Raw genomic sequence first — 144,179 nt, forward strand, 5'->3', positions numbered from 1 at the left:
TTAGTATGGATCAAGACTAGGATTTGTCACTCCGTATGACGGAGAGGTATCTCGGGGCCCACTCGGTAATACAACATCACACACAAGCCTTGCAAGCAATGTAACTTAGTGTAAGTTGCGGGATCTTGTATTACGGAACGAGTAAAGAGACTTGCCGGTAAACGAGATTGAAATAGGTATGCGGATACTGACGATCGAATCTCGGGCAAGTAACATACCGAAGGACAAAGGGAATGACATACGGGATTATACGAATCCTTGGCACTGAGGTTCAAACGATAAGATCTTCGTAGAATATGTAGGATCCAATATGGGCATCCAGGTCCCGCTATTGGATATTGACCGAGGAGTCTCTCGGGTCATGTCTACATAGTTCTCGAACCCGCAGGGTCTGCACACTTAAGGTTCGACGTTGTTTTATGCGTATTTGAGTTATATGGTTGGTTACCGAATGTTGTTCGGAGTCCCGGATGAGATCACGGACGTCACGAGGGTTTCCGGAATGGTCCGGAAACGAAGATTGATATATAGGATGACCTCATTTGATTACCGGAAGGTTTTCGGAGTTACCGGGAATGTGCCGGGAATGACGAATGGGTTCCGGGAGTTCACCGGAGGGGGGCAACCCACTCCGGGGAAGCCCATAGGTATTTGTGGGGTCACACCAGCCCTTAGTGGGCTGGTGAGACAGCCCACCAAATCCTATGCGCCAAGGAAGAGAAAATATCAAAGGAAAGGAAAAAAAAGGAGAGGTGGGAAAGGGGAAGGACTCCCTCCCACCAAACCAAGTAGGACTCGGTTTGGGGGGGGGAGAGTCCTCCCCCCTGGCTCGGCCGACCCCTTGGGGTTCCCTTGGACCCCAAGGCAAGGTCCCCCTCCCTCCTCCTATATATATGGGGCTTTTAGGGAAGATTTGAGACGACTTTCTCACGGCTGCCCGACCACATACCTCCATAGTTTTTCCTCTAGATCGCGTTTCTGCGGAGCTCGGGCGGAGCCCTGCTGAGACGAGATCATCACCAACCTCCGGAGCGCCGTCAGGCTGCCGGAGAACTCTTCTACCTCTCCGTCTCTCTTGCTGGATCAAGAAGGCCGAGATCATCGTCGAGCTGTACGTGTGCTGAACGCGGAGGTGCCGTCCGTTCGGTACTAGATCGTGGGACTGATCGCGGGATTGTTCGCGGGGCGGATCGAGGGATGTGAGGACGTTCCACTACATCAACCGCGATCTCTAATCGCTTCTGCTGTACGATCTACAAGGGTACGTAGATCACTCATCCCCTCTCGTAGATGGACATCACCATGATAGGTCTTCGTGCGCGTAGGAAAATTTTTGTTTCCCATGCGACGTTCCCCAACAGTGGTATCAGAGCTAGGTTCATGCGTAGATGTCTTCTCGAGTAGAACACAAAAGGTTTTGTGGGCGGTGATGTGCGTTTCGCTGCCCTCCTTAGTCTTTTCTTGATTCCGCGGTATTGTTGGATTGAAGCGGCTTGGACCGACATTACTCGTACGCTTACGAGAGACTGGTTTCATCGTTACGAGTAACCCCCTTTGCTCAAAGATGACTGGCAAGTGACGGTTTCTCCAACTTTAGTTGAATCGGATTTGACCGAGGAGGTCCTTGGATGAGGTTAAATAGCAACTCATATATCTCCGTTGTGGTGTTTGCGTAAGTAAGATGCGATCCTACTAGATACCCTTGGTCACCACGTAAAACATGCAACAACAAAATTAGAGGACGTCTAACTTGTTTTTGCAGGGTATGATTGTGATGTGATATGGCCAAACGATGTGATGTGATATATTGGATGTATGAGATGATCATGTTGTAATAGAAATATCGACTTGCATGTCGATGGTACGACAACCGGCAGGAGCCATAGGGTTGTCTTTATACTAACATATGTGCTTGCAGATGCGTTTACTATTTTGCTAGGATGTAGCTTTAGTAGTGATAGCATAAGTAGCACGACAACCCCGATGGCGACACGTTGATGGAGATCATGATGATGGAGATCATGGTGTGGCGCCGGTGACAAGAAGATCGTGCCGGTGCTTTGGTGATGGAGATCAAGAAGCACGTAATGATGGCCATATCATGTCACTTATGAATTGAATGTGATGTTAATCCTTTTATGCACCTTGTTTTTCTTAGAACGACGGTAGCATTATGAGGTGATCTCTCACTAAAATTTCAAGACGAAATTGTGTTCTCCCCGACTGTGCACCGTTGCTACAGTTCGTCGTGTCGAGACACCACGTGATGATCGGGTGTGATAGACTCAACGTTCACATACAACGGGTGCAAAACAGTTGCGCACGCAGAACACTCGGGTTAAGCTTGACGAGCCTAGCATGTGCAGACATGGCCTCGGAACACATGAGACCGAAAGGTCGATCATGAATCATATAGTTGATATGATTAGCATAGGGATGCTTACCACTGAAACTACTCTCGACTCACGTGATGATCGGACTTGGGATAGTGTAAGTGGATCATGAACCACTCAAATGACTAGAGAGATGTACTTTTTGAGTGGGAGTTTAGCATATAATTTGATTAAGTTGAACTCTAATTATCTTGAACATAGTCTAAGTCCACTTTGTATATATTTGTGTTGTAGATCATGGCTCACGCAAGTGTCATCCTGAATTTTAATACGTTCCTAGAGAAAGCTAAGTTGAAAGATGATGGAAGCAACTTTGTAGACTGGGCTCGTAATCTTAGGCTAATCTTACAAGCTGGAAAGAAGGATTATGTCCTTAATGCTGCGCTAGGAGATGAACCACCCGCTACGGCTGATCAGGATGTTAAGAACGCTTGGCTAGCACGTAAGGAGGACTACTCAATAGTTCAATGTGCAGTCTTGTATGGCTTAGAGCCGGGACTTCAACGTCGCTTTGAGCGTCATGGAGCATTTGAGATGTTCCAGGAGTTGAAGTTTATCTTTCAGAAGAACGCCCGGATCGAGAGGTATGAGACCTCCGATAAATTCTATGCCTGCAAGATGGAGGAAAGCTCGTCTGTCAGTGAACATGTGCTCAAGATGTCTGGGTACTCAAACCGTCTAGCTGAACTAGGGATTGAACTCCCGCAAGAAGCTATCACTGACAGAATCCTCCAATCACTGCCGCCAAGCTATAAAGGCTTTGTGTTGAACTACAACATGCAAGGGATGAACAAGTCTCCCGGCGAGTTGTTTGCGATGCTGAAAGTCGCAGAGTCTGAACTCCGTAAAGAGCATCAAGTGTTGATGGTCAGCAAGACCACTGGTTTCAAGAGAAACGGCAAAGGCAAGAAGGGCAATTCAAAGAAGAGCGGCAAGCCTGTTGCCAATCCGCCGAAGAAACCCAAAGCTGGACCTAAGCCTGAAACAGAGTGCTTCTATTGCAAGGGTATGGGTCACTGGAAGCGCAATTGCCCCAAGTATCTGGCAGATAAGAAGGCGGGCAAAGAAAAATCAGGTATATTTGATATACATGTTATTGATGTGTACTTAACCAGCTCTCGTAGTACTGCCTGGGTATTCGATACCAGTTCTGTTGCTCACATTTGCAACTCGAAGCAGGAACTGCGGAATAGACGAAGGCTGGCGAAAGACGAAGTGACGATGCGCGTAGGAAACGGTTCCAAGGTTGATGCAATCGCCGTCGGCACCGTGTCACTTCAACTACCATCGGGATTAGTGATGAACTTAAATCATTGTTATTTAGTGCCTGCGTTGAGCATGAACATTATATCTGGATCTTGTTTATTGCGAGACGGTTACTCTTTTAAGTCTGAGAATAATGGTTGTTCTATTTCTATGAGTAACATCTTTTATGGTCATGCACCAAATGTGAGAGGATTGTTCATATTGAATCTCGATAGCGATACGCATATACATAACATTGAGACCAAAAGAGTTAGAGTAAACAATGATAGCGCCATATTTTTGTGGCACTGCCGCTTAGGTCATATTGGTGTAAAGCGCATGAAGAAACTTCATGCCGATGGACTTTTGGAGTCACTTGACTTTGATTCACTTGACACGTGCGAACCATGCCTCATGGGCAAGATGACTAAAACTCCGTTCTCCGGAACAATGGAGCGTGCAAGTGACTTGTTGGAAATCATACATACCGATGTGTGTGGTCCAATGAGCGTGGAGGCACGCGGCGGATATCGTTATTTTCTCACCTTCACTGACGATTTGAGTAGATATGGTTATGTCTACTTAATGAAGCACAAGTCTGAAACATTTGAAAAGTTCAAGCAATTTCAGAGTGAAGTAGAAAATCATCGTAACAAGAAGATCAAGTTCCTACGGTCTGATCGTGGGGGTGAATATCTGAGTTTCGAGTTTGGTACTCACTTAAGACAATGTGGAATTGTTTCGCAGTTGACACCGCCTGGAACACCACAGCGTAATGGTGTGTCCGAACGTCGTAATCGTACTTTATTAGAAATGGTGCGATCTATGATGTCTCTTACTGATTTGCCGTTATCGTTTTGGGGTTATGCATTAGAAACAGCTGCATTCACTTTAAATAGGGCACCATCGAAATCCGTTGAGACGACACCATACGAACTGTGGTATGGCAAAAGACCAAAGTTGTCGTTTCTTAAAGTTTGGGGATGTGATGCTTATGTCAAAAAGCTTCAGCCTGAAAAGCTGGAACCCAAAGCGGAAAGATGCATCTTCATAGGTTACCCAAAAGAGACAGTTGGGTACACCTTCTATCTCAAATCCGAAGGCAAAGTGTTTGTTGCTAAGAACGGAACTTTTCTCGAGAAGGAGTTTCTCTCGAGAGAATTGAGTGGGAGGAAGATAGAACTTGACGAGGTTGTTGAACCTCTCATCCCTCTGGATGGTGGCGCAGGGCAAGGGGAAACCCCTGTGATTCCGATGCCGGTTGAGGAGGAAGTTAATGATGATGATCATGAAACTCCAGTTCAAGTTTCTGTTGAACCACGCAGGTCGACGAGATCACGCGCTGCTCCAGAGTGGTACGGTAATCCCGTCTTGACAATCATGTTGTTAGACAACAATGAACCTGCAAGTTATGAAGAAGCAATGGTGGGCCCAGATTCCAACAAATGGCTAGAAGCCATGAAATCCGAGATAGGATCCATGTATGAGAACAAAGTATGGACTTTGGAGATACTACCTGAGGGCCGCAAGGCTATTCAGAACAAATGGATCTTTAAGAAGAAGACGGACGCTGACGGTAATGTGACCGTTTATAAAGCTCGACTTGTGGCAAAGGGTTTTTCACAAGTTCCAGGAATTGACTACGATGAGACTTTCTCTCCCGTAGCGATGCTTAAGTCCGTCAGAATCATGTTAGCAATAGCTGCATTTTTCGATTATGAAATTTGGCAGATGGATGTCAAAACGGCGTTCCTTAACGGTTTCCTTAAGGAAGAGTTGTATATGATGCAGCCCGAAGGTTTTGTCGATCCTAAAAATGCTGACAAGGTGTGCAAGCTCCAGCGATCCATTTATGGACTGGTGCAAGCATCTCGGAGTTGGAACAAACGCTTTGATGAGGTGATCAAAGCATTTGGGTTTATACAAGTGGTTGGAGAATCTTGTATTTACAAGAAAGTGAGTGGGAGCTCTGTGGCGTTTCTAATATTATATGTGGATGACATATTGCTGATTGGAAACAACGTAGAGCTTTTGGAGAGCATAAAAGGTTACTTGAATAAAAGTTTCTCTATGAAGGACCTAGGAGAAGCTGCTTACATTCTAGGCATTAAGATCTATAGGGATAGATCAAAACGCCTGATAGGGCTTTCACAAAGCACATACCTTGATAAAGTTTTGAAAAGGTTCAAAATGGAACAATCCAAGAAAGGGTTCTTGCCAGTGTTACAAGGTACGAGATTGAGTAAGACTCAGTGCCCAGCAACTGATGAAGATAGAGAGCATATGCGCTCCGTCCCCTATGCTTCAGCCATAGGCTCTATCATGTATGCGATGCTGTGCACTAGACCGGATGTTAGCCTGGCCATAAGTATGGCAGGCAGGTTCCAGAGTAATCCAGGAGTGGATCACTGGACGGCGGTCAAGAATATCCTGAAGTACCTGAAAAGGACTAAGGAGATGTTTCTCGTGTATGGAGGTGACGAAGAGCTCGCCGTAAAAGGTTACGTCGATGCAAGCTTTGACACAGATCCGGACGACTCTAAGTCGCAAACCGGATACGTATTTATTCTTAATGGGGGTGCAGTAAGCTGGTGCAGTTCCAAGCAAAGCGTCGTAGCAGATTCTACATGTGAAGCGGAGTACATGGCTGCCTCGGAGGCGGCTAAGGAGGGTGTCTGGATGAAGCAATTCATGACGGATCTTGGAGTGGTGCCAAGTGCACTGGATCCAATAACCTTGTTCTGTGACAACACTGGTGCCATTGCCTTAGCAAAGGAACCAAGGTTTCACAAGAAGACCAGACACATCAAACGACGCTTCAACCTCATCCGCGACTACGTCGAGGAGGAGGACATAAATATATGCAAAGTGCACACGGATCTGAATGTAGCAGACCCGCTGACTAAACCTCTTCCACGGCCAAAACATGATCGACACCAGAACTGTATGGGTGTTAGATTTATTACAATGTAATTCACATGGTGATGTGAGGGCTAGATTATTGACTCTAGTGCAAGTGGGAGACTGTTGGAATTGTGCCCTAGAGGCAATAATAAATGTATAGTTATTATTATAATTCCTGTATCAAGATAATAGTTTATTATCCATGCTATAATTGTATTGAATGAAGACTCAGTTACATGTGTGGATACATAGACAAAACACCATCCCTAGCATGCCTCTAGTTGGCTAGCCAGTTGATCGATGATAGTCAGTGTCTTCTGATTATGAACAAGGTGTTGTTGCTTGATAACTGGATCACGTCATTGGGAGAATCACGTGATGGACTAGACCCAAACTAATAGACGTAGCATGTTGATCGTGTCATTTTGTTGCTACTGTTTTCTGCGTGTCAAGTATTTATTCCTATGACCATGAGATCATATAACTCACTGACACCGGAGGAATGCTTTGTGTGTATCAAACGTCGCAACGTAACTGGGTGACTATAAAGATGCTCTACAGGTATCTCCGAAGGTGTTAGTTGAGTTAGTATGGATCAAGACTGGGATTTGTCACTCCGTATGACGGAGAGGTATCTCGGGGCCCACTCGGTAATACAACATCACACACAAGCCTTGCAAGCAATGTAACTTAGTGTAAGTTGCGGGATCTTGTATTACGGAACGAGTAAAGAGACTTGCCGGTAAACGAGATTGAAATAGGTATGCGGATACTGACAATCGAATCTCGGGCAAGTAACATACCGAAGGACAAAGGGAATGACATACGGGATTATACGAATCCTTGGCACTGAGGTTCAAATGATAAGATCTTCGTAGAATATGTAGGATCCAATATGGGCATCCAGGTCCCGCTATTGGATATTGACCGAGGAGTCTCTCGGGTCATGTCTACATAGTTCTCGAACCCGCAGGGTCTGCACACTTAAGGTTCGACGTTGTTTTATGCGTATTTGAGTTATATGGTTGGTTACCGAATGTTGTTCGGAGTCCCGGATGAGATCACGGACGTCACGAGGGTTTCCGGAATGGTCCGGAAACGAAGATTGATATATAGGATGACCTCATTTGATTACCGGAAGGTTTTCGGAGTTACCGGGAATGTGCCGGGAATGACGAATGGGTTCCGGGAGTTCACCGGAGGGGGGCAACCCACTCCGGGGAAGCCCATAGGTATTTGTGGGGTCACACCAGCCCTTAGTGGGCTGGTGAGACAGCCCACCAAATCCTATGCGCCAAGGAAGAGAAAATATCAAAGGAAAGGAAAAAAAAGGAGAGGTGGGAAAGGGGAAGGACTCCCTCCCACCAAACCAAGTAGGACTCGGTTTGGGGGGGAGAGTCCTCCCCCCTGGCTCGGCCGACCCCTTGGGGTTCCCTTGGACCCCAAGGCAAGGTCCCCCTCCCTCCTCCTATATATATGGGGCTTTTAGGGCAGATTTGAGACGACTTTCTCACGGCTGCCCGACCACATACCTCCATAGTTTTTCCTCTAGATCGCGTTTCTGCGGAGCTCGGGCGGAGCCCTGCTGAGACGAGATCATCACCAACCTCCGGAGCGCCGTCACGCTGCCGGAGAACTCTTCTACCTCTCCGTCTCTCTTGCTGGATCAAGAAGTCCGAGATCATCGTCGAGCTGTAAGTGTGCTGAACGCGGAGGTGCCGTCCGTTCGGTACTAGATCGTGGGACTGATCGCGGGATTGTTTGCGGGGCGGATCGAGGGACGTGAGGACGTTCCACTACATCAACCGCGATCTCTAATCGCTTCTGCTGTACGATCTACAAGGGTACGTAGATCACTCATCCCCTCTCGTAGATGGACATCACCATGATAGGTCTTCGTGCGCGTATTAAAAATTTTGTTTCCCATGCGACGTTCCCCAACAGTAGCCGTATGTTCACAGTCCTGCGTGACTTGTGGAGTATGGTAGTAATGTGAAACGAATTCTAGAGGCCTAGATAAATAATGTATAGGAAGCTTGTAAGCCTCTGATGAGTAGTTCCACCATTTCAGTAGTTTGCTCTTCGAGTAAGTTTGTACTGAACTATGTAAGGGTGTGCATGAACCATGGTGTATATATAGCAGTTGCTTGTTACCATGTTGTTCGGATATTCATTTCCGCATTCCGTGTGTTCAGTACATTCTTAATCCATAGTTAGTATTGATATGATATTGGTCTAAGCTATGAGTTTGTTTGTCAGGATGGTGTTCACCAGGTTGAACCGTGCCCCTGCTCATGAGCAAGGTGAGGGTAGTCAAGCTTCGCAGGAAGACCTGCCTCACCCACCTTCTCTGGTAGAAGTGATGCTTGAGGCAGAAAGAAACAAAAGGGAGACCAACCGACTCCTAGAGCGTATTGAGCAGAATACGGCTCGACAGCCTAGGAATGCTGCAGTATCCCTCAATGACTTTGTTAAGCTGAATCCTCCAAAGTTTCATCATTCCGTCGATCCCCTCGACGCTGATGACTGGCTGTGCAGCATTTCACGCAAGATTCGCTCTGCGAATGTGTCTGAGGCCGACAAGGTGACCTTTGCGGTGTATTTCCTGGAGGGACCCGCCAATCTGTGGTGGGAGAATTTTGAAGCTATGCGTCCCGCTGAACCAGTGGCCACATGGGCAGACTTCAGTGCAGCTTTTCGTCTGCACCATATTCCAGAGGGCCTGATGGATAGAAAGAGAGAGGAGTTATGTGCCTTCACTCAGGGCAAGTTGTCTGTGGATGCCTATAGCCGCGAGTTCGGTAACCTCGCCCGCTATGCAACAGAGGAGGTATCTACTGACGCCAAGAAGCAAGCAAGATTCCGTAAGGGTCTGAGCCCTGAGCTCCGTCGAGATCTGCGCCTCCATGAGTGTGCAAGCTTTCAAGCCCTGGTCAACAAAGCGATCAGTGCGGAGACTGGTCATACTGACTTCGAAGCCACAAGGAAGCACTCCCGTGACTTTGGCTCATCTTCTGGTTCCGCGTTTCAAAAACGCAGGCTGTGGGTTCCAAACAGTTCTCTGCCGCCAAGATACACTCCGAGGCCATCCTACGTGGCGCCTCAGACGAATCAGGCCAACCCTCCATCAAAAGCTTATGGTGGTCCAGCTAGCAATGCTGCACCACGTGCCAACCAGGTGATATGCTACAAGTGTGGAGAACCAGGGCATTATTCCCGTGAGTGTCCTTAGAATGTGGGTGCCAAGCAACCCGGAAAATCCGTCGGGCAGGCCAAGTCGGGTAAAGCGTTTTATGTGAAGCCAACTCCTGCACGTGGCCGTGTGAACTATGTGTCAGCAGAAGAAGCTGCAGAGGATCCCGACGTCATGCTGGGTATGCTTCTTGTTAATCATCACCCAGCGTCCGTTCTCTTTGACACTGGGTCTTCTCATTCCTTCATTTCAGAAAGTTATGCACAGTTGCATAACATGTCATTTTGTGATATGCCAATCCCATTGGTTGTCCAAACCCCTGGTAGTAAATGGAAAACCTCTAGGATAACCTATGACAATGAAGTTCTAGTAGACAGGCTAGTTTTTCTAGCCTCATTGATAGCATTGAAATCTTCGGATATTAATATCATCTTGGGCATGGACTGGATGTCAGCTCACTATGCCAAGATTGATCCTCACTCTAGAAATGTCCAGCTTACCCATCCCTCGGGTGAGATAGTTGAAAAGGACGTGGATGTCGCCTAGAGGGGGGGGGGTGAATAGGCGCTTTAAAATAGTTAAGGTTTAGGCTTGAACAAATGCGGAATAAAACTAATCGTTTAATATGTCAAGCACAAAACCTACAACAACTAGGCTCACCTATGTGCACCAACAACTTATGCTAAGCAAGATAAACAACTAAGTGATAGCAAGATATATTACAATAAAGAATATGTCTATCACAAAGTAAAGTGCATAAGTAAAGGGTTCGGGTAAGAGATAACCGAGGCACGGGGAGACGATGATGTATCCCGAAGTTCACACCCTTGCGGATGCTAATCTCCGTTAGAGCGGTGTGGAGGCACAATGCTCCCCAAGATGCCACTAAGGCCACCGTAATCTCCTCACGCCCTCGCACAATGCAAGATGCCGTGATTCCACTAAGGGACCCTTCAGGGCGGTCACCGAACCCGTACAAATGGCAACCCTTGGGGGCGGTCACCGAACCCGTACACGTGGCAACCCTTGGGGGCGGTCACCGAACCCGTACACGTGGCAACCCTTGGGGGCGGTTACCGGTACCCGTACAAATTGCTCGGGGCAATCTCCACAACCTTATTGGAGACCCCGACGCTTCCCGGAGCTTCACACCACAATGATTGAGCTCCGAGACACCACCAAGCTTCTAGGACGCCAAAGCATCCACGAAGAACAATATCAAGGGTACTAAGTACCGAAGGTAGTAAGCTTCTCAACTTCTCACTTCCACGTATCACCGTGGAGAACTCAAACCGATGCAACTAATGCAATGTCAAGAACACACGAAGTGGTCAAGTCCCTCACACTCAAATCCCTCCACAACAACAAAAGCTATGGAGAAATATGAGAGGAAGAACAAGGAGCTCACAAAGAACTCCAAGATCAAGATCCAAGGGGTTCCCCTCACATAGAGGAGAAAGTGATTGGTGGAGATGTGGATCTAGATCTCCTCTCTCTTTTCCCTCAAGAGCAAGCAAGAATCATTGGAGGGATTGAGAGTAATCAAGCTCTAAGAATGTCAACAATGGAGGTAGAACTAGAGCTCAACAGATGGATTAGGCAAGGGGGAAGAAGACCCCCTTTATATAGTGGGGGGAAGAATCAGACCGTTACCCCCACTTTCTGCCCGAGCTCCAGCGGTACTACCGCTGGCTGCAGCGGTACTACCGCTGGCACTCCAGCGGTACTACCGCCAGCTAGCGGTACTACCGCTAGCTGCAGCGGTACTACCGCTGGCACTCCAGCGGTACTACCGTTGGGCCCCTGGTAGTGCAAAGGCACTACCACCGCCAAGAAAGTCTTCGCAAAAAGGTCCGTCCACGAACAACCGCTAGGCAGGCGGTACTAAGCTCCTGGGGCGGTACTACCGCTGACTAGGGGCGGTACTACCGCGAGCCAGCGGTACTACCGCTAGGGCCAGCGGTACTACCGCCAACTCGAGCGGTACTACCGCTAGGTCGAGCGGTACTACCGCTAGGTCCAGCGGTACTACCGCTCGCCACTGAAACAGCCATAACTTTCGCAAACGAGCTCCGAATCGAGCAAACCCAAGCTTGTTGGATTCAGGACGACAAGGGCTATCCAAATCTTAAGACCATGCGGTTATGAATATGCCAAAGATATAGAGATGTGAGATCTCTATGAATGAAGAACCGGCAAAAACTCCAACATCGAAAACATCATAGTAGATGCATATGGACTCCGTTTTCGATAAACTCGAGCTTGTCATGAAGATGACCATAAGATCTAAAACTCACAAAGAGAAACACCAACTAAGAACCAAGAAGTATGATGCAAGGATGCAAATGGTTTGAGCTCTCAACGAACGATACGATCAAGCTACTCACTTGAGAGCCCCCCTTGATAGAACAACAATCTATCCTAACCAGAAAACCTATCAAGGGCAAACCTATACCTTGCACCTCATCCTCTTGAGCTAGATGATGATGATCTTGGCTTCCTCAAGATGGACCACCTTTCTTGATTGTGTTGGCTTGATGAATACTAGTTGATTGCTCCTCCATACTCACTATGGGTGAGCCACTCTTCAGCATATCTTCACAAGTCCATTGCCACCATAATGGACGGCAAGCTTCAAGCATGCTATCTTCGTGCTGATCCACTTGAACTTGCACGTCGCAATCTTGATGGCGATCACAACTTGACGTCATACTCCATGGGTTGTATGAGATCTTCCCTTTGACGCAAGCTCATGGAAACACACCTAACCCCCACATAGAACTCTCACGAAGACCATGGGTTAGTACACAAACACGTAATGGACAATGCTTACCATACCATGGGATCACTTGATCCCTCTCGGTACATCTTGTACGCTTTGTGTGTTGATCATCTTGGTTTACTCTTTGTCTGAGATCTTGATCAACCATTGATGATGATCACAACTTGACGTCATACTCCATGGGTTGTATGAGATCTTCCTTTTGACGCAAGCCCATGTAAACACACCTAACCCCCACATAGAACTCTCACGAAGATCATGGGTTAGTACACAAACACGTAATGGACAATGCTTACCATACCATGGGATCACTTGATCCCTCTCGGTACATCTTGTACGCTTTGTGTGTTGATCATCTTGATTTACTCTTTGTCTGAGATCTGGATCAACCATGTCTCTCTATGACCATTCTTTGGATAATACCTTGGATACCATCTTGGTCATCATATAAACTCCTTGAACCCAACAGATGGACTTCAAGAAGTGCCTATGGACAAATCCATACCATGGGATCACTTGATCCCTCTCGGTACATCTTGTAAGCTTTGTGTGTTGATCATCTTGATTTACTCTTTGTCTGAGATCTTGATCAACCATGCGTCTCTATGACCATTTTTTGGATAATACCTTGAATACCATCTTGGTCATCATATAAACTCCTTGAACCCAACAGATGGACTTCAAGAAGTGCCTATGGATAAATCCTATAAATGTAACTTAAGGCAACCATTAGTCCATAGGAATTGTCATCAAGTACCAAAACCACATATGGAGATATATGCTCAATATATGCTCCAACAATAGTAAATGTCTCTACTCGAGTTGCCAAATGCCAACTCTATTCCCTAAATGCCAACCCTCTTCCGGAACTTGAAGACATTCCGGTAGTCTGTGACTTCCCGGATGTTTTTCCCGAGGAACTGCCAGGAATTCCACCTGACAGAGATGTAGAGTTTGTGATAGATCTTGTTCCGGGAACTGTCCCAATAGCCAGAAGACCTTATAAGATGGCACCCTTAGAGCTAGCCGAACTTAAGAAGCAATTAGATGAGGCCTTGAACAAGGGTTTCATTCGTCCTAGCTCTTCTCCTTGGGCTTGTCCCGTCCTCTTCGTCAAGAAGAAAGACGGAACGGATCGGATGGTTGTAGATTACCGACCAGTTAACCTGGTCACCATAAAGAACAAGTATCCGCTCCCCAGGATCAACGATCTGTACGATCAGCTCGCTGGATCGTCAGTCTTCTCCAAAATGGATTTGAGGTTGGGATACCATCAAATCAAGATTAAGAACGGGGACATTCCAAAAACGGCCTTTGTTACTCGTTATGGCCAATATGAGTACACCGTTATGTCCTTCGGTTTAACCAATGCCCCAGCCACCTTCTCTCGGCTGATGAATTCAATCTTTATGGAGTATTTGGATAAATTCGTCGTAGTATACCTCGATGATATTCTTATCTACTCCAAGAATGAACAAGAACGTGCCGAGCATCTAAGGCTGGTATTGATGAAACTTCGAGAGCATCGCATTTATGCCAAATTTTCAAAATGTGAATTCTGGTTACCAGAAGTGACCTATCTTGGCCACGTAATCTCTGGTAAGGGTATTGCTGTCAATCCCGAGAGAGTTCAAGCTGTCCTTGATTGGACTCAACCTGAATCGGTTAAGCAAGTTAGGAGTTTTCTTGGTCTAGCGAGCTATTGTCGCCGCTTCGTCGAGAATTTCTCCAAGGTTGCAAAGCCTCTGACTGAACTCCTCAAGAAGGATAAAAAGTTCGAGTGGACACCACAGTGTGAGCATAGTTTTCAGGAACTGAAAAGACGCCTGACTTCCGCACCTGTGTTGCTACCACCAGATTTTTCTAAGGACTTTGTTATCTATTGCGACGCCTCGCGACAAGGATTAGGTTGCATTCTCATGCAAGATCGTCATGTCATCGCATACGCATCTCGACAGTTGCGTCCACATGAGGATAATTATCCCACACATGACCTTGAGCTTGCAGCTGTGGTCCATGCACTAAAAACCTGGCGACATTACCTTCTGGGTAATCGTTGCGAAATATTCACTGATCACCAAAGTCTCAAATATATCTTCACCCAGCCGGATTTGAATCTCAGGCAAAGACGGTGGGTTGAGTTGATCTCGGATTACGACTTAGGGATAACTTACACCCCGGGGAAGGCCAATGTAATGGCCGATGCACTAAGTAGTAAATCTTATTGTAACAATTTGATGCTACAACAAGGTCAACCACTTCTCCATGAGGACTTTCGGAAGTTGAATCTTCATATTGTTCCTCAAGGATTCCTTTCTACCCTGGTGGCGAAGCCTACTCTTAAGGATCAAATTACAGCTGGCCAAAAGCGTGACAAGGGTATATCACGGATCAAGGAGAATATTTTTAGCGGAAACGCTAAAGAATTTTCCATGAATGATCAAGGTGTGGTGTTCTTCCAGAATCGTTTAGTGGTTCCTAAGAACCCACATCTAAGGCAGTTAATCCTTAAGCAGGCTCATGATTCCCCTCTCACCATTCATCCTGGTAGTACTAAGATGTATTAGGACCTACGCCAGAGGTTCTGGTGGACTAGGATGAAGAGAGAAATTGCTGAGTTCGTTGCTAACTGCGATGTTTGTCATCGAGTTAAGGCAGAACATCAAAGGACTGCTGGCACCCTTCAACCTTTAGCTATTCCTGAATGGAAATGGGATAAAGTTAGCATGGATTTCATTACCGGATTTCCCAAGACCAAGAAAGGAAATAATGCTATCTTTGTGGTCATTGACCGTCTTTCCAAAGTGGCTCATTTTCTTCCTGTTCGTGAGAGTATAACAGCTAGCCAGCTAGCAGAGTTATATATCTCTCGAATAGTGTCTCTTCATGGTGTTCCCCTGGAAATTAACTCGGACCATGGAAGTATCTTTACTTCTCGCTTCTGGGAAAGTTTTCAGAATGCCATGGGGACTCACTTATCTTTTAGCACTGCTTTCCATCCTCAATCAAGTGGTCAAGTAGAAAGAGTGAATCAAATCCTAGAAGATATGCTCCGAGCTTGTGTTATTTCGTTCGGTATGAATTGGGAGAAGTGCCTTCCATTCACCGAATTCGCTTATAACAATAGTTATCAATCAAGCTTGGGCAAAGCCCCATTTGAAGTTCTCTATGGACGAAGATGTCGAACACCTCTTAATTGGTCGGAAACCGGAGAGAGGCAACTCTTTGGCCCGGACATGATCCAGGACGCAGAAGAGCAGGTTCGCATTATTCGTGAAAAGTTGAAAACAGCCCAGTCTCGTCAAAAGAGCCAATATGATCGTCATCATAAGGCTGTGACCTTTGAAGTTGACGAGAAGGCTTACCTTCGGGTTACACCTTTGAAGGGTACCCATCGATTCGGTATCAAGGGCAAATTGGCTCCTCGTTACATTGGACCTTTTCGCATTCTTGCCAAACGAGGAGAAGTTGCCTACCAGTTGGAACTTCCTCCGCATCTTTCCAAGGTTCATGATGTTCTCCACGTCTCGCAACTCAGGCGTTGCTTTTCGGATCCTATCCGTGAAGTGGACCACGAAACGCTCGATCTACAAGATAACCTTTCTTATCGAGAATACCCCGTGCGTATTCTTGATCAAGCTGAGCGTACCACTCGACGTCGAAACCTCAAGTTTCTTAAAGTTCAATGGTCAAATCATTCTGAAAAGGAGGCAACTTGGGAAAGAGAGGATCGTCTATGACTCGAATATCCTGCATTATTCCCGACGATTTCTAAATCTCGGGACGAGATTCTTTTGAGTGGGGGTGAGTCGTCACATCCCTAACCCTTAAGCAAGATAGCATTGTGCCCATGTCTTCTTTGCATTTGCATCTAAGAAGTTTCAACAAAAACAACAAAGTGGCAAAGGAAAAAACTCAAAACCCTAGCCACCATTTCAATTAAAGGAAATTTCAACTAGTTCAAAATCGATGAACCCAAAATGGCCTCAAGAAATGTTCAAACTTTCTGATAAATCATGAAAGTAAATGAGCATTGGAGAAAACTATTTCTTGACACTTTAAGCATTTTAAATAATTGCAAAAGCCACTGGTTTCAAATTTAAAAATTTGAAATCAGAAACTATAATTTTCCAAAAATGTTGAAAGTCTCGGAAATGAGTGGGGATATTATAACAAATATTTCAGGAGGTCAAAAATAGTTTTTACTTTTTGTTTTGGAGCTGAAATAATTAGCAAAGCAATAAATAGCAAAACAAAAAAACAAAAAAAAGAGAAAATGGAAAAAGTCTTACCTGTCGCCCAAGCCAGGCCCGGCCCATCTCGCCGCTCGTCCCCTCCCTCGCGCCAGTAGGCAGCAGGAGGTGGCCGCCGCCTCCTCCGGCGCGGCCACGCACCTGCGTGCCTGCCTGGCCGCTGGTTCGCGCTGGCGACGATGGGGATAAGCTCCCCAGAGCTTCCCCTATCCATTCCCCGCCTCGGTACTTCCCCTCCTCCCGGATCTCCTCCTTCTCCCTGCTACCGCCATTAGAGCCGAGCTCGAGCTCGAGCTGGCCGTGCCTCTGGCCATAGGAACCCCTCCCCGAGCACGCCATTAGCTCCGCCTCGTCGCCCTGGTCGTCTCTGCAGAAGCCGAAGCTTCCTCGCGCCCTGCAACGCCCGCAACGCTGTTGTCTTCCACCTCCGGCCGCCGGACCTCTCCCGTCGATTCGTCGCCCCCAGGCCTTCCCCGAGCCGTCTGAGCTCTGCCCTACACTCCCTGTGAGCATGCGGTCGTTTTCCCTAGGTTTTCCCCGCCGATCCCCTCCTCTAGCCCTAGTTTCACGAGAGCCCGACAAGGACCGCCGCTGCCGCTCATCGCCGGTAGCCCTCCGATGTCCAGCTCGTCCTCCCGAGAGCACCAGCAGCTCCAGGACGACGCGTAGATGCCGTAGCAGCTAAGAACTGAGCGTGGATCCCTCTGATTCAAAGCCCCCGACGACACCCGAGCTTCGGCCGCCGCTCCGGCTCGTCGCCGACGCCTCTTCCGGCGACCCTAGCCTCCCCAGATGGTCCTGCCAGATGCTGTAGCTGCAAACCGCGTGCGTTTTGGTGCTGTGCAGCGCCGTCTAGGTCGCCTCCGGCGAGACCTCCGCCGCGGGTCTGGTCGCCGGCGACCACCCTCCGGTGGCCGTCGACGTGGCCGACCATTAGGGCGTAATCGCCCTCCCCTCAGTCGCTGCCAGAGGGCCCCACGCCTGGTCAAACCCCAATTAGGGGCTGGTCAGCGCGGGATTAGTCCCAGAGAGGCTGACCAGTGGGGCCCCCCTGTCAGGTTTGACCTGCACAGGTCGGCTGACCTGCTGACGTCAGCCTGATGCAATAAATGGAATTTCCAGTATAAAAAAAATTCAGGAAATTGCTAAAAATTGCGAAAGTCATAGAAATTAATCTGTAACTCCAATGAAAATAAATTATATATGGAAAAGTATCAGAAAAATTCAAGGATTCTGATTATGCTATTTTCAACTACGTTTGAAAAAGTTACAGGACCCTAATTTGTGAAATAAGGAATAATTCAATTCTTTAATCACTTTATAAATGGAATTTGCAAAAATATCCAAATTTCATTATAAATACAATGATCACACACTGCCCTAGATATAATTCGGTACCATAACATGACATTTCATGCACGTTAACATTAGGTTGATCTGAGCATCAGGTCGAATCAATTGAACCGGTATCCGAGAATACCCGTTTGAATTGCTATTCGAATGTGATTCAAATCAACTCTAAACCTAAAACATCTTGATTATAATAACCTATCACTTGCATTCTCATGCCATGCTCATGCATCATTTTGATTGCATATGTTTGTTATTGAATGTTGCCATTCATTTCGGTAGGCTCCGCACCCCCGGATTCCACCGAATATCCGTCTGACGGATATCGTTCCTCCTCTGAGCAACAAGGCAAGCAACCCTTTTGATCATCCCGATAACACCTATGTTCTTGCTCCTGCACCTATTTATTGCATTAGGATCAAATGCTTCAACTGCTTTTGCCACGATAGTTGGACCCACTTCCTTTGCATGACTTAACCTTGTCACAGTAAATAGCCGAACCTTGCAACCTAGCATACCTGGTAGTTGCTTGAGCTATGATGTGCCTTATCCTGCTATGCATGCTATGCTTAGAGTTGTGTATGGTCTGTCATCTGGGAGATGAAAAGAAATGTGGAATGTGTTCGGTGAGCAAGGGTCGTGTGTTGAACTTGATTTGGTAAAGGTACCGGTGAAAGGCTGTGTAGGAGTACATGGCGGGTTGTTTCATTGGCACCGTCCTTAGGAACTGAGTTCCGTGTATGTAATCCAAGACTAGATACTACCACATGCTGGGCCCTGAAATATGACCCCGCTCGGCCTATTAATCCCGTAGTACTCGGTCCAGGAGTTGCAAGTAGTTTCTGGTGTTTATAGTAATGCTGGAGGCCGTGCATGGTGCTGACCTGAGAGGTGGACCGTGATGCGGTAGGCAGTGGCACGGTGTACCAAGTGGCACCCGGATGGTGGGCTTGGGAACCCTGCGCACATCGTTTGAGGCCGTGGCGGAAACCTCGGCCGGACTTCCGTACGGGTTACTCTCAGATAGGCGATAAACCTGGACTAGGTACTAGTGTGGTTAACGGTCGTGGCCGACTCCCTCGCTGGGCTTCCGCTTGAAGGTTGCCGAGGTGCATGACGTGCACATGGCGATAAGTGGCGGGAGCGTGTGTGACGAAGTACACCCCTGCAGGGTTATGATCTATTCGAATAGCCGCGTCCGCGGATATGGACTACTTGGAGACATATGTTGTTCATAGATAACTTCAATGGCTACTCATAAAATTGTCAAGATAAGCGTGAGTGTCGTGGACGGCATTTCCGTATGGAGACGGAATGATTCCACGATAGTGTATTGTTGTGGTGTTAGTGGACTCGTGTGCGAGAAATCAAGTTGTCAAAACTAATTTCAAAAAAACAAGTTGTCTAGCCACGAGTCAAATGCTGGCTTCCCGCATGAAACCCCACAATACCTTTTGATACCTTGCATGAGTAGTTAGTTCTCCTAAAGTCTTTCTAAGTACCTTCGTACTCATGTTTGTTTAATAAATGTTGCAGAGGTTGCTAATGACCCTAATGGAGGGTTCTTCGTAGACATCGACGACGACGAGTAGCTGGTGTCCCAGCTACGATCTGGCCCTACGTCGGCTCTGTAGTATAGTCAGGCCATGTGCCTTCTAGTTGCTCTGTCTGTACCCAGACAGTTTATAACTCTTCCGTTGGCTTGTAATTGTATGACTGCTTTTATGGGTCGAGAGACCCTTAATGTGTAATATTATGTGTGTGGCTCTTCCGAGCCTCTTAAATAAAGCTTGTATGATTATGGTTATGTTGTGATGCCATCGATGTATCTATACATATCGGTATGCCATGCGTACGTGTGTATTACTTGATATGTATGGGGTTCGAATACCTAGTCGTGAACTTTAGTAGCACTCCTTACAAGGAAATGCCCCTTTGTGATCCAACGAACCTTGGTAGTTCGCTACTGCTCCGGACACATTGGTTGACCGGCATGTGTCCTTCTTAGCTGCTGTGTCTGTACCCTTTGGGGAAATGTCACGCGACGTAATGGAGTCCTTGTAGCTTGCTACGACTCGTCTACGTTCGTTGGTGACCGACACCTGCTTTGTTGGGTCATGTATGCCTGTCCTTGTGCGGAACTGCCACTTTGGTTTATGACTAGACATGTCGATCCGGGTTCTTTGACATTGGATTGCTAGCGACACTATCGCATACGTGAGTCAAAAGACGCAAACGGTCCCGGCTAAGGTAAGGCTGCAGCCGTGGAGTTAACCGTGCGTGAGACCACAAAGGGATGCGTTGTGTTACAGGCTGGATTCCTATGGCTTAGGATCGGGGTCCCGACAAATACCATCACATCTTAGGTGGGTTTTCACTTCGTCATAATTCTGTGTTGCTTTATTTGCACAGTTTACACATGGACAAAGGATTTTATCACCGACTGGAACATCACGAAAGGCAAAAGATAGAAATTTCTCAACGCCGTCTTTATATGCTGTAGTCGATCTTGGTTTACTCATCCAACCTCGATCCATCCTTTTCCAGCTGTAGTAATAAAAGCAAAATAGATCAGTTTATATTTTCCCATGTTCTTATACATTAAGCACAGGTTTACATGAATATTTTTCAACTATGCACTCGATACTTAGGTTCAAATTGTATAATACATATGGTTTACCACAATCATTCACCTTACATTACAAAAATAATAATTATTAAACAATATATGCATATTTAGACATTTTTAAACAATAATTACTCTTAGTTTTTATCAATGGGGTGCAAAACAAAAATGTCGACCTAGTTCCATGATATAATCGTACATGATTATATTAAGTATATCTTGCTTTTCTTAAGATTTTGACTAGGAAGTTTCATGCATTGTATATTTGAGTCTAAAAAAAAGTAACATGTACCTGGTGGCGCACATCCAGAATTAACTTCAAAATTTCCAACACTAAAATTAAATTGGCCAACTAATTAGATTAAGTCGATCATGCATTTTTCAATTAATTTCAGCTCCTCTATCATCATCAGTCCATGGATCCAGTCATTCCCTCCCCTCGTGTTTCATCGATCTAAACTTAGCCAGATTAATTAGCCACAAGGGACAAGTATGTCCTACTCTTCTCCCCTAATTCAGTAGCTACTCTAATTCACTAGCTCCCCGATGATGAATCAAGAAGATGCTTGCCTGATATGTTGTTCAAAAACTGTCTGTTGGGACCTATGATATTGTCACTTCTGTGATTCTGTCCATGGTGGTGAACATGAAATCTCCTGAGTCGCCGTGGTAGGACGAAGCAGCGGGAAGGCCTTCGTGGGAAGAGGTTGTGGCGGCGGCGGATTGCCCCTGAGATTGCGGCGACTATGGAGCTTGGGCTGGGGGAGACCGGCGTCTTGGTGGTAGGGGAGCTGGGCTAGGGGGAGACCGGTGTCGACTGGGGAGCTTGGGCTGTTGGAGACCGGCGTCCGGCGGCTGTGGAACTTGCCTGGAACGAGCGGCGGGGGCATCGGGGTAGCTCTGGCCAGAGGGCACCGCCGTCGACCGTCGGGGCAGCAGAGTGGAGAGAAGTGGGAGTTCAGGTCATCGTGTGCTGAGAGATGAGGTTGGTCATCGTGCGATTCCACGTAATGTAGTTTGTATCACGCACTCCATTACTTGAATAAAGCAAACATGATTCTAAAAAGTATGTATATGCAATTTTTTGAAATAAGATGATATAAAACCAGAAGTATGTATATGCAAGTCAATTTCAGTAAGTACTAGATATTATAATTTTTCCGTCCGTGATCCAGTGATCAACAACTCTTGGCACTTTTCCCTAGCATGAGTTTATGATTCAAATAGAATCACAAATCAGACCTGCAGACCACACATGAGAGAGAGAGAACCCAAATGAATACCTAACTGTACGATGCATGCATACACATCTGAATGCGATTAGATGTTTCTTGAGATGGTAGATCGTGAGGGCCTTGAATCCCATAATCCTAATGATAATATTTGCCTATCCAGATCGAGTTTCCTCTGTCATTAAGTAACTAAATACGCAACAAACTATCAACATCTAGGCTGAAACAAGCATGCATGGATCAATCTTCGCAAGGTCAGGAGTCCAACCTGCTCGACAGCACGGACAAATCGGTCGTAGAGCTCAATAGACAACAGTCCACCGAAGGTAGGGCATGGGGTCGATGATGAGGACGACTGGTTGGGGGCGAGTGGTGGTGGGGCGAGATCTATGCAGGGGGCGATCGTCGGCGTCTTGAGGGCTCTGGCTGGGGCAAACGGCGGCGGCTGGGTCCGAGGCGTCGAGGGGCGGCGGCGCTAAGGATGAGCGGCGGCGCGAAGGATGAGCTGGGGAGGTTTGTTTGGTCCAGGGCCACGTACTATTCCTAGTACATATCAACCTAAAAAAATAGATTACATGTCAGATTACATATCAGATTGCAAAAATATCAACCTAAAAAAAAAGATTGCAAAAATATCAAAGGGTATATAGGTCATTCCACCTAGATTTATCAAGTCAAAATAAAATAAAATAATAGGAAAACGCTAATCAAAGCAATTTATCAAGAAATTAATGTAAAGTATATATAAGTCTAAATAAAATGTGGCAAATCATCAGCTGTCAAACTAAAACACGACAAAAAATCATCAAATCCCTTGTCTCTTTGCGATGATTAAGGATTTTTTTTTCCAGGGAGGGATGATTAAGATTTTTTTTTAACACGAGAATATTACAGAGGTAATATAATTTTACTTAGGATAATACTACGGATGTGATGATTAAGGTGACAATCAAATAACAAAATGCCTCTTAATCAATTATTCATGCAATTACTCGGGTCATCTATTGGAATTTTAAAACACCTACAATTTTAATAGCCTTTTGAGTAAAAGATATGATTTATTAATAGAGTCACATACTAAAACGTCTCCTAAATCGTCTCTAGGTTAATTACAATTATATACTATTTCTTAAATGGCCAATTATAAGAAAAAATTTGTGACGCTCTATAAACGTCTTAAGAAGCGTCTTTTGCTTGATACTGTTCATGTATGTAGAGACGAATACAAATAGCGTCTCAGAAAAAGCGACCATACAAGTCAGTTTTGTTGTAGTGATAAGAATGTTGATTTCAGACGCCACGTACAATTGTCGTAGGGCCCTAAGAATCAATTTCTTTGTTGATTTCCTCACACTAAGAGTAAGATTCTTCATTGGTTGAAGAAAATCGATTATTCGTGTTTTGCACATCTAAGTCATCAATTTTGCATAAGTGTTTGGATGTGTGCATGTTTTTACAAAACATTTGAAGATTCTAAGATATTTAGCTCACACCGCAACTTGCAAAACCTTTTCTCATCCAAGGGCTTAGTGAAGATATCTGCGAGTTGATCGTCAGTCTTCACATGGTCGATGAGGATATTGCCCTTGAGGACATGGTCCCGAAGAAAATGATGACTAATCTGGATGTGCTTAGTGTTCGACTGTTGTACTGGGTTGTATGCAATCTTGATTGCACTCTCATTGTCGCAGTAGAGAGGTACATTCTTCATGTTGATGCCGTAGTCCTTGAGGGTTTGCTTCATCCATAGTAAGTGAGCACAACATGAACCAGCAGCAATGTACTCAACTTCAGCAGTGGAGAGTGAAACGCAGTTCTGCTTCTTTGAGGACCAGCAGACTAGTGATCTTCCGAGGAAATGACATGTGCCAGAAGTTGACTTGCGATCCACACGGTCACCAACATAGTCAGAATTAGAATATCCCATAGATGAAGATTTGAGCCCTAGGGGTACCATAATCCTAGTGTTGGTGTGTGAGCTAAGCATCGAAGAATAAGCTTCACAGCCTTATGGTGTGATTCCTTCGGTTTTGCTTGAAAACGTGCACACTTGCAAACACTAAGCATTATATCTGGCCTAGATGCACATAAGTACAGTAAAGAGCCAATCATGGAACGATATACCTACTGATCAAATTCTTTACCTTTTTCGTCATTGCAGAAGTGGCCGTTGGTAGGCATTGGAGTCTTGGCACCTTTGCATTCATGCATGTCGAATTTCCTCAGAACATCCTTGAGGTATTTCTTGTGTGATATGAAGATCCCATTGTGTTGTTGACGAATTTGAAGACCTAAGAAGAATTTCAGCTCCCCCATCATAGACATTTGATATTCTTCACTCATCATGTAAGCAAATTCATCACTGTAACGTTTGTCAGTATAGCCAAATATGATGTCATCGACATATATCTGGCACACAAATAGTTCATCATCATAGGATTTTCTGAAAAGAGTTGGATCGAGTGAACTAGGTTTGAAGCCTTTCTTCATGAGGAATTCCATCAAAGTATCATACCACGCCCGACGGGCTTGCTTGAGACCATAAAGCGCCTTTTTGAGTCTAAAGACTTTGTCTCGATTCTTTGGATCCTCAAAACCCGGGGGCTGAGCAACACATACTTCTTCCTCAAGCTTACCATTGAGGAATGCACTTTTCACATCCATTTGATATAAGATAATATTATGATGATTGGCATAAGCAAGTAGTATTCGAATGGCTTCAAGTCTAGCATCAGGTGCAAAAGTTTCATCGAAATCAATTCCTTGAACCTATGTGTAGCCTTGGTCTACAAGTCGTGCCTTATTCCTCACCACTTGACCATCCTCATCTTGCTTGTTTCGGAAACTCCACTTGGTGCCGATGATATTGTGCTTGCCAGGATCTGGTCGTTTGACGAGCTCCCATACGTCATTCAGCTTGAATTGAAGAAGTTCGTCTTGCATGGCTTGGATCCACTCCGGTTCCATGAAAGCCTCAGCAACTTTTGAAGGTTCTGTGATAGACACAAAGGAAAAATGCCCACAAAAGTTAACTAAGTGTGAAGCTTTTGAGCGAGTTGGAGGACCTGGCGTGTTAATGTCATCGAGGATTTTGTCAAGTTCTACTTCATTTGCAATCCTCGGATGAGCTGGTTGAGGATTTCATCTGGGCTGAGGAATTGGTTCTGGTGCAATTTCTTCAGGAGCATCTTCTTGATTTTCATTAGTGTTGGGAATGATTTCTTGATCAATTTCCTCAGTGGGAACAATGTCTTCATTAGCTTTGAGCTTTATTGCTTCCTGAGGAGACATCTTATCTGGATCAGGAGGCAATTGCTCTCTTTGCGAGCCATTAGTTTCATCGAACCGCACATCTACAGTTTCAACAACCTTGTTGTGATAGGTGTTGAAGACTCTGTAGGTGTGCGAGTCCTTTCCATAATCGAGCATAAAACCCTCATGTGCCTTAGGTGCAAACTTTGAGCTATGGTGAGGATCTCTAATCTAGCATTTTGCACCGAAGACTTTGAAATAACTTACATTGGGTTTCTTCTTGGTGAGGAGTTCATATGAGGTTTTCTTGAGAAATTTGTGAAGATATACCATGTTGATGATATGGCACACAGTGTTGATTGCTTAAGGCCAGAAGCGACGACGAGTCTGATATTCTTCAAGCATGGTTCGTGCCATCTCAACCAGAGTCATGTTCTTTCTTTCAATGACACCATTCTGTTCAGGAGTATAAGGAGCAGACAATTCGTGAGTAATACCAAGTTCATCAAGATAATTATCAAGACCAGTGTTTTTGAATTCTGTTCCATTATCACTCCTGATGTGTTTGATCTTGACGCCGAAGTTCATCGAGGCCCTTGAGGAAAATCATTTGAAGACTTCCTGCACTTCAGTTTTATACATAATGATATGCACCCAAGTGTATCTGGAATAATCATCAACTATGACAAAGCCATATAAAGATGCTGCATTTGTTAGAGTGGCATAATGAGTAGGTCCAAATAGATCCATGAGAAGTAATTCAAATGGACGAGTAGTGGTCACGATGGTCTTCGAGGGCTGCTTGGATCTGGTCATTTTCCCAGACTCACAAGCACCGCAGAGGTGGTCCTTGAGGAATTTGACTAATTCGATGCAGATGACATGCTTCTTCTTCGCGAGCGTGTGCAAATTCCTCATGCCTGCATGACCAAGTCTTCGATGCCACAACCACCCTTCTGAGGTTTTTTTCTAGTAAGCAAGTGGTTGGTTGAGGACTTGTAGAGAAATCAACAATGTACAAATCCCCTCTTCTAACACCTTCGAAGACTTTGGATCTGTCAGATTCCATGATGACAACACATCTATATCTTCCAAAGATAACAATCATATCAAGATCACAAAGCATTGAGACTGACATGAGGTTAAACCCAAGCGATTCAACAAGGATCACTTTGTCCATGTGCCTGTCCTTGGAAATAGCCACTTTGCCAAGTCCCAATATCGTGCTTTTACCTTTGTCAGCATATGTGATTTGCTTCAGGGTGATCGAGTTAGTGGCATATTCAGCAACAAGATTTTGTTACCAATCATGTGATCTGTGCAGCCACTATCAAGAACCCACTCAGTGCTCTTGGGTTTGTCATCCTGCAGATGAATTAGTACAGCTTACCATCTCATATGCTTCGTACTTGAAGAATATGATATCAATTTCATCAGATAGGAATTTCATCATAAACCGTAATTATGAGGACGTGTGAAATATTTTTCATTTCATCAATGATAGCTTGCGTACCATCAATCATTTTCCTCAGGTCTCCAGCAAATTCTTTAGATGATGATTTTCATGTGGAGACCTGACATGCAGAAGTGATTAGTTCAATTTCTTCACCACACACATCTGAAGGGGTAGTAAAGCATTCATCATCCTGTGAGCACCATATGAGAAAGGGGGCATTGAAGCTAATGCACTTCTCTTAACAGTCGGGGAGTTAAAGTACTCTAGTGAATATGCAGAGAATTTCTTTGAGGATTTATGAACATAATGATTTGAAGAATAACGGTCATATTCATGTTCCTTGTAATTTCACTGCATGTTAGAAGCATTAGCACAGGTACACGCATAGTTTTGACCAGTTGAAGATTTTGATCCTCTTGAAGACTTTGGCCCTCCTAGGAATTTGATATGGGGTTCAAATTCTTCATATGTGGTGTCATGAGGACATTCACCTGAAGATTTTCAAGGCAACTTTGGGGATCACAGATTTTCCTCCGGGGAGGCCCATTCCTGCAGTTAGTTCCAACATATCGAGCAACTACTTCACCAGATTGATTTTTGAACAGCTTATAGTTGGAGTCAAATGACTCATCTGAGGAATAGGATAATTCACATGCAAAGCCTTTTAGATTGGATGGATCAAAAGGAGGCCCTTTAGTACCAACCCGTGAGGTTTTGGGATACTTCTCACGTCTCCAGTATGATCCATCAGCATTCAGTTTCCTCTCAAAGGCAATTCCTTCTTTCCTCGGGTTCATGTTCAAGATCTTATTTTTGAGCACATCACAAAGGGTTTGGTGTCCTTTGAGACTTTTGTATATGCCTGTCACATACAAATTCAGCCCTGCATTTTCATCAGTGACATTTGTGGTTTCCTCAAGTTAGGAATTTAAAACTACAGGAGCAGTTGAAGAATTTGCAGCAATAGAAGCATTTGATGATTCTGGTGAAGAATTAGCAGTCTCACGTTCGATGCATTTAAGACATGGAGGAATGAATTCAGCCTGAGCAGCACTGATCTGTTGAGCTAGTAATGAATCATTTTCCATACGAAGATCATCATGAGAAATCCTCAGCTTCTCAAGATCAAGTTTCCTTTGAGGAAATTCGTAGGAAAGTTTCTCATGATCAGTGAGGAGTGTAACATGACGATCTTGAAGATTATCAAATCTGGACTGAAGACTTTTCATATCTTTAGTGAGGATTTGGGTAAGATTCATTCATCATTCAACAGATCATCGCTTCAGTCTAGCAGTTTCTAAAGCTTTTCTAGGGCAGTTTGTTGTTTAGTAGCAATGATAGCAAGTTTACTGTAACTGGGTTTTTTATAATCATCAGGTTCACAGCCACTTGAATCAGAAGAGGAAGTATCATTCAGTACCTTTGAGCCTTTTGCCATGAAGCAATAGGTTGGAGCGAAGTCATCAGCATAGTCATCAGTGTGGATGGTGTTATCATTTTCTTCAAGGTTGAAGATTGACTTGCTGGCGAATGTGGTTGCAAGTGCAAGGCTAGCCTATCCAGATTCCGAGTCTTCATCAGAACCCTCCTCTTCATCACATTCCTCGGATTCTGCCACAGAATCCATTTCCTTGCCAATAAGTGCCCGAGCCTTTCTGAAACTAGTCTTCTTGTGCGATGTGGACTTTGAGGATGAGGATTTTGAAGATTTCTTATTTTTCCTCGAGTCATCAGAACTTTCATCCTTGTATTTCTTCTTCTTTGATTCCTTTCCCCAACGAGGACAGTCAGCAATGTAGTGACCTGATTTCTTGCATTTGTGGTAGGTTCTTTTCTTGTAGTCCTCAGATGAAGATTCTGATTTCCTCATATCTCGTCTTGAAGATTTACCAAACTAGCCACGTCTCGTAAACTTCTGGAATTTCCTCACGAGCATTGCAAGCTCCTGTCCAAATTCTTCAGGATCACCAATGCTACCATCCAAGTCTTCTTCTTCAGATGAGGAAATTGCTTTGGCTTTCAGTGCACGAGGTTGAGAATAGCTTGGTCCATATAGATCTATATTTTCTTCTTGTTCGAATTCATGAGTATTGAGTCTTTCAAGTATATCAGCAGGAGCAAGCATTTTGTAGTCTGGTCTTTCTTGGATCATCAGAACTAAAGTATCAAATGAAGAATCCAAAGATTTTAGCAATTTCTTCACAACTTCATGATTAGTAATGTCTCGACCTCCCAGTGCTTGTAGTTCATTTGATATATCAGTGAGGCGATCAACGGTATCTTGGCAACTTTCATTGTCAAGCCTCTTGAAGCGATTGAAGAGATTGCGAAGAACAGCAACACGTCAATCACGCTGGTTTGATACTCCTTCATTAACTTTGGACAGCCGTTCCCAGATAAGTTTTGCTGAGCCCAAAGCACTCACTCTGCCATACCGACCTTTTCTCAGATGGCCATAGATGATATTCTTCGCTTGAGAATCAAGTTGCTTGAATTTCTTCACATCAGCAGCACAGACAGTAGTAGTGACGATAGGGACACCATGTTCCACAATATACCAGAGATCATTGTCAATAACTTGTAGATGCATCTGCATCTTGACTTCCAGAAGGGAAAGTCCTTTCCTTGGAAAGTAGGACATCCTACAGTAACCTTGATCATGAGTGCAGTCGATATAACTAAAACACCAGGTGGTTAAACCAAAATCACACAGAACAAGGGAGTACCTTGCTCTGATACCAATTGAAAGTGCGTTATATCGACTTGAGGGGGTGAATAGGAGATTATTAGAATTTCATCACTGAGGAAATTCCTTTTGAGGAAATTCCTCACTGATGACTAACTTGCAGCGGAAACAACAAAGGATCGGGAGTGCAAAGTTTCACTACAACAGTTTTCAAGGTGATGAATATGAAAAGCAGTTTGCACAGTATGCAGGCACACAGAAAACAGGTGAAGAATAACTCGCGTGAAGAATTTGGGGTTGAGGAATTTTAGAGAAAGTCTTCAGCAAATTATTCAAACAGTGACAATGAAGATCTTCAACATACAATATGAGGAATTAAAAGAGTTGAGGAAATAGAACTCGTTTCTGAGTGAAGACAGTGGTTGATGACCCAGTTCCAACTGTTGTGACAGTTGTACATCTGGTTTGGAGCGGCTTGGTATTGAAACCAAAAGTCACACAATCCCGAGACACACAGTCCCTGCCGTATTCTCCTTGGGCTAAGAACATACAATCCTCGCCCAACACTCGTGGTAAGTCTTCAGGGTAGACTTGCAAACCCTCACAAACTTGGTCACCTGCCGATCCACAATTGACTGTTGGATTGCTCTAGACCATGACGTCTAACCGTCTGGAGGATGCACAATCCTCAAAGGTAAAAGGCTTTAGTCCCACATAGGAAGAACTTCTTCAGTGATGCTCAATCACTTGGTTTTTGGTTTGTGGTTTGGTGTTTGCGGTATTTCCTCACTGATAAATTACTCTCGAAGACTCTAAGGAATTTGGGTTGCTCTTGTGACAAGTATCAGTTTCTAACGGATCGGCCAGCCAGCAAATGGTTGTGGGGGCGGCTATTTATAGCCTGGGAGCATCCCGACATGATTTGACATTAATGCCCTTAAATAATATGACTGTTGGTGTGGATAAGGTCAATGATGTGGCGCGAATTGCGGTAACGGTCGGGACCCTCAACTGTGAGAGTCCTCATGTCTCTCGTATTCCTCACTTGAGGCTTTTGATAGGATTAGGCTTGGGTTGAGCATCATGAGGAAATTCATTCTGACGTGTTACTTTGACCCCCTTTAACAGTACGGTGTTCCTATGACTCAAAAGTGAAGAAAATAAAACAGACATAATAAATTTTCATGCTTCGAAGTCTTCAGATTGATTTTCTTCAGAACACACCAAATTCCTCATGTTCAATATCTTCATGAGGAATATCACTTTCATCGCAATTTCTTTGCGATTCAATTCCTCAGCTTCAGACCAATTTCGTCAGCCGAAGATATACATTTTTAGGGGTCGATATTCATCGAATATTTCAAACTCCTCAGCGACTTATAGATCCCGTTTACAGTTATGAACACATTAGATACTTAACTTATAAGTCTTCAAACCACAAAAATCACTAAGGGGCACTAGATGCACTTACACAAACATCTTCCTTGTGTTATCATGTTCACTTCTTGATGAATAACATGTTCTTTCAAAAGGCTTCAATTGATCTCATCAAAATATAAGAGGAAGAGCAAAAGTTAAAAGTTATTAGTTGTTCTTTGACCAAGGACATGTTTGCCATGGTTTGATGAGTTTTCTTAGCTCTACTTTTGATTGTAATTGATATTACTCTTTCATAAGAGCCTTATGAGTTGAGATTGCTGTTGAGGATGGTTGAGTTTAGTAGAGAAATTACGATGCTTCTTGCCCGTATTCTTATTTATCGACACTTCACTCTCTAAACTTCTGGACAGGTTTACCGAGCTCAATATTCGGTTGGGGACAAGCGAGGTCTAAGCTTGGGGGAGTTGATACGTCCAAAATGCATCACTATTCTGTATGATAAATGATCTCTATTCATTGATATATTTCATTTGATGATGATGTACTTATAGTCTAAATTTTGAGGGAAGAAGTTTCCGAACGGGTCCCGAAGATAGGCCAAAGAAGGGCCGGAGGGGGCCACATGTCACCCAGGCGACCTGATGGCACCCCCTAGGCCGCGCCAGGAGGCCGCGTGAGTGACGGGCCCCACCCTCGGCACTCTCCTTTGGCCTATATCTCCCTCTTGACCTAAAACCTACAGAGAAGAAAAGACCTTTCCGGCGGGCATATTCCACCGTGGAGAACTCCTCCCGGAAGGGAAGATTGTCCTCATCCTCATCGCCATTGTCACAAGCATCATCAAGATCATCATCACCAGCATCACCAACACCAGCACCATCTGCACCATCATCCCATCTACTTCACCATTGCAATCGGAGTTGTACCTTACACTATTCATCCCTCTACTCTACCGGTGTTGATTACTCTTTTGTGGTGAATGCTATTGAGTTTTTTTGGAAGACTATTGTTATGACCAGATTGTTAATCATATTTTCATCACCTCTTATCATGATCTCTTTTATGTCTTGTGAGTAGTTCCACTAGTTCTTCAGGACATGGGAAAACTCTAGATGCTAGTAGTCATATGATGTTGAAGTAATATGTGTTGATCAATATTTAAGTTATGGTGTTATTCTTCTAGTGGTGTTATGTGAACGTCGACTACATAACACTTCACCTTTTTAAGGACCTAGAGGAATGCATCGTGTATAAAGAATGCTTATGGTGGGTTGCCGGAGTGACAGAAACCTAAACCCCAGTTTGCATACTTTTGCATGAGGGAGTATTGGATCCTAAAGCTTTACCTTAATTTCTCTATTGTATTTGCGGATGCTTGTAAGAGGGATTAATCACAAGAGTGTACTTGTCTTAGCCTAGATGATGCACTAGTTAAGATCCACCCACATAACACTTATCAATACAAAACATAGTACTAGATGGAATATGACGAAAGCACTTGACTATATTTCCCGTGTGTCCTCGGGAATGCATTAGTCTTTATAAGTTTAGTCCCTCAGCTTATCCTTTGTGTTCAAAAGTATTTGGCCACTTGCTGCACCTCGACACTATTTACTTTCCTTGCATTCATTTCCCTGTTGCTTATACTAGAAAACCCATAAAAGCTACCTTTCAGTACTTGTAGTTTTTCCTTGCTCAAGATCATTTGTCAATACCTTCTGCTCCTCGTTGGTTTCGACACTCTTACTTATAGGAAAGGCTACGATAGATCCCCTACACTTGTGGGTCATCACCTACCTACATTAAAATAAGACCGCACGCCAAGTTTCAACCCAATCCGAGAATATTTTATACACACTTTTAAAATCAATATTTTAATGATGCCGCGGGCGCGTAAGCGGATGCAAGTTTTGGAAACTAGCGGCAACGGAGTGCCGATGCAATGCATATGATGCACATGATGCAATGATGAATGCGACATACAATCTAATCGCACATCGGCAATGGAATAAGAGGGAAATCTTCTGGAGCGTTGGTATCGGGGTATCACAGGTTGCCTCAAGTGCTTTACCTTTTTAATGTCTTTCATGAAAATGACGGTTTAGAAAATTGTGCTCAATTGTTAGAGGAAGAATTTATATTTTTTAACATGAGTTCATTGAATATGAGCATGGTAGTAATATATTTTGTATGAATTATCTGAATATCCACGATGCTAATGATGATTTCACTAGTCATGATAAATAGATTTCCTATAAGCATGTCAATTTTTGTGGAGTGAATAAAATTTGTAAAGACATGTCATATAGGGATGATAGATTTTGTAAGAAACATAAACAAGATCAAACTAATTGGTGGATTAAAGTGATAGACAAATTTTCCACAAGATTATGCTCTCTTCATCCCGTTACTTGTGAACTTCGCAATAGGTCATCTTAATTTCCAATGCATGTATTTTTATGATCGAACCGCTTCCAAACATTGTGATAATTTGATCTCCGATGAGCTCTACATTGAACTTTGTTTATTTTTGGGGTGTGAAGAATTGTCACATAAAAATGATTGGTTTGATATATTCCTTATCACTAATGATTAGGAAACTCATATACAAGAAATGTGTTTGTTTTGGGTAGTAAATTGTAAGCAGAATGGTTATATTGCCAACTATAGAAAGTCGAGAAAACCAATAGATAATAGAAGGAATACTAATGAAATGGTAAAGATCTCCCACTACCCTCCTAATCAGGTTGCAAGGAGGAGCTTCACATCGAAACAATCTATTTAATAAAATTACTTAAACCCACACAAAAGGTGGTAAAGGAGAAGAAGAAGATAAGAAAAGGGAAAGGTAAAAAGGTATCCCTCTGAAATAATATTGCTCCTATCGTTGTTGAGAGTGAATATGAAAGTAGTATGGACGATGATACACCTCATGATTATTTTTTATGCCTACTACTTGTTGTGGTGAGGATGATTGGGAAGATAATCATACTCCTTATATTATTGAAAATAGTTTTGGCCCTAACTTGAAAAATTATGATGATAATAATTGTTATACTATTGGTGACGTCCTTACTATTGACCATAAGAGTGATTGTGCTAAAGACATGCAAACAACAATCTTGGGGATGCTATGCTTGATGAAGATAATATTTTTAGTCCCCCTTGTTTTGGTGAGAAAATTTATTAAGATGAAAGCATGCCTCCTACTTATGATGACTATATTGATGAAAGTAGGTTTGGGATAGTGTCAACTCTAGGTACTAATGATCCCACTATTTTGGAGGGCGTTGAATCTTTTGATAATGGTAAAAGTGGATTTGGAGAGGTCATGAGTTTGTTTAGAAATGATTCCACTGTCTTGGAAGAGGTTTCAATTGATTATGGTGAGAACAAATTTGCTACTTATGATGATTATTGTAATGATACTTATGTTATAAGAAGTAGTGCTGATTATTATTATAAAACTTGTCACAATTATGATTACCCTTTTTTAAACATTACTATTTTAATGTGGAAACAACTTGTAATATTCAAGTCTCCTATAATACTCCCACTATTATGTATCAGAAATTTGCTTATGTGGAGATTAATAAATTTTCTATGCTTTTGCATCATGAAAAGAATGCTTTATGTGATAATTATATTATCTAATTCCTTTGTGATGCTACTTACATTTTTTATGAGAGAGGAACATATGCTTGTAGGTATTGCAATAACATCAAGTTTCCTTTCTATGTGGTCATATTTTTGAAGTTATGCTTAGTTTGCCTTCCTATGCAAGTTGCTTGTTGATAGAATAAATTGTTCGCTTAAAAAACATCTATGCATAGGAAGCGGGTTATACTTAAATATGTTTTCCATGTGATTCATAATGCTATCTTGCATGTTTCAATTATTACGAGAGCATCATTAAAGTCATCATGCCTAGCTAAAAGGCATTAAAAAAAGCACTTGTTAGGAGACAACCCAGTATTTATCCTTTCGCTTTTTGTGTGTTCACATGATTAAGTTATTGTATTAATCATGTTTTATAACTTTTATTTCAATAATGTGCCAAGTATAGCCTTTGGGATAGTGTGGATACTAGTTTGCTTGATTCTGTGCAAAAACATAAACTTTTGCGTGCAGTATGTGAATTATGTGATTTTACTAGAGAATCAAAAAATCTGAAATATTTACACAAAATTTCCATGCAAATTCTTTGAGCAAGGGAAGTATGGTGTTCATTGAGATCTTCAGACTATGTTGTTTTGATAGATTCTGTTTTGCATGCATAGTTTGCTTGTTTTTCGTGTTTCCATAGCCTATATTGACTGATATAAATTATGGGAATGACATAACACAGTAGGTATTATGTGTTAACACTTATGAATCTTGTCTTCACAGTACCTAAGTGAATGATCTATCTTTATTACACTAATCCATCTCACGAAGTTGCATTCAGTTATGTGTGATTGAGATGCCAGTATAAGGAGAATAAGGAGCAAAAATAACATAAGCTTGGGGATTCCCAAGGCACCCCCATGGTAATAACCAAGAAATACCCAAGCGTCTAAGTTTGGGGATGCCCCGGAAGGCATCCCCTCTTTTGTCTCAAACATTATCGGTATATCTTACTTGAAGCTATATTTTTTATCGTACATGATATTTATTTTGCTTGGAGAGTCATTTTATTTTGATGACCTCTGTTATATGGACTTTATGATCTTATTTTTCAATAAAAAGTTCCAAGAATTGTCTTTATAATGCTTGAATTGCATGTGTGATGTGTGTTGTACAAAAATAGAAACTTTTGCTGTAGTATTTGAATTATCATATTTTACTAGAACGTGAAAAGTTCCTGAATTTTTTCACAGTACTTTCATACAAAATTTTATCATTTCCTAAATTTTCAGATATTTCGGAGTTACAGAAGTACATTATTTATATAGATTGCTACACACTATTATGTTTAGAGAGATTGCTATCATAGTTTTATTATCTACTTATCCTAGAGTTTTCATGGCTTGTATTAGTACATATAAATTTTGGAAATGATAGTATATAGTACCTAATGTTTGAAAATTATTATTCAACTTGTCTTTGGAGTACGTGAAGTGTTGACTTACTCTTATATGTACTAACCTATCTCACAAGTTCTTTTCAAGTTTTGTGTGGATGAAGTTTTTGAGACTTAGGTGAAACCGGGATATGAGAGTATTGAACGAGATACAAAAGCTCGATCTTCGCGATTCCCAAGGTACACCAAGTAAATATTTCAAGAATTCTTACGCATCTAAGTTTGGGATGCTACGCATCCTACCTCTCTTCGTAACAACTATCGATTAGCCTATAAATTTAAGATCATACGATATTTTATTTGTCCACAGGATATTTCCTATTTTTGGAGTGTATTTTTTGTTTGCTATTTTGAAATAAATTTAAGATCTGAAAATATTTATTGAGATATAGAGTCCTCACATAGCTACTTAATTGTTTCACTACTCAATGTTCTTCTCTTGTATCTTTTGAGAGTAGTTTGATGTTTACTCTTGTGCTACATTTATATCCTACGAGTAAATTGTGAATGAATGAAATACAATAAATCTTTAATTATTAATTTGATTTATGCCTTGTATTGTTTTAATATTTGGTTTAGAAGGAAAATCTATTGAAGTTTGACAATCACGATATTGGTCATACAAGCAATTCATGAATGATTAGTATAAGAAAGAGAACTTTCAAATACAATTATATTATCTTGGACATCTTTTATGGTTGTGAATATCTATTAATTATTTTCAAACTTGATCAAATAATTGAAGTTGGACAAGGAAGACAACATAACGGTTACCATTGGGTATATGTGCATAGAAATTATAGTGTTATGGATCCTCCAACATGTGGTGCTTGTTTAGAACTTTTTGCTAGCCAAAACTTCGTATGAAGTAGATATACTATTTGTGCATCCAAATCCTTGAGACAAGTTTAGTCGATGATATTCCAAGTAAATTTGCATGTGCCACCTCTAAAACCTTCAAATAAACGTCTATTTTGTGTGCCCGTATAGCTCATGGAGCGATCGGGGCGGTCAGTATCTTCCATACTAAGTGAGTTATTCTCATGGTGAGTGTTTATTCACTTGTCATTGCACAAGAGAGGCTTGTAAAAAGGATTCCTAGTCCTGCATAATACAAAAATAAATAAACAACAACTCCCCCTAGAAAGTTGATTATTAGGAGGGCACACGTGGATATGGCTAGCCATGGAATGTGTTTGAATGGTTGAGGGGGAGTAAAATTTCAATTTTGTTTGGGAACTGCCAATAATGTGATTAGCATGGAAGATATTGAAATCCCTTTTTGTAATTTTTATAGGAAAGGCACACCATCCAAAATATATTCATCTTTGTTTTAAACAATGAGCTGGCACATCTGTAAGTCCCTGCTTTCGTCTGCAAAGGGACAATCTATTTACTTCCATTTTATTTACCTTTCATGTTGAGTTAACTTCTTATTCCAACCTCAATCTATTAGTTGTCAAGCACCATCTGGTGGGGAACGATTCAAATAGATATATCCAGTCAAATATATTTGATCATGATTCATTATTATTTACACTTGTCTTCATGATAAGTACATTGGGAGGCAAAACATTAAGCCCCTATCTTTCTCTGTGTTCGATGGATGTTGTTTGTTCTAAAATATGCTTCAAGTTTTAACAATCGTAGAAGATTATATGATAATTGAGTATGTGGAGCTCTTACTTATACTTGATGATACTTTGAAATTGTTTGATGACTAAGAACATATGTTGTTAAATTTCAAGAGATGCAATGTTTAAACCATGACATGTGAATTGATTGCTACTCTATCACAATGAATTTCATGAGAAAGGTTCCTGTTAATGATGCTAGAAAAGGTGATTGAAATTATTATTGATCAAACTTATATACTATGTTAGCATTCACACTTCATAAATTAATTCTTTTATCATTTACCTACTCGAGGACGAGTAGGAATTAAGCTTGGGCATCCTGATACCTCTCCAACATATCGATAATTTATGAAGTATCCATGCTTATTTTCCCATGTTTACAATACTTTTATATGGTTTTGATGCACCTTATATGATTTATTTCAAACTAAGCCGGAGTGACGCTATTTTCAGCAGAAGTACCGTGGTGTTGTTTTTTGTCCGGAAAATGGAAGTTCTCGCAATCGCGCAAAACTTTTTGATGATATTTTCTTGAGCATGTGAGAAATATTGGAGCAAACAACCACCAGAGGAGAGCCACTTGCGGGGCCACGAGACTATAGGACGCGGCCACCCCCTGGTCGTGCCCTGTTGTGTGGTGGACTGGTGGTCCCCACACGGCTATGTTTGGCGTAATTTCAACGCAGAAAAATCCTATATATACCAAAACTCTCAGAAATTAGGAGAGAACTTCGGCGCCGTCACTGCAACTCTCTGTATCAAAGAAAACCCATCTAGAGCCTTTCCAGTACCTTGGTGGAGAGGGAAATCATCACTGGTTCCTATATTCATCATCTCGACAGAGGACATGGCAATGAGGGAGTAGTTAAACCTCGGGGCTGAGGGTATGTACTAGTAGATATTTGTTTGATATCTCTCGCTCTCTCGTGTTCTTGAGATGTCATGATATTTATGTATCGCGGGCTTTGTTAATATGGTTGGATCATATGGTGTTCTTCCCTTGCTATCTTGATGTGATGATTTGAATCTTTCCCTTTGAGATCTTGTTATGTCGGATTGAATATTGGATTTGAGAACACTTGATGTATGTCTTGTATGTGGATACCCGTGGAGACAATGGGGTATTCTATTTATTTACTTCATATATGTTACGGCATCAACTTGCGGGTTCGAGTGACCTTGGGGATCTATGCACAGGGGTTGATTGCATTTTGTCATACTACATTCTCCGATAGAAATCGTGGGGTACTCTTGGAAATTCTTTGTGTTGGATTGAATATGATGAATCTGAAATTGTTTGATGCATGCCATATAATTAACCCACGGATACTTGAGGTGACATTGGAGTATCTTGGTGACATTAGGGTTGGTTGATATGTATCATAGGTGTTATTCTAGTACGTACTCTAGGGTTGTTTGTGACACTTATAGGAATAGCTCAATGAATTGATCAGAAAGGATAGCTTTGAGGTGCTTCGTTGTCTAGATCAATTTCATCTTATGTTCTCTGCTACTTAAGAACTTTGGAGTGATTCTTTGTTGCACGATGAGGATGACCATATCATTCTACTATGTTTCCATTGTTGAGAGATTGCACTAGTGAAAGTATGAACCCAAGACGTATTTCCAAAGCATTTATATAACTGATTGCTTGTTGTTTACCATTTATTACCTTCCTGTTTTTATTTATTCAGATTATAAAAATCTATATCTGCTATCCATACTACACTTGTATCACCATCTCTTCATCGAACTATTACACGTATACAATTTGCCATTGTATTGGTGTGTTGGGGACACAAGAGATTTTTGTACTTGATTGCACGGTTGTTTGAGAGAGACCATCTTCATCCTACAGCTCCCATGGATTGATAAACCTTAGGTCATCCACTTGAGGGAAATTTGATTGTGTCCTACAAAACTCTATGCTTGGAGGCCCAACAACGTCCATATAAAGTTGCATAGTAGACATCATGGAGGTCGTCTGGCTCAAAGACTTTGAAGTCTTCTTTGACTTCTGAAGGATTCATGGGTCAATAGGAGGTTGGCAAAGAGCAATTATCTTCAGCATATCATTGTGGGCTTGCATCATCTTCTCGGATTTCTTTTTTGGATGCACAAGGGTGCCTCGAATATTTTCTCGACGCTTTTGAAACTCAGTGCTTAGTCCATCCATCATCTTCTGATAGATTTGAATTTCTTTGACACCATGTTTAGGAACATTTTTTTTGAAGAGGGAATTTTTATGGCAAATATACTCATGTTTCTTAACAACCCTTTGAGCAACAGATACCTTTTTTTCACCAGCCCTTGGAAGGTAACACTTAAGATAATTGGAAGTTGAGGACATCAATGGTGATGGAAGGATCAACAAACCATTCATCGATGATATTGTTAAGAATGTCTACATCAAAAAGAGGCGAGTCTTCCTTACGTTTATCCTCTTCCTCCTTCAGCTTGATGATATTTTCTAAGGCTTCATCATCATATTCATCATCGGATAAGTCAATTATGTCATCACCATCCATCATGGTGACGGATGGCTTCACCCCCGAGGCAGTAGCTTGCTTTCTCCTCAGCTTAGGAGAATTGTGAGATTCTCATTTGGTTTTCACACTTTTTCGAGAGGTGCATCATGATATGGCCTTGATATTGAAGCCTTAGGTATAGCTTGGACATGCCTTGAAGCCCTTGCTTCTTTAGGCTTCAGAACCTTCTTCCTTTCTTAAGCTTCGGAGTAGAAGCTAGGGCTTCATCGTCAGCTTCTTTAGTGACAACAACCATGGTAGGATTGAATTTAGCCTAATGAGCCAAGTAGTCTTCATAGCTCTCCCATTGCCTTATAACATTTGGGTTGGACTCACGGGTGCCATCAGGCCTTGGAGCAGTTGGGCAATGGTCAAAGTTGACGCCCAATTTTTTCTTGTTGAGCTCGGGTGAATACATTGCATACACATAGTTGGCTCGAATAGATCATCTAAATGAAATCATCTAATGACGGATGGGTTAGGGTGTTTAGGTAATGCATATCAAACCATGCAAGGATAGAAGCCAAGAGCTAAGGCTTCAGATTTAGACTTATCGTGTAGATTCTGGAACACAATGTCATTCTACACAAGCCGGATCGTGTTCTTATTAGAATATTATAGTATGACAAAGCGGTAGAAGAACTATTCACTAGTGAAGGATTCTGCTAACGCGACACTACAATCGGAGACCCTTCGACGAAGATGTGTGCAATGCATTAATCACAAATAGTGATGTAATAAAACCATGAAAAAAGAAAAACATTTGCCATGGTGGATACATCAAACACGATTCAAATTGTAGTTGTGTGTGGATTGTGTGGCATAGAGTTCACTCAAATGAACTATTTGCGATGAGCATAACAGTAGAAATGGTCAGACAGGTGAAGGTATGTGTGGTACAAAACATACAGTTCACTCGGATGAACTGTTTGTGATTAGGAAACACAACACAAGCAGTCAGCCAGATCAAGATGTGTGTGATATACGACATACAGTTCACTAAGATGAACTATTTGCGATTAGCCAACAAACCATAAATGGTTCAACTTAACAAGATGTGTGTGATACACGACAATCAGGTCAGTAATGAGAAATGTGTGGGAAGACCGATAACAACCCAATATATTCCTGTTAGCAAGCCGTGTATGTTGTGAGAAAACTATTGCTAGTATACAATTGTGACCGATTGATGAAACCATCACCGATGGGTTCCATTGTCTAGTGTGTGTGCAATGTGATTTTCTCTATCCGCACAACATCTACGCTCTGTCTACAGAATATCAACATATATACTTATAAGAATAACATTGCATAACCAAATTAAGCATACAATTACATAAGTGACTACACACATAACATTTCCACACACCAAAGTAAGCAATTACATGCATACTAAACTAGGAGGAACGAGTATCTAATCATCTACTTCTTGTTGTGACGATGCTTTCCATTACTCTGCTTCCGGCTGGATCCCTCATCGTTTTGGGGAAGGAGGCACTCCCCCATGTCAACGATCCGCCTATACTTCTTGTAGCTCGTGTACACCTCCTTGGACGCATATATGATGTGAGCTTTGTTGAGTTTCTCCATCCAGGCTGAGTGCCACGCACGCTTGTCCGTGTTGCCTGAATCCTTCATGTGTCTGTAGTAGGGGTCGATGATGGCATCGATGACGTGAACCAATGAGTCCTCATGCTTCTTGCTGCCCGAGATCTTGTATTGGACTTGGATGTCTACAAGATTCTAGCAGGTGATGCCGGAATTCTTGAGCATCTTTACATTGTTGATGATGTCCACCGTAGCGAACATGTAGTGGGGGAATATTGACAAGCCTGGCGAAATGCTCGCAAGGCCGTGTGGACACGCAGTAGTGGTATGTTACTTGCCCGAGCTTCGATCGTTACCGGCAAGTCTCTTTACTCGTTCCGTAATACAAGATCCCGCAACTTACACTAAGTCACATTGCTTGCAAGGCTTGTGTGTGATGTTGTATTACCGAGTGGGCCCCGAGATACCTCTCCGTCACACGGAGTGACAAATCCCAGTCTCGATCCATACTAACTTAAGGAACACCTTCGGAGATACCTGTAGAGCATCTTCATAGTCACCCAGTTACGTTGCGACGTTTGATACACACAAAGTATTCCTCCGGTGTTAGTAAGTTATATGATCTCATGGTCATAGGAATAAATACTTAACACGCAGAAAACAGTAGCAATAAAATGACACAATCAACATGCTATGTCTATTAGTTTGGGTCTAGTCCATCACATGATTCTCCTAATGACGTGATCCAGTTATCAAGCAACAACACCTTGTTCATAATCAGAAGACACTGACTATCGTTGATCAACTGGCTAGCCAACTAGAGGCTTGCTAGGGACAGTGTTTTGTCTATGCATCCACACATGTATATAAGTCTTCATTCAATACAATTATAGCATGGATAATAAACGATTATCTTGATACAGGAATTTTAATAATAACTTTATTTATTATTGCCTGTAGGACATAATTCCAACAGTCTCCCACTTTCACTAGAGTCAATAATCTAGCCCTCACATCATCATGCGAATTACATTGTAATAAATCTAACACCCATACAGTTCTGGTGTTGATCATGTTTTGCCCATGGAAGAGGTTTAGTCAGCGGGTCTGCTACATTCAGATCCATGTGCACTTTGCATATATTTACGGCCTCCCCTTCGACGTAGTCGCGGATGAGGTTGAAGCGTCGTTGTGTCTGGTCTTCTTGTGAAACCGTGGTTCCTTTGCTAGGGCAATGGCACCCGTGTTGTCACAGAACAAGGTTATTGGATTCAGTGCGCTTGGCACCACTCCAAGATCCATCATGAACTGCTTCATCCAAACACCCTCCTTAGCAGCCTCCGAGGCAGCCATGTACTCCGCTTCACATGTAGAATCTGTACGACGCTCTGCTTGGAACTGCACCAGCTTACCGCACCCCCATTAAGAATAAATACGTATCCGGTTTCCGACTTAGAGTCGTCCGGATCTGTGTCAAAGCTTGCATCGACGTAACCTTTTACGGCGAGCTCTTCGTCACCTCCATACACGAGAAACATCTCCTTACTCCTTTTCAGGTACTTCAGGATATTCTTGATCGCCGTCCAGTGATCCACTCCTGGATTACTCTGGAACCTACCTGCCATACTTATGGCCAGGTTAACGTCCGGTCTGGTGCACAACATTGCATACATGATAGAACCTATGGCTGAAGCATAGGGGACGGAGCGCATATGCTCTCCATCTTCATCAGTTGCTGGGCACTGAGTCTTACTCAATCTCGTAGCTTGTAAAACTGGCAAGAACCCTTTCTTGGACTGTTCCATTTTGAACCTCTTAAAAACTTTATCAAGGTATGTGCTTTGTGAAAGTCCTATCAGGCGTTTTGATCTATCCCTGTAGATCTTAATGCCTAGAATGTAAGCAGCTTCTCCTAGGTCCTTCATAGAGAAACTTTTATTCAAGTAATCCTTTACGCTCTCCAAGAACTCTACGTTGTTTCCAATCAGCAATATGTCATCCACATATAATATTAGAAACGCCACAGAGCTCCCACTCACTTTCTTGTAAATACAAGATTCTCCAACCACTTGTATAAACCGAAATGCTTTGATCACCTCATCAAAGCGCTTGTTCCAACTCCGAGATGCTTGCACCAGTCAATAAATGGATCGCTGGAGCTTTCACACCTTGTTAGCATTCTTAGGATCGACAAAACCTTCGGGTTGCATCATATACAACTCTTCCTTAAGGAAACCGTTAAGGAACGCCATTTTGACATCCATCTGGCAGATTTCATAATCGAAAAATGCAGCTATTGCTAACATGATTCTTACGGACTTAAGCATCGCTACGGGTGAGAATGTCTCATCGTACTCAACTCCTTGAACTTTTGAAAAACCCTTTGCCACAAGTCGAGCTTTATAAACGGTCACATTGCCGTCAGCGTCCGTCTTCCTCTTAAGGATCCATTTGTTCTGAATAGCCTTGTGGCCCTCAGGTAATACTTCCAAAGTCCACACTTTGTTCCCATACATGGATCCTATCTCGGACTTCATGGCTTCTAGCCATTTGTTGGAATCTGGGCCCACCATTGCTTCTTCATAATTTGCAGGTTCATTGTTGTCTAACAACATGATTGACAAGACGGGATTACCGTACCACTCTGGAGAAGAATGTGGTCTCGTCAACCTGCGTGGTTCGACAGAAACTTGAACCGGAGTTTCGTGATCATCATCATTAACTTCCTCCTAAACCGGCGTTGCAACGACAAAGGTTTCCCCTTGCCCTGCGCCACCATCCAGAGGGATGAGAGGTTCGACAACCTCGTCAAGTTCTATCTTCCTCCCACTCAATTCTCTCGAGAGAAACTCCTTCTCGAGAAAAGCTCCATTTTTAGCAACAAACACTTTGCCCTCGGATTTGAGATAGAAGGTGTACCCAACTGTCTCTTTTGGGTAACCTATGAAGATGCACTTTTCCGCTTTGGGTTCCAGCTTTTCAGGCTGAAGCTTTTTGCCATAAGCATCACATCCCCAAACTTTAAGAAACGACAACTTTGGCCTTTTGCCATACCACAGTTCGTATGGTGTCGTCTCAACGGATTTTGATGGTGCCCTATTTAAAGTGAATGTAGCTGTTTCTAATGCATAACCTCAAAAAGATAATGGCAAATCGGTAAGAGACATCATAGATTGCACCATCTCTAATAAAGTACGATTATGACGTTCGGACACACCATTACGATGTGGTGTTCCAGGCGGTGTCAACTGTGAAACAATTCCACATTGTTTTAATTGAGCACCATACTCGAAACTCAGATATTCACCCCCACGATCAGACCGCAGGAACTTGATCTTCTTGTTACGATGATTTTCAACTTCACTCTGAAATTGTTTGAACTTCTCAAATGTTTCAGACTTGTGCTTCATTAAGTAGACATAACCATATCTACTCAAATCGTCAGTGAAGGTGAGAAAATAACGATATCCGCCGCGTGCCTCTACGCTCATCGGACCACACACATCGGTATGTATGATTTCCAACAAGTCACTTGCACGCTCCATTGTTCCGGAGAACGGAGTCTTAATCATCTTGCCCATGAGGCATGGTTCGCACGTGTCAAGTGAATCAAAGTCAAGTGACTCCAAAAGTCCATCGGCATGGAGTTTCTTCATGCACTTTACACCAATATGACCTAAGCGGCAGTGCCACAAAAATATGGCGCTATCATTGTTAACTCTAACTCTTTTGGTCTCAATGTTATGTATGTGTGTATCACTATCAGGATTCAATATGAACAATCCTCTCACATTGGGTGCATGACCATAAAAGATGTTACTCATAGAAATAGAACAACCATTATTCTCTGACTTAAAAGAGAAACCGTCTCGCAATAAACAAGATCCAGATATAATGTTCATGCTCAACGCAGGCACTAAATAACAATGATTTAAGTTCATAACTAATCCTGATGGTAACTGAAGTGAAACTATGCCGACGGCGATTGCATCAACCTTGGAACCATTTCCTACGCGCATCGTCACTTCATCTTTCGCCAGCCTTCGTCTATTCCGCAGTTCCTGTTTCGAGTTGCAAATATGAGCAACAGAACCGGTATCGAATACCCAGGCACTACTACGAGAGCCGGTTAAGTACACATCAATAACATGTATATCAAATATACCTGATCTTTCTTTGGCCGCCTTCTTATCAGCTAGATACTTGGGGCAATTGTGCTTCCAGTGACCCATACCCTTGCAATAGTAACACTCTGTTTCAGGCTTAGGTCCAGCTTTGGGTTTCTTCGTCGGATTGGCAACAGGCTTGCCGCTCTTGTTTGAATTACCCTTCTTGCCTGTGCCGTTTCTCTTGAAACTAGTGGTCTTATTCACCATCAACACTTGATGCTCTTTACGGAGTTCAGACTCTACGACTTTCAGCATCGCAAACAACTCGCCGGGAGACTTGTTCATCCCTTGCATGTTGTAGTTCAACACAAAGCCTTTATAGCTTGGTGGCAATGATTGAAGGATTCTGTCAGTGATAGCTTCTTGTGGGAGTTCAATCCCCAGCTCAGCTAGACGGTTTGAGTACCCAGACATTTTGAGCACATGTTCACTGACAGACGAGTTCTCCTCCATCTTGCAAGCATAGAATTTATCGGAGGTCTCAGATCTCTCGATCCGGGCGTTCTTCTGAAAGATAAACTTCAACTCCTGGAACATCTCAAATGCTCCATGACGCTCAAAGCGACGTTGAAGTCCCGGTTCTAAGCCATACAAGACTGCACATTGAACTACTGAGTAGTCCTCCTTACGTGCTAACCAAGCGTTCTTAACATCCTGATCAGCCGTAGCGGGTGGTTCATCTCCTAGCGCAGCATTAAGGACATAATCCTTCTTCCCAGCTTGTAAGATTAGCTTAAGATTACGAGCCCAGTCTACAAAGTTGCTTCCATCATCTTTCAACTTAGCTTTCTCTAGGAACATATTAAAATTCAGGGTGACTGTCGCGTGAGCCATGATCTACAACACAAATATATTCAAAGTGGACTTAGACCATGTTCAAGATAATTAAAGTTTAACTTAATAAAATTACTCGCTAAACTCCCACTCAAGAAGTACATCTCTCTAGTCATTTGAGTGGTTCATGATCCACTTACACTATCTCAAGTCCAATCATCACGTGAGTTGAGTATAGTTTCAGTGGTAAGCATCCCTATGCTAATCATATCATCTATATGATTCATGATCGACCTTTCGGTCTCATGTGTTCCGAGGCCATGTCTGCACATGCTAGGCTCGTCAAGCTTAACCCGAGTGTTCCGCGTGCGCAACTGTTTTGCACCCGTTGTATGTGAACGTTGAGTCTATCACACCCGATCATCACGTGGTGTCTCGAAACGACGAACTGTAGCAACGGTGCATAGTCGGGGTGAACAATTTCGTCTTGAAATTTTAGTGAGAGATCACCTCATAATGCTACTGTCGTTCTAAGCAAAATAAGGTGCATAAAAGGATTAACATCACATGCAATTCATAAGTTACATGATATGGCCATCATCACGTGCTTCTTGATCTCCACCACCAAAGCACCGGCACGATCTTCTTGTCACCGGAGCCACACCATGATCTCCATCAACGTGTCGCCATCAGGGTTGTCATGCTACTCATGCTATTACTACTAAAGCTACATCCTAGCAAAATAGTAAACGCATCTGCAAGCACAAACGTTAGTTATAAAGACAACCCTATGGCTCCTGCCGGTTGCCGTACCATCGACGTGCAAGTCGATATTTTCTATTACAACATGATCATCTCATACATCCAATATATCACATCACGTCGTTGGCCATATCACATCACAAGCATACCCTGCAAAAACAAGTTAGATGTCCTCTAATTTTGTTGTTGCATGTTTTACGTGGTGACCATGGGTATCTAGTAGGATCGCATCTTACTTACGCAAACACCACAACGGAGATAATGAGTTGCTATTTAACCTCATCCAAGGACCTCCTCGGTCAAATCCGATTCAACTAAAGTTGGAGAAACTGACACCCGCCAGTCATCTTTGAGCAATGGAGTTACTCGTAGCGATGAAACCAGTCTCTCGTAAGCGTATGAGTAATGTCGGTCCGAGCCGCTTCGACCAACAATACCGCGGAATCAAGAAAAGGCTAAGGAGGGCAGAAAAACGCACATCACCGCCCACAAAACCTTTTGTGTTCTACTCGAGAAGACATCAACGCATGAACCTAGCTCATGATGCCACTGTTGGGGAACGTCGCATGGGAAACAAAAAATTTCCTACGCTCACGAAGACCTATCATGGTGATGTCCATCTACGAGAGGGGATGTGTGATCTACGTACCCTTGTAGACCGTACAGCAGAACCGTTAGTGAACGCGGTTGATGTAGTGGAACATCCTCACGTCTCTCGATCCGCCCCGCGAACTATCCCGCGATCAGTCCCATGATCTAGTGCCGAACGGACGGCACCTCCGCGTTCAGCACACGTACAACTCGACGATGATCTCGGTCTTCTTGATCCAGCAAGAGAGACGGAGAGGTAGAAGAGTTCTCCGGCAGCGTGACGGTGCTCCGGAGGTTGGTGATGATCTCGTCTCAGCAGGGCTCCGCCCGAGCTCCGCAGAAACGCGATCTAGAGGTAAAACTGTGGAGATATGTGGTCGGGCTGCCGTGGCAAAAGTTGTCTCAAATCAGCCCTAAAACCCCACTATATATAGGAGGGAGAGGGGGGAGCCTTGCCTTGGGGTCCAAGAACCCCCAAGGGGTCGGCCGAGCCAAGGGGGAAGGTCTCCCCCCCAAACCGAGTCCTACTTGGTTTGGAAGGTGGAGTCCTTCTTCCCTTTCCCACCTCCTCCCTTTTTTTTCTTTTTCTCTTTGATTTTCTTCCCAATGCGGATTGGCCCCTTTTGGGCTGTCCCACCAGCCCACTAAGGGCTGGTGCGGCACCCCCAATACCTATGGGCTTCCCCGGGGTGGGTGGCCCCCCCGGTGAACTCCCGGAACCCATTCGTCATTCCCGGTACACTCCCGGTAACTCCGAAAACCTCCCGGTAATCAAATGAGGTCATCCTATATATAAATCTTCGTTTCCGGACCATTCCGGAAACCCTCGTGACGTCCGTGATCTCATCCGGGACTCCGAACAACATTCGGTAACCAACCATATAACTCAAATACGCATAAAACAACGTCGAACCTTAAGTGTGCAGACCCTGCGGGTTCGAGAACTATGTAGACATGACCCGAGAGACTCCTCGGTCAATATCCAATAGCGGGACCTGGATGACCATATTGGATCCTACATATTCTACGAAGATCTTATCGTTTGAACCTCAGTGCCAAGGATTCATATAATCCCGTATGTCATTCCCTTTGTCCTTCGGTATGTTACTTGCCCGAGATTCGATCGTCAGTATCCGTATACCTATTTCAATCCCGTTTACCGGCAAGTCTCTTTACTCGTTCCGTAATACAATATCCCGCAACTTACACTAAGTCACATTGCTTGCAAGGCTTGTGTGTGATGTTGTATTACCGAGTGGGCCCCAAGATACCTCTCCGTCACACGGAGTGACAAATCCCAGTCTCGATCCATACTAACTTAACGAACACCTTCGGAGATACCTATAGAGCATCTTCATAGTAACCCAGTTACGTTGCGACGTTTGATACACACAAAGTATTCCTCTGGTGTTAGTAAGTTATATGATCTCATGGTCATAGGAATAAGTACTTGACACGCAGAAAACAGTAGCAATAAAATGACACGATCAACATGCTACGTCTATTAGTTTGGGTCTAGTCCATCATGTGATTCTCCTAATGACGTGATCCAGTTATCAAGCAACAACACCTTGTTCATAATCAGAAGACTCTGACTATCGTCGATCAACTGGCTAGCCAACTAGAGGCTTGCTAGGGACAGTGTTTTGTCTATGCATCCACACATGTATATAAGTCTTCATTCAATACAATTATAGCATGGATAATAAACGATTATCTTGATACAGGAATTATAATAATAACTTTATTTATTATTGCCTCTAGGGCATAATTCGAACATGTATGTGCATGGTAGATGAACACATCATCCATCATGATGGTTCTCTTCTCTTGCACATAACCACTAGGATCACAAGTGCATGCATATTAGGATGTAACAAATGATATATTCATGGTACTAGGCATATGATGCAAGGAAGGAAGACAAGCATGCTTCACATGATAAATGTCAAAAGCTCCAATAATATGTGGGGGCAATCTAATTAGCAAGATTTGAAGCATTGTTGGCTTCAATACATGGCAAATCATCAAGCTTAAAAGAGGCAACACATGGAGACATATGACAATACACAATATCAATCATGTATAAAGCATGGCAGTGGTTGTCATCAACTGCATGAATGGAGCAAGTATGGTGATGCAATAGGCACGCATATTGATCATGTCATGCAAACTAGTAGTGCAAAGATGAAACATACTAGAGGAAATCATGGAAAACATGTCTTGTGAGCGAATAATAGGCATATTCAATGCGTGTGATATATCTCAATTAAGACAAGGAATGCGAAAGGCATAAGCATTGTATTGGCGAGAGGTCCGATGAAAAGAGTAATTGGTCAATATGACTCTCCAAACACAAGCGTAGGTCACCAAGCAAACACGGCAATATCAAGTAATATCTCCACTAAGTTTGCAAACACTCATGTTAATATAAGAATGAAGGTTCATGTGATACGCAAAGCATGGGTGACAAATGGATGGCAAGGGCATAGAAATGAGCAAATCATGAAAAGTGAACATGGCAATATGGGCATGAGATGTGTAATGGACTATAAGCCATAACCATGTGAGTGCCATGTAGAAGAAATGCATGAAATCTTTGCGCAAGGACGATGGGTGGAGGGTAAGCACTCCATGGTGGCGCATGTCTTCGTTGCTCTCTAGAGCTCGTTTCGTCACCTCATGCACTTGCGAGTTTGATGAAGAATCATGTGTACCTACACAACAAGGGACACACGAAACAAAGTGTGCGTGTGGTAAATGTACACATCATCCGTCATGATGTGTATGTGCATGTGAGATTTAGCACAAGATAAACAATGCTCAAAGAAATTTGAGGCATGGTATGGGAATATGTCACCCATCATGCAACAATAGTTATTATAATCAACATGAGTGGGATGCAAATTATAGCAAGTATGTGCCAGAAGCCTATGATGCATATCAATGGAAAGCATATTGTGCACACAATTGTGTGTACCATGCAATGTGTGGGATGGATAGAAATCTCCTAACATGTATGAGGAGACTATGTCGGTCTCCTCATGTTCAATACGAGAAGCATAATACAGTGAATATGGACAACATCCAAAACAATGCATATCCAAAGCATGGTGATCATGCCATGGCATATAAAAACTATTGCACAAATGATGCAAAGGGAGCATGGAAATATCATCACAAGAAAAACAAATGCAAATTACCATGGGCTTGTGATCTATGCCATATGTGCAAATTGGGTTTATTTTAATGGCATATCCATTGTTACTATGATGAGATTGAAAAGATATGATATGGTTGATCTCATGCATAGCATATGATAAGTCAAGCGAATTGTCGAACATGATGTGACCTATAGAGTTCTCATGAGATATCCTATGTAACATGGCATCACAACCAGTATACTCCACATGAGAATTGTAAAACTCATCATAAATAGGTAGTTAATCACATGTGAAAGTCACGTAATAATGAAGTATGCCAATGGGTGGATCATCATCATGCAAGAAATCAATGTCCACTACTGGGATAAGAGGATCACCTTCACCCATGTTACCTTTTGCATTCCACCCATGTGGTGTAGGTGAGGTGGCAAAGATCAAATCATGGTCATCTTCATCATGATGGAACCATGTGGGGGGTGCATCATGTTCTACCATGGCCATCATTGTCGGTGTCAAAACCGACTGATCTCGGGTAGGGGGCCCGAACTGTGGATCTTGGACCGATGGATAACAAGGGACAAAATAGATGATGTTTTACCTAGGTTCGGTCCCTGTTGATGGAGGTAAAACCCTACATCATGATCTTGTTGTATTGATGAAGTAGTACAAAGTACAGAGTTGATCTATCTTGATATCAGATGTGTGGTCTAAAACCCTAGTCATAATGAGCGTAACTCCCCTACGAACTACAACCCCCCATGTTTATATAGATACCAGGGGCGCTAGTGTTTACACAATGGCGGTTACATTAAGGAAATAAATATGCGGTTTAGCACGTTGTCTTGGTTTGCACGCCAAGTCTTTTGAAGATTCCACCTTGATCAATATCTTCAGCGATGGTCGAACAACCTAGGAGTCTGGCCCACAAGAACTCATAAGTGGCCCAAAGACCCCCATAATCCCAGACTCCCTTAGTAGCCCCCGAACTAGCCCCCAATGCTGCAGTCTAGGCTCACCGTATTCACACTCTTGCAATCTTCGTCTTGCGGGGCGAGTTCTACCTTATGTTCGGCTGACCCTAGTCTGCATTTCTCTTTATCTACAATTGATGAGTCATTGTTGGGCCCACAAAAAGAATACTTTCCCCCATAGGGTTAACCACCTCTTTGATTCGCGCACGCCAATGAAAAATAGGCAGTTCCTTCTGAAGAGAAAAATGATAAGTTCCTTATCATTTAAAATGTACATGCCCCTAGCAATGCTCCCCATCCCCTCCAAAACGTCGAGAAGAATGCGAGAGAAACAAAGACATGGTGAGTGCTCGAGGCTCATCCTTGCACCGTCATTGCTCTCTTCTAGGAGATTGGGCGAGTTGTTCAGTCTCACGCCTTCATCTGCGCAAGCTCAAGGTGCAGGGGTACTTCCCTGATTCAGATCTGGCTCCCTCCCGCCCCGGTCTAACCTCCGTCAAGGGCAAGGCTTTTGTGGAGAAATTCTCTACACCCAATATGATGGAGTGAGTGTGCTTCATCTCATTCCTCTTATGAGGTTTGGACTTCCTTATTCAACCCTTTTACAAGGTTTATTGGAGTACTATGGGATCCAACTTCATCACCTTACTCCCAGGTCCATCCTCCACATCTTGGGATTTGTTGCTTTGTGTGAGATGTTCATGGGTTAGGAGGCCCATTTTGATCTGTGGAGGAAATTTCTCTTCCTTTTCCCCTGAATCGAGGGAAGGAATATTTGCGAAGTACGACGTGTAGCTGGAACGAGGTATCCGGTAGGGACCCTGAGGGCACCTTCCGAAGAGTGGACCTGAGAATGGTTTTATATAGACGTGCCTTTATTTGACCCTGTCCGGAGGGGTCTGCCCGAATTCTCATCCGCTTATCTTAAGAAGCAGTTCAACTGGCGCCTGAGGAGTCCTTATCAAGAAGACAACTCGGAGGTGAAACAATTGGTTGCCAAGGTACAACTGTTGACACATTTCCAGCTCACCATGATCGACGTAATGGCTGCGGACATAAACCGATGTATTCAACCTATTCAACAAAGGTCCCATCCCCTTGTGATGCCACTAGATACAAGCGGGAGGGTTCGGCTAGCCCAAAGACATTAGTTGTCGTATTAACCGACCTCTATAGGGGAGAAAAGGAAGACTTTATCAGCCGGGGCACTAAGGAAGGCTATTCTAGTCATAACCCCATCGAATGGGTTAGTATAGCTTAATTCCCCCTAATTCCGATTTTTATTTGCAGTTTCCCCTGTCTAACTAAATCCCTAATGTTTTGCTCAAACATGACTCGAGACGCTAGGCAGAGAAAATCAACTGCCCTCCTCCCCTGCCAGAAAGCTATGCCAAGGACGACGAACCAGGATTCCATGATGATCCAGATACATCAATTATCATTGAGGACGGGTTCTTTTTCATATGAGCACTAATGACTTTGAGGTTACCCTCATAGCCGATTATCCTAGGATACCACCTTCCTCGATCGTGGGAAAAAAAGAAACCCTCTTCCCGAAAAGGACACCCTCTTGGCACGGTAGAAATTCCTATTCCAACACGTCATCGCTCCACGCACTTAACACTTGTTAATATGGAGTCTGCACAACCCGTTCCGAACAATGGCAGGTCCTCTAAACACGCAACATCCAGGGGGACTGCTTAAACCGCTCCTCCTGCTAAGAGGTAAGTAATTTACTGCAAGCTTTACTTCTCTGATCATCGGCAAGTACTTATTATTTTTGACATATTTTATAGGAACCGAACACAACCGCCCTTGTCAATAGCAGGGGTAAAGCGGCGACCCCTCTTTCAAATCAGCCTACTGAGGATCACGACGAGTTTTCGGTTATAACCTCCAAAGTTGATAGTTTAATGAACCGCCGTCGATGCACATAATCGTTGCGTCATCGTGAATTTTCTGAACATGAGTTTAATGCATTGAGCTTGGTGGATGCGCACCTCAGAGCCTCCCGAGCAAGACTTGAGGGAGTTGTTAGCCGTATGTCAACAAGTACTAAGGTATGTATTTACATTTTTGCATTTATGTACAAATATCCAACTACTAGTCCCCGATCCTTGATTGGGAAGTATGTCCAATCTAAGGGTCTAAACACACTTGTCCACATGTTCTTTAGGCCACGAGGGATAAGAATAAGGAGTTGTCCGAGGAAATTGGGAAGTACCAAAAACAACACGAGGCTGCGAAGGCCGAACTAGAGCAAGTAAAGAGTTTCACCAGGGACGCACATGGTAAGAAATTTATTTTCGAATCATGTCCATAGCTGCTCTCGCATCTTTCTTAAACGAAAGTGTATTTTGTAGCAGCTAAGTCTATATGTCAACTTCAAAGAGATCTTGAGGCGACTAGAGAATCAAAACGATATTCTGAATCTCAAAATGAGGCCAGCTGTCCCTCATTATTTCGAAGTGTTGATGAAAAGAAAAACCTTAAGGCGAAAAACAAGAACAAATCAGCCAAATTGGGAGTTTAAAGATTCAGCTGGCACACACCACCGAAGAGAAAAAGAGATTGAAGGGTGGAATGTTCGGTAAGTAATATGTCGAACTCGTAAATATATGAATATGTGGTATGAAATTGACAGATATTCCATTCCTCTTTATAGCACTCTTGACTGGGCGGCCCGGAGAAGAAGCCAATTCGTGTAGTGGAGACATTCTAAAGGAATTGTGCATAGTTTATGAAGGAGGGAGAAAGGCGATGAAGAGCATACTGAAGGCATTATGGCCGGCCGAGAAGCCTCCGGAAAGGATGGCCGAACTGGCTGGGCGCTTTAAAGGAGCTCTACATCGATTTGAATTGTGGAAAACATCGGCCTCCCAGGAAGGTGCTTGGGAGGCATGGGCTATGGTGAAGACTAGATTCACTAAGCTCGAACCCGAAGAACTAGCACAAGTCGGGCCGACAGGGCCCGATGGTCAAGAGGTGCCTCTTCACTTAGTTTATGATCAAGTGATGCCCGCCGCATGCTTATCGCGACAAGATGGTTGCATGGATGTAATAATAGACAACCTAGATGAGCAGCCAGACGTGTCATTTTATGTAAATAAGTACTTATGTCACATTGTTTTCCATTCGATATGTTAATACTATCTTAACTGACCATATGCTTTAGCCTCCCTTAATAATAATCAGGGAGTGTTCCATACTATGTAACATGTGAAAAATAGGTAAGCAGTTCGGCGAACCAAGCAATCCGTCCATGTGGTGCTAATAGACAAATCATTATCATGGAGTTATGTTATATTACTTTTATTTAGTAAGAAACATCTTCCCAAGAAAATAGTTCCTTTATGGGTTCCTTTCTTTGGGTTCCGAATATCTGGCATATGCAGAAGAAAAGTATGATGGGAGACATAACCCTTGGTGATGATCACCTAATTATTGTGTCCTTCCTTGTGCCTAACCTATTCTGTCATCAAGAACCCTAGCTTTCAGCTTCACCCGTCTGAGGTATGTATCCAGATTACGCGATCGTAACAATCGCAGAGTGCTCCATTTATCCTCTAGCCGAAAAATCGAGGATAAACACACGAGCCAGGTAACCCGGCTTGGCAAAATCTTAAGTCAAATTCAGTGCATATAGCGGCTTAAGTATAGGAAGGATAGATGAATCATGACATTGATGTACGAATGTATTATGATCGTCTTCAAAAATACCCCAGGTGTCTCTGTACAATACATGTTCATGGACATAGTTCAGTTGACCCGAACATAAGCTCGGACATATTAATAAATTTGAAATAGGAAAAAAGAAAAATGATACAAAATAAACCGAAAAGGTAAAAAGGCCCTAAGTTAGTGTGACTGCACCGGTCTACCGGTAGAAACGCCAACGACGAGCATCGTTCCATGGGTTTTGTTCAACACAATTATCCAACATGTTGCAGAGTCGATATGCTCCTCTTCCAAGTACGTCGTCGACTATGAAAGGACCCTCCCATTTGAATGCAAGTTTATTCTTATTCTTCGCAGGGAGACGCAACACAAGCTCGCCCACATTGTAAGTGTTTGCTCAAACTTCCCTGCTCTGGTAACATTGGGCCTACTACATATAGAAGGTGGAACGTGCCAGAACTATTGTCGGTGTCGAAACCAGCGGATCTCGGGTAGGGGGTCCTGAGTTGTGGACCTTGGATCGATGGGTTGCGGGGGACGAAGGATACAATGTTTACCTAGGTTTGGGACTTCTTGAGGAGGTAAAACCCTACGTCCTTCTTGATTATATTGATGTGTATGAGGATTACATAGTTGATCTACCTCGAGATCGTATGAGCTAAAACCCTAGATGAGTCAACTTTCCTATGTGGATGAAACCCTCTGGTTTATATAGACACCAGGGGTCCCTAGGGTTAAATACAACCGACCTCCATCCCGAGGCTGATGCACCGATCTAGCCTACTCAACTTGGATGATAGCCTAGTCTTCAAAGATTTACTTCTCGAACACGAGGTCATCATGCAGTCCGGTCTTCAAGAATACAACCCATTTGGCCGGCCTCTAAGAGATCGATCGACCATCTGAGGATCCCTTAGTCCTGGACTCCCACAGTAGCCCCCGAACTAGCATCCAACGACGATGTATATGGTCTTCGGTTGCTCCTTGCATCTAGAGTAATTGGCTTGTGAGGCGAGTTCCCTTCATGTTCGGCTGGCTTAAACTTGGTCATTTGGTGATGTCGGTCCTTTAAGAGAGGCACTGCTTAATCAAAAGGCTTAGAAGCCCGGGTGTGAATAGTTTCTCATCTAACAACCCTTCGCACGATAGGTCGCGATAACCAGTTATGACAAAAACTTGATTTGAGGCTGCTTTCTCATGGTCACGTCTTGTCAATGAGGAGATCGTGTCCCGCGTTTGAGGGGATATGAGTAATGGATGCGTAATCCCGCGCGTGTTCACCAGCGTTGTCGTTTCGGTAAGTGGGAGGGTCTGCGGCGCAATAAACACGAAACCTTGGCCTCCCCCCCCCCATAAAAGGGAAAAATATCCTCAAAGCCGCCACAAGCATCCCAGACTCGACCCCCTTTCATTTTAGCTCCAAGCACCCAGATCAATTTCACTTTCCGTCCTCTCCGAGCCACCCTTCCCCAAACTCAGCCATGGCCTACTCTGGCTCCCACGACAAGTGGGAGGTCTCATGCATCTTTGACCAGGATATCCGGGAGTTGAACGACGCCGGCTATCTTTCGCAAAATATTGCCCACCATGTGCCAAAGAAAGGCCAGGTGGTGCCCACTCCAAAGCCAAGAGAAAGAGTGGTGTTCACCCCCCACTACATCCGAGGGCTAGGCTTCCCGCTCCACCCCTTCGTTAGGGGACTGATATTCTACTATGGGTTAGATTTTCACGATCTTCCCGTGAACTCAGTCATGCACATCTCGGCATTCATCACCCTTTGTGAGGCTTTCCTACGGGTTGAACCGCACTTCGGCTTATGGATCAAGACTTTCAACGTCAAGCCAAATTCAATCAGTGGCCAACATGCCAACTTTGGTGGAGTTGTGACCAACAAACTCCCCTAGGTCGAATGGCCCGAGGGCACATTTATCGACACCATCAAAGCCTGGCAAAAGGAGTGGTTTTACATCACTAAGACTTGGGAAGCAAGCTGGCCGGCACCAGCCGAGTTCTGATCTCGACCCCCGAGAGGCTAACCTCGTGGGTTAGAAGAGGTCTTGACTGGGTGTCATTCTCGGAGGTGAAAGTGCTGTAGAAGCGCATTACACAGATGGTGCATCCAAATATCAAGCTCACAAACGTGGTTCAGGTCATGCTCCGCTACCGCGTCCTTCCCTACCAGCGTCGAGACACTCCAATGTGGTCCTACAAGCTCGTCGACCCCGGCTGCCTGACCCAGTTCTACCACACCACCCATGAGAAATTGTGGAAGGTGTTGTTCAAACCTCAACAGGAATGGCCGACCAAGGAGGAAGACGTCGGCTTGGATGTCGATCATCATCCGTTCGAGGTATGACTGAGCCTTTATTATTTATTCAAAACTATTAATATTTATCAAGCATCTTATTATTTTCCCCACCATCCCTACAGGGTTGGCTGAAAAAGTACGAGAAGATAGACGAACCAGCCCCCCTAGTCGAGGACCCCAGGTTGTCATTGCTGACCATGATGCTAGTGGTGGCGGTGTACACGGCGTCAGAGAAGAAAGAGAAGAAGAAAAGGGAGACCTGCGGGGATCTCTGCTTGAGGGTTCCTTCGGATACCAAGCCAGGAGACACCCACGCTTCCTCTGTATATGAGGAAGAGGATGCAAAGGATGAGGAGGAAAAAGATTCTCTCCAAACAAGAAAGAGGATGGTATCGGAGGAGGCCAAGGAAGGCTTGCCTCCTCACACCCTGAAGAGACCCTGGAGGAGCAAGGTCACCTTGCCCGGTAACAGCCGAGATTCTGATGAGGACTCCGGAGCCTTTGAGAGGGTTCCCCGAAGGATCACCAGGGATAAGCCCCTGGCCCACAGGTATGGAATCTAAACTTTGTTTAATGGAACCATACTGAAATTTTGTTAATAAACATTCGTGGCACTTTCCCGGTCGCAGCCCTACCCGAGACCTCGTGACGGACCAAGTCTCAGAGGGGGTTCGCCATCGGACGAGCTAGCGGAGAGTGGGAATGTGTCCCGTAATACTCTCCCTCGGGCATCGGACGAGGTTGTGGAGGTGATATCCTACTAGGCCCCTACGAACACGGGGGGCGAGGTGGTGATGGCCGAGGTTCATACATCAGACACCAAAGACTGAGAGGTCCCGGTCAAGGTTCATGCCTTGGTCACTGGAACCCAGGAGGTCGATTCCCCCGATGAGGGGAGAAGAGGGCCGCGATGCGTCCGAGCTTCCTCAGAGATAGATCCAGGGAGTTTTGATACCCCGACGTCTTCAACGTTGCCTTTAATGCCGCCTGGAACAGAATGGGCTACGACCGAGTGGCATGCAATGATGGAGGAGGCTCTATCCGACTCCTCCATCACCAATGAACATCGCACCCTTATGGATGCGATTCTACAATGTATCCAGTCCGTTGATAGCGGACTCAAGGGGGCCTTCAGCGGTTTGCTGACAGGCTTCAAGGTAAACCAAGTAATGCTAGATTTATTTATAAGGTTGTACATGCCTTATACGGGTAATAGCCCCCGAGCCATGGGTGAGTCGAAAAACATACCCGTGGCTTAAAATAACTTATGGTCATGAACAAAAATAGTTCGAGAACCCAAGAACTATAACAACTCAGGGGGGTACTTCGGCCAAAAGTCCCAGTTCCGTTAGCTCAGATGCTTATCAATCCCTAACTTGTCTAGCATGCCTCTTCCTCAGTTGTGGCCTCCAACACCCTTGAACTTGCCAAGATGAACCAAAAACTCAAGGTTTCCGATGAGGAACTCAGCCGTCTTAATAATCGGCTCAACGTGAAGCAGGGTAAGAGTAATGCGAGCCGCTAAAACTCTTGTTGTACATAATAGTTTAGTACTGTCTCGCTTTGGTATATGACATCTTGATTTTGATTATGTCAGCACCTAAGGATGTGGAGTTTGAGAAACTCACGGCTGAATTGGAGAAGGCCAAGGAGTACGCCACCGCTCATAAGATGGTGGCGGAGCAGACCGTCAACGAGCTAAGCTCGCTGAAGGTTGAGAGCAGTGGGCACAAGGCTAGAGTGACTGAGGTCCAACAAGAGCTTCAAGATGCAAGCGCTAAGAGCGAGGCCTTGGAACAAAAATCCAGTGAGCAAGCAACCGAGATATCCAAGGTGTCCTCCGAGCTCAAATCGAAGCAGGTAGAGAGGCGATTCTTCGAAGAAGAAGTGCGCCAAGCCAAGAAGATAGTGGATGGTAAGCCATAATTACTGCAATGTGCCTTTGGTGGAAACATGTTTGCCTTTCTTACACGGCTATGTCTTTCCCGAGACGCCTTTACGGACCTCCCGCAGAGTGCACCAGATGTGGCCAAGCACTATGTGGTCCACGATGGGGACAACGAGCAGAGGCTTTTCTAGGCACGGTTTCAGACTCCCGAACCCAACCCCCTTCTTGTTAATCAGGTGAAACGGCTCATGGAGTTGCATAGGATAGCGGAGCTGTCCATGAAGCACATCTGCATCCGGCTGTGGCCGCAAAACCTCTTCGGAGCACTTACTTCGGCTTAGTGCAGAAGTTGTACGACGTCGTGCCTCAACACGAGATCATGAAGCACTCTATCTACATAGAGTGAGGTAACATGGCTTTTGCAAGGACCATGAAGCACTGGCCAGGGGTAAATGCCCTTACGATGGCAACCGCACCTCTGCCTCCATGAAAGGAGCACAGACGTCCAGAGCTTTATTTCTCTGGTGTGATGGAGGGTGCTTGGGCGATAGAAGCCCAGTGTTCCAAAGGTGTAATTTATGAGTAGGGATATTTTAATGTGCCTAGTAACAATTTATTATTATGAATCTTGTCCCAATGTAATGCACTTTGTATTATTTTTGACTCCTGTTCGACCGTTTAATCTGAAAGTTTCCAATCGTTGGCTTCAACACCCATGTAGAGATTACAAAGGGTGTTTCGACATCCGCACTGTGACCCTTAGCCGATATATCGGGTGCCCTAAGGTGGTAGTGTGTGAAGGAAACAAGGCAATCGGACTATGCGGCTTTAGTGCTTCCACTTAGCCTTAGGAGCTTGAGTTCGGGGCTGGTTACGAGCCCCTAGTTTTTTGTGCTAGTCGGGTAAATTGGGTTTTTAAATAGTTAACACTAGGTTTGCAAAGGTACAAACCCCTCCGTATGAAAAATAATAAAACCTCCATGGGTCTTTAGTACTTAATCTCGGATTGCACACCCTTTCTCTCTTATTATGACAATCAGTTTTCGGCTTTCTCCTCTGCGGTATTTTTGCCAGCCATCTGGTAATACAATTGCAGTGGTTCTTCCTTTACCCCTTTAGCCGAACTAGTGGAATTTAAGGGGGTAAGCACAAGAGCGGGGCAACCCAACTATTGACCCAAGACATAATTCGGAACTGATACATATACAACAATATTGAAGAAACCAAACACTTAAAAAAAGGTAGTGACGGGGTAGTTCTCGGGGCGGTATTTTGTCGAAGCCCCCAATCTATTTGCCTATCACACTTGATACTTTGTTGAACAAATTTACCCTTTTGCGCTAGTGAGCAAGAAACACATATATGCAAAGATACTATAAAAGAGTATATATGTAATATTTGATAGGGATTTTTATAATTCATGGCGCCAAGGCAACTGTTATAGGAAACTATTGTTTTGAACAACATACTTCAAAGCAATTTTTTCTCTACAACCTTACATGGGTGACTTAACAACCGCCGTGCTTCTAGTTGCGCAATTTCGGCTATGCTTTATAGAAGGGAGGCATATCCTTTGAAGGTGATTGTTGTCGGCAGACGAACCTTGAGTAAAGGGTCTTGAGAAGCTGCCATGCTATTGGTAAGATTTATGCGTGGAAGATCCTTAACGGTATCTCGTTTTTGTTCGAGAAGACGGTTGGGCCGTAGTTTGGTCAAGCCGAACATATGGTCCTTGGTGGTGGATCCCCACGGCTACCATGGTATTCTGAGAATAAAATTATGTCTACGAGGGACATAGCTTATGGGTGACCGAGATATGCCGTGGGAATCCATGCTGCGAGGTGGAGTTGTCATTGGGGGTTCTGATTGACCTCGTGCTCGCTTGGGTGCCTGTCGCGCCTTGATGGCTGGCTTGTTGCATAATGCTTCGTTGTCGTATTGGCATTCAGCTGCCAAGGCTGCTATGTGATCCTCGGTCCGGAGGGAGCGTTCTGTGTTGTCGTCGACGGTGATAACTCCCCTGGGTCCGGGCATTTTGAGCTTTAGGTAGGCGTAATGGGGCACAACATTGAAGCGGGAGAATGTCGTGTGACCAAGTAGTGTGTGATACCCACTATGGAAGGGGACGATGTCGAAGATCAAGTCTTTGCTGCGGAAGTTTTCGGGTGAGCCGAACACAACCTCCACCATTACCGTGCTGGAGCAACGGGCTTTGACACCTGGGATCACTCCTTTAAAGGTGGTGTTGCTGGGTTTAATCCTTGATGGGCCTCTGCCCATCTTTTTAACCGTATCCGAGTAAAACAAGTCAAGGCTACTTCCTTCGTCCATAAGGACTCTAGTTAGGTGATACATATCTATGATGGGGTCTAGGACAAGGGCGGCTGACCTTCCGTGATGGATACTAGTCGGATGATCCCTACGATTGAAGGTGATCGAGCAAGCCGACCATGGGTTGCACTTCGGGGCTATGGGCTCTACGATGTATACTTGCCAAAGAGATCGCTTCCTCTCCTTATTTGTTTTGTGAGTAACATATATCATATTCATTGTTTTCACCTCTGGGCGAACTGTTTCTGGCCCCCAATGTTCGGACTGCGGGGCTTTGCATCGTCCTCGCTTCATGGGCCCTTGCCTTGTTCCTAGGCTGCTAGTTTGCCGACCTGTTTAAACACCCAATAGTTAAGGTTGATGTGGGTGGTGGGCTTGTCTTGGGTGCCATGGATCTGGCAGGGCCTTTCCATAATTTTATCTAATGGAGTTGATCCATCCCTGTTCCCTTTGAAGGGTTTCTTCGGCTTTCCAAATTTTGAGCTGCGGAAGCCGGCATTTATGACAGTGTCATCGGCTCACCGTTATGGCAGTGACGTTTGGTCTTGTTTTGCCTTGGCTAGCCATTTGCATCCCAAACTTCAGAGGTGCCGGGGTCGTCCACATTATGGCTGCGATGAGCTAGCCAATTGGCCTCGCCCATGCAAAAGCGGGTCATGAGGGAAGTGAGAGCGAACATTATTCTTGGATTATCCTAGCCGAGCTGGCGGGCGAGCCATTCGTCCCGGATATTGTGCCTGGAGGAGGCTATTGCCTCGACAGCTGAACAGTCCACGATTTGGTTCTTCTTGGTTCGGAACCTATTCCAGAATTCCCTGCCCGAGTCGCCCACCTTTTGGACAATGTTCTCAGGTCACAGGAGTCCGGTGGTGGGACCTAGATTCCATAAAAATTAGTCACGAAGACTTCTTTAAGCTCTTCCCAACTTCTGATAGATTTTTCACGTAAATTTTTAACCAGTGCCGTGCTGGCCCTTCCAGCTAGAGGTGTCGGTACTTGACGGCATGGAGGTCATCTCCTCTGGCCATATGGATGTGGAGAAGGAAATCTTCTATCCACACGACACGATCCGTAGCCCCGTCGTATTTTTCTATGTTTACAGGTTTAAACCCTTCCGGGAATTGGTGTTGCATGACCTCATGTGTAAAGTGTTGGGGAACGTTTCATGGGAAACAAAAAATTTCCTACGCACACGAAGACCTATCATGGTGATGTCCATATACGAGAGGAGTTTAGATCTATGTACCCTTGTAGATCGCTAAGCGGGAAGCGTTTAAGAAACGCGGTTGAGTAGTGGTACAACTTCATGATTCAAATCACCATCGTTATACGATCCATCCCACGATTCGTTCTGATCTAGCGCCGAACGGACGACACCTCCGCGTTCAGCACACGTACAACTCGATGACGATCTCGACCCTCTTGATCCAGCAAGAGAGATGGAGAAGTAGATGAGTTCCCCGGCAGCGTGACGACGCTCCGGTGGTGGTGATGATCTACTCCTGCGGGGCTCCGCCTCAGCTCCGCGGAAATCCGATCTACACGGAAAACTATGTCGAATAGGTTTGAGTTGCACATGCCAAAGTTGTGTCTCAAAAACCCTAAAAGCACCAGTATATATAGGAGGAGGGGAGGGGCTAGCCTTGGGGCACAAGGGCTCCAAGGGTGCGCCGGCCTAAGTGTAGAGAAGGACTCCTCCTCCAATTCGGTTTGGGAAGGAGGAGTCCTCCTCTTCCTTCCCACCTCCCTCTTTCCCTTTTTTTCTTTCCTTCCTTTGGTTTTTTCACTTTTGGCGCCATAACCTTCTTGTGCTGGCTCCATCAGCCCACTAAGGGCTAGTGCGCCACCCTAAGGCTACTGGGCTCACTCCCGGGTGGGTGGGTCCCTCCTGGCGAACACCCGGAACACATTCGTCACTCGAGGCACACTGCTGGAATTGCCCGAAACATTCCAGTGACCAAATTTAACCATCCTATATATCAATCTTCATTTCCGGACCATTCTGAAAACCATCGTGACGTCCGTGATCTCATCCAGGACTCCAAACAACATTCGGTAACCACACATATAACTGAACTATACTAAAACATCATCGAACCATAAGTGTGCAAACCTTGCGGGTTCGAGAACTATGTAGACATGACCCGAGACACTCCTCGGTCAATATCCAATATCAGGACCTGTATGCCCATATTGGATCCTACATATTCTCCGAAGATCTTATAGGTTGAACTCTGTAAAGAGCATCAAGTGTTGATGGTGAATAAGACCACTAGTTTCAAGAGAAATGGCAAAGGAAAGAAGGGTAATTCAAAGAAGAACGGCAAGCCTATTGCCAATGCGACGAAGAAACCCAAAGCTGGACCTAAGCCTGAAATAGAGTGTTATTATTGCAAGCGTATGGGTCACTGGAAGCGCAACTACCCCAAGTATCTGGCTGATAAGAAGGCGGCCAAGGAAAATCAGGTATATTCCATATACATGTTATTGATGTATACTGAACCAGCTCTCGTAGTAGTGCATGTGTATTCGATACCGGTTCTGTTGCTCATATTTGCAACTCGAAACAGGGACTGCGGAATAAGAGAAGGTTGGCGAAAGATGAAGTGACGATGCGCGTGGGAAATGGTTCCAAGGTTGATGCAATCTCCGTCGGCACAGTTTCACTTCTGTTACCATCAGGATTAGTTATGAACTTAAATAATTGTTATTTAGTGCATGCATTAAGCATGAACATTATATCTGGATCTTGTTTCTTGCGAGACGGTTACTCGTTTAAGTCAGAGAATAATGGTTGTTCTATTTCTATGAATAATATCTTTTATGGTCATGCACCAAATGTGAAAGGATTGTTCATATTGAATCTTGATAGCGATGGTACACATATACATAACATTGAGACCAAAAGAGTTAGAGTTAACAATGATAGCGGCATGTTTTCATGGAACTGCCGCTTAGGTCATATTGGTGTAAAGCGCATGAAGAAACTCCATATCGATGGACTTTTGGAGTCACTTGGCTTTGATTCACTTGACACGTGCGAACCATGCCTCATGTGCAAGATGACTAAGACTCGATTCTCCGAAACAATGGAGGGTGCAAGTGACTTGTTCGAAATCATACATACCGATGTGTGCGGTCCGATGAGTGTGGAGGCGCGCGACGGATATCATTATTTTCTCACCTTCACTGACGATTTGAGTTGATATGGCTATGTCTACTTGATGAAGCACAAGTCTGAAACGTTTGAGAAGTTCAAGCAATTTCATTGTGAAGTTGAAAATCATCGTAACAAGAAGATCAAGTTCCTACGGTCTGATCATGGGGGTGAATATATGAGTTTCGAGTCTCGTGCTCACTTAAGACAATGTGGAATTGTTTCGCAGTTGACACCGCCTGGAACACCACAGCGTAATGGTGTGTCCGAACATCGTAATCATACTTTACTAGAGATGGTGCGATCTATGATGTCTCTTACCAATTTGCCGTTATCGTTTTGGGGTTATGCATTAGAGACAGCTGCATTCACTTTAAATAGGGCGCCATCAAAATCCGTTGAGACGACACCATACGAACTGTGGTATGGCAAAAGACCAAAGTTGTCGTTTCTTAAAGTTTGGGGTTGTGATCCTTATGTCAAAAAGCTTCAGCCTGAAAAGCTGGAACCCAAAGCGGAACAGTGTGTCTTCATAGATTACCCAAAAGAGACAGTTGGGTATAACTTCTATCTCAATTCCGAGGGCAAAGTGATTGTTGCGAAAAACGGAGCTTTTCTTGAGAAGGAGTTTCTCTCGAAAGAATTGAGTAGGAGGAAGATAGAACTTGATGAGGTTGTCGAACCTCTAATTCCTCTAGATGGTGGCGCAGGGCAAGGGGAAACCCCTGTTGCTGCGGCGCCGGTTCAGGAGCAAGTTGATGATGATGATCATGAAACTTTGGATCAAGTTGTTTTCGGACCTCACAGGTCGACAATTTCACGTACTGCTCCTGAGTGGTACGGTAATCCTGTCTTAACAATTACATTGTTGGACAACAATGAATCTGCGAATTATGAAGAGCAATGGTGGGCCCAGATTCCAACAAATGGGTGGAGGCCATGAAGTCCGAGATAGGATCCATGTACGAGAACAAGGTGTGGACTTTGGTAGTATTACCTGAAGGCCGCAAGGCTATTCAGAACAAATGGATCTATAAGAAGAAGATGGACGCAGACGGTGATGTGACTGTTTATAAATCTCGACTTGTGGGAAAGGGTTTTTCACAAGTTCAAGGAGTTGACTACGATGAGACATTCTCACCGGTAGCGATGCTTAATTCCGTCCGAATCATGTTAGCAATAGCTGCCTTTTATGATTATGAAATCTGGCAGATGGATGTCAAAACGGCGTTCCTTAACGGTTTTCTTGAGGAAGAGTTGTACATGATGCAACCCGAAGGTTTTCTCGATCCAAAGAATGCTAACAAAGTATGCAAGCTCCAGTGATCCATTTATGGACTGGTGCAAGCATCTTAGTGTTGGAATAAGCGCTTTGATGAGGTGATCAAAGCATTTGGGTTTATACAAGTAGTTGGAGAATCTTGTATTTACAAGAAAGTGAGTGGGAGCTTTTTGGCGTTTCTAATATTAGATGTGGATGACATATTGCTGATTGGAAACAACGTGGAGCTTCTGGAGATCATAAAGGATTACTTGAATAAAAGTTTCTCTATGAAGGACCTAGGAGAAGCTGCTTACATGCTAGGCATTAAGATCTATAGGGATAGATCGAGACGCCTGATAGGACTTTCACAAAGCACATACCTTGATAAAGTTTTGAAGAAGTTCAAAATGGATCAGTCCAAGAAAGGGTTATTCCCAGTATTACAAGGTATAAAATTGAGTTCCGTCCCCGACGCTTCAGTCGTAGGTTCTATCATGTATGCAATGCTGTGCACTAGACCAGACGTCAGCTTGGCCATAACTATGGCAGGCAGGTTTCAAAGTAATCCAGGAGTGGATCACTGGACGGCGGTCAAGAGTATCCTGAAGTACCTGAAAAGGACCAAGCAAATGTTTCTCGTTTATGGAGGTGACAAAGAGCTCGTCATAATAGGATACGTCGACACAAGTTTTGACACCGATCCGGATGACTCTAAGTTTCAAACCCGATAAGTATTTATTCTTAATGGGGGTGTGGTAAGCTGGTGCAGTTCCAAGCAGAGCGTCGTAGGAGATTCTACATGTGACGCGGAGTACATGGCTGCCTCGGAGGCAGCAAAGGAGGGTGTCTAGATGAAGCAGTTCATGACAGATCTAGGAGTTCTGTCGAGCGCACTAGATCCATTAACTCTGTTGTGTGACAACACTGGAGTTATTGCCTTAGCAAAGGAACCAAGGTTTCATAAGAAGACCAGACACATCAAACGACGCTTCAACCTCATCCGCGATTACGTCAAAGGAGAGGACGTGAATATTTGCAAAGTGCACACGGATCTGAATGTAGCAGACCCGTTGACTAAACCTCTTCCACGGGCAATGTTTTTTAACTTCACTCTGAAATTGCTTGAACTTCTCAAACGTTTCAGACTTGTGCTTCATCAAGTAGATGTATCCATACCTACTCAAATCGTCAGTGAAGGTGAGAAAATAATGATATGCGCCACGCACCTCCACACTCATCGGACCGCACACATTGGTATGTATGATTTCCAACAAGTCACTTGCACGGTCCATTGTTCCTGAGAACGGAGTCTTAGTCATCTTGCCCATGAGGCATGGTTTGCACATGTCAAGTGATTCAAAATCAAGTGACTCCAAAAGCCCATCAGAATGGAGTTTCTTCATGCGCTTTACACCAATATGACCTAAGCGGCAGTGCCACAAAAACATGGCGCAATCATTGTTAACTCTACATATTTTGGTCTCAATGTTATGTATATGTGTATCATCACTATCAAGATTCAATATGAACAATCCTCTCACATTGGGTGCATGACCATACAAGATATTACTCATAGAAATAGAACAACCATTATTCTCTGACTTAAACGAATAACCGTCTCGCAATAAACAAGATCCAGATATAATGTGCATGCTTAACGCATGCACTAAATAACAATTATTTAAGTTCATAACTAATCCTGATGGTAACTGAAGTGAAATTGTGTTGACGGCGATTACATCAACCATGGAACCATTTCCCACGCGCATCGTCACTTCATCCTTCGCCAGCCTTCGTTTACTCTACAGTTCCTGCTTCGAGTTGCAAATATGAGCAACAAAACCGGTATCGAATACCCAGGCAGTACTACGAGAGTTGGTTAAGTACACATCAATAACATGTATATCAAATATACCTGATTTTTCCTTGGCCGCCTTCTTATCAGCCAAATACTTGGGGCAGTTGCGCTTCCAGTGACCCAGTCCCTTGCAATAATAACACTCTATTTCAGGCTTAGGTCCAGCCTTGGGTTTCTTCGTCGGATTGGGAACAGGCTTGCCGCTCTTCTTGGAGTTACCCTTCTTGCCTTTGCCATTTCTCTTGAAACCGGTGGTCTTCTTGACCATCAACACTTGATGCTCTTTCTGGAGTTCTGACTCTGCGACTTTCAGCATCGCGAATAACTCGCCGAGTGACTTGCTCATCCCTTGCATGTTATAGTTCAACACAAAGCTCTTATAGTTAGGTGGCAGTGACTGGAGAATTCTGTCAGTGATAGGCTCTTGCGGGAGTTCAATCCGCATCTCAGCTAGACGGTTTGAGTACCCAGATATTTTGAGCACATGTTCACTGACAGACAAATCCTCCTCCATCTTGCAAGCATAGAATTATCGGAGGTCGGATACCTCTCGATCCGGGCGTTCTTCTGAAAGATAAACTTCAATTCCTCGAACATCTCATATGCCCCAAGACGCTCAAAGCGACGTTGAAGTCCCGACTCTAATCCATACAAGACTGCACATTGAACTACTGAGTAGTCCTCCTTACGTGTTAAGCAGGCGTTCAAAACATATTCGCTAGACGTAGTGGGTGGTTCATCTCCTAGCGCAGCATTAAGGACACAATCCTTCTTCCCAGCTTGCAGGAGCAGCTTTAGATTATGAGCCCAGTCTACAAAGTTGCTTCCATCATTTTTGAACTTAGCTTTCTCTAGGAACGTATCAAAATTCAGGGTGACTACTACGTGAGCCATTGATCTACAACACAAATATTGCAAAGTGGACTTACACTATGTTTAAGATAATTAGAGTTTAACTAATCAAATTACTGATAAACTCCCACTCAAAAAGTACATCCATCTAGTCATTTGAGTGGTACATGATACAAAATCACTATCTCAAGTCCGATCATCAAGTGAGTTGAGAACAGTTTCAGTTATAAGCATCTCTATGCCAATCATATCAACTATACGATTCATGCTCGACCTTTCGGTCTCATGTGTTCCGAGGCCATGTCTTCACATGCTATGCTCGTGAAGTTTAAGCCGAGTGTTCCGCGTGTGCAACTATTTTGCACCCGTTGTATGTGAACATTGAGTCTATCACACCCGATAATCACGTGGTGTCTCGAAATGATGAACTGTCGCAACGGTGCACAGTCGGAGAGAACACAATTTTATCTTGAAATTTTAGTGAGAGATCACCTTATAATGATACGGTCGTTCTATGCAAAATAAGGTGCATAAAAGGATTAACGTCAAATGCAATTCATAAGTTGTCACATCCCTGACACCTTAAGCAAGTTAGTCTTGTGCTCATGTCTTCTTTGCATTGCATCTAAGAAATTCTCAACAAGAACAAAGAAAGTGGTGAAGGAAAAACTCAAACCCTAACCACTTCTTTAAATTAAGGAAATCTCAAACCTAGTTAAAATTAATGAACCCAAAATGGCCTCAAGAAAAGTTCAATCTTTCTGATAAATCATGAAAGTAAATGAGCAATGAAGAAAACCATTTTCTTGACATTTTAAGCATTTTATTTAAGTGCAAAAAACTACTGGTTTCAAGTTTTAAATTTGAAATCAGAAACTTTAAACTTTCAAAAATGTTGAAAACATTAGGAATGGTTGGAAATATTCCAACAAATATTCTAGGGTGCTCAACATAGTTTTTACAATTTATTTGGGAGTTGAAATAAATAGAAAATCAGTGAAATAGCAAAACAGAAACAAAAACAGAAAGAAAATGAAAAATCCTTACCAGTCGCCTAACCTGGCCCGGCTCAGCAATTCCTCCCACGCCAGTGCGCAGCAGGAGGTGGCCGCTGCGTACTCCGGCTCGGCCACGCACCTGTGCGCCTGCCTGGCCGCCGCCTTGCGCTGGCAAGCCCGGGGATAAGATCCCCGAGCCCGTGGCTATCCATTCCCAGCGCCAGTTTCCCCCCTCCTCTCGAATCTCTCCTCCCTCCTTCTGCCGCCAGTGGAGCCCGAGCAGAGCTCGAGCTGCCCGTGCCCCTAGCCATAGGATCCTCTCTCTGAGTGCGTCGTTAGCTCCGCCTCGTCGATCTAGTCCTCCCTGCAGAAGCCGAAGCCTCCCCGGGCCCTGCAACGCCCTCGGCACCATCGTCTTCAACCTTCGGGCGCCGGCGAGCTCTGCTCGATTCGTCGCCCTCAGCCCTTCCCTGAGCCGTCTAAGCCCTGCTCCGCACTCCCCGTGAGCATGCAGTCATTTCCCCTAAGATCTCCCCGTCGATCCCCTCCTCTAGGCCTAGTTCCACCGGAGCCCGACAAGATCCGCCGCTGCATCTCGTCGCCGGTAACCCTTCGGTGATCAGCTCGTCCTTCTGAGGGCACCAGCAGCTTTAGGTCGCCGCGTAGATGTCGTAGGAGCTAAGTCCCGTGCGCAACTCCCTCTGTATCGATGACCTCGATGACGCCCGAACCTTGGCCGCCGCCAAGCTCGTCGCCGGCGTCATCTCCGGCCAGATCAGCCCCATCTAAGTGCAGAAATGGAACCACGGGAGATGTGTCATTCCTCTGGTGCTCTCCGCGCTGAGTTTGGCCCCCTGTGCGCCGTTTCCGAGCCCCCCCCCCCCCCGACGTTCTGATGGTCGCCGGAGGCTCCCCGCCGGCGAGGACGACCTCGCCGCTGGTGGATCTCAGCTGGCCTGAGCCACTGACGTGTGGGGCCAACCTCTGGATAGTTTAGAAATAATAAAAATAAATCGGATAAGTTAATAAGTCACTGACATGTGGGTCCAGTAAGATTAATCAGCTAATTAAGTTTAATCTTAATCTAAAACTAACCAAAGACACTGACGAGTGGGTCCCATTGGTCAGGTTTGACTTTCAACGGCCAGTTGGACCTGCTGATGTCATGCTGATGCAGTAAAAGTATTTTGAAGTATAAAAATAATTCCAGAAATATTTAAAACTTCAAAAATTCAGAGAAATTAATCTGTAACTCCAATGAAAATAATTTATATATGAAAAAGTATCAGAAAAATTCAAGGAATCTGAATATGCTATTTTCAATCATGTTTGAAAAAGTTACAGAACCCAAACATGTAGATTAATGAATAAGTCAATTCTTATAAATACTTTATAAATGGAATATGAAAAGTATTTAAATTTCTTTTTGTTTGACATGATCAAACATTGTTCTAATAACAAACCAGTACCTTAACATGACATCTCATGCATGCTAACATCAAGTTGATCTGAGCATCAGGTCGAATCAATTAAATCGGTATCCGAGAATACCTCGTTTGAATTGATATTTGAATGTGATTCAAATCAACTTCAAACCTAATACATGTTGATTATAATAGTATATCACCTTGCATTCTCATGCCATGCTCATGCATCATCTTGTTTGCATATGATTGTTATTGATTGTTGTCATTCATTTTGGTAGGCTCCGCACCCCCGGATTCCACCCAATATCCGTCTGACAGATATTGTCCCTCCTCTGAGCAACAAGGCAAGCAACCCTCTTGATCATCCCGATAAATCCCATGTTCTTGCTCCTGCACTTATTTATTGCATTGGGATCAAATGCTTTTGCCACGTTAGTTGAACCCACTTCCTTTGAATGACCTAACCTTGTCACAGTAAATAGCCGAACCTTGCAACCTAGCATACCTGGTAGTTGCTTGAGCTATGTTGTGCCTTATCCTGCTATGCATGCTATGCTTAGAGTTGTGTATGGTCTGTCATCTGGGAGATGAACAGAATTGTGAGAATGTGTTCGGTAAGCAAAGGTTGTGTGTTGAACCTGATTTGCTAAAGGTACCGGTGAAAGGCTGTGTAGGAGTACATGGCGGGTTGTTTCATTGGAACCGTCCTTAGGAACTGAGTTCCGTGTATGTAATCCAAGACTAGATACTACCACATGCTGGGCCCTGAAATATGACCCCGCTAGGCCTATTAATCGCTTAGTACTCGGTCCAGGAGTTGCAAGTAGTTTCTGGTGTTTATAGTCATGCTGGAGGCCGTGCATAGTGCTGACCTGAGAGGTGGGCTATGATGCGGTAGGCAGTGCACGGTATACCAAGTGGCACCCGGATGGTGGGCTTGGGAACCCTGCGCACATCGTTTGAGGCCGTGGCGGAAACCTCAGCCGGACTTCCGTACGGGTTACTCTCAGATAGGCGATAAACCTGGACTAGGTACTAGTGTGGTTAACGGTCGTGGCCGACTCCCTCGCTGGGCTTCCGCTTGAAGGTTGCCGAGGTGCATGACGTGCACATGGCGATAAGTGGCAAGAGCGTGTGTGACGAAGTACACCCCTGCAGGGTTATGATCTATTCGAATAGCCGCGTCCGCGGATATGGACTACTTGGAGACATATGTTGTTCATAGATAACTTCAATGGCTACTCATAAAATTGTTAAAATAAGCTTGAGTGTCATGGACGGCAATTCCAAATGGAGACGGAATGATTCCACGATGGTGTATTGTTGTGGTGTTAGTGGACTCGTGTGCGAGAAATCAAGTTGTCAAAAGTATTTAAAAATGCAAGTTGTCTAGCCACGAGTCAAATGCTGGCTTTCCGCATGAAACCCCACCATACCTTGTTGATACATTGCATGAGTAGTTAGTTATCCTAAAGTCTTGCTGAGTACCTTCGTACTCATGTTTTCTTAATAAATGTTGCAGAGGTTGCTAATGACCCTAATGGAGGGTTCTTCGTAGACATCGACGACGACGAGTAGCTGGTGTCCCAGCTACGATCTGGCCCTACGTTGGGTCTGTAGTATAGTCAGGCCATGTGCCTTCTAGTTGCCCTGTCTGTACTCAGACAGTTTAAACTCTTCCGCTGGCTTGTAACTGAATGACTGCTATTATGGGTCGTGAGACCCTTGATGTGTAATATTATGTGTGTGGCTCTTTCGAGCCTCTTAAATAAAGTTTGTATGTTATGGTTATGTTGTGATGCCATCGATGTATCTATACATATCGGTATGCCATGCGTACGTGTGTCGTACTTGATATGTATGGGGTTCGATTACCTAGTCGTGAACTTTAGTAGCACTCCTTACAAGGAAATGCCCTTTTGTGATCCAACGAGCCTTGGTAGTTCGCTACTGCTCCGGACACATTGGTTGACCGGCATGTGTCCTTCTTAGCTGTTGTGTCTGTCCCCTTTGGGGAAATGTCACGTGATGTAATGGAGTCCTTGTAGCTTGCTACGACTCGTCTACACTCGCTGGTGTGCGACACCTGCTTTGCTCGGTCATGTATGCCTGTCCTTGTGCAGTACTGCCACTTTGGTTTGTGAATAGACTTGTCGATCTGGGTTCTTTAACATTGGAATGCTAGCGACACTATTGCATACGTGAGTCAAAAGATGCAAACGGTCCCGGCTAAGGTAAGGCTGCAGCCGTGGAGTTAACCGTGCGTGAGACCGCAAAGAGATGTGATGTGTTCCAGGCTGGATTCCTATGCCTTAGGCTCGGGGTCCCGACAACGTTGGTATCAGAGCCTGACTGACTGTAGGATTACTAAGCCAAACTGGTCGAAGTTGAGTCTAGAATTGCTTTAGTTATACATAAGGGAATTGATTGTGGAAGGGAATGTAAGACTCTTGTTCTCTTCTCAAGTTATTCTATTCTGGTCATGCTCATCTTTTCTGCGGGAATTAAGGACTAGGTTACTCATCTTCTTCTAGGCTCATGTTTCCGGTCGGTAGATTGTAGGACTACGGGTCAAGAGATATTTGGGTTTCTTCCATTCCTAGGAAAAAGGAAGTAAGTTTGATGATCAGAGAGTTGAACTTGATAGTTGAGTGGTTACTCTATTCCATTTTGGGTTGTCTCAAAATTTGTTTTTGAACATTTACAGCCGTTATGCTGCCCAACTTTGCATTCGGAGCTCTAATGCATTTGCATTACTCTCTATTTACAGATGCTTGGCCGTCCTTCTAGTTAGGTGGTACGTCTGACCAGGTGCATTGATGTGCCGGGTCATACGGCCATGCTGGTCAGGGTGATGTCGGTGTGCGGTTACCGCTGGTACCCCGAGTACACAGTGGAGGAACAGTACCGAGACTTCAACCAGAGCCAGTAAATCTGCACTGTTAGGGTATTTCCAGACTACCTGGAGTTGAGGAGCCAATCCATTGGTCCTATGGTTTGGGAGTCACTGTTGACATGGCAGTACAAGATGCTGCCTATTCAATGCTGACCATTATGAGAGCGAGACATGCACTGCTGCAGAATTCAGAGTTTTGCTATGTTCCGGCCTCTCAGCCTGGTGAAGAGGGATACCTCAGTGGAGTCTATTTTGATTCTTCTACGGAGGATCCACTATTGCAGTCCACTGTTGAGATGCTAGAGAACAGACACAGGGATGCTCGTGCTCTCCGCATGGAGCTTTATGCTACCCGTGCTCGTCTGTGGGCGACTTTGACGCAGCTGGCACTGGTAGTCCAGACAGGGTACGGAGATATGGAGATGTTGAACCCTGTTAGGACCCATCTTCCGGCCCACGTTGACTGACCAGCTATAGGAGGAGTCACACCTCTTCGGGGACCCCTCTTACCACCAGTCAGGGGACCAAGGCCACATCCGTGTCCTTACGGATCCCAGGGATCTCAGGCTAGAGTGTTTCCTGATCCGCAGGTTGAGCTTCCAGGTCATGGAGGTAATCTCTATGAGATGTTCTTTGCGGATGCCTGAGCTGTGCGCGGAAGGATAGTATGGTAGTAGCCGTACGTTCACAGTCCTGCGTGAGTTGTGAAGTATGCCTGTAATGTGATATGAATTCCGGAGGCCTAGATAAATAATGTATAGGAAGCTTCTAAGCCTCTGATGAGTAGTTTCATAATTTCAGTAGTTTGCCGGTTAAGGTTGTACTGAACTATGTAAGGGTGTGTATGAACCATGGTGTATATATAGCAGTTGCTTGTTACCATGCTGTTCGGATATTCATTTCCGCATTCCGTGTGTTCAGTACATTCTTAATCCATTAGCTAGTATTGATATGATATTGGTCTAAACTGTGAGTTTGTTTATGAGGATGGTGTTCACCAGGTTGAACCGTGCCCCTGGTCATGAGCAAGGCGAGGGTAGTCAAGCGTCGCAGGAAGACCTGCCTCACCCGCCCTCTCTGGCGGAAGTGATCCTTGAGGCAGAGAGAAACAAAAGGGAGACCAACCGACTGTTGGAGCGTATTGAGCAGAATACGGCTCGTCAGCCTAGGAATGCTGCAGTGTCCCTCAACGACTTTGTGAAGCTGAATCCTCCAAAGTTTCATCATTCCGTCGATCCCCTCGACGCTGATGACTGGCTGTGCAGCATCTCACGCAAGATTCGCTCTACGAATGTGTCTGAGGCCGACAAGGTGACCTTTGCGGCGTATTTCCTGGAAGGACCCGCCAATCTGTGGTGGGACAATTTTGAAGCAATGCGTCCCGCTGAACCAGCAGCCACATGGGCAGACTTCAGTGCAGCCTTTCGTCTGCACCATATTCCAGAGGGCCTGATGGACAGAAAGAGAGAAGAGTTTTGTGCCTTCACTCAGGGCAAGTTGACCGTGGATGCCTATAGCCGCGAGTTCGGTAACCTCGCCCGCTATGCAACAGAGGAGGTGTCTACTGACGCCAAGAAGCAAGCAAGGTTCCGTAAGGGTCTGAGCCCTGAGCTCCGTCGTGATCTGCGCCTCCACGAGTGTGCAAGCTTTCAAGCCCTGGTCAACAAAGCGATCAGTGCCGAGACTGGTCATACTGACTTCGAAGCCAGAAGGAAGCACTCCCGTGACATTGGCTCGTCTTCTGGTTCCGCGTTTCCCAAACGCAGGCTGTGGGTTCCGAACAGTTCTTTGCCACCAAGATACACTCCGAGGCCATCCTACGTGGCGCCTCAGACGAATCAGGCCAACCCTCGAGCAAAAACTTATGGTGGTCCAGCTAGCAATGCTGCACCACGTGCCAACCAAGTGATATGCTACAAGTGTGGAGAACAAGGGCACTATTCCCGTGACTGTCCTCAGAATGTGGGTGCCAAGCAACCCGGAAAGTCCGTCGGGCAAGCCAAGTCGGGCAAAGCTTACTATGTGAAGCCAACTCCTGCACGTGGCCGTGTGAACTATGTGTCAGCAGAAGAAGCTGCAGAGGATCCCGACGTCATGCTGGGTACGCTTCTTGTTAATCATCACCCAGCGTCCGTTCTCTTTGACACTGGGTCTTCTCATTCCTTCATTTCAGAAAGTTATGCACAGTTGCATAACATGTCTTTTTGTGATATGCCAATTCCTCTGGTTGTCCAAACTCCTGGTAGTAAATGGCAAACTTCTAGGATAACCTATGACAATGAAATTCTAGTAGACAGGCTAGTTTTCCTAGCCTCATTGATAGCCTTGAAATCTTCGGATATTAATATCATCTTGGGCATGGACTAGATGTCAGCTCACTATGCCAAGATCGATACTCATTCCAGAAATGTCCAGCTTACCCATCCGTCGGGTGAGATAGTAAATATCTCTACTCGAGTTGCCAAATGTCAACTCTACTCCTTAAATGCCAACCCTCTTCCGGAACTTGAAGACATTCCAGTAGTCCGTGACTTCCTGGATGTCTTTCCAGAGGAACTGCCAGGAATTCCACCTGACAGAGATGTGGAGTTCGTGATAGATCTTGTTCCGGGAACTGTCCCAATAGCCAGAAGACCTTATAAGATGGCACCCCTGGACCTAGCCGAACTTAAGGAGCAACTAGATGAGGCCTTGAATAAAGGTTTCATTCGTCCTAGCTCTTATCCTTGGGCTTGTCCCGTCCTCTTCGTCAAGAAGAAAGACGGAACGGATCGGATGGTTGTAGATTATCGACCAGTTAATCTGGTCACCATAAAGAACAAGTATCCGCTCCCCAGGATCAACGACCTGTACGATCAGCTTGCTGGATCCTCAGTCTTCTCCAAACTGGATTTGAGGTTGGGATACCATCAAATCAAGATCAATAACGGGGACATTCCAAAAATGGCTTTTGTTACTCGTTATGGCCAATACGAGTACACCGTCATGTCCTTTGGTTTAACCAATGCCCCAGCCACCTTCTCTCGTATGATGAATTCAATCTTCATGGAGTATTTGGATAAATTTGTCGTGGTATAGCTCGATGATATTATCATCTACTCGAAGAACGAACAAGAACATGCCGAGCATCTAAGGCTGGTATTGATGAAGCTTCGAGAGCATCGCCTTTATGCCAAGTTTTCAAAATGTGAATTCTGGTTACCAGAAGTGACCTATCTAGGTCACGTAATCTTTGGTAAGGGTATTGCTGTCAATCCCGGGAGAGTTCAAGCTGTCCTTGATTGGACTCAACCTGAATCGGTTAAGCAAGTTAGGAGTTTTCTTGGTCTAGCGAGCTATTGTCGCCGCTTTGTCGAGAATTTCTCCAAGTTTGCAAAGCCTCTAACTGAACTCCTCAAGAAGGATAAAAAGTTCGAGTGGACACCACAGTGTGAGCATAGTTTTCAGGAACTGAAAAGATGCCTGACTTCCACACCTGTGTTGCTACCACCAGATTTTTCTAAGGACTTTGTTATCTATTGCGACGCCTCGCGACAAGGATTAGGTTGCATTCTCATGCAAGATCGTCAAGTGATCGCATACGCATCTCGACAGTTGCGTCCACATAAGGATAATTATCCCACACATGACCTTGAGCTTGCAGCTGTGGTGCATGCACTAAAAACCTGGCGACATTACCTTCTGGGTAATCGTTGTGAAATATTCACTGATCACCAAAGTCTGAAATATATCTCCACCCAGCCGGATTTGAATCTCAGGCAAAGACGGTGGGTTGAGTTTATCTCAGATTACGACTTAGGGATAACTTACACCCCGGGGAAGGCCAATGTTATGGCCGATGCACTAAGTCGTAAATCTTATTGTAACAATTTGATGCTACAACAAGGTCAACCACATCTCCATGAGGACTTTCAGAAGTTGAATCTCCATATTGTTCCTCAAGGATTCCTTTCTACCCTGGTGGCGAAGCCTACTCTTAAGGATCAAATTATAGCTGGCCAAAAGTGTGACAAGGGTATATCACGGATCAAGGAGAATATTTTTAGCGGAAATGCTAAAGAATTTTCCATGAACGATCAAGGTGTTGTGTTCTTCCAGAATCGTCTAGTGGTTCCTAAGAACCCACATCTAAGGCAGTTAATCCTTAAGGAGGCTCATGATTCTCCTCTCACCATTCATCCCGGTAGTACTAAGATGTATCAGGACCTACGCCAGAGGTTCTGGTGGACTAGATGAAGAGAGAAATTGTTGAGTTTGTTGCTAACTGCGATGTTTGTCATCGAGTTAAGGCAGAACATCAGAGCCCTACTGGCACCCTTCAACCTCTAGCTATTCCTGAATGGAAATGGGATAAAGTTAGTATGGATTTCATTACTGGATTTCCCAAGACCAAGAAAGGGAATAATGCTATCTTTGTGGTCATTGACCGTCTTTCCAAAGTGGCTCATTTTCTTCCTGTTCGCGAGAGTATAACAGCTAGCCAGCTAGCAGAGATATATATCTCCTGAATAGTGTCTCTTCATGGTGTTCCCCTAGAGATTAACTCGGACCGTGGAAGTATCTTTACTTCTCGCTTCTGGGAAAGTTTTCAGAATGCCATGGGGACTCACTTATCTTTTAGCACTGCTTTCCATCCCCAATCAATTGGTCAAGTAGAAAGAGTGAATCAAATACTAGAAGATATGCTCCGAGCTTGTGTTATATCGTTCGGTATGAATTGGGAGAAGTGTCTTCCATTTGCCGAATTCGCTTATAACAATAGTTATCAATCAAGCTTGGGCAAAGCCCCTTTTGAAGTTCTCTATGGACGGAGATGTCGAACACCTCTTAATTGGTCAGAAACCAGAGAGAGGCAACTCTTTGGTCCGGACATGATCCAGGATGCAGAAGAGCAGGTTCGCATCATTCGTGAAAAGTTGAAAACAACCCAGTCTCGTCAAAAGAGCCAATATGATCGTCATCATAAGGCTGTGACCTCTGAAGTTGACGAGAAGGCTTACCTTCGGGTTACACCTTTGAAGGGTACCCATCGATTCGGTATCAAGGGCAAGTTGGCTCCTCGTTACATTGGTCCTTTTCGCATTCTTGCCAAACGAGGAGAAGTTGCCTACCAGTTGGAACTTCCTCCGCATCTTTCCAAGGTTCATGATGTTTTCCACGTCTCGCAACTCAGGCGTTGCTTTTCGGATCCTATCCGTGAAGTGGACCACGAAACGCTTGATCTCCAAGATAACCTTTCATACCGAGAATACCCCGTGCGTATTCTTGATCAAGCTGAGCGTACCACTTGACGTCGAAACCTCAAGTTTCTTAAAGTTCAATGGTCAAATCATTCTGAAAAGGAGGCAACTTGGGAAAGAGAGGACCGTCTCCGACTTGAGTATCCTGCGTTATTCCCGACGACTTCTAAATCTCGGGACGAGATTCCTTTGAGTGGGGGTGAGTTGTCACATCCCTGACACCTTAAGCAAGTTAGTCTTGTGCTCATGTCTTCTTTGCATTGCATCTAAGAAATTCTCAACAAGAACAAAGAAAGTGGTGAAGGAAAAACTCAAACCCTAGCCACTTCTTTAAATAAAGGAAATCTCAAACCTAGTTAAAATTAATGAACCCAAAATGGCCTCAAGAAAAGTTCAATCTTTCTGATAAATCATGAAAGTAAATGAGCAATGAAGAAAACCATTTTCTTGACACTTTAAGCATTTTATTTAAGTGCAAAAAACTACTGGTTTCAAGTTTTAAATTTGAAATCAAAAACTTTAAACTTTCAAAAATGTTGGAAACTTTAGGAATGGTAATGGTTGGAAATATTCCAACAAATATTCTAGGGTGCTCAACATAGTTTTTACAATTTATTTGGGAGTTGAAATAAATAGAAAATCAGTGAAATAGCAAAACAAAAACAAAAACAGAAAGAAAATGAAAAATCCTTACATGTCGCCTAACCTGGCCCGGCCCAGCAATTCCTGTCGTCTTCCTCCCCCGCCAGTGGGCAGCAGGAGGTGGCCGCCGCGTACTCCGGCACAGCCACGCACCTGTGTGCCTGCCTGGCCTCCGCTTCGCGCTGGCAAGCCCGGGGATAAGCTCCCCGAGCCCGTGGCTATCCATTCCCAGCGCCAGTTTTCCCCCTCCTCTCGGATCTCTCCTCTCTCCTTCTGCCGCAATTGGAGCCCGAGCAGAGCTCGAGCTGCCCGTGCCCCTAGCCATAGGATCCTCTCTGTGAGTGCGCCGATAGCTCCGCCTCGTCGATCTAGTCCTCCCTGCAGAAGCTGAAGCCTCCCCGAGCCCTGCAAGGCCCTCGGCACCGTCGTCTTCAACCTTCGGGCGCCGGCGAGCTCTCCTCGATTCGTCGCCCTCAGCCCTTCCCCGAGCCGTCTAAGCCCTGCTCTGCACTCCCCGTGAGCATGCGGTCATTTCCCCTAAGATCTCCCCGTCGATCCCCTCCTCTAGGCCTAGTTTCACCGAAGCCCGACAAGATCCGCCGCTGCAGCTCGTCGCCGGTAACCCTCCGGTGATCAGCTCGTCCTTGTGAGGGCACCAGCAGCTTCAGGCCGTCGCGTAGATGCCGTAGGACCTAAGTCCCGTGCGCAACTCCCTTTGTATCGATGACCTCGATGACGCCCGAACCTTGGCCGCCGCCAAGCTCGTCGCCGGCATCATCTCCGGCCAGATCAGCCCCATCTAAGTGCAGAAATGGAACCGCGGGAGATGTGCCGTTCCTCGGGTGCTCTCCGCGCCGATTTTGGCCCCCTGTGCGCCGTTTCCGAGCCCCCCCCCCCCGACGTTCTGATGGTCGCCGGAGGCTCCCCGCCGGCGAGGACGACCTCGCTGCCGGTGGATCTCAGCTGGCCTCAGCCACTGACGTGTGGGGCCAGCCTCTGGATAGTTTAGAAATAATAAAAATAAATCAGATAAGTTAATAAGTCACTGACATGTGGGTCCAGTAAAATTAATCAGCTAATTAAGTTTAATCTTAATCTAAAACTGACCAGAGACACTGACCAGTGGGTCCCACTGGTCAGGTTTGACTTTCAACGGCCAGTTGGACCTGCTGATGTCATGCTGATGCAGTAAAAGTATTTTTTCCAGTATAAAAATAATTCAAGAAATGTTTAAAACTTCAAAAATTCATAGAAATTAATCTGTAACTCCAATGAAAATAATTTATATATGAAAAAGTATCAGAAAAATTCAAGGAATCTGAATATGCTATTTTCAATCATGTTTGAAAAAGTTACAGAACCCAAACATGTAGATTAACGAATAAGTCAATTCTTATAAATACTTTATAAATGGAATATGAAAAGTATTTAAATTTCTTTTTGTTTGACATGATCAAACATTGTTCTAATAACAAACCAGTACCTTAACATGACATCTCATGCATGCTAACATCAAGTTGATCTGAGCATCAGGTCGAATCAATTAAATCGGTATCCGAGAATACCTCGTTTGAATTGATATTTGAATGTGATTCAAATCAACTTCAAACCTAATACATGTTGATTATAATAGTATATCACCTTGCATTCTCATGCCATGCTCATGCATCATCTTGTTTGCATATGATTGTTATTGATTGTTGTCATTCATTTCGGTAGGCTCCGCACCCCCGGATTCCACCCAATATCCGTCTGACAGATATTTTCCCTCCTCTGAGCAACAAGGCAAGCAACCCTCTTGATCATCCCGATAAATCCCATGTTCTTGCTCCTGCACTTATTTATTGCATTAGGATCAAATGCTTTTGCCATGTTAGTTGAACCCACTTCCTTTGAATGACCTAACCTTGTCACAGTAAATAGCCGAACCTTGCAACCTAGCATACCTGGTAGTTGCTTGAGCTATGTTGTGCCTTATCCTGTTGTGCATGCTATGCTTAGAGTTGTGTATGGTCTGTCATCTGGGAGATGAACAGAATTGTGAGAATGTGTTCGGTAAGCAAAGGTTGTGTGTTGAACCTGATTTGGTAAAGGTACCGGTGAAAGGCTGTGTAGGAGTACATGGCGGGTTGTTTCATTGGAACCGTCCTTAGGAACTGAGTTCCGTGTATGTAATCCAAGACTAGATACTACCACATGCTGGGCCCTGAAATATGACCCCGCTAGGCCTATTAATCGCTTAGTACTCGGTCCAGGAGTTGCAAGTAGTTTCTGGTGTTTATAGTCATGCTGGAGGCCGTGCATAGTGCTGACCTGAGAGGTGGGCTATGATGCGGTAGGCAGTGCATGGTGTACCAAGTGGCACCCGGATGGTGGGCTTGGGAACCCTGCACACATCGTTTGAGGCCGTGGCGGAAACCTCGGTCGGACTTCCGTACGGGTTACTCTCAGATAGGCGATAAACCTGGACTAGTACTAGTGTGGTTAACGGTTGTGGCCGACTCCCTCGCTGGGCTTCCGCTTGAAGGTTGCCGAGGTGCATGACGTGCACATGGCGATAAGTGGCGAGAGCGTGTGTGACGAAGTACACCCCTGCAGGGTTATGATCTATTCGAATAGCCGCGTCCGTGGATATGGACTACTTGGAGACATATGTTGTTCATAGATAACTTCAATGGCTACTCATAAAATTGTCAAGATAAGCATGAGTGTGATGGACGGCAATTCCGAATGGAGACGGAGTGATTCCACGATGGTGTATTGTTGTGGTGTTAGTGGACTCGTGTGCGAGAAATCAAGTTGTCAAAATTATTTAAAAATGCAAGTTGTCTAGCCACGAGTCAAATGCTGGCTTTCCGCATGAAACCCCACCATACCTTGTTGATACATTGCATGAGTAGTTAGTTATCCTAAAGTCTTGCTGAGTACCTTCGTACTCATGTTTTCTTAATAAATGTTGCAAAGGTTGCTAATGACCCTAATGGAGGGTTCTTCGTAGACATCGACGACGACGAGTAGCTGGTGTCCCAGCTACGATCTGGCCCTACGTTGGGTCTGTAGTATAGTCAGGCCATGTGCCTTCTAGTTGCCCTGTCTGTACTCAGACAGTTTAAACTCTTCCGCTGGCTTGTAACTGAATGACTGCAATTATGGGTCGTGAGACCCTTGATGTGTAATATTATGTGTGTGGCTCTTCCGAGCCTCTTAAATAAAGTTTGTATGTTATGGTTATGTTGTGATGCCATCGATGTATCTATACATATCGGTATGCCATGCGTACGTGTGTCGTACTTGATATGTATGGGGTTCGATTACCTAGTCGTGAACTTTAGTAGCACTCCTTACAAGGAAATGCCCCTTTGTGATCCGACGAGCCTTGGTAGTTCGCTACTGCTCCGGACACATTGGTTGACCGGCATGTGTCCTTCTTAGCTGCTGTGTCTGTCCCCTTTGGGGAAATGTCACGCGATGTAATGGAGTCCTTGTAGCTTGCTACGACTCGTCTACACTCGCTAGTGACCGACACCTGCTTTGTTGGGTCATGTATGCATGTCCTTGTGCGGTACTGCCACTTTGGTTTGTGACTAGACTTGTCGATCCGGGTTCTTTGACATTGGAATGCTAGCGGCACTATTGCATACGTGAGTCAAAAGACGCAAACGGTCCCGGCTAAGGTAAGGCTGCAGCCGTGGAGTTAACCGTGCGTGAGACCGCAAAGAGATGCGATGTCTTACAGGCTGGATTCCTATGCCTTAGGATCGGGGTCCCGACATAAGTGACATGAAATGGCCATCATCTTGTTCTTCTTGATCTCCATCACCAAAGCACCGGCATGATCTTCTTGTCATCGGCGCCACACCATGATCTCCATCATCTTGCCGCCATCGACGTTGTCGTGCTATCTATGCTATTACTACTAAAGCTACGATCTAGCAATATAGTAAGCACATCTGCAAACACAAACATTCATTTAAAGACAACCCTATGGCTCCTGCCGGTTGCCGTAGCATCGACGTGCAAGTTGATATTAACTACTACAACATGATCATCTCATACATCCAATATATCACATCACGTCATTGGCCATATCATATCACAAGCATACCCTGCAAAAACAAGTTAGACGTCCTCTAATATGTTGTTGCATGTTTTACGTGGCTGCTGTGGGTATCTAGTATGATCCCATCTTAATTACGCAAAAACCACAACGGAGATGTGCAAATAGCTATTTAACCTCTCTCCAAGGACCACCTAGGTCAAAACCAATTCAACTAAAGTTGAAGAAACAGGCACCCGCCAGTCATCTTTATGCAACGAGTTGCATGTTAGTCGATGAAACCAGTCTCTCATAAGCGTACGAGTAATGTCGGTCCGGGCCGCTTCAATCCAACAATACCACCGAATCGAGAAACGACTAAGGAGGGCAGCAAATTGAACATCAACGTCCACAAAACCTTTTGTGTTCTACTCGAGATAACATCTACGCATGAACCTAGCTCATGATGCCACTGTTGGGGAATGTTGCATCGGAAACAAAAAAAATCCTACGCACATGAAGAACTATCATGGTGATGTCCATCTACGAGAGGAGACTAGATCTACGTACCCTTGTAGATCGCTAAGCGGGAAGCGTTTAAGAAACGCGGTTGATGTAGTGGTACAGCTTCGTGATTCAAATCACCGTTGTTCCACGATCCATCCCACGACCCGTTCCGATCTAGCGCCGAACGAACGGCACCTCCGCCTTTAGCACAAGTACAGCTCGATGACAATCTTGGCCTTGTTGATCCAGCAAGAGAGATGGAGAAGTAGATGAGTTGTCTGGCAGCGTGACAGCGCTCTCGTGGTGGTTATGATCTACTCCTGCGGGGCTCTGCTCCAGCTCCGCTGAAATCCGATCTAGAGGCAAAACTACGTGGAATAGGTTTGAGTTGCACGTGGCAAAGTTGTGTCTCAAAAACCCTAAAACCACCAGTATATATAGGAGGAGGGGAGGGGCTAGCCTTGGGGCACAAGGGCCCCAAGGGTGCGCCGGCCGAATTGGAGAGGAGGACTTCTCCTCCAATTTGGTTTGGGAAGGAGTTCTCCTCTTCCTTCCCACCTCCCTCTTTCCCTTTTTTTCTTTCTTTCCTTTGGTTTTTTCACTTGTGGCGCCATAGCCTTCTTGTGCTGGCTCCACCAGCACACTAAGGGCTGGTGCGCCACCCTAAGGTTACTGAGCTCACTCCCGGGTGCGTGGGCCCCTCCCTGTGAACACCCGGAACCCATTCGTCACTCCCGGTACACTGCCAGAATTTCTCGAAACTTTCCGATGACCAAATCAAAACATCCTACATATCAATCTTCGTTTCTGGACCATTCCAGAAACCCTCGTGACGTCCATTACTTTGATAGTTTGATATGTGGGTGGACCAGCGCTTGGGTACTGCCCTTACTTGGACAAGCATCCCACTTATGATTAACATCTCTCGCAAGCATCCACAACTACAAAAGAAGAATTTAGACAAAGTCTAACCATATCATTAAACTAGTGGATCCAAATCAGCCCCTCACGAAGCAACGCATGGACTGGGGTTTAAGCTTCTGACACTCCAGCAACCCATCATCTACTTACTACTTCCCAATGCCTTCCTCTAGGCCCAAATATGGTGAAGTGTTATGTAGTTGATGTTCACATAACACCAGTAGAGGAAAAGACAACATACAACATATCAAAATACCGAACGAATATCAAATTCACATGACTATTATCAGCATGACGTATCCCATGTCCTCAGGAACAAAAGTAACTACTCACAAGACATAATCATAATCAAGACCAGAGGTGTAATGAATAGCATCAAGGATCTGAACATAAACTCTTCCACCAAATAATCCAACTAGCATCAACTACAAAGAGTAATCAACACTACTAGCAACCTTACAAGTACCTGTTGGAAATATGCCCTAGAGGCAATAATAAATTAGTTATTATTATATTTCTTTGTTCATGATAATCGTTTATTATCCATGCTATAATTGTATTGATTGGAAACACAATGCATGTGTGGATACATAGACAAAACACTGTCCCTAGTAGGCCTCTAGTTGACTAGCTCGTTGATCAAAGATGGTCAAGGTTTCCTGACCATAGGCAAGTGTTGTCACTTGATAACGGGATCACATCACTAGACCCAAACTAATAGACGTAGCATATTGATCGTGTCATTTTGTTGCTACTGTTTTCTGCGTGTCAAGTATTTGTTCCTATGACCATGAGATCATATAACTCACTGACACCGGAGGAATGCTTTGTGAGTATCAAACGTCGCAACGTAACTGGGTGACTATAAAGATGCTCTACAGGTATCTCCAAAGGTGTTCGTTGAATTAGTATGGATCGAGACTGGGATTTGTCACTCCGTGTGACGGAGAGGTATCTCGGGGCCCACTCGGTAATACAACATCACACACAAGCCTTGCAAGCAATGTGACTTAGTGTAAGTTGCGGGATCTTGTATGACGGAACGAGTAAAGTGACTTGCCGGTAAACGAGATTGAAATCGGTATGCGGATACTGACGATCTAATCTCGGGGAAGTAACATACCGAAGGACAAAGGGAATGACATACGGGATTATATGAATCCTTGACACTGAGGTTCAACCGATAAGATCTTCTGAGAATATGTAGGATCCAATATGGGCATCCATGTACCGCTATTGGATATTGACCGAGGAGTCACTCGGGTCATGTCTACATAGTTCTCGAACCCGCACGGTGTGCACACTTAAGGTTCGACGTTGTTTTATGTGTATTTGAGTTATATGGTTGGTTACCGAATGTTGTTCGGTGTCCCGGATGAGATCCAGGACGTCACGAGGAGCTCCGGAATGGTCCGGAGGTAAAGATTGATATATAGGAAGTCCTGTTTTGGTCACCGGAAAAGTTTCGGGCTCATCGGTAGTGTACCGGGAGTGCCGGGAGGGGTGCCGGGGACCATCGGGAGGGGTGTCACGCCCCAAGGGGTCTCATGGGCTATGGTAATAGATAAACCAGCCCCTAGTGGGCTGGAATAAGTTCCCACTAAGGCCCATAAGGTTTGAGAAGGAAAAACCCAAGGTGGAAAGAGTTTCCAAGTGGGAAGGTGGAATCCTACTCCAAGTAGGATTGGAGTAGGACTCCTCCACCTCCAATTTCGGCCAAACCTTGAGGGTTTGAGGCTGCCTCTTCCCTCCCCTCCCTCCTATATATACTGAGGTATTAGGGCTGATTTGAGACAACTTTTGCCACGGCAGCCCGACCACATACCTCCACGGTTTTTTCTCTACATCGCGTTTCTGCGGAGCTCGGGCGGAGCCCTGCTGAGATTAGATCACCACCAACCTCCGGAGCGCCTTCACGCTGCCGGAGAACTCATCTACCTCCCCGTCTCTCTTGCTGGATCAAGAATGCCGAGATCATCGTCGAGCTGTACGTGTGCTGAACGCGAAGGTGTCGTCCGTTCAGCACTACATCGGAGCGGATTGTGGGACGGATCGCGGGACGGTTCATGGGACGGTTCGCGGGGCGGATCGAGGGACGTGAGGACGTTCCACTACATCAACCGCGTTTCTTAAACGCTTCTGCTGTGCGATCTACAAGGGTATGTAGATCGGAAATCCCCTCTCGTAGATGGACATCACCATGATAGGTCTTCGTGCGCGTAGGAAATTTTTTGATTCCCATGCGACGTTCCCCAACAGTGGCATCATGAGCTAGCTTCATGTGTAGATGTCTTCTCGAGTAGAACACAAAAGTTTTTGTGGGCGGTGATGTGCGTTTTGCTTCCCTCGTTAGTCTTTTCTTGATTCTGCGCCATTGTTGGATCGAAGCGGCTCGGACTGACATTACTCGTATGCTTACGAGAGACTGGTTTCATCGCTACGAGTAACTCCGTTGCTCAAAGATGACCGGCGAGTATCGGTTTCTCCAACTTTAGTTGAATCAGATTTGACCGAGGAGGTCCTTGGATGAGGTTAAATAGCAATTCATATATCTCCGTTGTGGTGTTTGCGCAAGTAAGATGCGATCCTACTAGATACCCATGGTCACCACATAAAACATGCAACAACAATTAGAGGACGTCTAACTTGTTTTTGTAGGGTATGCTTGTGATGTGATATGGCCAACAATGTGATGTGATATATTGGATGTATGAGATGATCATGTTGTAATAGTTAATATCGACTTGCACGTCGATGGTACGGCAACCGGCAGGAGCCATAGGGTTGTCTTTAAACTAACGTTTGTGCTTGCAGATGCGTTTACTATATTGCTAGGATGTAGCTTTAGTAGTAATAGCATGAGTAGCACCACAACCCCGATGGCGACACGTTGATGGAGATCATGATGATGGAGATCATGGTGTGACGCCAGTGATAAGAAGATCGTGCCGGTGCTTTGGTGATGGAGATCAAGAAGCACATGATGATGGCCATATCATGTCACTTATGAATTGCATGTGATGTTAATCCTTTATGCACCTTATCTTGCTTAGAACGACGGTAGCATTATGAGGTGATCTCTCACTAAAATTTCAAGACGAAATTGTGTTCTCCCCAACTGTGCACCGTTGCGATAGTTCTTCGTTTCGAGACACCACGTGATGATCGGGTGCGATAGACTCAACGTTCACATACAACGGGTGCAAAACAGTTGCACACGCGGAACACTCGGGTTAAGCTTGATGAGCCTAGCATGTGCAGACATGGCCTCGGAACACATGAGACCGAAAGGTCGAGCATGAATCGTATAGTTGATATGATTAGCATAGAGATGCTTACCACGGAAACTATTCTCGACTGACGTGACGATCGGACTTGAGATAGTGGATTTGGATCATGTACCACTCAAATGACTAGAGAGATGTACTTTTTGAGTGGGAGTTCTTAAGTAATATGATGAATTGAACTAATTGTCATGAACATAGTCTAATGGTCTTTGTGAATTACGATGTAGCTTGCGCTATAGCTCTACTATTTTTTATATGTTCCTAGAGAAAATTTAGTTGAAAGTTGATAGTAGCAAACTTTGTAGAGGATTGTCCTCGTTGCTGCGCAGAAGGCTTATGTCCTTAATGCACCACTCGGTGTGCTGCACCTCGAGCGTCGTCTGTGGATGCTATGAACATCCGACATACACGTTTCTGATGACTACACGATAGTTCAGTGCAAAATACTTAATGGCTTAGAAGCAAGGCGTCGAAGACGTTTTGAAACGTCACGGAACATAAGTGATGTTCTAAAGACATGAAATTGTGATTTTATGCTTGTGCCCTTGTTAAGAGGTACGAGACCTCTGACAAGATTATTTGTCCACAAAGTAAAGGAGAAAAGCTCAATCGTTGAGCGTGTGCTCAGATTGTCTGAGTACGACAATCGCTTGAATCAAGTGGGAGTTAATCTTCCAGATGAGATAGTGATGGTTCTCCAAAGTCACTGCCACCAAGCTGTGAGAGCTTCGTGATAAACTATAACATATCAAGGATAGATACAATGATCCTTGAGCAATTCGCGATGTTTGACACTGCGAAAGTAGAAATCAAGAAGGAGCATCAATAGTTGATGGTTAGTAAAACCACTAAGTTTCAAGAAAGGCAAGGGCTAGAAGGGATACTTAGTGAAACGGAAAAACAATTGCTGCACTAATGAAGAGACCCAAGATTAAACCCAAACCCGAGACTAAGTGCTTCTGTAATGAGGGGAACAGTCACTGAGGCGGAGCAACTCTAGATACTTGGTAGATAAGAAGGCTGGCAAAAGTCAAAAGAAGTATATTTGATATACATGATGTTGATGTGTACTTTACTGGTACTCCTAGTAGCACGAGGGTATTGGATACCGGTTCGGTTGCTAAGTGATTAGTAACACGAAATGATAGCTACGGCATAAACGGAGACTAGCTAAATGCGAGGTGACGATACATGTTGGAAGTGTTTCCAAGGTTGATATGATCAAACGTCGCACACTCCCTCTACCATCGGGATTGGTGTTAAACCTAAATAATTGTTATTTGGTGCTTGCGTTAAGCATGAACATGGTTGGATCGTGTTTATTGCAATACGATTATTCATTTAAAGAGAATAATGGTTACTCTATTTGCTTGAATAATCACCTTCAATGATTTATTTAATCTCGATCGTAGTGTTGCACATGTTCATGATATTGGTGCCAAAAGATACGAGGTAATGATGATAGTACCACTTACTTGTGGCACTGCCGCTTGAGTCATGTTGGTATAAATTGCATGAAGAGGCTCCATGATGATGGATCTTTATACTCACCTGATTTTGAATCACTAGTGACATGCACATCATACCACATGAACAAGGCCTTGCTTTCATTGAGATGAAACAAGATAGTAACTTGTTGGAAGTGATACATTTTGATGTATGCAGTCCAGTGGGTGCTGAGGCACGCAGTGGATATCATTATGTTCTTACTTCAATGACGATTTGAGTGGATACAAGAGTATTTACTTAATGAATCACAAGTCTGAAATATTGAAAAGTTCAATTCTGTTTCGGAGTGAAGTTCGTCATAACAAGAGGATAAACTGTCTACGATATGATCATAGAAATGAATATCTGAGTTACGAGTTTTGGTACGCAGTTAAGACAATGTGGAAATTGTTTCGCAGTTCATGCCACCTGGAACATCATAGTGTGATGATGTGTGTGAACGTCATAGCCATGCACTATTTGGTATGGTGCATGCTATGATGTCTCTTATTGAATTACCACTATCGTTTATGGGTTATGCATTAGAGACAACCGCATTCACTTTAAATAGGGCACCGCGTATTTCCGTTGAGATGACACAGTGTAGACTGAGGTTTAGAGAAATCTAAACTGTCGTTTCTTGAAAGTTTGGGGCTTCGACACTTATGTGAAAAAGTTTCAGTCTGATAAGCTCGAACCCAAAGAGGATAAATGCATCTTCATAGGATATCCAAAACAGTTGGGTACATCTCCTATCTCAGATCCGAAAGCAAAGTGTTTGTTTCTAGAAACGGATCCTTTCTCGAGGAAAGGTTTCTCTCGAAAGAATTGAGTGGGAGGGTGGTAGAACTTGATAAGCTTATTGAACCATCACTTCAACCAGTGTGTAGCAAGGCGCAGGAAGTCGTTCATGTGGCGCCTACACCAATTGAAGTGAAAGCTGATGATGGTGATCATCGAGCATCAAATCAAACTACAAATCTCGTAGGTTGACAAGGTCGCATACTACTGCAGAGTGGTACGGTAACCCTGTCTTGGAGGTCATGTTGTTGTGCAAAGTGAACCTACGAGTTATGGAGAAAGCAATGGTGGGCCCGAATTCCGACAAATGGCTGGAAGCCATGAAATCCGAGAGAGGATCCATGTATGGAAACAAAGTGTAGACTTTGGAAGAACTACTTGATGGTCATAGGACTATTGAGTAAAGATGGATCTTTAAAAGGAAGACACACGATGATGGTGATAAGTCACTATTAAGAAAAGCTCGACTTGTCGCAAAGATGTTTCCGAGAAGATCAAACAGTTGACTATGATGAGACTTTCTCACTCGTAGAGATGCTAAAAGTCTGTTAGAATTATGTTAGTAGTTGCTGCATTATTTATGAAAATGTTGCAGATAGGATGTCAAAACATTGTTTCCTCGACGGTTTCCTTGAGCAAACATTGTATGTGATACAACCAGAAGGTTTTGTCGATCCTAAAGATACTAACAAGTATGCAAGCTCCAGCGATCCTTCAATGGACTGGTGCAAGCATCTCGGAGTTGGAATATACACTTTGGTGAGGTGATCAAATATTTTGGGTTTGTACAAGGTTTATGAGAAACTTGTATTTCCAAAGAAGTGAGTGGGAGCACTATAGAATTTCTGATAAGTATATGTGGTTGACATATTGTGGATCAGAAGTAATGTAGAATTTCTGTAAAGCATACAAGGTTGTTTGAAAGGAGTTTTCAGAGGAGTACCTCGATTGCGCTACTTGAACGTTGAGCATCAAAGATCTATGGAGATAGATCAAAAGCGCTTAATAGAAGTTTCAACAAGATGCATGCCTTGACAAGTTTTTGAAGGAGTTCAAAATAGATCAGCAAAGAAGGAGTTGTTGGTTGTGTTGTGAGGTGTGAATTTGAGTAAGACTCAAAACCCGACCCCGGCAGAATAAAGAGAATAGACAAAGGTCGTCTTCTATGCCTTGGCCGTAGAATCTGAAGCATGCCATGCTAGGTACCGCACTTGATGTGTGCCTTGACTCGAAGTCTGTTGAGAGGTACAGAGAGTGATCCATGATTGAATCACTACCAGCGGTCAAAATTTATCCTTAGTAACTGATGGACTAAGGAATTTTTCTCGATTATGGAGGTGGTTAAAAATTTCGTCGTAAAGGGTTACGTCGATGCAAGCTTTGACACTAGTACGAATAACTATGAGTAGTGAAATGGATTCGCATAGTAGAGTAGATATTTGGAGTATTTCCGAATAGCACATAGTAGCAGCATCTATAAGATGATATAAAGATTTGTAAAGAACACACGGATCTGAAAGTTTCAGAACCGTTGACTAAAACCTCTCTCACGAGCAAGACGTGATCAGACCCCATAACTATATGGGTGTTGGATTCGTTGGAATCACATGGTGATGTGAACTAGATTATTTACTCTAGTGCAAGTGGGAGACTGTTGGAACTATGCCCTAGAGGCAATAATAAATTAGTTATTATTATATTTCTTTGTTCATGATAATCGTTTATTATCCATGCTATAATTGTATTGATTGGAAACACAGTGCATGTGTGGATACATAGACAAAACATTGTCCCTAGTAGGCCTCTAGTTGACTAGCTCGTTGATCAAAGATGGTCAAGGTTTCCTGACCATAGGCAAGTGTTGTCACTTGATAACGGGATCACATCATTAGCAGAATCATGTGATGGACTAGACCCAAATTAATAGACGTAGCATACTGATCGTGTCATTTTGTTGAACTGTTTTCTGCGTGTCAAGTATTTGTTCCTATGACCATGACATCATATAACTCACTGACATCGGAGGAATGCTTTGTGTGTATCAAACATCGCAACGTAACTGGGTGACTATAAAGATGCTCTACAGGTATCTCCGAAGGTGTTCGTTGTGTTAGTATGGATCGAGACTGGGATTTGTCACTCCGTGTGACAGAGAGGTATCTCGGGGCCCACTCGGTAATTCAACATCACACACAAGCCTTGCAAGCAATGTGACTTAGTGTAAGTTGCGGGATCTTGTATTACGGAACGAGTAAAGAGACTTACCGGTAAACGAGATTGAAATAGGTATGCGGATACTGACGATCGAATCTCGGGCAAGTAACATACCGAAGGACAAAGGGAATGACATACGGGATTATATGAATCCTTGACACTGAGGTTCAACCGATAAGATCTTCGGAGAATATGTAGGATCCAATATGGGCATCCAGGTCCCACTATTGGATATTGACCGAGGAGTCACTCGGGTCATGTCTACATAGTTCTCGAACCCGCAGGGTGTGCACACTTAAGGTTCGACGTTGTTTTATGCGTATTTGAGTTATATGGTTGGTTACCGAATGTTGTTCGGTGTCCCGGATGAGATCCAGGACGTCACGAGGAGATCCGGAATGGTCCGGAGGTAAAGATTGATATATAGGAAGTCCTGTTTTGGTCACTGGAAAAGTTTTGGGCTCATCGGTAGTGTACCGGGAGTGCCGGGAGGGGTGCCGGGGACCATCGGGAGGTGTGTCACGCCCCAAGGGGTCTCATGGGCTATGGGAATAGATAAACCAGCCCCTAGTGGGCTGGAATAAGTTCCCACTGAGGCCCATAAGGTTTGAGAAGGAAAAAAACCCAAGGTGGAAAGAGTTTCCAAGTGGGAAGGTGGAATCCTACTCCAAGTAGGATTGGAGTAGGACTCCTCCACCTCCAATTTCGGCCAAACCTTGAGGGTTTGAGGCTGCCTCTTCCCTCCCCCTCCCTCCTATATATACTGAGGTATTAGGGCTGATTTGAGACAACTTTTGCCACGGCAGCCCGACCACATACCTCCACGGTTTTTCCTCTAGATCGCGTTTCTGCGGAGCTCGGGCGGAGCCCTGCTGAGATTAGATCACCACCAACCTCCGGAGCGCCGTCACGCTGCCGGAGAACTCATCTACCTCTCCGTCTCTCTTGCTGGATCAAGAAGGCCGAGATCATCGTCGAGCTGTACGTGTGCTGAACGCGGAGGTGCCGTCCGTTCGGCACTAGATCGGAGCGGATCGTGGGACGGATCACGGGACGGTTTGCGGGGCGGATCGAGGGGCGCGAGGACGTTCCACTACATCAACCGCGTTTCTTAAACGCTTCTGCTATGCGATCTACAAGGGTATGTAGATCGAAAATCCCCTCTCGTAGATGGACATCACCACGATAGGTCTTCGTGCGCGTAGGAAATTTTTTGTTTCCCATGCGACGTTCCCCAATAGTACCAATCAGAGTTGCAAGACGAAGATTGGTTACAAGAGATGAACTAGGGATTGGAGAGGAGATGGTGCTGATGAAGATGTTGATGAAGATGCCTCCCCTCCGACGAGAGGAGTGTTGGTGATGACGATGGTGACGATTTCCCCCTCCGGGAGGGAAGTTTCCCCGGCAGGATCGTCCTACCGGAGCTCTAGATTGGATCTGCTCAAGTTCCGCCTCGTGGCGGCGGCAAAACCACAAAAAAGCTCCCGATTGATTTTTTGCAGACCAAAACCCTTCATATAGCAAAAGGGGGGAGCTAGTGGGCCGCCAGGCAGCCCACAAACTTGCCCTGCGCCACCAGGGGGGTGGTGGCGGAGTGGGGGCTTGTGGAGCCCTGGTGGCCCCCCTCCGGTAGTTCTTTCGCCCAGTATTTTTTATATATTCCAGAAAAAATGCACATAACTTTTCAGGTCATTTGGAGATGTGCAAAAACAGTGGACCAGGATTTGCTCCTTTTCCAGTCCAGAATTCCAGCTGCCTGAATTCTCCCTCTTCAAATAAACCTTGCAAAATAAGAGAGAAAAGGCATAAGTATGGTACCACAAGTAATATAACAGCCCAAAAAGCAATAAATATCATCATGAAAGCATGATGCAAAATGGACGTATGATGGGTAAGTCGAGGTTGGTCTCCATCCCATCGAGTGGGAGAGTACCTTCTAGATCCATAGATGGGTCTGTTGCGACCTTTTCTGGTGTCCAAGTCATGACGTAGGTCGTGTCTTCCCCTGGGATGCACTTGTTCCTTCCGTTTCCTCTGGTGAGGCTCGGGTCTATACTCGAGTTCTCCGGCCGCTGTGTCGTGCCCTCGAGGTGGTCGATCGGGCTGGTCGTATTGTGTGCACCTCGGGAACACACACTCTGGGGCCTCATCATCGAACTGAGGCAGCAGGCACCGGCATGGGTAGCTTTTGTTTTGAGGCTGCCACTCGGTGTCATATCCTTCTTCGGCTGCCACTACTTGTGTCCATCTATTGTTGATGGTATCTTCTTCCTCTTGGACCCGTTGTTGCTTCACCTAGAGGCTACGGGCGATAGCTATGAGCTACTGCGTGAACCGTTCCTGGCCCTCAGGGTCCACGAGAACCGTGAAGTCTTCGGCCTCTAGACTATCTTCCGCATCATCAAGAGGTAGGAAGTTGTCATCGTCTAAATCGTGGGGGTCGTTAGGATAGCCTTCGGGCATGTTTGGGTCCTTCAGTGGTTGCTCGGGAGCTCCAAGGTTATCGGGTCCTCTGGGGTTGTGTTCTCCTCGGTGTCGTGTATGGTCCCCCTTCCCCTATTCACCTTGGCTTTTTTTATGCTACCTTCGGTGCTTTGATGGCGTCTCCCCGGACTTATCGCCATTTTGTATGGGGGTATAATCGCCGTTGCTGTTAGGTTTGTCCACCATGTAGACGTCATAGGTGAAGGTGGCGGTCCACGGCCCGGTATTTACAGGGGCGTGGTCATCGGCCTCATAATCCATGTCCTCAACCTCCTCACAGGTGTAATCCAACATGTTAGTTAAGTACTCGATAGTGGCTACCAAGTGGGTGGTTGGTGGGCCGTAAAAGTCCTCATAATCCGCAACCGACCCGGTCTGAGCATAGGTCGGGTTCGGGCCGTCCGTGATTTTAAGCGACTGTATCTGGTCGAGCGTCCCGTTTAATATCAAGAGGTTGTCGTGAATGATCTCTCGATGGTTTTTGGAGTTGACCTCCATAGCTTCCGCGAGGGATGCGCACTCGGCAATGGCCGTTTTCTGTTGCCCAGGCACTAAGGTCGGATACGGGCTCAAAGCCAACTCTCTGACAAAGAAGGTACAATGGTCATGGCCGAGCAAGAGACCCGAAGTCAAGGCTTCGGGATTTTGCAGCTCATCGTACGAAAGTGGAAAAGATTGCCCCAGGAGTCAGCGGAGAACTCGAGATTCCCGAACCTTATCTCCTCACCAGGGATGAAGCCTCCGATCCGGCCGAGGCGGCCAGTCGTGTCAGCATGCAACGTGAAGCCGCCGAAGGTGAGAACCTGCGTGGGGACGAAGATGTCCCCATTGCAGATTCGATCGCTCAAGATTAAGTAGGCCATCAATCCTTCCAGTGATCTCACAATGGAACTCTCAATGAAAGCACCAATGTCGGTGTCAAAACCATCAGATCTTGGGTAGGGGGTCCCAAGGTGTGGACCTTGGATCGATGGGTTGCAGGGGACGAAGGGGACAGTGTTTACCCAGGTATGGGACCTCTTGAGGAGGTAAAACCCTACGTCCTGCTTCATTATATTGATGTGTATGAGGATTACATAGTTGATCTACCTCAAGATACTATGAGCTAAAACCCTAGATGAGTCAATTTTCCTATACGAATGAAACCCTATGGTTTATATAGACACCAGGGGTCCCTAGGGTTACATACAGCTGACCTCCAGCCGGGGGCAGATGCATCGATCTAGCCTACTCAACTTGGACAACACACTAGTCTTTGGAGCTTTCCTTCTTTAACACAAGGTCATCATGCAGTGCAGTCTTCAACAATACAACCCATTAGGTCGGCCTCTAAGAGATGGGTTGACCATTAGAGGACCCTATAGTCCTGGACTCCCTCATCTATATCGCGCTCTTCTTCCAATGCATCCAAGTTATCGTGTCGATCCAAGTCGGTTTATTTTTCCTGTACATGTGCACTCTAAATGCATCATGAATGATATCACTGGCGATGACTGCTTCCGCCCCATACATCATGAAGAATGGCCTATAACTCGTGGACCTGTTCGGAGTGATGTGCAAACCCCACAACATGGAGTCGAGCTCCTCTACCCAATGGCAATCGGATTCCTTGGGAGATCGGACTAAACAAGCCTTGATTCCGCTCATGATGACACCATTAGCCTGTTTGACTTGTCTATTTGTTTGCGGGTGATACACAGAAGCGTAGTCGAGCTTAATGCCCAAGTTCGTGCACGAGTCCTTAACTTCCTAGGCCGTGAAATAGGATCCATTATCCATTTTTATATTGTGAGGAACACCATAATGGTCAACCACATATGATATAAAATGTTAATGACAGGTCTGGACTTGGCAGAAGTTATTGAATTAGCTTCGATCCGCTTAGTGAACCTATCAACCATAACGAGTAAATATTTCTTTTTCTTGGATCCCCTTTAAGAGGTCCAACCATGTCTAGCCCCCAAACCGCAAATGACCAAGTGATCGGTATTGTTCGAAGAGCTGTTGCATGCATGTGGTTTTGATTTGCAAAAAGTTGACATCCAACACAATGTTGGACGAGTGTATGAGTGTCTACCCGAGCTGTTGGCCAAAAGAAGCCAGCCTGAAAGGCTTTGCCTACCATAGCTCTAGCCGCGGCATGATGACCGCCCATGCATGCATGTATGTCAGCCAAAAATTGTTTACCTTCTTGGAACATGCATCGCTCGAGGAATCCGGTAGTGCTTTTTATATACAGTTCTCTGATACGTCTCCAAACATATCTATAATTTTTGACTATTCCATGCTGATATATTATGATTCTAGAATACTTTGGGGGTATTTATTTACCATTTTATATTAAATTTGAGCAGTAATCTATTGACCTAGTGCCCAGTGCTAGTTGTTGTTTTCTGCGTATTTTTCAATTTGCATGTTTTCCATACCATATGAGGTCCAATTGCCCTGAAAAGTTTTGGTAAATTTTCAGGACCAAAAGAAGACCAACGAGCATTAGAAGAAGGTTGCAGGCCTCACAAAGGGCCACAAGCTAACACTGCATGGCTTGGGGGGCTGATGGCTTGTGCCTCCCTCGTGGCTGTGCCGACTCCGTTCTTTGGCTTATAAATTCTCATCTACCCTAGAAACACCAGAGGGAGTCCCAAAACACTTTCTTACACCGTCGAAAGTTTATGTTCCGATGGGAGGCCATCTGGAGCTCCCTTCCGGCACCCTGCCGGAGGGGGATCGATCATGGAGGGACTCTTCATCAACCTTGCTGCCCTCACGATGATGTGCGAGTAGTTCACCATAGACCTACATGACCATAGTCAGTACCTAGATGGCAATCTCTATCTCTTTCATCTTCAATACAATCATCATCGCATCTTCGCTTTGATCCATATGATGTAATTCCTTTTGTGCGGTGCGTTTGTTGGGATCCGATGAATTGCGGGTTTATCTTCAGATTATTCGTGATAAATGTTTGAGTTATCTCTGAATACTTATATGATTCTTATGTGCATGATTATGATCACTTCGTAACTCTCCCCGATCTATTGAAATAGTTTGGCTAACTAGATTTATATTTCTTCGGTGAGAGAGGTGCGTTGTGGTAGGTTCAATCTGGCAAATTTTTATATCCGAGTGACAGAAGGGGACAAGATGCATCTTTGTGTTGCTTATACTAAGGATAAAACAATGGGGTTTATTCACATTGCTTAAGTTTACTTTGTCTACATAATGTCATTGTTCTCCATGCATTACTCTGTTTTACTTAATACTCTAGATGCATCCTGGATAGCGGTCGATGAGTGGAGTAATAGTAATAGGTGCTGGAAGGAGTCGACCTACTTGTTTATGGACATGATGCCTATGTACACATGCTCAGTTCCTTGAATATTGCATAATTATCCGCTTTTCTGTCAATTGCCCAACAGTAATTTGTTTATCCACCGTATTTCATGAGAGATGCCTTTAGGAAAGCTATGGTCACCGGGTCTATTCACAACATATTGATAAAAACTTCATTACCTTGCTGCCATTTACTTGTTTTATTTTTATCTTGCTATCTACAATTATCTACACACCTCACTTGCTTGCAAAGAACAAGACAAGAGGATTGACAACTCTCTTGCCTGCGTTGGGTGCAAGTTGTTTCTTCTTTTGCGTGTAACCACTAAAGACGGTTGTGGTAGATATTACTATTGTTTGGATAAACCTTGGTTTCATAACTGGGGGAAATACTTACCCACTTTGGTTTTAAAAAAGAAAACTACAAATAATGAAATTGAGGTTGCCTCATAAGCTTCATCTTTTCAATGTCTTATTAAAATGTTTGGCACTAAATGTTTGAGTGATCAGCTTGATTGCAATGTTGTTAATATGAATTCTTTGAATATCCATCTTATATCTTATATCTTATCTATACTTATACTAATTTGTGGCTCTCTAAAAAATCCCACGTTAATTAGATTTTATGAACCGTTAATCTGGTGAGACCGAATTATTACGGTGTAGATCGATTCTTGATTTGTTTGATAAAAAATGATTTAAATAATAATAATCTATACTTACTTATACTAATTTGTGGCTCTTTAAAAAATCACACGTTAATTAGATTTTATGAACCGTTAATTTGGTGGGACCGAATTATTACGGTGTAGATCTCTCTTGAATCTTTCCCAAAAAGAAAATAAAATAATGAACACGTAACCTATCCTTTACGTGTGAATATCTCCCAATAACAAAAGATCCTACAGTTTAGATCTCTCTTGAATCTCTCACAAAAAGAAAAAGAAAACATGGACACCTAACCTATCCTTCACGTGAGATTGTCTCCCCAAAAGAAAAAATCTCTCATGGACACCTAATCTATCCTTCACGTAATCTCTCTCACAGGTCTGGAGACCTACCAATCTCTCTCACAGCTGCTCTTTCAATTTTTTTTTCCGTGCCATTTGTTTTCATCCTCTTGATCTCCATAAAAAAATACCTCCATGCTGCCCCTCTACCTGATCGAGCTCCTGTTTGCCACATGCAGCGCATTGTTCCGCAAACGAAGAGGAAAAGTATCTGATCGCCATCACCTACCGACCTAGCGGGGTTGATAGTATTGGCCACCATGTTTGCCTACCTTACGGTTGATTCAAGCCAGGCTGGTGCAAGGGGGCAACTCTTGCCATGCAACTCCGGCAGCAGTGATCAATATTTGCGCAAGCCAGACATTTGTTGGGGGCATGGGACAACAGTACTCTACCCTCAACTCGGATGCAACCATACGTAGTTATATACAACATTCTATACAACGTGGGACAACAATCTTCAAGGTTCAACTATATATATAGTCCAGTTTTGTTTTACATTTTGTGAAGATATATATTTTATTTTTCTTTTATATTTTGTACGACGGTGTACTTCACATGACATCAGTTATCCACAGAGATGTGTCTCATTTGTATAACCATTTAGATATTCGATACCACTTCCAAATTATTTATGGGATTATCAGACAAATAAGTAAATGGCTGCTACTGCTGAAATTCACTGTATTTGTGACATTTAGATTGTACAATCGTCCAACAATTCCATTTGGATAATTTGGAATGAGTACACGGGGACAAATTGTGTTTCTCAAAATAACAACACGTTAAGAAAGTACGTATTGATTAGTTATGTTTGTTAGTTTTGGTTGTAAACATCGGAATTTTTTTTGTTCCCGCAATTGTATTGTCCTTTCTTAAACATTACTGAATGTATGCTTTTATTTTGTGCAAAATGTATTTATACAATAATACGCTTGGGGGAATTAACAAATGGAGGAACTTCTCTGAAAATTTAAGAATTTTTTAGTATTTTTTGCGACCTTTTTGCTCATGTTGAAAAAAGTATTAACATCACCTGATGTAAGATAAATAAACAATAATGATTTATATGACATAAGTGCTACTTAAAGGGTAAATGTATGATTAAAAAATGCTGTTTTTTAAAGAACTAAATGTCAAGAGGTTAATACAAAGTCTATGAATTCATAATTAGTTTGCCTTTTTACCTAAAAAAATATTCTTGAAAATTGTTCTACTATGTTATTGTTTAAATAACAAGCCCGTGCAAACGCACGGGTTGACGATTAGTATTTACTAATTGGAGGCACCTTTCAAGCCAATAAGTTAACCGACATCATCAATATTAATTGTAGTGTTGGATTGTAGAATTTACGGCCAGGATAGAAGGAAAAGTTACGAAATAAAGATGGCGCAGTAAGAAAAGATCGCCACGTCCATGGGTTGTCAAGAAAAAATAGGAGCCTACGTGCATGAAAACTCCACGATGTATTGCGTAATAAAGATGGTGCAGTAAAAAAGGATCTGCCACGTCCATGGGTAGTAAAAGAAATAGGAGCCTACACGCATGAAAACTCCACGATAGATGAAAAAGGAAAAAGCAATCCACGAATAGAGACCTGCACAGATTAAAACTCCATGATGTCCACCGGTAGTAAAAAAAAATACATCAAACTGCATGATAGATAAAAAAGGAAAAAAAGATCCAGGTGGATAAAAATATTCCATGGCGATCTACTAGAAGGCAGGTACGCCCTTGCCAACCAGATTACAGATAGAAAAAAATTGCAGATTCAAAAAATCAAAGATTGCTTTGGACTCCTCTGCATGCATGGTAGCTGCCTTCTCCTTAGAAAATGGGAGTTTAGTGGTTACGGACATGGAGCCGATCTAGATTGACAAGGAGACATGACGGACGGTACCATGCCTTCTCGGATGACCACTAGCTTGGGAAAATCAATGACGAATCCTGCATGTATTACTGGACTTGAACAGGACTCCATGTTTTGTCTCCTAAACTTAATCCTGTGAGCACGAGCATTCATGGAATCCCGTGAGCATATTAACCTATTTTTTCTTCACGTAAGTGCATTAACAAAGGAGAATCCATATCAAGTTGTGATGCATCAAACGAATATGAGTTGATCGCTTCCCCTCACTTGGCCCTTGCCATAGTTCTATGCACTGTTTTACATTGAATTAATTGATGTCGCTATTATGATACAATGTGTAAGTTTCACGACAGAAAATATCAATATATATCTTTTCCTTAACTATCATAATTAATTTATGGTTTGAAGTGAAGGCAGGTAAAGCTTATTATTTCCTGACCTAATGATGTGGTATGAGATTGTGCAGCTTAAATTTAGTTTTATGGCCATATTTATTATCTGAATACATCTATGACTGTTGTCGGCATCGGGCATCTACAATACAAGTTTCAGAACAAGCATTTCTACTGTAAGATATTTGGTGGTAGGAACAAATAAAAATGCAAGTTGGTGATGGACTGATAATCATTTACATGGTCGGTTCGGTTGCGTGATATCTCACGTCTGTCATCTCAATCACATAATTGCATGTAGTATTTTTTACACCACATGATGCCAATAGATGGCTCACATATATTGATGCATGTAATTATTCATCATATTCACACATGTAACAATATGTGCTCTTATGTATGCCCTATGAATGCCTAACAATGATTTATTACTAATGATAGAAGCCCTTCTCAGTATATCATGTTACGGCATGAAAATACCTTAAAATCTCAGGTTCCCAAATAAATCATAAAATTGGACAAAATATACAAGACACCTATCTATCTAGGTTATCTAATGGCCAAATCACATGCATATATATACAACGTGACCAATGTCTTAGATTTCATATACATATTAGTGCTAAAAAATAAGTACATAGATTCAATTTAATGAAAGGAACATACTGTGAGGCATGTATTTGATGTACAACACATGCAGTTGTGATTTTCTACACTTCAATGTCCATACATTTGCATCTAGCTTATAATCTATATTTTGTTATTTTACTAGTTATTTCTTGGATTTTACTAGCCTTAACCACATTTTTAGACAAGGATCACTTGGCCTGAACTTAGCTATGTCAAAGTTAGATATGATAGAACCAACTTTAAGTAGGCATGCATCTGTACATGTCCAATAAAAATACAAAATAAATACAATAGAAAGACAAGAAATACATCACTATACATAGTACTGAGAATATATTCAGCTACTAGGATAATAATATTCAAATCAACGTGACGGATCTATCAAATCAAAAAAATTCTACAAGAACGTATCACTAGGATACAATTTTGTGAATGCATATGATTATTTATTATCCTTCCATGGACCGATAAAACTTTGTGGCACCAAAATTTCAAAAAATGAATTATCGCATTTTCATACACATCAAATACAATGTTCTGGCCATTCAATTGCTAACCTGTGCAAGTGCACGAGTTGTCGACTAGTAGTACTAATGATGGTTGCACTAATCATGATAAAACAATTTCTTATAAGCATGTCAATTTTTGTGGAGTGCATAGAGTTTGTGAAGACATGCCTAAAATGGAAGATAAATTTTGTAAGAGGCATAAGTATTTAGAAACTAAATGGTTGCAAGAGAGGCTATATGTTTGTGCTGAAAGAATTAATATTTCTCGACATCCTTGTGAACTTTGCAATGAAAGTGGTCATTTTAATTTCCAATCTGGATTATTTCATAATCGAATTGTGTCCAAAAATTGTGATAACCTCATTACCCTTGAGCATCATGATGAACTTAGTCTATTTCGGGGGTATGAAGAAATGAAACATAAAGCTAAGGATGTTCCAGCTTGGATTCTCATGAAAATGATTGATTTTAATCTAAACGAAATCTATATGTACAGCGTGGTAAATTGCATTGAGAATTCTTATATTAAAAATTACTTAAAGACAAGAAAACAAATAGAAGATAAAGAGAATACTAATACAGGGGAAGAGGTTTCCCAATATCCTCCTATTTGTTCAAATAGAATACAAATAGAAGACGAGGAGGAGCTTTTTATTCAACCAACCTCTTCAAAAAGAAGCTTGTAGGAATCAAATAAACCCACACATAATGCAGTAAAGAAGAAGAAAATAGAAGGAAAAGTAATGGTAAAGAGGTATCTCTCCCAAATAATATTGCTCGCATTATTGACATGCCTCATGGGAATGAATCAAAAATTATTGTGGAAGATGATACACTTGAGGATAATTTTGTTATGCGCATTGCTTGTTGTGATAATTATAATTGGGAAGATAATGACACTTCTTATAATCTTGAAAATATTTATGGCACCAACTTGGAGGATGATGATAATAATTGCTATACTATTGGTGCTATTCTTACTATTAAAGATGAGAGTGATTATGTTTATGATATACAAATCCACAAGCTTGGGGATGCTATGTTTGATAAAAATGACATGTTTGAGAATTTATTTGTTGGAATTAATGTTTTTCCAAAGCTTGGGGATGCTATGCTTAATGAAGATGATCTTTTTATTCCCCCTACTTTGAATGATCAAATTTGTTATAATGATTGCATGCCTCCTACTTATGATGATTATTGTGATGATACTTATGCAATGAAATAGTGTGATGATTACTATTATGATACTTGTCATAATTATGAATATCCTTTTACTGAATATTACTCTTTTAATGGGGAACCAATTTGTAGTATTCGATTCTTTTATGATACTCCCACTATTAGTCATGAGAAGAAATTTTCTTGTGTGGAGAGTAGTAAAATATCTATGCTTGTATATCATGAAAATAATGCTTTATGTGCTGGTTATATTGTGAAATTCCTTCATGATGCTACTGAAAATTATTATGGGGGAGGAACATATGCTTGTAGGAACTGCACTAATATCAAGTTTCCTCTCCATGTGTTCAATGTTTTGAGGTTATTCTTGTTTTGCCTTCTTATGCTAGTTCATTCTTGCTCCCATAAATTGTTTGCTCACAAAACCCCTATGCATAGGAATTGGGTTAGACTTAAATGTGCTTGTCATGAGATTCATGATGCTCTTTTGCATGTTATAATTATTATTTTTATGTGAGCATCATTGAAATCATAATGCTTAGCTAAAAGGCTTTAAAGAAAAGCGCTTCTTGGGCGACAACCCAACACTTTTACTTTCTATTTTTTGGTGTTCACATGATTAAGCTAATGTAGTAATAATGTTTTATGCCTTTTATTTCAATAAAGTGCCAAGTAAAGCCTTTGGGATAGTGTGGATGATAGTTGACTTGATTCTGTGCAAAAACAGAAACATTGTCTCTCAGTCCAGGAATTTTGTAAATTCACTTGAACCTGCTTTTGATCTGAATATTTTTACACATGATTGATATACAAATTTGATGGATTTTTCTATTTATTCAGAATTGTTAGAGACAGGGAAGTATGGTTACACTACAGATCTTCATAGATTGTTCTGTTTTTGACAGATTCTGTTTGCATGCATAGTTTGCTTGTTTTAGTGTTCACATAGCTTATATTCAGTGATATAAATTATGGGAATAGTATAATACAATAGATATCATGTGGGAAAAATTATGAATCTTGTCTTGACAGTACCTAAGTGAATGATCATTATTTATTATACTAACCCATCTCACGAAGTTCCGTCAAGTTTTGTGTGATAAAACTTTTCAAGTTTTGGGTGAGATACCGATATGAGGAGAATAAGGCGTGACAAGAACCTAAGCTTGGGGATGCCCAAGGAACCCCCAAGGTAATATACAAGTAAGACTCAAGCACCTAAGCTTGGGGATGTCCCGGAAGGCATCCCCTCTTTCATCTTCAACATTATCGGTATATCTTACTTGGAGCTATATTTATATTCTTCACATAATATGAGTTTTTCTTGAAGCTTAATTTTATTTTGTTTTTATATGTTAGGTGTTATTTATAATCTTGTTTTTCAATAAAGTTCCAAGAATTGCATTAGGATGCTTGCATTGCATGCTTTGATTGGTGCTGTGTGAAAATAGAAACTAGTGTTGTAGTGTTTGAATTTTCATATTTTACTCGAACATGAAAAGTTTCTGAATTTTAATAATTTTTTGAGTTACATAAGTACACTTTTTTCATAAATTTCAACAGACTGTTCTTTTTGGACAGATTGTTGTCATAGTTTTGTTATCTACTTATCCTATAGTTTCCATAGCCTATATTGATAGATATAAATTGTGGAAATGATAGTAAACAGTAGATGATGTTTGCAGTTATTATGCAACTTATCTTGGCAGTACATAAAGAGTTGATTTATTATTATTTGCACTAACCTATCTCACGAGTTCTTTTCAAGTTTTGTGTGGATGAAGTTTTTTAGAATAGGTGAAACCGGGATACGAGAGGATTGAACAAAATACAAAAGCTCAATCTTGGGGATGCCCAAGGCACCACAAGTAAATATTTAGAGAACTCTCAAGCATCTAAACTTGGGGATGCTACGCATCCCACCTCTCTTCGTCAACTATCGGTTAGCCTATGTTGAGCCTAAATTTTTATTCATTCTCATGATGCGTCCTATTCTTGGAGTGCTATTTTAATTTTGCTTGTTGTTTAAATAAAATACCCAGATCTGAAAATCCATATTAAGAGAGAGAAAGAAAGTCCTCACATAGCTACTTAATTTTTTGACTACTCATTGATCTTCACTTATATGTTTTGGAGTAGTTTTGTCATTTACTTTCGTGCTTCACTTATATCCGATGAGTAAATGGTTGAATGAATTGAATATCATAGATCTGAAATTAAATATGCTTCATATACTTATCCCATGGGGAGTAATGACTTCACACATGATAAGTATAGGTGGTAAAATTTATTGAAAGTTAGCAAACACCGCATTGGTCACTTGAACAATTCATGAAATAATATTGAAGGAAGAGAGATTCCACATATAAATATACTATCTTGGACATCTTCTATGTTTGTGAGCTCAATAATTATTTTTAAACTCGAGTAAATTAGTTAAAATTTGACAAGGAAGACAACTTAATGAATTATGTTTGGGTATATTTGTATAGAAGTTATATTGTTATGGATCCTCCAACATGTGGTGCTTGCTTCCACCTCATACTAGCCAAAACTTCCGCATCAAGTAGAAATACTACTTGTGCATCCAAACACTCTTAAACCAGTTTTGCCATGAGATTCCACTATACCTACCTATGGATTGATTATGATCCTTCAAGTAAGTTGTCGTCGGTGCAAAAAGCAATAAAAATTTCTCCTAAATATGTATGATCTTTTATTGTAAGGGAAAATAAGCGTTGTACAAACTTGTGATGGTAAAGAAATAAAAGCGACAGACTGCATAATAAAGGTTGCTACCACAAAGGGAAATACAATGTGACGTTCCTTTGCATTAAGGGTTTGCAATTCCAAAAACAAAAAGCGCATGACAACCTCTGCTTCCCTCTACGAAGGGCCTATATTTTATTTTCTAGTACTTACCTTTATGCAAGAGTCATAGTGATCTTCATCACTTCCTATATTTCGCATTTTTCTCTTGGCAAGCATCATGTGTTAGGGAATGATATATACATATATATCCACTCAAATATATTTGATCAGGAATTATTATTATTAACAATTATCTATATGATAAATAAGTTGGGAGGCGAAACATTAAGGCCCTATCTTTCTCTATGTTCGATGGATGCTATTTGTTCTTAAAATATGCTTTGAGTGTCAATAATCATGGAAGACTATATGATAGTTGAGTATGTGGAATTTGCTAAATCAAATCTCTTACATAGACCCTTCCTCAAAATAAGATGAATTGCAATTGTTCGATGACTAGGATTATGGTTTGTTAGTTTTCAAGAAACTTTTTGGTCTATACTTTAACATGTGAATAGCTTGTTACTTGATCATGGGAAGTTTTATGAGATGAGCTACTATTTATGGTTTATATTGATGCTAGAAAAAGTGATCGGAGGTATCATTGATAAAACTTGTGCACTTGCTAGCATTCACACTTCATAAATTATTTCTTTTATCATTTATCTACTCGAGGACGAGCAGGAATTAAGCTTGAGGATGCTGATACGTCTCCAATGTATATATAATTTATGAAGTATTCATTCCATGTTTACAATATTTTTTTATGATTTTGTTATGATTTGATTAGAACTAACCCGGACTGGCGTTGTTTTCAGCAGAACAACCGTGGTGTTGTTTTTGTGCAAAATAAAAGTTCTCGGAATGAGCTCAAAATTTATGAAGAATTTTTTTGGAAAATATAAAAGATACTGGCGAAAGAATCGATCGGAGGGGATCCACCACCTAGCCACAAGCCAGGAGCGTCCCCGAGGGTGCCCCCTGTCTTGTGGGCCCGTCGGGCACCGCCTTGACGTGAGACCGACGCCAAAAATTCCTACAAATCAAGAAACATCCAAAAAGAAATATAGATCTGGAGTTCCACCGCCGCAACCCTCCAGAGTTATGAAAAATCAGTCGGGAGCCCGTTTCGGCACCCTGCCCGAGGGGAAACCATCACTGAAGGCCATCTTCATCATCCCAGTGGTCTCCATGACGAGGAGGGAGTAGTTAACCCTCGGGGCTGAGGGTATGCACTGGTAGATATGTGTTTGATCTCTCTCTCTCTCTCTCTCGTGTTCTTGTGATGGCATGATCTTGATGTATCGCGAGCTTTATTAATATAGATGAATCATATGGAGTTTTCCCCTCTCTATGTTCTTGTGATGAATTGAGTTTTCCCTTTGAACGTTTCTTATTGGATTGAATTTTTAAGGATTTGAGAACACTTGATTTATGTCTTGCGATGGGATATCCGTGGTGACAATGGGGTGTTCTTTGCTATTTGCGACTTTGGAGTGAACTCGTTTTCGCACGTGAGGGATTTATATATGATTCCACCATGTTAGTATTGTTGGGATAACTTGCACTAGTGAAAGTATGGACCCTAGGACTTGTTTCCAAGAATTTATACAACTTTTTGCTCGCTCTTTACTATTTGTTACCTTGCTGTTTTTATATTTTCAAATTACAAAAACCTATATCTACCATCCATATTGCACTTGTATCACCATCTCTTCGCCGAACTAGTGCACCTATACAATTTACCATTGTATTGGGTATGTTGGGGACACAAGAGACTCTTTGTTATTTGATTGCAGGGTTGCTTGAGAGAGACCATCTTCATCCTACGCCTCCCACGGATTCATGAACCTTAGGTCATCCACTTGAGGGAAACTTTCTATTGTCCTACAAAACCATGTGCTTGGAGGCCCAACAGAAGTCTACAAGAAGAAAGTTGTGTAGTAGACATCAAGGCCGAGTGCCCAAAAGATGTAATTTATGAGTGAGCGTACTATAATGCATCATATGAGAGTTAAACTCTTGTGCTTTTATGATGTCACTGCTTTGCATGGTATCTCATGCTTTATTTTGTTTATTTTGACTCCCGTGTTGCCGTTTTAATATGAAAGTTACGAGTCGTCAGCTTCATCCCGCTTGTAGATGCTACAAGGGGTGTTTCGACCTTCGCACTGTGACCCTTAGCCGATGTCTTGGTGCCCGGAGGAGGTAGTGTGTAAGGGAAACTAGGTAATCAGATTATGTGGCTTTAGTGCTTTCACTTAGCCATTATATGGCTTAGTGTTTTGTGATGTTCGGGTATGCCGAGGTTGAAACCATTATCACTTGGTTTGTGTGAATACAAAACTTTCGTATAACACGGCATAACCTCCGTTGATGTTTAGTTTAACACTTGTCACCGGATCACCAACCAGTTCTCTCTTATTATGACGATCAATTTTCGGTTTTCTCCACTGAGGTACTTAACCAGGCGAGCTAGAAGTACAATTGCAGTGGTTCTCCCTTTATGTCCAATCCGAACATGCGGAACGTAAGAGGGTAAACACAGGAGCTCGGCAACCCAACTATTGACCCCAAGACATAATTCGGGACCAATTCATATAATGCAATATCCGAGATGCCGAGCACATAAGATAAAAATAGTGCCGAAATGATGCTTGGGGCGAGTTCTATAGTCGAGCCCCTAGTTGAATAGCTCACCGCATCTAAGGAAAATATATACCGAACTAGTTTTTTTCAGCGTCGAAGAGCGGAAAAAGGTTATGCTGTTGGAAATATGCCCTAGAGGTAATGATGAAATAGTTATTATTATATTTCATGTTTTAAGATAATCGTTTATTATCCGTGCTATAATTGTATTGAATGAAATCATAGATACATGCGTGGATATATAGACAAAACAATGTCCCTAGTAAGCCTCTAGTTTACTAGCTAGTTGATCAAGGATGGTTACGGTTTTCTGACCATATGCAAGTGTTGTCACTTCAGGACTGGATCACCTCATTAGGAGAATGATGTGATGGACAAGACCCAAACTATGAACATAGCATGTGATCGTGTCATTTTGTTGCTATTGTTTTCTGTGTGTCAAGTATTCATTCCTATGACCATGAGATCATGTAACTCACTGACATCGGAGGAATACCTTGTGTGTATCAAACGTCAAAACGTCAATGGGTGACTATAAAGGTGCTCTACAGGTATCTCCAAAGGTGTCCGTTGAGTTAGCATGGATCAAGACTGGGATTTGTCACTCCATGTGACGGAGAGGTATCTCGGGGCCCACTCGGTAATACAACATCACATACAAACCTTCCAAGCAATGTGACTTAAGTGTTAGTCACGTGATCTTGTATTACAGATCGAGTAAAGAGACTTGCCGGTAATGAAATTGAAATAGGTATAGGGATACCGACGATCAAATATCGGGCAAGTAACATACCAAAGGACAAAGGGAATGTTATATGGGATTATATGAATCCTTGGCACAAAGGTTCAAACGATAAGATCTTCGTAGAATATGTAGGATCCAATATGGACATCCAGGTCCCGCAATTGGATATTGACCGGGAAGTGTCTCACGTCATGTCTGCATAGTTCTCGAACCCGCAGGGTCTGCACACTTAAGGTTCGATGACGTTTCGGTATAGTTGAGTTATAGGTGTTGGTGAACGAAGGCTGTTTGGAGTCTCGGATGAGATAACGGACGACATGAGGGTTTCCGGAATGGTCCAAAAAGAAGATTGATATATAGGATGGTTTCATTTGGTCTCCGGAAAGATTTCGGACATTACACGCAGTGTCCCGGGAGTGATGAATGGGTTCCGGGTTTTCACCGGGAGGGGCCCACCCACCCGAGAGTGAGCCAATATTCCTAGGGTGGCGCACCATCCCTTAATGGCTGGTGAGGCCATCCCAAGTGGTCTATGGCGCTAGGAAAAGAAAACCAAAAGAAAAGAAAAGAAAAAGGAGGGAGCTGGGAAGGAAGAGGACTCCTCCTTCCCCAAACCGAATTGGAGTTGGAGTCCTCCTCCTCCTTTCGGCTGACGCCCTTGGGGCTCTCTTGAGCCCCAAGTCTAGCCCCTCCCCTCCTCCTATATATACTAGAGGTTTTAGGGTTTTTGAGACACAACTTTGCCACGTGCAACTCAAACCTCTACTTCGTAGTTCTTCCTCTAGATCAGTTTTTTGCGGAGCTCGGGCGGAGCCCTGCAGGAATAGATCATCACCATCACCGACGCGCCGTCATGCTGCCGGAGAACTCATCGAGTTCCCCGTCTCTCTTGCTGGATCAAGAAGGCGGAGATCAACATCGAGCTGTACGTGTGCTGATCGGAACAGATCGTGGGACGATGGTGATTTGAATCACGAAGGTGTACCACTACATCAACCACGTTTCTTAATGCTTCTCGCTTAGGGATCTACAAGGGTATGTCGATCCGATCTCCCTCTAGTAGATGAACATTACCATGATAGGTCTTCGTGTGCGTAGAATTTTTTTTGTTTCCCATGCAACGTTCCCAATAGTGGCATCATGAGCTAGGTTCATGCGTAGATGTAATCTCTAGTAGAACACAAATGTTTTTGTGGGAATTGCTGTTCGATTTGCTGCCCTCCTTAGTATTTTTCTCGATTCGACGGTATTGTTGGATTGAAGCGGCCCGGACCAACATTACTCGTACGCTTACGAGAGACCGGTTTCATCGACTAACATGCAACTCGTTGCATAAAGATGACTGGCGGGTGCCTATTTCTTCAACTTTAGTTGAATTGGATTTTACCGAGGCGGTCCTTGGAGAGAGGTTAAATAGCAATTTGCACATCTTCGTTGTGGTTTGTGCGTAAGTAAGATGCGATTATACAGGATACCCATAACAGCCACGTAAAACATGCAACAACAAATTAGAGGACGTCTAACTTGTTTTTGCAGGGTATGCTTGTGATGTGATATGGCCAAAGACATGATGTGATATATTGGATGTATGAGATGATCATGTTGTAATAGTTAATATCGACTTGCACGTCGATGCTACGGCAACCGGCGGGAGCCATAGGGTTGTCTTTAAACTAACGTTTGTGTTTGGAGATGCGTTTACTATATTGCTAAGTTGTAGCTTTAGTAGTAATAGCATATATAGCACGACAACCTCGATGGTGGAACAACGAAGGAGATCATGATGATGGAGATCACGGTGTGGCGCCGATGACGATGAAGATCATGCCGGTGCTTTTAGTGATGGAGATAAAGAAGCACAAGATCGTGGCCATATCATGTCACTTATGAATTGCATGTGATGTTAATCCTTTTATGCACCTTATCTTGATTAGAACGACGATAGCATTATAAGGTGATCCCTCACTTAATGTCAAGATAAAATTATGTTCTCCCCGACTGTGCACTGTTGCAACAGTTCGTCATTTCGAGACACCACATGATGATTGGGTGTGATAGACTCAACGTTCACATACAACGGGTGCAAAACAGTTGCACACACGGAACACTCGGGCTAAACTTGACGAGCCTAGCATGTGCAGACATGGCCTCGGAACACAAGAGACCGAAAGGTCGAGCATGAATCGTATAGTGGATATGATTAGGATACAGATGTTTACCACTGAAACTACGCTCAACTCACGTGATGATCGGATTTGAGTTAGTGAATTTGGATCATGCCACACTCAAGTAACTAGAGGGATGTCTAATTGAGTGGGAGTTTATTAGTAATTTGATTAGTTAAACTCTAATTATCTTGAACATAGTCCAAGTCCACTTTGCAATATTTTATGTTGTACATCAATGGCTCACGCAGTAGCAACCCTGAATTTCAATACATTCCTAGAGAAAGCTAAGCTGAAAGATGATGGTAGTAACTTTGTAGACTAGGATCGTAATCTTAGGCTCATCCTACAAGCTGCGAAAAAGAATTATGTCCTTGATGCTTGCTATGGCAACAAAAGTCCTTCCCCGGCAACGCTAGGAATTCTTCTTGCTACTTCTCTTGCTTGCGCTGGTTTTTCCCTTGAAGAGGAAAGGGTGATGAAGCACAGGAGCAGTAAGTATTTCCCACAGTTTGAGAACCAAGGTATCAATCTAGTAGGAGAATCTCGTCAAGTTCAACGTACGTGCGCAAACACAAAAGAGCTTGCACCCAACGCTATAAAGGGGTTGTCAATCCCTTCAAGATTGATTGCAAAGTGAGATCTGAAGGCGGAAAGTGCAACAAAGTAAAAAGTGTAAGGCTGAAAATATGGTGTGGAGTAGACCCGGGGGCCATTGTGTTCACTAGAGGCTTCTCTCAAAATAGCAAATATCACGGTGGGTGAACAAATTACTGTCGAACAATTGATAGAACCACGCAAAGTCATGACGATATCTAAGGCAATGATCATACATATAGGCATCACGTCCGAGACAAGTAGACCGATACTTTCTGCATCTACTACTATTACTCCACACATCGACCGCTATCCAACATGCATCAAGTGTATTGAGTTCATGACGAACAGAGTAACGCCTTAAGCAAGATGACATGATGTAGAGGGGTAAACTCAAACCAATGTTGAAAACCCCATCTTTTTACCCTTGATGGAAACAACGTGATGTGTGCCTCGCTAACCCTTCTGTCACTGGGTGAGGTCACCGCATGGTATGATCCCAAAACCAAGTACTTCTCCCATTGCAATAATCATAGGTCTAGTTGGCCAAACAAAACCCACAACTCGAAGAGAATTACAAGGACATGAAATCATGCATAAGAGAGATCAGAAGAAACTCAAATAAGATTCATAGATAATCTGATCATAAATCCACAATTCATCGGATCTCGACAAACACACCGCAAAATAAGATTACATCGGATAGATCTCCATGAAGATCATGGAGAACTTTGTATTGAAGATCCAAGAGAGAGAAGAAGCCATCTAGTTACTAGCTATGGACCCGTAGGTCTATGGTGAACTACTCATGCATCATCGGAGAGGTCATGGTGTTGATGAAGAAGCCCTCTGTATCCGAATCCCCCCTCCGGCAGGGCAACAGAACGTGCCCAGATGGGATCTTACGGAGAGAGAAGCTTGCGGCGGCGGAAAAGTACTTTCGATGATCTTCTGATTTTTTTATGGGATTGTAGGGAATATATAGGCGCAAAACCTAGGGCAAAGGAGCCTCAGGGAGCCCACAAGCAAGGGGGGCGCGGGCCCCCCTAGCCGCGCCATGAGGGCTTGTGGTGTCCCTGGTGGCCCCCTGCCCTGATTCTCCGGCTTCCCGATCTTTTTCTGTTCCGAAAAAAATCTTTTTGGCAGTTTCATTCCGTTTGGACTCCGTTCAAAATCCTCCTCAGAAAGGGGTCAAAAAGATGGAAAAAAACAGGAACTGGTACTTGGCACTGAGTTAATAAGTTAGTCCCAAAAATATATAAAAGGCATGCAAAACATCCAAAGTTTGACAAGATAGTAGCAAGAAACCATCAAAAATTATAGATACGTTGGAGACGTATCAAGCATCCCAAAGCTTAACTCCTGCTCGTCCTCGAGTAGGGAAGTGAGAAAGACTGAATTTTTGATGTGGAATGCTACCTAGTATAGTTGTCCTTTGCAACTTCTTTTACATGACATGAATGTTCAGATCCGTAAGATTCGAAACAAATGTAAGACATGAAAACAATAATACTTCAAGCAAACTAGCAAGGTAATCATGAACTTTCAAAATAACGAGGCCAAGGAAAGTTATCCCTACAAAATCATATAGTCTGGCTATGCTCCATCATCCTCACACAACTAATGTAAATCATGCGCAACCCCGGTATTGGCCAAGCAATTCTTTTCGCACTCTTACTTTCTCAAACTTTTTATAACTATCACGCAATATATGAGCGCGAGCCATGGATATAGCACTATATGTGGAATAGAGTGTGGTGGTGGTTGTGAGACAAAAAGGAGGAGATGGTCACATTGACTCGGCGTATCAAAGGGCTATGGAGATGCCCATTAATAGATATCAATGTGAATGAGTAGGGATTGCCATACAAGGGATGCACTAGAGCTATAAGTATGTGAAAGCTCAAAAGGCAAACTAGTGGGTGTGCATCCAACTTGCTTGCTCACGAAGACCTATGGCAATTTTGAGGAAGCCCATCATTGGAATATACAAGCCAAGTTATATAATGAAGATTCCCACTAGCATATGGTAGTGACAAAGCAAGAAGCTCTCAATCATGAAGAACATGGTGCTATTATGAAGCACAAGTGTAGAAAAAGATAGTAGCATTGTCCCTTCTCTCTTTTTCTCTCTTTTTTTCATTTGGGCTCTTAGGCCTCTTTTTTCTTTTCTCTCTTTTTTTTATTTTTATTTCCTCACATGGGACAATGCTCTAATAATGATAATCATCACACTTTTATTTACTCACAGCTCAAAGCTTAGAACGACGATGAATCTATAGGAAATGCCTCTGGCAGTGTACCGGGATGTGCAACGATCTAGCTTGGTGTATGGCGTTGAAAAATCTTGCTAGCTATCTTACGATCATGCAATGGCAATATGAGAGTGACGGCACAAGTCATGAGACGGAACGGTGGGAGTTTCATGGCAATATATCTCAGAATGGCTATGAAAATGCCATAGTAGGCAGGTATGGTGGCTGTTTTGAGGAAGGCATATGCTGGGTTTGTGCACCGGCGAAAGTTGCGCGACACTAGAGAGGCTAGCAAAGGTGGAAGGTGAAAGTGAATCTATACCATGGACTCACATTAGTCATGAAGAACTCACATACTTGTTGCGAAAGTTTTTATTAGTAATTGAAACAAAGTGCTAAATGCATACTCCTAGGGGAAGGGTTGGTAGGTGTTAACCATCAGGCGATCCCGGCCTCAACACAAAGCATGACAATCAATAGATCAACTATGCTCCGACTTCCTAACATAGCGGTTCACCATACGTGCATGCTACGGGAATCACTAACTTCAACACAAGTATTTCTAGATTCACAACACCCTACTAACATAGCTCTTAATATTACCGAATCCACGTCTCAAAATTAATTGAGAGGAATCAAGACTTCTCTTTCTACTCAATGCACATGAAGATGGAAGTTTTTGTATCCTCTTTGGGTACCTATCACCTTTGGGACTACTTTCATAGCATAAGCCAACTACCAAGTCACGCACCGCCGTGCTCTAAAAGATATAAGTGAAGCACATAGAGCAAAATTATCTAGCTCAAAAGATATAAGTGAAGCACTATGAGCATTCTAGCAAACTCACGATGAGTGCATGTCTCTCTCTCTCAAAAAGGTGTGCAGAAAGGATGATTGTGACACAACAAAAAGAAAAGACTCCTACGATACAAGACGCTCCAAGCAAAACACATATCATGTGGTGAATAAAAATATAGGTCCAAGTAATGTTACCGATGGATTGGAGACGAAAGAGGGGATGCCTTCCCGGGGCATCCCCAAGCTTAGGCTTTTTGGTGTCCTTGAATTTGGCTTGGAATGCCTTGGGCATCCCCAAGCTTGAGATCTTTCCACTCCTTATCTCTTTGTCCATGAGAACATCACCCAAAACTTGAAAACTTCACAACACTAAACTTAAACAGAAACTCGTGATAACATTAGCACAAGAAAACAAACTACCACCTCTTTTGGTACTGTAGCGAACTTGAATTCTATCTATATTGGTGTTGGGCTACTGTATTCTCACTTTTCCATGGCTAGTAGCCCTCGATACTAACCATAGTTTCAACAAAACAAGCAACCAACTCAACAAAAACAGAATCTGACAAAAACAGACCAGTGTGTAGAAATCTGTATACTTAGTATACTTCTGGTACTTCAAACATTCTGAAAAAATACGACTGCTTGGGAAAAAGGTATATCAACCAGCAGCAAAAATAATCAACTCAAAATCTCTTTCTGAATAAAAATGAAAAATCATCTCGTAAGCGAAAAGTTTCTTTCTTTTTCCAGCAGGATCAAACAACCATCACCAAGACTAGTCATAAAGGTTTTGCTTGACTCAAACACAAAAAACACAATCATAATAGAATTATGATGGTGTGGACGCAAAAAAAACAGAAAGAAAAAAGATAAATTCATTGGGTTGCCTCCCAACAAACGCTATTGTTTAACGCCCTTAGCTAGGCATAAAAGCGATAAAATCACGTATCGTCGTCTTTGGTGCTAAAACCATAAGTGGCCCTCATCATGGATTCATAAGGCAATCTTATTTTATTTCTAGGAAAGTGTTCCATGCCCTTCCTTAAAGGAAATTGAAATCTAATATTCCCTTCCCTCATATGGATGATAGCACCGATAGTCCTTCGGAAAGGTTTACTAAGAATAATAGGGCATGTAGGATTGCAATCAATGTCAAGCACAATGAAATCCATGGGTACATAGTTCCTATTTGCAATAATAAGAACATCATTGATCCTTCCCATGGGTTTCTTGACAGTAGAATCGGCAAGATGCAAATTAAGAGAACACTCTTCAATCTCATTAAAACCCAGAACATCACATAAAGACTTTGGAATCGTGGAAACACTAGCACCAAAATCACGCAAAGCATTGTATTCATAGTTTTTGATTTTGATTTTGATGGTAGGTTCCCACTCATCATGAAGCTTTCTAGGGATAGAGACTTCAAATTCAAGCTTCTCTTCAAGAGATTTTATCATAGCTTCGACGATATGATCGGTAAAGGCCTTGTTTTGGCTATAAGCGTGTGGAGAGTTTAACATGGATTGCATCAAGGAAATGCATTCAATCAAGGAGAAACTATCATAATTGAATTCCTTAAAATCCATGGTAGTAATTTCATTACTAATCAAAGTTTTAATATCTTCTACTCCACTTTCAATGCTTTTAGCATCAAGATAGATGGACTCCGAATCATTGGGGCACTTTTCAACCAAAGTGGATTCATAGCCAACCCCATCATCATTATGTTTGTCACAAGAAAACAAAGATTCAATGGGAGTCACACCAAGCACTTTAAGATCTTCGTGATTCTTATCACGAGAACACGCCTTTTTAAGCCATTCATGTCTAGCACGAATTTGGGCGGCTCTTTCTTTGCTCTCAATCATGGAAACACGCATAACTTTCAAAGTTTCATCCATATTGATCTTGGGAGGAGCACATCTAACTTTCAAAGAATCAATATCACTAGACATTCTATCAACGCTCTTAGACAAATCGTCAATTTTGAGTAGTTTTTCCTCTATGGACGCATTGAAAATCTTTTGTGTGTTGATGAACTCTTTGATATTACTCTCTAGATCAGAGGGTAATATATTGTAATTTCCATGAGTATTGTTGTAGGAGTTGCCAAAGTTATTAGAGGAGTTACTAGGAAAGGGCCTAGGAACATAGTTTCCTCTAAAAGCATCGTTGTTGCCAAAATTATTCCTACCAACAAAATTAACGTCCAAGCTAGCGTTGCTACTATCAATCAAGGAAGACAAGGCATATCAATAGGATCTAACGAAGCACTTCTACTAGCAACCAAATTCATTAACTCATCCATCTTAGCACTCAACGAGTTAATTTCTTCTATAGCGTGTACCTTCTTACTAGTAGGTGTCCTTTCAGTGTGCCACTGAGAGTATAGTTCGTCATGATATTGTCTAGGAGCTTTGTGGCTTCCCCTAACGTGATTTCCATGAATGTTCCACCTGAGGTGGAGTCCAAGATATTTCTAGAAGCGAAATTCAATCCAGCGTAGAAGATTTGTATAATCATCCAAAGACTCAAGCCATGAGCGGGACAATTTCTAATCATCAATTTCATTCTCTCCCAAGATTGTGCAACATGTTCATGATCAAGTTGCTTGAAATTCATGATATCATTACGAAGAGAGATGATCTTAGCCAGCGGAAAATACTTGGATATATAAGCATCTTTGCACTTATCCCAAGAATCGATACTATTTTTGGGCAAACAAGAAAACCAAGTTTTTGCATGATCTCGCAACGAGAAAGGAAAAAGCTTCAGTTTAATCACATCATTATCCACATGTTTCTTCTTTTGCATATCACAAAGCTCAATGAAGGTATTGAGATGGGATGCGGCATCTTCACTAGGAAGGTCGGAGAATTGCTCTTTCATAACAAGATTCAGCAAAGCGGCATTGATTTCATATGACTCTGCACTAGTGGCGGGAGCAATCGGAGTACAAATAAAATCATTATTATTAGTATTCGAAAAGTCACAAAGTTTGGTGTTTTCATTCATGGTGACTTCAGCAAGCAAGGAAGCACACAAGCGAACAAAGAGCAAGCGAGAAAAAGGGCGAACAAAAAGGCGAACGAAAAAGGCAAATTGTCAAGTGGGGGAGAGGAAAAAGAGAGGCAAGTGGCAAACAAAGTAAATGCAAGAGATGAGTTTGCGACAACTACTAGGATGAGTTCTTGACTTGATCCTGCCCGACAACGGCGCTAGAAATTCTTCTGCTACGGCAACAAAAGTCCTTCCCCGGCAACGCCAGGAATTCTTCTTGGTTGCGTCGTTTTTTCCCTTGAAGAGGAAAGGGTGATGCAGCATAGGAGCAGTAAGTATTTCCCTCAGTTTGAGAACAAAGGTATCAATCAAGTAGGAGAATCTCATCAAGTCCAGAGTACCTGCGCAAACACAAAAGAGCTTGCACCCAACTCTATAAAGGGGTTGTCAATCCCTTCAAGATTGATTGCAAAGTGAGATCTGAAGGCGGAAAGTGCAACGAAGTAAAAAGTGTAAGGCTGAAAATATGGTGTGGAGTAGACCCGGGGCCATAGTGTTCACTAGAGGCTTCTCTCAAAATAGCAAATATCAAGGTGGGTGAACAAATTACTGTCGAGCAATTGATAGAACCGCGCAAAGTCATGACGATATCTAAGGCAATGATCGTACATAAAGGCATCACGTCCGAGACAAGTAGACCAATACTTTCTGCATCTACTACTATTACTCCACACACCGACCGCTATCCAGCATGCATCTAGTGTATTGAGTTCATGACGAACAGAGTAACGCCTTAAGCAAGATGACATGATGTAGAGGGATAAACTCAAACCACTGATGAAAACCCCATCTTTTTACCCATGATGACAACAACATGATTTGTGCCTCGCTACCCCTTCTGTCACTTGGTGAGGTCACCGCACAGTATGATCCCAAAACCAAGCGCTTCTCCCATTGCAAGAATCATAGATCTAGTTGGCCAAACAAAACACACAACTCGAAGAGAATTACAAGGATATGAAATCATGCATAAGAGAGATCAGAAGAAACTCAAATAAGGTTCATTGATAATCTGATCATAAATCCACAATTCATCGGATTTCAACAAACACATTGCTAAAGAAGATTACATTAGATAGATCTCCATGTAGATCATGGAGAACTTTGTATTGAAGATCCAAGAGAGAGAAGAAGACATCTAGTTACTAGCTATGGACCCGTAGGTCTATGGTGAACTACTCACGCATCATCGGAGAGGTCATGGTGTTGATGAAGAAGCCCTCCATATCCGAATCCCCCTCTGGCAGGGCACCAGAACGTGCCCCAGATGGGATCTTACGGAGACAGAAGCTTGCGGCGGCGAAAAAGTACTTTCGACGATCTCCTGATTTTTTATGGGATTTTAGGGAATATATAGGTGCAAAACCTAGGGCAAAGGAGCCTCAGGGAGACCACAATCGAGGGGGGCGCGGCCCCTCTGGCCGCGCCATGAGGACTTGTGGGGTCCCTAGTGGCCCCCTGCCCTAATTCTCTGGCTTCCCGATCTTTTTCTGTTCCGGAAAAAAATCTTTTTAGCAGTTTCATTCCGTTTGGACTCCTATCAAAATCCTCCTCTGAAAGGGGTCAAAAACATGGAAAAAACAGGAACTGGCACTTGACACTGAGTTAATAAGTTAGTCCCAAAAAATACATAAAAGGCATGCAAAACATCCAAAGTTTGACAAGATAATAGCATGAAACCATCAAAAATTATAGATACGTTGGAGACGTATCAATGCTGCGCTAGGAGATGAACCACCCATTACGTCTTACCAAGATGTTTTGAACGCTTGGCAATCACGTAAGGAGGACTACTCAGTAGTTCAATGTGCAGTCTTGTATGGCTTGGAACCGGGACTTCAACGACGCTTTGAACGTAATGGAGCATATGAGATGTTCGAGGAGTTGAAGTTTATCTTTCAGAAGAACGCCCAGATCGAGAGGTATGAGACCTCCGGTAAATTCTATGCTTGCAAGATGGAGGAGAATTCGTGTGTCAGTGAACATGTCTTCAAAATGTCTGGCTACTCATACCGTCTAGCTGAGTTGGGGATTCAACTCCCGTAAGAGGCTATCACTGACAGAATTCTTCAATCACTACCACCTAGCTACAAGAACTTTGTGTTGAACTATAGTATGCAAGGGATGAACAAGTCACCCAGTGAGTTATTCACGATGCTGAAAGTCGCAGAGTCAGAACTCCGGAAAGAGCATCAAGTGTTGATGGTCAATAAGACCACTGGTTTCAAGAGAAACGACAAAGGCAAGAAGGGTAACTCCCAGAAGAGCGGCAAGACTGTTGCCAATCAGACGAAGAAACCCAAGGCTGGACCTAAGCCGGAAACAGAGTGCTATTATTGCAAGGGGATGGGTCACTCGAAGCGCAACTGCCCCAAGTATTTGGCTGATAAGAAGGCGGCCAATGCCAAACCAGGTATATGTGATATACATGTTATTGATGTGTACCTAACCAACTCTCGTAGTAGTGCCTGGGTATTTGATACCGTTTCTGTTGCTCATATTTGCAACTCGAAGTAGGGGCTGCGGAATAAACGAAGGCTGGCGAAGGATGAAGTGACGATGCGTGTGGGAAATGGTTCCAAGGTTGATGCAATCGCCGTCGGCACAGTCTCACTTCTATTACCATCGGGATTAGTTATGAAGTTAAATAATTGTTATTTAGTGCCTGCATTAAGCATGAACATTATATCTGGATCTTGTTTATTGCGAGACGGTTACTCATTTAAGTTAGATAATAATGGTTGTTCTATTTTTATGAGTAATATCTTTTATGGTCATGCACCCAATGTGAGGGGTTTGTTCATATTGAATCTGGATTGTGATGACACACATATACATAACATTGAGACCAAAAGACGTAGAGTTAACAATGATAGCGCCACGTTTTTGTGGCACTACCGCTTAGGTCATATTGGAGTAAAGTGCATGAAGAAACTCCGTACCAATGGGCTTTTGGAGTCACTTGATTTTAAATCAATTGACACGTGTGAACCATGCCTCATGGGCAAGATGACTAAGACTCCGTTCTCCGGAACAATGGAGCGTGCAAGTGACTTGTTGGATATCATACATACTGATGTGTCTGGTCCAATAAGTGTGGAGGCGCGCGGCAGATATTGTTATTTTCTCACCTTCACTGATGATTTGAGTAGGTATGGATATATCTACTTGATGAAGCACAAGTCTGAAACATTTGAGAAGTTCAAGCAATTTTAGAGTGAAGTTGAAAATCATCGTAACAAGAAGATCAAGTTCCTACGATTTGATCGAGGGGGTGAATTTATGTCACATCCCTGATCTCTAATAGAGTATAGCAAGTTTGTGCTCATGTCTTCTTCATTGCATCCAAGAAAATGACATGAAATCAAAAGCAAAGCAAAGAAAACAAAAGCAAACCCTAGCAACTATGTATTCAAAAGCAATTCAAATTTGGTGGCAAATTAAAAATTCCAAAATGGCCATTAGAAAAGTTCATCATTTCTGATAAATGTTGAAACCAAAATATCAGGGGTGAAATATATTTTCAAAGTGCTTTTGGCATTTTAAATTAAAGTTAAAAGCTACTGAAATCAACTATAATTGATTTCAAATAATCCAACGTTTTCAAAAATGTTGAAACTTTTATATATGTTCGGAAATATTCCAAACAAACTTCAGCATGTTTCAAACTATTTTAGGAATAATTTGGAGACAAAAATAAAACAAGACCATATCAGAAATGTTTTAACAGAAACAGAAAAGAGAAGAAAATAGAAAATATGTATATAACGCTTACGTGGCCCAGGCCCAGCCTCCCTTGTCGTCTACCTTCTGCCAGTCGGCAGCAGGAGGTGGCCGCCGCTCCCTCCGGCGTGGCCACGCACCTGCGTGCCTGCCTGGCCGCCGCTTTGCGCTGGCGAGGAAGGATAAGCCTCCCGCGACCTCCTCCCGTGCTTTTCCCCTCCTCATTCGCCCCCTGTTCTTCCTTCTCTCGGTCGCCATTAGATCCCGAGCTGAGCTCGAGATTGTTGTCGCTCCAGCCCCTCTCCCTCTCACACGAGCTGCGCAATAGCTTCGCCTTGGTCTCCTGAAGCTCTCCAACCATATGCCCGACGCCGAGAACCCCTGAGACGTCGTGACGCCATCGTCTTCAACCTCACATCCCGGGAGCTCGCCGCCGTCGTTCTCCCTCCTCAGACCGTCCCCGAGCCCGCTCTCGTTGCCTCTGCACTCCCTGTGAGCTCAGGGTGCTTTCCCCCTCATTTTCCCCTTTGATCCCGAGCTCTAGTCCCCGATTCCACCGGAGCCCGACGAGATCCGCCGCGGGACCTCATCGCCGATAGCTCTCCGGTGATCGTCTGGTAATTTAGAGGCCACCATTAGCTTCAGTGCATCGTGTAGGTGCTGTATGAGCCCAGCCCCATGCGTGATAGGCCCCGTAGCTGTGATTCCGACAGTTCCCGAATTCCAGCAGCCTCCAAGCTCGTCGTCAGCGTCATCCCCGGTGGTTTTAGCCCCCGTTCTTTGCAAAAATGGATCTGCGATCGAGCGGCCGATCATCTGGTGCCCTCCGCCGTGCCTTTGGTCACCGGAATAGCAAACCCGAGGCCCTCCGCCGTTCTGGTGGTCATCGAAGCCTCGTCGCCGGTGGGTTTGACCCCATCTCCGGTGGGTTGACTCCCGTGAGTCTCTAGAAAGTGAGGGCCCCCAGACTAATTAAGTTTAGTCAAAGTAAAAATAAAAATTATATTGAAAGTTAAATAGCCACTCGCATGTGGGTCCAACACTGTTAAATAGCTAATTAAGTTTAAACTTAATCTAAGTCTGGCCAGAGTCACTGACCAGTGGGTCCCACTAGTCAGGTTTGACTTTCAATGGCCAGCTCACCTGCTGATGTCATGCTGATGCAATAAACCTAATTCTGGTTTTAATATAATTCCAGAATATTTGCAAAACTTTGGAAATTCATATAAATTTGAATATAACTCCAAATCAGACAAATAATATATGGAAATTGATCAGAAAAATTCAAGGAACACAATGGTGCTACTTTCATGCATGAAAAACAAAGTTATGAAACAACATGAGGTCAAATCAAATAAATAATTAAGATGAATATGTCATTTCAAATAATATTTGAATTTGGGTTTCAAACCAGATGCAAACTAAGGTTTCACCAAACATATTGAATCTTATCACCTTTCATTTCATGCCATGTTCATGCACCAGGATTGTTGCATATGATTGTTAATATTTGTTTGTTGATATTCGATAGGCCCCGTCCCTTCGGATACGACTGATTATCCGACTGACGGATATCACCCCTCTGCTGAGCAACAAGGCAGGCAACCATTTTGATCATCCCGATAAATCCCATGTTCTCGCTCCTGCTCTTACTTATTGCATTAGGTCCAAATGCTTTCAATGCTTTTACCTCGTTAGTTGAACCCACTCCTTTGCATGACCTGTCCTTGTCACAGTAATTAGCTGAACCTTGCAACCTAGCATACCTGGTAGATGCTTGAACCATGATGTGCCTTATCCTGCTATGCATGCTATGCTTAGAGTTGTGTATGGTCTGTCATCTGGGTGATGAACAAGATCGTGAGAATGTGTTCAGTTAATAAAGGTTGTGTGTTGAACCTGATTTGGTAAAGGCACCGATGAAAGGCTATGTAGGAGTACATGGCGGGTGGTTTCATTGGAACCGTCCTTAGGAACTGAGTTCCGTGTATGTAATCCAAGACTAGATACTTCCACACGTTGGGATACTTAATTGACCCTCTCGACTTATTAATCGCTTAGTACTCGGTCCAGGAGTTGCAAGTAGTTTCTGGTGTTTATAGTCATGCTGGAGGCCGTGCATAGTGCTGACCTTAGAGGTGGGCTATAATGCAGTAGGCAGTGGCATGGTGTACCAAGTGGCACCCGGATGGTGGGCTTGGGAACCCCGCGCACATCGTTTGGGGCCGTGGCGAAAACCTCGGCCGGACTTCCGTGCGGGTTACCCTCAGATAGGCGATAAACCTGGACTAGGTATTAGCGTGGTTAATGGTCGTGGCCGACTCCCTCGCTGGACTTCCGCTTGAAGGTTGCCAAGGTGCATGACGTGCACATAGTGATAAGTGGCGAGAGCGTGTGTGAAGAAGTACACCCCTGCAGGGTTATGATCTATTCGAATAGCCTCGTCCGTGGATATGGACTACTTGGAAACATATGTTGTTCATAGACAACTATAATGGCTACTCATAAAAATGTCAAGATAAGTGTGAGTGTCGTGGATGGCATTTCCGTAGGGTGACGGAATGATTCCATGATGGTGTATTGTTGTGGAGTTAGTGGACTCGTGTGCGAGAAAACAAAGTTGTTGAAACTATTTAAAATTGTAGTTTGTCTAGCCAAGAGTCAAAGCTGGCTTTCTGCATGAAACCCCACAACTCCTTGTTGATACATTGCATGATTAGATAGATTATCCTAAAGTCTTGCTGAGTACTTTTGTACTCACGTTTGCTTAATAATTTGTTGCAGAGGTTGTTAATGACCCTAATGGTGGGTTCTATCTAGGCGTTGACGACGACGAGTAGCTGGTGTCCCAGCTACGATCTGGCCCTAGGTTGGGTCTGTAGATAGTCACGCCATGTGCCTTTTACCTTTCCATTTGTCTGTCTCAGACAGTTTTAATCTTCTGCTGGCTTGTAAGACCTGTTTGAATGACTTGTGATAATGGGTCGTGAGACCCCTATCTGTGTAATATTATGTGTGAGGCTCTTCCGAGCATTCTAAATAAAGTTTGTATGTTTATGGTTATGTTGTGATGCCATCGATGTATCTATGCATATCGGTATGTCATACGTACATGTGCTGTACTTGATATGTATGGGGTTCGAACACCTAGTCGTATGCCTTAGTAGCACTCCTTACGGGGAAATGCCCCTTTGTGTTTCCATCGAGCCATGGTAGTTCACTACTGCTCCGGACACATTGGTTGACCGGCATGTGTCCTTCTTAGCTGTTGTGTATGTCCCTTTGGGGAAATGTCACGAGGTGTAATAGAGTCCTTGTAGCTTGGTACGACTCGTCTACACTCGCTGATGACCGACACCTGCTTTGCTGGGTCATGTATGCCTCTCCCTGTTCGGAACTGCTACTTGAGTTTATGACTAGACATGTCAACCCGGGTTCTTTGACATCGGAATGCTAGCGACACAATTGCATACGCGAGTCAAAAGGCGCAAATGATCCCGACTAAGGTAAGGCTAAAGCCGTGGGGATAACCGTGCGTGAGACCGCAAAGAGATGTGATGTGTTATAGACTGGATTCATATGGCTTAGGATCGGGGTCCCGACAATATCTGAGTTTCGAGTTTGGTGCTCACTTAAGACAATGTGGAATTGTTTCACAGTTGACATTGTGTGGAACACCACAGCGTAATGGTGTGTCCGAATGTCGTAATCGTACTTTCTTAGATATGGTGTGATCTATGATGTCTCTTATCGATTTGCTGTTATCATTTTGGGGTTATGCATTAGGGACAGCAGCATTCACTTAAAATAGGGCAGCGTCCAAATCCGTTGAGACGACACCATATGAGCTATGGCATGGCAAGAGGCCAAAGTTTTCGTTTCTTAAAGTTTGGGGATGCGATGCTTATGTCAAAAGCTTCAGCCTGAAAAGCTGGAACCCAAAGCAGAAAAGTGCGTCTTCATAGGTTACCCAAAGGTGACAGTTGGGTACACCTTCTATCTCAGGTCCGAGGGCAAAGTGTTTGTTGCTAAGAACGAAGCTTTTCTTGAGAATGAGTTTCTCTCGAAAGAATTGAGTGGGAGGAAGACAGAACTTGATGAGTATGTAGAACCTCTGCTCCCTCTAGATGGTGGTGCAGGGCAGGGGGAAACCTCTCTCGAGGCAACGCCGGTTGAGGAGGAAGCTAATGATGATGATCATGAAGCTTCGGATCAAGTTACTATCGGACCTCGCAGGTCAAAAAGATCACATACTGCTCTTGAGTGGTACGTTAATCCTGTCTTATCTATCATGTTTAGACAACAATGAACCTGCGAATTATGAAGAAGCAATGGTGGGCCCGGATTCCAACAAATGGGTGGAGGCCATGAAGTCCGAGATAGGATCTATGTATGAAAAAAAAGTGTGGACTTTGGAAGTCTTACCTGAAGGTCGCAAGGCTATTCAGAACAAATGGATCTTCAAGAAGAAGACGGACGAAGACGGTAATGTGACCGTTTATAAACCTCGACTTGTGGCAAAGGGTTTTTCACAAGTTCAAGGAGTTGTCTACGATAAGACATTCTCACCGGTAGCGATGCTTAAGTCCGTCCAAATCATGTTAGCAATAGCTGCATTTTTCGATTATGAAATCTGGGAGATGGATGTCAAAACGGCGTTCCTTAACGGTTTTCTTAAGGAAGAGTTGTATATGATGCAAACCGAAGGTTTTGTCGATCCAAAGAATGCTAACAAAGTATGCAAGCTCCAATGATCCATTTATGGACTGGGGCAAGCATCTTGGAGTTGGAATACGCGCTTTGATGAGGTGATCAAAGCATTTGGGTTTATACAAGTTGTTGGAGAATCTTGTATTTACAAGAAAGTGAGTGGGAGCACTGTAGCGTTTCTAATATTATATGTGGATGATATATTGCTGATTGGAAACAATGTGGAGTTTTTAGAGAGCATAAAAGATTACATGAACAAAAGTTTTTCAGTGAAATACCTAGGATAAGCTGCTTACATATTAGGCATTAAGATCTATAGGGATAGATCAAGACGCCTAATAGGACTTTCACAAAGCACATACCTTGATAAAGTTTTGAAGAAGTTCAAAATGGAGCAGTCCAAGAAGGGGTTCTTGCCAGTGTTACAAGGTATAAAGTTGAGTAAGACTCAGTGTCCAGTAACTGGGGAAGATAGAGAAAAGATGAGTACCGTCCCCTATGCTTCAGCCATAGGCTCTATCATGTATGCAATGTTGTGCACAAGACTGGACGTCATCCTAGCCATAAGTATGGCAGACAGGTTTCAAAGTAATCCCGGAGTGGATCACTGGATGGCGATGAAGAATATTCTGAAGTACCTGAAAAGGACTAAGGAAATGTTTCTCGTTTATGGAGGTGATGAAGAGCTCGTCGAAAAGGGTTACGTTGATGCATGGTTTGACACTGATCTGGATGACTCTAAGTCTCAAACTGGGTACGGATTTATTCTTAATGGGGGCGCGGTAAGCTGGTGCAGTTCCAAGCAAAGTGTCGTAGCAGATTCTACATGTGAAGGAGAGTACATGGTTGCATCGGAGGCAGCTAAGGAGGGTGTCTGGATGAAGCAGTTCATTATGGATTTTGGAGTCGTGCCGAGCGCACTAAATCCAATAACTCTATTCTGTGACAATAATGGTGCCATTGCTTTATTAAAGGAACCAAGGTTTCACAAGAAGACCAGACACATCAAATGACACTTCAACCTCATCCGCGACTACGTTGAAGGAGAGGACGTAAATATTTGCAAAGTGCACACAGATCTGAATGTTGCAGATCTGCTGACTAAACCTCTTCCACGAGCGAAGCATGATCAACACCAGAACTATATGGGTGTTAGATTCATTACAATGCAAATAGCATAGCGATGTGAGACTAGATTATTGACTCTAGTGCAAGTGGGAGACTGTTGGAAATATGCCCTAGAGGCAATGATATAATAGTTATTATTATATTTCCTGTGTCAAGATAATCGTTTATTATCCGTGCTATAATTGTATTGAATGAAAGAATAGATACATGTGTTGATATATAGACAAAACAATGTCCCTAGTAAGCCTCTAGTTGACTAGCTAGTTGATCAAGGATGGTTAAGGTTTTCTGACCATATGCAAGTGTTGTCACTTGATGACTGGATCACATCATGAGGAGATTGATGTGATGGACAAGACCCAAACTATGAACATAGCATGTGATCGTGCCATTTTGTTGCTATTGTTTTCTACATGTCAAGTATTCATTCCTATGACCATGAGATCATGTAACTCACTGTCACCGGAGGAATACCTTGTGTGTATCAAACATCACAATGTTACTGGGTGACTATAAAGGTGCTCTATAGGTATCTCCGAAGGTGTCTGTTGAGTTAGCATGGATGAAGACTAGGATTTGTCACTCCGTGTGACGGAAAGGTAACTCGGAGCCTACTCGGTAATACAACATCACATATAAGCCTTGCAAGCAATGTGACTCAAGTGTTAGTCACAGGATCTTGTATTACAGAACGAGCAAAGAGACTTGCCGGTAATGAGATCGAAATAGGTATAGGTATACCAACGATCAAATCTCGGGCAAGTAACATACCGAAGGACAAAGAGAATGTTATACGGGATTATATGAATCCTTGGCACAGAGGTTCAATCGATAAGATCTTCGTAGAATATGTAGGATCCAATATGGACATCCAGGTCCCGCTATTGGATATTGATCGGGAAGTATCTCAGGTCATGTCTGCATAGTTCTCGAACCCGCAGGGTCTACACACTTAAGGTTCGGTGACGTTTCGGTGTAGTTGAGTTATAGGTGTTGGTGACCGAAGGTTGTTCGGAGTCCCGGATGAGATCATGGACGTCACGAGGGTTTCTGGAATGGTCCGGAAAGGAAGAATGATATATAGGATGGTTTCATTTGGTCTTCGAAAAGATTTCAGGCATTACCCGCAGTGTACCGGGAGTGACGAATGGGTTCCGAGTTTTCACCGGGAGGGGCCCACCCACCCGGGTGTGAGCCCAATAGTCCTAGGGTGGCGCACCAGCCCTTAGTGGGCTGGTGAGGCCAGCCCAAGTGGGCTATGGCGCTAGGAAATAAAACCAAAAGAAAAGAAAATAAAGGAGGGAGGTGGGAAGGAAGAGGAGGATTCCTTCTTCCCCAAACCGAATTGGATTTGGAGTCCTCCTCCTTCTTTCGGTCGGCGCCCTTGGGGCTCTCTTGATCCCCAAGGCTAGCCCCTCCCCTCCTCCTATATATACTAGAGGTTCTGGGGTTTTTGAGACACAACTTTGCCACGTGCAACTCAAACCTCTACTTCGTAGTTCTTCCTCTAGATCGTTTTTTTGCGGAGCCCGAGCGGAGCCCTGCATGAATAGATCAACACCATCACCGGCGCGCCATCACGCTGCCGGAAAACTCATCTACTTCCCCATCTCTCTTCTTGGATCAAGAAGGTGGAGATCGTCATCGAGCTGTACATGTGATGAACGCGGAGGTGTCGTCCGTTCGGTGCTAGATCGGAACGGATCGTGGGACGACGGTGATTTGAATCACGAAGATGTACCACTACATCAATTGTGTTTCTTGACGCTTCCAACTTAGCGATCTACAAGAGTATGTGGATCCGATCTCCCTCTCGTAGATGAACATCACCATAATAGGTCTTCGTGTGCGTAGGAATTTTTTTGTTTCCCATGCAACGTTCCCCAACATATGCAAAATAAATGACTGCAATGGGACCGTAAAGAATGTTCTTTGTTTCCGATGAACTCGCGAAGTCTAACCGTACAACCCGAACTACCGAAGCAACTATTACAGATACTTTGTTTTTCAAAATAAACTTTACAAAGGAAAGTTTTACACAGAGCCTCTATGAGTGGTCTCATGTCCCTAATATGCCCTGATGCACGTCTATGTCTTTGCTCTCGAGGGGGGGAGTTTTCCGTTAGAGGAGGTTGTGATCGACGGATGGACCTTTGAGAGAGGGTATTGGGAGGTCGCCATAATATGTTAACATCATGCTAGTAGGTCCTAGATGGTACCTACTATTGCTCGAAGACGTGTTTGACCATAGCTCAGTCAAGCCGAACACTTGGTCCTTGGATAGTAGGTACCCACAGCTGCCCATGGTATTTTGACCAAGAAACCGTGCCTCCGAGGCACGTACTTTGTGGCTAGTGGGGCCATGCTATGGGGAGCATGTTCCTATTTATGTTGAGCATGGGAAGACTCCGGGACCTGAGGTAGGGCTCGGGCTCGTTTGCTCGCCTCTCGTGCCTTGACGGTGGACTGGGATTTCGGCGCCTCATTGATGACCCGGACTTCGGTTGCTAGAGCCGTTGTGTGCTCCTCTCTACGGCATAGACGTCCTGAACTGCATGCTTCCTCTCCTTCTTTGGTATGTGTGTAACTTATATCATGTTCACATTTTTACCACAAGAGGGAATTGCTTCTGGCCTACATTGTTCGGCTCGTGAGGCTCGTCATTGTTCTTGCTGCGGGGTCCCTTACCCTGCTCCTCGGCTGTGAGTTTGCTGGGCTTGTTTAGGGTGACGTGGATCTAGCAGGGTATATCCAGGATTTTGTCCATCGCGGTAGGTGCATCCTGATTCCCTTTAGATGGATTCTTCCGCAATCCTGATTTTGGTTTGCTAAATCCAGCATTTACGGTCGTATCCTCAGCATCGTCGCTGTTGCATCGACACTAGTTGTTGTTGCACCGTGGTTTCCTGTTTCCATCCCGAACTTCAGAGGTGTCGGGGTCTTTGGGATTGTTGGTTTGATGAGGTAACCAATTTTTCTTGCCCGTGCAGAAGTAGGTCATAAGTGAGGTAAGGGCTGACATTGTTCCCGACTTCTCTTGGCCGAGATGACGAGCTAGCCATTCATCATGAATGTTGTGTATGAAAGAGGCTATAACCTCGACGTCCGGACACTCAATCATTTGGTTCTTATTAGTCACGAATCGGTTCCAAATTTGTCGGGCATACACGCCGAGCTGTTGAATGACGTGGCTCAAGTCATCGACGTCCAGGGGTCGGACATAGGTGCCTTGAAAGTTAGCTTGGAAAGCATCCTCGAGCTCTTCCTAGCTCCCAATGTAGTTTTCGGGGAGGTTGTTCAACTAATGTCGTGATGGTCCTTTAAGCTTTAGTGGCAAGAATTTTATGGCATGGAGGTCATCTCCCCGGGCTATATGAATGTGGAGAAGGAAATCTTCAATCCAAATGACCGGGTCTATTGCCCCGTCGTATTGTTCAATGTTTACGAGTTTAAACACTTCGGGGAATTTATGCTACATCACCTCATGTGTAAAGCACATTGGGTGAGCGGCGCCCCTGACCCAGGCTTCGTCTCATCGGAGATCAGTTGTCATCCAAACCTGGTGTTATTCCCGAGCTCTATAGTTTTGGTGAGCCAAGTTTGGTACCCGTCCCGTCTAGTGGGAGTGCACCCTCTAGATCTATAGGTGCATATTGTGTGGCCTGCTCTAGCGTCCAGGTCGTCTCGTAGGTCATTTGGGTCCTTGGACTGTAATGGTTGCTTCCTTCTTCTGGGGGGGTCGATATCCGTCTTCTCTAGTTGTCATGTCCCGTCCTTGAGGGGGTGGTTTTCTTGGTTGTCCTGAGTGCGTCTGGGGGGCTCAAGGGCCTTGTTGTCAAATTGCGACAAAAAACGTCCGCACGGGTAACTTTTGTTTTGATCCAACCATTCATTGTCATACCCTTGTTCGGCTGCTAGGACTCTAGTCCATCTATCTTTGAGCGTGTCGTGTTTGACTTTGAGCTGCTTCTATTTCTTCTTGATGCTTCGGGTGATGGCTATAAGTTTCCTCTTAAACTGCTCTTGATCCAGCGTGTCCTAGGGGACGATGAAATCCTCGGCTCCGAGACTAACCTCCTCTTCGGAGAGAGGAAGGTAATTGCTGACTTTAGAGTCATTGTGGTCCTCGGGTCTATCATGATCCTTGTGCCCCTCCGAGTCATCGAATTGTTTTTCGGGGGCAACGGGGTTGCCTAGGTCTTCCAGATTGTCCGGGGTACCATTTTCTCCGGTGCCCATGTTTCTTTACCTACCCTTGCACCCTTGGATCATTTGCGCTGTCGTCGGTGCTTGGTCGACTCCTCACCGGGATTGTCGCCATTCTTTCTCTGGGTGTCGTCGTCGCTCTTCCCCGTGGTGATGTCACCCTTATCGTTAGAGGTGTCCATTATAGAGACATTGTAGGTGGAGGTGGCTTTCCACCATCCAGATGTGTGAGGGGCAGTGGCGTCGACATCTTCGTCCATGTGCCCAGCCTCCTCAGAGGCGTAGTCAAATATATCGGTTAAATCTTTGATAGTGCCTACCACGTGGGTGGTAGGTGGGACGTAAAATTCCCCATGACCTGCCTCAAGACCGATCCGAGCATAGGTCGAGGACGGGTTATCCATAATTTTTATTATCTAGATCCGGTCCAGCATCTCATTCAATAGCGAGAGGTTAGTCGAATTAGTCTTCTAAGTCTTTCCGAGTCGACCTCCGGCGTGTCGGCACAGGGAGTGTGCTCGATCAAGGCTGACCCTTGGTCTTAGGATACTATAATCGGATCCAATCTCAAAGCTGGATCCAAGGTAAGAATCGACCGAGAGATGGGGTCGGGCAGGAGGAACGAAGTTAAAGCTTTGGGATTTCCAGGCTCATCGGGTGAGGCCGAGAGCCCCGTAAGGATGAGATCACCCCGGGCGTCGGCGATGTACTCTAGGTTGCTGAACCTGATCTTTTACTCTGGGGCAAAGCTGACGATCTTGTCAAGGTGACCAGTTGCATCAGTGTGTAGGACGATGTTGCCAAATGCCAAGAGCTGACCGGGGACGAGGACATCCCCGGTGTGGATGCTACCGGTGATGACTGAGAGAGCCATCGATCCTTTGGCGGTCCCATAGTGGATCTCTCAATAAAAGCACCAACGTGAGTGTCAAAACCGGTGGATCTCGGGTAGGGGGTCCCGATCTATGGATCTTGGATCAATGGGGAACATGAAACACGGAACAATATTTACCCAGGTTCGGGTCCTCTCAAAGAGGTAAAGCCCTACATCCTGCTTGATTATATTCATGTGCGTATGACAATTACAAAGTCGATCTACCACTAGATGACATGAACTAAACCCTAGATCAGTAGGATAATGGTTCCCCCCCTCTACGAACTAAATCATCTAGTTTATATAGACACCATGGGTTCCTAGGGTCACACCGATTTCACCATCTTTACTTGGGGGACACACCTAGGCACCATAGGTTTCCTTCCTGAACACAGAGTCGCCTTATAGCTCGGCCATCCACTAATAGTCATAGAGCGGCCCACCTATCTGGCCCATAAGATATAGACCGACGGCCCGAGGACCCCTTGGTCCCAGACTCCCTTAGTCACCCCTCATCCTCCAAGCAATGGTGACATATGGTGGCACAAATGGTCAGCAACATCTAGGCGAAAAGAGGCATTCATAACAGTGGGAGCTCGCACAACGGCGATGAGCCGTGAATGGTGACTCGAAATAAATGCTAAGAATAAATGGAGACTAGCTAAAGGCAAGGTGACGATAAGAGTTGGAAGTGTTTCAAAGGTTGATGTGATCAAACATCGCATGCTCCCTCTACCATCGGGATTGGAATTAAACCTCAATAATTGTTATTTGGTGTTTGCGTTGAGTATAGACATAATTATATTATGTTTATTGCAACACGGTTATTCATTTAAAAGAATAATGGTTATTATGTTTACTTGAATAATACCTTCAATGGTCTTTCATAAAAAATGAACGGTTTATTGAATCTCGATCATAGTGTTACATATTCATAATATTGTTGCCAAAAGATAAAAAGTAGTAATGATAATACCACTTACTTGTGGCACTGCTCCTTGAGTCATATTGGTATAAAATGCATGAAGAAGCTCCATACTGATGGATCTTTGTACTCACTCATTTTTGAAACGTTTGAGACATGCAAACCATGCGTGTTGGTATAAATGCATGAAGAAACTCCTTGTGGATGGATAATTTGGACTCACTTGATTTTTGAATCACTTGAGACATGCAAACCATACAACATGGGCGAGATGACTGAAGACCTCGTTTTCCAGTAAGATGGAACAAGCTGAGGCATGCAGTGGATATCATTATGTTCTTACTTCACAGATGATTTGAGTAGATACTAGTGTATTTACTTGAGGAAACACTAGTCTGAATTATTGAAAGGTTCAAGTAATTTCAGAGTGAAGATAAAGATCATCGTAACAAGAGAATAATATGTCTACGATGTGGTCGTGGAGGTAAACATATATATCTGAGTTGCGAGATTGGCAAACATTTAAAGACAATGTGAAAATCATTTCACGTGAAAATTGTTTCACAACTCATGCCACCTGGAACACCATAGTCTGATGGTGTGTCCGTATGTCATAGTCATGCCCTATTAGATATGGTGCATACTATGATAACTCTTATCATATTACCACTATCGTTTATGGGTTAGGCATTAGAGACAACCGCATTCACTTTTACAGAGGGCACCACGTAATTCCGTTGAGATGACACCATATGAACTATGGTTTGGAGAAACCTAAGCTATCATTTCTTAAAAGTTTGGGGCTGCGATGCTTATGTGAAAGAATTTCAGCCTGATAAGCTCAAACCCAAAGTGGATAAATGCATCTTCATAGGAAACCCAAAACAGGTGGGTATACCTCCTGTCTCAGATCCGGAAGCAATTTTTTTTGTTTCTCGTAACGGGTCCTTTCTCGAGCAAAAGTTTCTCTTGAAAGAATTGAGTGGGAGTATGGTGGAAACTTGATGAGGTTATTGAACCATCACTTCAACTAGTATGTGTAGCAGGGCGCAGGAAGTTGTTCTTGTGGCACCTATACCAATTGAAGTGGAAACTAATGATAGTGATCATGAAACTTCGGATCAAGTTACTACAAACCTCGTAGGTCGACAAGGTCACATACTGCTGCTACAGAGTGGTACAGCGACCTTGTCTTAGAGGTCATGTTGTTGGAAAACAATAAACCTACGAGCAATGGAGAAGCGATGGTGGGCCCGGATTCTGACAAATGGCTGGAGGCCATGAAATCCGAGAGGAGGATCCATGTATGAAAACAAAGTGTAGACTTTGGAAGAACTACTTGATGGTCGTAATACTATTACCAACAGATGGATCTTTAAAAGGAAGACAGACGATGATGGTGATAGGTCACCATTATGAAAGCTCGACTTGTCGCAAAGAGGTTTTCGACAAAGTTCGAAGAGTAGACTACGATGAGACTTTCTCACTCGTAGCGATGTTCAAAGTCTGTTGGAATTATGTTAGCAGTTGCTGCATCATTTATGAAATTTTGCAGATAGGATGTCAAAATATAGTTTCCTCGATGGTTTCCTTGAGGAAAGGTTGTATGTGATACAACCAGAAGATTATGTCAATCCTAAAGGGTGCTAACAAGTATGCAAAGTTCCAGCGATCCTTCTAAGGACTGGAGCAAGCATCTCAGAGTTGGAATATATGCTTTGATTAGATGATCTAAGTTTTTGGTTTTATACAAAGTTTATGAGAAACTTGTATTTCCAAAGAAGTGAGTGGGAGCACTATTGAATTTCTGATGAATATATGTGGTTGACATATTGTTGATCGGAAATAATGTAGAATTTCTGCAAAGCATAAAGGGTTGTTTGAAATTAGTTTTTGAAAGGAAGACCTGTATAAGCTACTTGAACATTGAGCATCAAGATCTATGGAGATAGATCAAAGTGCTTAATGGAACTTTCAACAAAATCCATGCCTTGACAAGTTTTTGAAAGTGTTCAAAATAGATCGGCAGAAGAAGGAGTTCTTGGCCGGGTTGTAAAGTGTGAATTTTGAGTAAGACTCAAAAGCCCGACCACGGCGGAAGAAAGAGAAAGGACGAATGTCGTCCCCTATGCTTCAGCCGTAGGATCTATAAGTATGCTATGTTGTGTACCACACCTAAAGTGTGCCTTGCCATGAGTCGGTCAAGGGGTACAAGAGTGATCCAGGAATGGATCACTGGACAGCGGTCAAAGTTATCCTTAGTAACTAATGGACTAAGGAATTTTTCTCGATTATGGAGGTGATTAAAGAGTTCGTCGTAAAGGAGTTACATCCATGCAAGCTTTGTCACTAATCCAGATGACTCTCAGTAGTAAATCGGATTTGTATAGCGGAGCAGTCATTTGGAAGAGTTCCAGATGGTGCATAGTATCAGTATCTATATGAAGACATAGACATTTGTAAAGCACACACGAACCTGAAAGCTTCAGACCCGTTGACTAATAAACCTCTCTCGCAAGCAACACATGATCGAACCCCAGAACTGTATGGGTGTTGGATTCATTGCAATCACATAGTGATGTCAACTAGATTATTGACTCCAGCGCAAGTGGGAGACTGTTGGAAATGTGCCCTAGAGGCAATCATAAAATGGTTATTATTATATTTCTAGTTCATGATAATTGTCAATTATTCATTCTATAATTGTATTAACCGGAAACCGTAATACGTGTGTGAATACATAGATCACAATGTGTCCCTAGTGAGCCTCTAGTTGGCTAGCTCGTTGATCAATGGATGATCATGGTTCCCTGATCATGGACATTGGATGTCACTGATAACAGGATCACATCATTAGAAATGTGATGGACAAGACCCAATCCTAAGCATAGCACTAGATCGTGTTGTTCGTATGCTAAAGCTTTTCTAATGTCAAGTATCTTTTCCTTAGACCGTGAGATTGTGCAACTCCCAGATACCGTAGGAGTGCTTTGGGTGTATCAAACGTCACAACGTAACTGGGTGACTATAAAGTTGCACTACGGGTAGGTTGGCGCGCCTCCTACCAAGGCCCAAGGTGCAGGTTGAGAGGGAAGGGGGGAACCCTACGGCAGATGGGCCCAAGGCCCATCCGGGGTGCGCCACACCCCCTCCCCCCTTCCTGGCCGCCACCACCAGCCCTAGATGTCTGCTCCCGCACCCCTTGGGGGTGGGAACCCTAAAGGGGGCGCGCCCCTCCCTCTCCCCCTATATATAGTGGAGGGTTTGGCCTTTGGAGAACACACATAAATCGTTTCCTCCCTCTCCAGGCAGCCCAGTTCTTCCTCCTCTTCCGTGCAGCTTGGAGAAGCTCCGTCGGAATCCCTCGTAGCTCCACCACCACCGCCCCGTCGCACGGTCAGAGCTCTCCCTCAACCTCTCCCTCCTCCTTGCTGGATCAAGGTGCAGGAGACGTCGCCAGGCTCTACGTGTGTTGAACGCAGAGGTACCGTGTTTTGACACGTAGATCGGAATCACACCACGATCTGTCGCTGCGAGTATGACTCCATCGACCGTGTTCTAGCAACGCTTCCGCTTAGCAATCTTCAAAGGTATGAAGATGCTCTACCCCATTACTCGTTGCTGGTTTCTCCATAGATAGATCCTTGTTTGGCACAGGAAAGTTTTGAAATTACTACGTTCCCCAACAATTTCCAGTGCTACTACTAGGCTTTTCCCCAGTAGTGTATGGTTAAGTGGTGAGGCTACAACAAGCACTAAGCATTTGATATCTCACTAACTTACAACTACAGGAATAAGAAGAGTGATCTATGCATAACAGACGTGAACTAGTAATGATAAATAAGTGATCCTAAGCACCTACTTACGGGTCAATCATAACCCCATTGTGTTCCCTTCTTGGATCAAACCTCACAAGAAGAGACGTTCACGATTACACACACGGTTGGTGTATTTAGTTGAGTTTACTTCAAGTTTTCTATAACCGGGTGTTAAAAAATTTCTAAATTGCCACATAACCGTGGACATGGATCTCAAAAAAGATTTAATCCTGCACGGGCGCTCCAACTCATCGATCAAAAACTAGCCACCAACTGCGGTAGAAAACCTCAACCTCGAGATAGCCCAAAGTATCCTCGAAATCCCGGTGCACAAGATGTTTGTGAAAGGAAAAAAATCGATCAAGACCGCCCACGAGGATAAATCCTGATAGGAGTCGCGTATCTCGTTATCAGGGCACTACGAGATGAGCACTACGTACGGTGGCCTGAAAGAAATCCCCAGGGTGGCCCCGCAAGTCGCTCCCTGTATTTTGTAGAATAAATCCACGAGTAGCACTAACTCCCTATGCATTAATAAAGGTGTTTAGTATTATTATATTGGGCGAATATAGTACCAATGATGGGCCTTGCCGCAAGGGTTTTATCTCAAAATGAAAACCAAGTGGGTCCCCATAACAACCCTGAGCATGTTAGGAGCGGTCAATATGTAGCATAACACCGGTAAACGGAAACTAGGGCGACAAAGGTGGAATAAATCACCGACCAAAAGGCCAAGCCTTCCACATTTCACCAAGTGTATATGTGCATTAACTTAAATAGCAAGAATATTATCTTATCCCAAAGATATCCATGTTATCACATGGAACAACCTGCACCTGAAACTAGCAACGCCATAAGAGGGGTTGAGCAAGCAGTAACTTAGCCAAACAACGGTTTGCTGGGAAGGCGGAGGTTAGAGGCTTATCATGTCATTTTGGGAGGCTCAACAAAAAAGTGGTAGGATGCAAGACATAGCGATAGAAATGATACAACTAGCATGACAATGATAATAATGGTATCTAGGGAAATGATCATCTTGCCTGAGATCCTGCTTGAAAGAATAACGAATCCGTGAAGAAGTCAAATCGACGTGGCCGAACGAATCCTCACACTCCAAATCGGTTTTGGAACTCTATCAAGAAGAAGCACATCCAGAAACAAATAAATGACACGGTAAACACCACAACATATTCATGACATGATGTGCAAACAATACGATGCATGTCCAGTTTAAATAGGCATGGCATGGCAAGATGCAACAATCAAACACTATCATGGCAAGTTGCATATTAAAAAACCTCCATGTTCGAATAATTTAGTTGACTCTCGCATAGGTACTTGACAAGTTTTAAATGTTATTAAACATGGCAAGGGGTGAACCAAAATGAAACTACACTATCTAGGCATTTAAAATGAGGCCCGAAACAACTTATAGTATTTTTGGAACGACCCCATATGCAAATTATGAATTTGGTCGAGATATATCCTAAAGATATTTTATATTTATTAAATAGGAAAATAAAGTGCACCATGTGAATCTACACGCTTTTCTAGGCAAGTTACATATTGTGACGCCCTCAATTCAAATGTATGCTAATCATACACGCAAATGCGTACGGCCAAGCTCAAGGACTCACGGGAAGATATCACAACACAACTCTAGACACAAATAAAAACATACAAGCTTCATATTACAAGCCAGGGGCCTGGAGGGCTCGAATACAGAAGCTCGTAAAACACGCGAGCCAGCGGAAGCAACAAATATCTGAGTACAAACATAAAACAAGGGTAATGCCTTATAGAAGGCTAGAACAAAAGATACATAGATCGAAAGAGGCGAGCCCTCCTCCCTGGGAACCTCATAAACTACTCCTGGTCGTCAGGGGCCTCCACGTAGTAGTTGGCACCATCGAGGGAGTAGACTCGTCAGTGCAATACGCCATCTCGTGGGCTCCATCATCTGGTCGCAACAATCGTATCAAGGGGAAAAGTGGGAGCAAAGCAATGGTGAGTACTCATCCAAAGTACTCGCAAGACTGACATCAAAACTATGCTAAGTATGCATCAGTATTAAGGGAAAGGGGTTATAAGTGGACTGACTGGAGCAATGCGAGAATAGAGAGAAGGGACTAGTCCTATCGAAGACTAGGATCTTCAACGTCTTGCAGCAATAGACGACAGTAGAGAAAGTAACACAACTAAATAGTCATATTGTTGCAGCATTTTTAATTAAGGTCACGCCCACAGATTCTTCCTTGACACCCCGCAAGAAAGCAATCCCAGAGCAAATATTCCAGTTAAGTAACACATAAAGTTCTATAAGATTAGGATACAATTCCAACTCGTCTTGTAACCATGGACACGACTATTCGAATAGTTAATTTTCTTCCCTGCAGGGGTGCACCATACTACGAAACACGCTCGATCACACTCTGGCCATACACACTTTCCTGGGTCATGCTCGGCCTCGGAAGATCGACATGTCGCAACCCTACCTAGGATCAATAGAGAAGCTAGCTCGCCGGTCTAAATCCTAAGCGCGTAGGGGTCATCGGCCCATCGCCCTTTTTTGCTTCTACACATTGCAAGGGCGGCCAAGGTCAGTTCTGGTACCTCTTATGCAAGAATGATGCATACGCGAACCACTCGGGCGTGCGCCACTCCATTGCTAATGTCTAAAGAGCTTCACCTGATACCAGAACATCGAGTACCCACAACTCCCACGTGAAGGTCAGTGCGAAAAGGTCTCCCGACCAACTCAGATCAAATACCCAAATCCCATTAGCATTTTAATTAACACTATGGAGAGGATACACAATCCACAATATGTGGTCCCGTCGCCCCATCTCGAGGCTATGTGGCAAGGGCCAAGAATGCCCGGTCATGCCTCGTCACAACCACGCGGGATTCCATACGCAACACACCTCATGTACCCAGTAGCAAGGTCAAGTAACTATGCGGCTGGAACATTAGAGGGATCTGAGGTATCACCCTCCATGGATTCCGAACAATGTAATCGCCAAGGTGGCGAGGGAGGAATCACCCTCGATGGACCATGCTTGATGGCTTGTACGATAGAGTCGTTATCACAGGTGGTGAAGGAGAAATCACCCTTTGTGAACCACCGCTGGTTAACTACACTACAGAGCTAACATCAGGGTATGTATCGAGGTGTCACCCTCGGTACTCAATAATAGCTCTGCAACATCGTACAACTAAGGGAGCATGAGTGATGTGACGGGTCTTGGCTCATCGATTAGTAGATCGAGACTTGGTGATAAAGTGGGGCAACTTGACTAAGGGGTCAATGGGGATCACTGCTTCACCTATACTAAATAGTTAAAGTGTGGTAGAGTAAAATAGCAGTTCATTAAAAACAGGATATGCATCGTATTAGGAGCTATCTACAATAGTAGCAAAATCTAATGCAAGCATCACGGAGAAATAATAGGCGATATAGGAATGATCAAGGGGGATTTGCTTGCCTTGTTGCTCTGTGGCAAAGGGATGGTCGTCAGAAGGGTAGTCGTACCCGGCACCAGTGATAGTATTGGCGTCTACCAAGGATAAGAGGGGGAAGAAACCATAAATATCAAGTACAGATGCAACACGATGCATGTCATGGCAATATGCAGGGCTAGGCATGCACTACCGAAGTATTACACATCATAGACGGAGCGGGATAATATATTACAATATTTTCTGGGTCTCTCGCTACTACCGGACAAATAAAAACGATGGAAAAGTTCCATGTTCGCTATGCTAGGGACGCGTAACAAACGAACGGACAACATATCCGGGTTCGTCATGTTTTTCTAATTAACTTTCATGTACAAAATATTTTCATGTGACTAACGGATTTTTTTAAAAGTTTTATTAATATTCTAAATTTAAACAGATTTAATTTCATTCAATAATTCAAATATGACATTAGCATGATGTCGTGCTGACATCAGGAATCAACACGGCCTTTGACTGGTCAAACTAACTTGTGGCCCCCACTATCATTGTCATATCGTGAATCCACGGTTAATTTAACCTAAACAAGTTAATTAGCAGGGGGTGGTCCCACGTGTCAAACTTTGTAATTTAATTTATAGAATTAATTTAAATAGATTAGTTTTCATTAACCTAATTAATTACTCCAATTAAATACTTTAATTAATTAAACAAATTAATTTGGGGTTTAATTAAGTCAACTAATTAATCATTAATTAATTACTTATATAATCATTCTATTCATTAACTCAATAATTAATTTAATATTATTTATTTATCATTATTTAGTTATTTTTATATATTTTTATTTGTTTTTCGTTCTAATTAACACGGGTGTGCGCCTGTGATGTCATCCAAGGGGGATTTACCCCAAAATAGTCCAACCGTGGCCGAGGGAGGCGCGATGGCGGCCAGCGGCTGAGCGGGGCGTGCGGGAGGGATGCGGGCACAACCGGCGGCCATAGGGGGGCAGGTGCGTCTTTATACCCCCGGTAGGGGTTGTCCGGTTGGGCTGGTAGAGAGTGGAAGGCCGACCGGTTGGCTAG

The sequence above is a fragment of the Hordeum vulgare genome, chromosome 3H (assembly GCF_904849725.1).
Source record: "Hordeum vulgare subsp. vulgare chromosome 3H, MorexV3_pseudomolecules_assembly, whole genome shotgun sequence".
In the NCBI taxonomy this organism is placed as follows: domain Eukaryota; kingdom Viridiplantae; phylum Streptophyta; class Magnoliopsida; order Poales; family Poaceae; genus Hordeum; species Hordeum vulgare.